This window comes from Mobula hypostoma, chromosome 3 (assembly GCF_963921235.1).
Source record: "Mobula hypostoma chromosome 3, sMobHyp1.1, whole genome shotgun sequence".
In the NCBI taxonomy this organism is placed as follows: Eukaryota; Metazoa; Chordata; class Chondrichthyes; order Myliobatiformes; family Myliobatidae; genus Mobula; species Mobula hypostoma.
The window spans coordinates 15,225,538-15,367,661 of record NC_086099.1 but is presented as its reverse complement, the minus strand read 5'-3'; the positions used below and the strand labels follow the sequence as shown (position 1 = coordinate 15,367,661).

The window sequence follows — 142,124 nt, the reverse complement described above, 5'->3', positions numbered from 1 at the left end:
CTTCCCTTCATCCACTTTCCTGGTAACCTCCTCGAAAAACTCCAACAGATTGGTCAAACATGACCTACCACGCACAAAGCCATGTTGACTCTCCCTAATAAGCCCCTGTCTATCCAAATGCTTGTAGATTCTGTCTCTTAGTACTCCCTCCAATAACTTACCTACTACTGACGTTAAACTCACCAGCCTATAATTTCCCGGATTACTTTTCGATCCTTTTTTAAACAACGGAACAACATGAGCCACTCTCCAATCCTCCGGCACTTCACCCGTAGACAGTGACATTTTAAATATTTCTGCCAGGGCCCCCGCAATTTCAACACTAGTCTCCTTCAAGGTCCGAGGGAACACTCTGTCAGGTCCCGGGGATTTATCCACTTTAATTTTCCTCAAGATAGCAAGCACCTCCTCCTTTTCAATCTGTACAGTTTCCATGGTCTCACTACTTGATTCCCTCAATTCCATAGATTTCATGCCAGCTTCCTTAGTAAATACAGATGCAAAAAACCTATTTAAGATCTCCCCCATTTCCTTTGGTTCCGCACAAAGCCGACCACTCTGATCTTCAAGAGGACCAATTTTATCCCTTACAATCCTTTTGCTCTTAATATACTTGTAAAAGCTCTTTGGATTATCCTTCACTTTGACTGCCAAGGCAACCTCATGTCTTCTTTTTGCCCTCCTGATTTCTTTCTTAAGTATTTTCTTGCACTTCTTATACTCCTCAAGCACCTGATTAACCCTCTGTTTCCTATACATTTCATACAACTCCCTCTTCTTCTTTATCAGAGTTGCAATATTCCTTGAGAACCAAGGTTCCTTATTCCTATTCAATTTGCCTTTAATCCTGACAGGAACATACAAACTCTGCACTCTCAAAATTTCCCCTTTGAAGGCTTCCCACCTACCAATCACATCTTTGCCAGAGAACAACCTGTCCCAATCCACGCTTTTTAGATCCTTTCTCATTTCTTCAAATTTGGCCTTCTTCCAGTTCAGAACCTCAGCCCTAGGACCAGATCTATCCTTGTCCATGATCAAATTGAAACTAATGGTGTTATGATCACTGGAACCAAAGTGCTCCCCTACACAGACTTCCGTCACTTGTCCTAACTCGTTTCCTAACAGGAGATCCAATATTGCATCCCCTCCAGTTGGTCCCTTTATATATTGATTTAGAAAACTTTCCTGAACACATTTTACAAACTCTAAACCATCTAGACCCCTAACAGTATGGGAGTCCCAATCAATGTATGGAAAATTAAAATCCCCTACCACCACAACTTTATGTTTCCTGCAGTTGCCTGCTAACTCTCTGCAGATTTGCTCTTCCAAGTCTCGTTGACTATTGGGTGGTCTGTAATACAACCCAGACATCTTTGGAATGTGGGAGGAAACCGGAGCGCCTGGAGGAAACTTGCATGTTAGGGATAATGCAGAAAGTCCTTACAGAGAGTGGCAGGAATTGAACCCGGGTCACGGGTGCTGTTATAGCATTACACTAATGGCTATAGTACGGTGCCACCCAACCTCTGTAGACCATTCATGGAAAAAAAACAAAGAGCATGCCCCTATCTTATGATGCTTGAATACCACAGGAAGATTTTCATCCCCAATACTACAAACGTACTTGCAGCTTTAAGAAATTCAGGGTGCATGATCTGAATGTAAAGAGTTCATGCCTTGAACCAGACTGGTAAACCACCTAGTAGTAGCAAAACACTTAAGACTTAGCATCTCAATACCTGTTTTGTTCTTATGTTACTTCCTCTACCTCCAAGGAATATACAGTATGGATGTTCTCCCAAAAGATGTTCCCTTCAGGATTTCGTGGATATTGGCTAGAGAGAGCAGGCAGGAAGGGATCAATGGCTTACTCTTGCTTATATTTATAAAGAATTTGGGGCCTATACGCCTGAAGAGGTTGGAACTCTATTTATGAACATAAAATAATTCAGCATAGTACAGCATAAACACAAGATTTTGCAGATGCTGGAAATCTAGACAAACAAACACAAAATGATGGAGGAACTCAGCAGGTCAGGCAGAGGAGAGGAATAAACAGTTGATGTTTTGGGCCAAGACCATTCGTCAAGACTGCACCGTTTTTCAGTGGACTTCAGCCCATGAATCAAGACCTTATCAACCTCCGCTTTAACTATAACAAATGTCATGGCCCCCTCAAACTTCTACAGCAATAAATTCGACAGATTCACCACTCTCTGCATAAAGAAATCCCTCCTCATCTCTGATCTAAAGGGATATCCTTGTATTCTGAGGCTATGCACTCTGGTCCTCAACTTTCCCACTAATGGAAACATCCTTTGCATGTCCGCTCTATCCAGGCCTTTCAATATTCGATAGGTTTCAATATGGTCCCCCTCATTCTTCTAAACTCCAGCGAGCACAGGCCCAAAACCAATCAAATTCTCCTCATACATTAACCCTCTCATATTTGTAAATCCTATTCTTATAAGGTGTTGCTGTCAGCTTTGATGCTGTGCAGGCATTGTTGTGGTGTTACCATCCTTGTAATGCAAAGAGCTAGGTGAATAGTCTGAGATCAAGAGTTTAAAATCTCATCGAAGCACGTGTTAACTTCAGAAACTGAAGTAAACTTGATATCAAAACATTTTTTTCCTTTCGTTAATGGTGATTCTAAAATAACAATTTAAAGTTACTTTATACTTTATTGTCGCCAAACAATTGATACTAGAGTGTACAATCATCACAGCGATATTTGATTCTCCGCTTTGCGCTCCCTGGAGTACAAATCAATAGTAAATATTAAAAATTTAAATTATAAATCATAAATAGAAAATAGAAAAGGGAAAGTAAGGTAGTGCAAAAAGAAACGAGAGGCAGGTCTGGATATTTGGAGGGTATGGCCCAGATCTGTGTCAGGATCCGTTCAGCAGTCTTATCACAGTTGGAAAGAAGCTGTTCCCAAATCTGGCCGTACGAGTCGTCAAGCTCCTGAGCCTTCTCCCGGAGGGAAGAGGGACGAAAAGTGTGTTGGCTGGGTGGGTCGTGTCCTTGATCAAAAGTTCAAACATCAAAATAAATTTATTATTGAAGTACATATACATCACTATATACAACCCTAAGATTCTTGCAGGCATACACAGTAAATCCAAGAAACACAATATAATCAATGAAAGGCTGTACCCAACAGGACGGACAAACCACCAAAGTGCAAAGGATGACAAACAGTGCAAATAAAAAAGAAAGAAAAGAACGTAATAATAGTAAATAAATAAGCAAGGTATGTTGAGAACATGACATGAAGAGTCCTTGAAAGTAAGTCCATAGGTTGCAGGAACAGCTCAGTGAAGTTGACTGAATTCATCCCCACTGGTTCAAAAGCCTGGTGGTGAGAGGTAGTAACTGCTCCTGGACCTGGTGCTGTGAGTCCTGAGGCAACTGTACCTTCTTCCTGACGGCAGCACTGAGAAGAGAGCATGACCTGGAGGGTGGGGGTCCTTGATAATGGATGCTGCCTTCCTGCGCCAGCATTCTGAGTAGATGTACTCAATGGTGGGAACTGCTTTACCCGCGATGGACTGGGCCGTATCCACTACTTTTTTATGACGTTTCGTTCAAAGGTATTGGTGTTTCCCTTCCAGGCTGTGATGCCACCAGTCAATATACTCTCCACCACACATCTATAGAAGTTTGTCAAGGTTTTGGATGTCACACTGAATCTTTGCAATCTCCTAAGGAGGTAGAGGCACTACCATGCTTTCTTCGTAATGGCACTCAGATGCTGGACCCAGGACAAATCTTCTGAAATGATAACATTGAGGAATTTAAAGTTAATCTCTGATCCCCTGATAAGGACTGGCTCATGGGCCTTCGATTTCCTCCTCCTGAAGTCAATAATCAACTCCCTGGTCTTGCTGAATTGAGTGAGAGGTTGTTGTTGTGGCAACACTCGTGCCGAGTTTGAACCTCCTTCCTATATGCTGGATTTGGCACCACCTTTGATTCGGCAAACTTTGATCAATTACAGTGATTAGCAAACTCAAATATGCCATTGTAACTGTGGTTAGCCTCTCATTCTTAAGTATAAAGTGAATAGAGCAGGGGGCTAAGCACAAAACCTTGTGGTGCACCTGTGCCGATAGAGATTGTGGAGGAGATATTTTTGCCAAATCGAACTGACTGGGGTCTGCAAGTAAGGAAATCGTGGATCAAATTGCAGAAGAAGATATTGAGGCCAAGGTCTTGAAGCTTATTGAATGGTTTTCAGTTGATGACAGTATTAATCATCAGATTATCCTGATGTATGCATCTTCATTGTTTAGATGTTCCAGGGTTGAGGGAAGAGCTGATGAAATGGCATCTGCTGTGGACCTGTCGTGATGGGAGGCAAATTTAAGCGGATCCAATATCATCCGATGATCAGCACAGTTCTCTTGTACTCGGCCAAGTACCCCAATCTTGGTCGGATGCTTTCCCTGGGCTTATCCTTGAGTTTGTGACAACGAAGGAATTTGGTTCACAATAACCTGCTGGGAGGAAAACCTGCTGTCTTACCCTGTTTGGCCTGAGTGTGTCTTCAGAGTCACATCAATGTAATTGAGTCTTATCCACCTTCTGGATTGGCCAAACACATGGTTCGTTTATAGACTCCAATCTTCAATTAATTAAGAAATAATCTTCACTCAAGTGAGAAAAACTAACTATATTGAAGGTCCATATAATTAAGATACTTACCACAACTAAAGAAACAAAATTCGACCTTCAGGGTTCAATTTTATTTATCATATGCACATCAAAACATACAGTGAAATGCATTGTTTGCATTAACAACCAACATGCCTAAACGTGTGCTGAGGCAGCCCGCAAGTGTCACCACACAGTCCGGGGCCAACATGTTATGTCCACAGCGATCAGCAGAACAACAGAGAGCACAGCAAAACAGAACACAACAAAATGGCCCCTTTCTCCCCTCCCACATAGTTCTCAACCCCCAAGATAGTTTGTATCCTTTGGCCCCCAGTCTCCAGCGGACAAGGATTTGGACGAGAACATGGAGACATTAGGCCTTCAACTACCTCAGTGGTCGAAGAGTTCACAATTTTCATATTGGGAAACCAAGACTAACAACGTTGAGTTCAATTCAAATCACAAATCCAGCTGTCACTTGCGACGAGGGATATGCATGTGCACTGGATGAATGGAATTGGATACGTCCACTGTGAAATGCTTGTGTGCTGGTACTAAGTTTGCACACAGTTGCATGGCTGAGCTGTTAAGCACAGTCTTAAACCCTTAACAGGGTCTTTGGGAAAGAGAAAAGCGTTGGGATAGGATGCCGCAAAAAAAAAAGATTAAGCTGACTAACTTTATGGTCACATGTTCAAAGTTCAAAGTCAATTTATTATCAAAGTACATATATGTTACCATATACAAATCTGAGATTAATTTTCTTCTAGGCATGCTCAATAAATCCGGAATAGAATAATAACCATAACAGAATCAATGAAAGACAACACCAATTTGGGTGTTCAACCACTGTGCAAATACAAAATGAAAGAAATAATAATAATAATAAATAAGCAATTAATATCAAAAACATGAGATGAAGAGTTCTTAAAAGTGAGTCTGTAGGTTGTGGGCACATTTTAATGATGAGCTGAACTTGAGTGATGTTGTCTCCTTTGGTTCAAGAGCCTGAATAACTGTTCCTGAACATGTACAACACATGTACATGTACATGTACAGTCAAATGTGAATTTTTGCATCAACAATCAACACAGTTCAAGGGTTGTCCTGGGCACAGTGTGCAATTGTCTCCTTGCTTCCGGCACCAACATAACATGATCACATCATACCAACCCTATCCGATACATCTTTGGAATATGGGAGGATACAGGAGAATTAGAATCAGAATCAGGTTTATTATCACTGACATATGTTGTTAAATTAGTTGTTTTTGCGTCAGAAATGTACTGCAATACACAAAAACCAATAAATTACCCTAAGAAATATATTTTGAAAAGCTAAATTTAGTAAGTAGTGCAAAAATAGTGAGGTGGTGTTTATGGGTTGGTTCATTGTCCATTCAGAAATGTTGGAGGGGAAGAAACTGTTCCTAAAACTTTAAGTATGTGTCTTCTGCCCAGAGGAAACCCACACGGTCACAGAGTGAACATACAAACTCCTTACAGACAGGGGCAGAAATCGAACTCTGATCGGTGATAACTGGCACTGTAAACAGTTGCACTGATCTCTACTCTCCTGTGCTGACCATAAAATCTATATATATGAACCTATAAGCTGTAATTCTTAATCCTTTCGATAGAGGGCGCCTCAGCTTTAAATACAAAGGGATGAACAGGCACTAAAATTCAACACCAAACAATGTTACGGCTCCTTTTTATTCCTATAAGGTTAAATTGCAGCTTAGAACAATTTGTTCTTCCTTTGCTACAACTGTATTTTCAACTAAAATGTCCCCTGTGATCATCCTAAGTGATCTCGTAACTTCCAAGTGTCTCATAAGCATTGAATTGCATTATGGTTTTTTAAATTAAATAGCTTAAGATCTATGAAGTTGTAAATCTGTTTTTGCAAAGCACCTTGGACCAAATAATAATGGATACAATCCAATTTCACATACTTTTCCATGGTTATTTCCGAATTGTTCAGATCACTGGATGAAATAGAACATAGAAAATAGAACAGTACAGTACAGACCCTTTGGCCCACAATATTGTGCCGACCTTTTAACCTACTCCAAGATCAATCTAACCCTTCCCTCCTGTGTAATCCTCCATTTTTCTTTCTATGTTAAGAGTATCTTGAATATCTTTAATGTATCTGCATCTAGCAACACCTCTTGTCAGTGCGTTTCACCCACGCACAACTCTGGGAAAAAAAAAACTACCCTCGGACATTGCCCATATACTTTCCTCTAATCACATTAAAATGATGCCTCTTGTATTGCTTCCCTAGGAAAATGGTGACGTCTACTTGAACTATGCCTCTTACTTTAAACACCTCTGTCAAGTTGTCTCTCGTCCTCCTTCACTCCAAAGGGAAAAGCTCTAGCTCACTTTACCTATCCTCATAAAACATACTCCCTAACCCAGGCAGAATCCTGGTAAATATCCTCTGCGTCCTTTCTAAAGCTTCCACGTTCTTCCTATACTGAGGCGCCCAGAACTGTACACAATATTGCTTGCGCGGTATAACCAGTTTTATGGAGCTGTAACATTACCATGTGGCTCTGGAACTCAGTCCCCTGACTAATGAAGGCTGACACACCATACTCCCTGTTAACCAGCCTATCAACTTGCACGAAGTGTGATAAAAACATGATAAAAATTTCAGTAGTAGTCACTACGTTTAGTCCTTTTCGAAAGGGAAAACTCCAGGAGAGAGTCTCAGTCCTCCACATTGTCAAGATAGACAACATTTAGAACCGGGTGTTAGTGGGCTTCTTGAAATTCAAAGAAGAGGTGGGGATTGATATAAGGATGGGGCTCAACTCCCGCTGCTGTCTGTAAGAAGTTTGCATGTTCTTCAGGTGACCGTATGGGTTTCCTCCAGGTGCTCCGGTTTCCTCCCACATTCCAGAGACGTACAAGTGAAGGTTACTAAGTTTTAGGGCATCTTATGTTGGCACCAGAAGTGTGGCAACACTCGCAGGCTGCCTCCAGCACATCCCTGATGCAAGTAACACATTTCACTGCACAGTTTGGTGTATATATGGTAAATAAAGCTAATCTCACTATTGACAATGCAGTCCAGTAAAGAATTATAGCCTTGATGATAGGAATCAGAATCAGGCTTATTATCACCAGCATGTGTCATGAAGCAGCAGTACAATGCAATACATGATAATATAGAAAAAAAATAAGTAAATCAATTACAGTAGGTATATATACTTATATTAAATAGTTAGATTAAAAATAGTTCAAAACAGAAATAATATATAAAAAGAAGTGAGGTAGTGTCCAAGGGTTCAATGTCCATTTAGGAAACAGGTGGCAGAAGGGAAGAAACATAGAAATTAGAAATGTAGAAAATCTACAGCACAATACAGGCTCTTCAGCCCACAATGCTGTGCCAAACATGTACTTACTTTAGAAATTACCTAGGGTTATCCATAGCCCTCTATTTTTCTAAGTTCCATGTACCTGTCCAGGAGTCTCTTAAAAGAAGCTGTTGCTGAATCACTGACTGTGTTCCTTCAGGCTTCTGTACCTCCTTCCTGACGACATGTCCTGGGTGATGGAGATTCTTAATAATGGACACAGCCTTTCTTACGCACCACTCTCTGAAGATGTTTGGGTACTTAGTAGGCTAGTACCCAAGATGGAGCTGACTAGATTTACAACCCTCTGCAGCTTCTTTCGGTCCTGTGCAGTAGCCCCCTCTTCCCCATACCAGACAGTGATGCAGCCTGTCAGAATGCTCTCCACGGTACATCTATAGAAGTTTTTGAGTGCATTTGCTGACATACCAAATCCGTTCAAACTCATAATGAAGTATAGCCGTTGTCTTCCCTTCTTTATAGCTGAACCAATATGTTAGGACCAGGTTAGAACCTCAGAGATCTCGACACCCAGGATTGGAAAAGATTAAACATAACTGGGAGACAAAACAAAGTACTGGTAGATGTATTAACTGGAGTAGTAAAAGTGACAACTGATCTTAACCTCAGGCACTAGAAAGGTGTATTAAGAATTTGCATGCTTGAGATTATAAAATAAATAGACAAAAATTCATAAGTATTGCAAAGAAGATGCACACACAGATATCTCATGTGTAGTATTAAACTCAGTCCTGGAAGCTCCTACATCTGTAAAAGACCGTAATACACTCAGTGGCCACTTTATTAGGTACATCTGTACACCTGCTTGTTAATGTAAATATCTAATCAATCATCCGGCAGCAACTGAATTCATTAAAGCATGCAAGGGGTCAGATGATCAAGGGATTCAGCTGTTGTTCATAAATGCGATCTAGGTGACTTCGATCATGGAATGATTATTGGTGCCAGATGGCTGGTTTGAGTATTTCAGAAACTGCTGATCTCTTGGCATTTTCACATACAACAGTCCCTAGAGTTTACAGAGAGTGGTGAGCATCAAAATAAAAATACATCCACAGAGTCTATATCATACTTTAAATGAAAAGTTTCTAATCTTGGACCTCTGCACCTCCCTTTGCAACTAGTTCCTTGACTTCCTCATTGGGAGACCACAGTCAGAACAACTCAGTGATAATACTACGTCTCTCTCTAATCAGCACCTCAAGGATTTCTACTTAGCCCACTGTCTACTCTCTCTATAACTGTGTTACTTAAGCACAGTTCAAATGCCATTCATAAGTTCACAGATGACATCGCTGTTGGCAAAATCTGAAATGGAGACGAGGAAATGAGACAGATCAGCTGGTTGAGTGGTGTCATAGCAACAACTCTGAGTTCAATGTCATGAAGATCAAGGAATTGATTGTGGATTTCGGGAAGAGGAAGTCAGAACAACACACATCAGTCCTCATTATGGAGTCGACGTGGAGCAATTTTCACCTCCTGGGCATGAATAGATCAGATGATCTATCCTAGTCCCGACATAGTACTGCAATCATGAAGAAGGCGAGCCAGTGTGCCTACTACATTTAGAGTTTGAAAATACTTGGTATGTCACCAAGGATTCTTGCAAATTACTATAGATTGGTGGCTGGTCATGTCAATAATTAAATCCATAGCTCAATTTTTTTTCTAAATCTGCTGAAGAGCCAACTGATCAGTAGATGATTCAGTTCATATTGGCCTGGGCTTCAGAGTATAAAACCTTGACTCCCCAGGTACATGGCAGAATTCTCTTTGTTGATTTCAGTTCAGCCTTTGAGCTTCTGCAAGGGAAACTTCATGAACTTAACATCCCAGGTCCCAGTGGCAGGTGGATCACAAACTTCCTCACAGACAGGTAGCACAATGTGAGACTAGGCATTCCTCTCAGTCAGCAATGGTGGACCACAGGGGTATGTTCTGTCCCTTTTCTATACAGCAAAGACTGTCTCCAAAGATCCATCAGTAAAACTGATAAGGTGGACACCACTGTCATTGGACTAATCACCAGAGGCAACAAATCGAAGTACCGCTAGGAGGTAAACAAACTTGTGACCTGGAGCAACATCAGCAGCCTGGAGCTCTCCAAATCATGGCGTGCATATTACCATCAGGAGATATGTGTCTCCCCTCCACCTACTCATCTTCAACAGCTCTGCAATTAGCTGGACATCCAATCAAGCAGAGAGTGACGTGTGCTCTTTGGATGGTGGGAAGACCGAGGAAGTCAGAGGATCAATACTTCTCACAGGATGTTATGTCTCTGATCTGGCCTTTTAGTGATGGTATGTGGCTGTTCCAATTGTGTTCTGGTCACAGATAAATATTCAGATAATGATAATGAAAAGCTTAATTGCCATTGTGTGTGACTCTCCTTCTTCTCTTTAAGCCCATCACCCCTACGGGGACATAGGCCCCTGACAGCAGCTCGCCTGAGACCCCTCTCCTGGCCAGCCTTCCAAGTTGTCTCCTGGTATAGCCCATTATATGTTTTCTAGGTGAAGATCCTTCCTCTCCCAGAGATGAGGTCCCTGGAGCTTCTGTTGGCGTTTCTTAGGTCTGGGTTTTTACAGGATGGGCTAACCCCATGCCCAACCCTGCTCCTTTCACATCTATAACAGGGGAAATGATTTTTGCTTTATTATTGTCAGATATACCAAGATACAATGAAATGCTAACCTTGCACTATGTTCACACAGATCATAGCATTACCCAATGCATCGAGGCAGAACAAAATAAAACAACAGCACTGCAAAATTAAGCATAACAGCTGCAGAGAGACCACAGTGCAGATAGATAATAAAGTTCAAGATAAGTAACGAGGTCGATTGTGAGGTCAAGAATCTATCTTACAGTACTAGGGAAGTAGGGAACTGCATTCACAAGGGAAGATCATCAGACTTGGTGGAGATTGTCAGTGGCTGGCAGGTTTCTTGACAGTGATCAGCTCTTACCTGAATGGTCTAGGTACATGCAGACATAAGACCAAAAGACACAGGAGCAGAATTAGGCCATTTGGCCCATCAAGTCTGCCTTTCAACCATGACTGATTTATTTTTGCTCTCAGCCCCTAGTCCTGCATTCTTCCTGTAGCCTGTTGTAAAAAAAAATGATCTGGACATTGGAGCAGAACTAGGCCACTCGGCTAATTGAGCCTGCTCCACCATTCAGTGATGGGCTATCGACCCCGTTCTTCCGCCTTCTCCCTGTAACCTCTGATGCTGTTACTAAAGAAGAGCATATCAACCTCTTCTCTAAATGTACCCATAGCCATTTGTGACAATGACTTCCACAAATTCTTCATGATGTCTGGAGTGCCTCTGTTTGTTGAGCAGTTGAAAATTGGTATTGGACATTGTGCAATCGTCAGCCGCCATCCCTGCTTCTGACGTGAAGGATGAAGGAGCCGAAGATTGTTGTGCCTGGGGGACCGTGTCCTGCACGACTCCTGCAGTGATGTCCCGAGGCTAGGGTGCTCGTGCTCCAACGGCCTCAACCATCTTCCTTTGCAAGAGTTATGACTCCAACCAATGCAGTGTTTTTCTCCTGATACTATTAACTTCTAGGTAGCGGGGTGGAGATATCACCAATGCCACATGACACGGCACAAAATGATGATGGTAATGAATGTTACGGCAGTTCTGACAAAACAGAAATAGCAAGTTACTGAATTGTTGAATTCAATATTAAGTCCAGAAGGTTGGAAAATGTAATTGAAAAAAAAACTTATGGTATCCACTTTGATATTATTGGCTAGCTTATCATCCCTCCCCCACCCCCCATGGCCTTTCTCTTGCCATCTGTTGATTTTTTAAAAATGTCCCCAGTCGTCTAACTTCGCACTAATTTTTATGTATTATATGCCTCTTTTTTCTTTTGGCTTTGAATTCCCTTGTTAGCCATGGTTGCATCATCCTGTCTTTGGAATACTACTTCTTCTTTGGGAAATATTTATCGTGCACCTTCCGAATTGCTGCCACAGACTCCAGCCATTGCTGCTCTGCCTTCATCCCTGATAGTGTCCCTTCCAATCAACTTTGGCCAACTTTTTCTCATGCCTCTGTAATTCCCTTTATCCCACCATAATACTGATACATTTGACTTTAGCTTCTCACTTTCAGATTGCAGGGTGAATTCTATCATATTGTGATCACCTTCTTCTGAGGTTCCTTTACCTTAAGCTTCCTAACCAAACCCAATCCAGAACAGCTGATACCCTCAGTAGGCTCAATTACAAGGTATTTTCGCTCAGCAAACAGCATCTCCCTTTAGAAGCCAAAGCAGAGGGAGTGGGTTAAAACTGGCCAGCTCATTCATTAGTGACATTTAAAGAGCACATATGAGGCATTATGAAGCATATCTGTCTACGTTAGTTATGTTGATGCCTTCAAGGCAAGCTGAAAATCTGATATGTTTGCAACAACCTTCAATAATAGTAATATTTTTACCATGATTCTGTAGAGAGAGACTATGAGAAGCAAACAAAATAATGATTGTAATAAAACAAAAGAGAAGTGATGACATACAATATTTTCTTGGACTTGACCTGACATACTGTATCTACATGAAATGGCTTGCAAGTCATTAAATTAGGATCCCATCAAGCTTTGATGTCTGATAAATAGTCTTACACTTGTGTGTCTCTGGTGAAATGCAATACAATCTCATAACTGTCAACGTAATGTACTGATAAAGGAATGTAGTAAAAATTAATTTCTGAAAAACTACCATTCACAGTCAAAATAATGTCATTTCAAACAGCAAGGAATCTGGTTATAAAAAATACTTTGTTAGTGCCAGTGTAACATGCACTAGCATAATCTTGAATCGTGTTTTAGTTGGCTTTTTATTTTAATTTATTGTAATTGAGATTAGGAGGTACCTAATAAATTGGCCACAGAATGTACTTCTGTACGTTCGTGGTCTTCTGTTGCTGAAGCCGATCTACTTCCAGGTTTGACATGTTGTGTGCTCAGAGATGTTCTTCTGCACGCCGCTGTTGTAACACGTGTTTATTTGAGTTACTATCACATTCCTGTCTCCTTTAACCCATCTGGTCATTCTCCTCTGATCTCTCTCGTTAATATGACCACAAGACAATATGACATAGGAGCAGATTTAGGCCATTTGACCCATTGAGTCTGCTCCACCATTTCATCCTGGCTGATCCAATATTCCTTTCAGCCCTATTCTTCTGTCTTCTCGTTGTATCCCTTCATGCCCTGACTATTCAAGGATCTATTAACCTCTGCCTTAAATATACGTAAAGACTTGGCCTTCGCAATTGCCAGTGGCAAAGAATTCCACAGATTCACCATTCTCTGGCTAAAGAAATTCCTCGTCATCTCTGTTCTAAAAGGACGTCCCTCAATTCCGAGGCTGTGTCCTCTAGTCTTAGACTCTCCCACCTTAGGAAACATCCTCTTCACATCCACTCTATCAAGGCCTTTCACCATTTGATAGGTTTCAATGAGGTCACCCCTCGTTCTTCTGAATTCTAGTGAATACAGGCCATGAGCCATCAAACACTCTTCACATGACAAGCCATTCAATCCTGGAATTATTTTTGTGAACCTCCTTTGAACAGTCTCCAATTTCAGCACATCCTTTCTAAGATTAGTGGCCCAAACCTGCTCACAGTACTCTAACTGACACCTCACCAGCGCTTTATAAAGTCTCAACATTACATTCTCGTGTTTATATTCTAGTCCTCTTGAATGAATGCTAACATTGCAATTGCCTTCCTCACTACAGACTCAACCTGCAAATTGACCTTTAGGGAATCCTGCACAAGGACTCCCATGCCCCTTTGAACCTCAGTTTTTTGTATTTTCTCTCCATATAGAAAATTGTCAATCCTTTCATTTTTTCTGCTGAAGTGCATGACCATACATTTCCCAACACCGTATTCCATCTGCCACTTCTTTGCCCATTCTCCTAATCTAAGTCCTTCTGTAGCCCCACTAATTCTTCAAGACTAAGTGCCCTCCATCTATCTTCATATCATCTGCAAAGTTTACAACAAAGCCACTAACTCCATCATCAAAATCATTGGCACATAATGTAAAAAGAATTGGTTCCAACACAGACCCCTGTGGAACACCACTAGTCACTGTAGCCAACCAGAAAAGGTTACCTTTATTCCCCCTCTTTGTCTCCCACCTATCAGCCACTGCTTTTCCCATGCTAGAATCTTTCCTGTAATACCACGGGCTCGTAGCTTGTTATACAGCCTCATATGTGGCACTTTGTCAAAGGCCTTCTGAAAATCCAAATACACAACCTCAACTGATTCTCCTTTGACTACCCTGCTTGTTATTTCTTTGAAGCGTTCTAATAGATTTGTCATGCAAAATGTTTCCTTGAGGAAACTATGCTGACTACAGTCTATTTTATCATGTGCTTTCAAGTACCCCCAAGCCACGTCCTTAATAATTGACTGCAATATCTTCCCAACCACTAAGATCAGACTAACTAACATATATATTTTTTTCTTCTGCCTCTCTCCCTTCTTGAAGGGTGAAGTGATATTTGTGATTTTCCAGTGTTCTGGAACCATTCCAGAATCTAGTCATTCATAAAGGATCATTACTAATGCCTCCAGTCTCTTCAGCCACCTCTTTCAGAATCCTGGGGTATACATCTTCTGGTCTGGGTGACTTATCTATCTTCAGACCTTTTAGTTTCCCAAGAACCTTCTTTCTAGTTATGGTAATGTCCCACACTTCATGTCCCCTGACATCTGGAACTGCTAGTGTCTTCCACAATGAAGACTGATGCAAAATATCCGTCAGTTTGTTCGCCATTTCCTTGACTCCCATTATTATCTCTCCGGCTTTGTTTTCCAATGGTCCGATATCGACACTTGCCTCTCTATTACACTTTATGTATCTGAAGAAACTTTTGAAAACTCTTTAATATTATTGGCTATCTTACTTTAGTATTCCATCTGTACTTTCTTAATGACTTTTTTAGTTGCCTTCTGTTGGTATTTAGAAGTTTTCCAATCCTCCAACTTCCCACTAATTTTTGCTCTATTATATGCACTACTTTTGGCTTTTATGTTGGTTTTGAATTCTCATGTTAGCCACAGTTTTGTCATCTTACCTTTAGAATACTTCTTCCTCTTTGGGTTATAAATATCTTGTGCCTTCCAAATAGCTTCCAGAAATTCCGGCCATTGCTGCTCTGCTGTCATCCCTGCCAATATTCTTTTCTAGTCAGTTTAGACCAGCTCCTCTCTCATACCTCTGTAATTTTCTTTACTCCACTGTAATACTGATATTGTACATCTGACTTTAGTTTCTCCTTCTCAAATTTCAGGGTGAATTTGATCATATTATGATCACTTACCCCTAAGGGTTTGTCTACCTTAAGCTCTCTAGTCAATTCTGGTTCGTTGCACAACACCCAATCCATAATAGCAGATCCCCTAGTGGCCTCAACCATGAGCTACTCTAAAAAGCCATCTTCTAGACATTCTGGAAATTCCCCCTCTTTGAATCCTACACACACCTGATTTTTTCAACCTACCTACATACTGAAATGCTCCATGACTATTGTAACATTTCCCTTTTGCCGTATATTTTCTATCTCCCATTGTAATATCAGGGTCTTTTTTACCCATGCAGTTCCTTAGTTCTATCCACAATGATTCAACACCTTCTAACTGCATGTCACCTCTTCCTTTTGATTTGATTTCATCTCTTAACCAATGGAGCAACACCTTCCCCTCTGCCTTCCTGCCTGTCCTTTCAATACAATCTGTACCCTTGGACATTAAGCTCTCAGCTATAATCTTCTTTCAGCCCTGATTCATTGATGCCTACAACATCATACATGTCAACCTGTAAGTGTGCTGCAAGTTCATTGACCTAGTTCTGTATACTGCATGCATTTGAATATAAAACCTTCAGTCCTGTATTCACCTTCTTCAATTTTGTTCTCCTTTTACATTGCAACTTCATACTATTGACTGCAATTTTGTCCTACCACCAGCCTCTTCACAGACTTCCAATCTGCACCTTGTAAGGCATGAAAATGCCTGGCACAGGCCTCTCATGGTCTGAGTCGACATTCTTCCTCCTCCACCAGCCTCTCCTACTACACATTACTTCTATTTGTAAACCAGCTACCTCATCTTCAGCATTATTACTCCAGTTCCCATCCCCTGCCAAATTAGTTTTCTAATTAGTTTAATGCCCCTCCAAGGTGTTTTCGTCCACAGAACTGCCACTCACTGGATTTTTTTTTTTTTTTTTTGCTTTTCAAACCATTCTCTGCCAACTCTAGAGACTGTTGTGCATGAAAATCCCAGACTGCAGAATTTTCAGATACTCAAACCACCCCATCTGGCACCAACAATCATTCCACAATCAAAGCCACTTGGATCACATTTCTTCCCCATTCATATGTTTGGACTAAACAACATCTGAACCCCTTGACCATGTCTGCATGTTTCTATGTATTGAGTTGCTGCCACATGATTGGCTGATTAGATATTTGCATTAATGAGCAGGTGTACAGGTGTACATAATAAAGTGGGCACTAAGTGCAAGCACTTCCGAGCCGTGAATGAATTAATGACCATTAAGCAAGTGATTTCTTGGAGTCAAGCTTAGGCAACATACTTTTCATCAATGCAAAGTAGTTGCAGCTTTATGTGAGTTCATATTGACTTCATCAAACTTTGGAAATCTGAGTAAAGATGGACCCTCAGCCTAACACCAGCTGCTGTGTGCAGAGAAATAAGATGGATTCGTTGGGACATTCCTTTTCACCTCACTTTTGACTGCTTTAGTGTGAGAAGAGAGTGCACCAAATTTCATTGCACTTTTACACCGTATCCTAATTTAGAACGTGGAACATTACAGCAAAGTACAGGTCCTTCCGCCCACAAAATTGTGCTGACCTTTTAACTTAATCTAAGGTCAATATAACCCTTCCATCCTACATAGTCCTCCATTTTACTATTATACATGTGCTTATTTTAGAGTTTCTTAAATGTCCTGAATGTATCTGCTTCTACTGTCACCCTTGGCATGGTGTTCTATGCACACAGCATTCTCTGCGTAAAAAGCCCACTTTACTTTGTTCCAATTACTTTAAACTTACTCTCCCTTGTATTAGTACTTTCTGCCCTGGGAAAAAGTCTTTGGTTATCTACTTAAAATGCTCTGATCATCTTGTACACCTCTACCAAGTCACCTTTCATCCTCCTTTGCTCCAAAGAAAAAAAACCTGAGCTCAGTCACTGTATCCTCATGTTGTTGTTGTCGTTTAGTTGAGTCCAACTCTTTATGAGAGGGTCCGGAGGGTTTTCATGGCAAGATACGGAAGTAGATGGCCAGGCCTTTCTTCCGCACAGATACTGCTGCTGCCCGGGTTGGGACCCGGCTGGGTTTAAACTGAAGACCGTCTGCCTTGAGTCCAGTGCTGATGCCACCACACCACCAGCCTACACATTTAAGTCTACATTTTTTTTTAATTTCTAAAGCCAAGGGTTAAGATAAAGGAGATGAACTGGATCAAATAGTTTTACACTGATCCGGTGTCGGGCTAGAGGTTTCTCCCCGCAGGAGGCCTCTTCTCGGTGGATGAACACCCTCAGGACTGAGTTCGAACTGTTGCTGTCATTGATCTTGATGGAGAATGTTTTCCAGATTCTGACATATATGTGCTGATATCACTTGTCACATGTAAGAACGTGACTGGACGGAGTTCGGAGCATGCGCAGAAACGACAGAATGATCTAGGAACTTGTATGTTAAAAACGTGGTTGCTGTTGCTGTTGTAAATGAAAGTTCTAGTTCTTATTCTTCCAGAATATGGTTTATTCTCAGTAACCCACAGTCCGTATAAAGAACACAACAGTATATGGTTATCGGTGCGGACTGTACTGTAGATTGGTCTCCTTTACTTTTCCTGTGTTTTCTTTCTTGTTGCTGATTGGCGGGTGGGCAATATGTTACTTTTTTGGTGAGGGAGCTGTTGGGTGCTAATGTTATTGCCATTGTTTTTTTGCATGGGAGGAGTTAGGATTAGGGGTTTGATGCTTTAGCTGCCGTGTCTGGCTGGGCGACCTATTAGTTTTTGTGTGATGGAGAGGTTGTGGGAATTGGGGTTTGTGAGTTTTGGTTCTTTTTCATTTTCATGTGGAAGCGGGGCCTTAATGACGTCCATGGTTTTTTTTCCTATATTTTAGACCATAAAACATCTTCTTCTTCATGTGCCTTGCATGTTACACATCTGGGCGATCATGGCTTTCCACATCGAACGATCCTACGCAGCGTCAATGATATCTCCCACACTTAGATCTGTTAGTTCTTTCACAGTGTCCATATATTTTTTTTCTTTGCCTTCCTCTTCCACGTTTCCTAGGCATACGGCCTTGTAATGTAAGGCATTCTATTTCTCCCTTTCTGATGACATGGCCCAGGAATTTAAGTTTCCTCTCATTTAATGTTCTCATTAAAGATCTTTTTGTATGGGCACATTGGAGTACTGTCTCATTAGTTACCCTATCTCTGTATGATATTTTCAGCATTCTTCTAAGAAACCACATTTCTGTTGCTTCTAAGTTTCTTTGGAGTTCTGGTGTTATAGTCCATGTTTTGGAATCATACAGCAAGATTGACCAGATGTAACATTTTAGTAGCCTAAGCCTTGCTGTTATAGAAATGTGTCTGTTGGTAAAAATGGGTTCCATTTTTTGGAAGTTGGCAATGGCAATTCTTCTTTTTATTTCTACTTTACTTCTAGCATCTTGTGATATAAAACTACCAAGGTAATTAAAGCTGGTCTTTTGTTCAATCTCTTGGTTACCGATGTACAATTGGCAGTTGGGAGTTTCCTACTGTTTTGATATTACCGTACATTTGGTTTTTTTTACAGTTGATGGTTAGACCAAAATCTGCAATTGTTTGTACTACTTTGTCTTGGAGGATTTGTAGGTCTTCTGCAGCACTTGCTATTAGGGTGGTCTCGTCTGCATATCTTATATTGTTGATGTTAACACCTCCAATTTTTATCCCATCTAGGTCTTCCATTTCTCTGAGAATTATTTCACTAAAGATATTAAATAATTCCGGTGAGGCAACGCATCCCTGTCTAACTCCTGTTTGAATTTTAGTCCAACTGCTTATACTGATTTATCATCAATTTTTACCACTGCCGTTTGGTTCCAATATAAATTTTGAAGCAGTTGTTGGTGCACTAGACACCAGACACTAGAATACTACAGCACAGTACAGGCCCTTCAGCCCTCGATGCTGGGCCAACCCATATATTCCTTAAAACAAAAGTACTAAACCCACACTACCCCATAACCCTCTATTTTTCTTTCATCCATGTGCCTGTCCAAGAGGCTCTTAAATACCCCTAATGTTTTAGCCTCCACCACCATCCCTAGTAAGTCATTCCAGGCACCCACAACCCTCTGTGTAAAACCGTACCCTGCTGTCTCCCCAAAACTTCCCTCCCTTAACTTTGTACATATGCCCTCTGGTGTTTGCTATTCGTGCCCTCGGAAACAGGTACTGGCTATCCAGCCTATCTATGCCTCTCATAATCTTGTAGACCTCTGTCAAGTCCCCATTGACGGTCCCTTCTGTCAATGTTTAGTTTAGCGAGAATTTGAAATTAATTGAGTCACATAATAAGGATTTTGTTGAGAATTGTTCTGAGTCAAATTAAAAACAAGATAAGACCAGAAACTTCTAACCTGCAATATCGGTTTATTGAGGATAGAGGAACTAGGAACACAATTTTCATACTACAAATGCTTTCAGAAAGGACAATTTAATACCATAAGACATAGGAGTAGAATTAGGCGATTTGGCCTATCAAGTTTGCTCCACCATTTATTCATGGCTGATTATTATTTTCCCTCCTCAGCCCACTCCCCAGCCTTGTCCCTGTAACCTTTGATGCCGTGTCCAATCAAGAATGTATCAAGCTCGGCTTAACTAGACCCAACAACCTGGCCTCCACAACTACCTGTGGTAATAAATTCTACAAATTCACCACCCTCTGGCTAAAGAAATTTCTCTGCATCTCTGTTTTAAAAGGACACTCCTCTATCCTGATGCCGTGCCCTCTTGTCCTAGACTCCCCCACCATGGGAAACATCCTTTCCACATCTACTCTGTCTCGGCCTTTCAGCATTTGAAAGGTTTCAATGAGATCCCCCCTCATCCTTCTAAATTTCAGCGAGTACAGTACCAGAGTCATCAAACGTTCCTTGTATGATAACCCTTCCATTCCCGGAATCATCCTTGTGAACCGCCACTCCAATGCCAGCACATCTTTCATTCCTGGAATCATTCTTTTTAAACCCCTCTCCAATGCCAGCAGATCTTTTATTAGATGAGGAGCCAAGAATTGTTCAAAATTCTCAAGAGGAGTCCTCACCAGTGCCTTATAAAGCATCAGCATCACATCCCTGCTCTTGTATTCTAGATCTCTTGAAATGAATGCTAACATTGCATTTGTCTTCCTCACCACCAACTCTACCTGCAAGCTAACCTTCAGGGTGTTCTGCACAATGACTCCCAAGTCCCCTTGCATCTCAAATTTTGGATTTCCTCCCATTTAGGAAATAGTCTGCACATTTATTTCTACTACCATAGTACATGGCCATGCATTTTCTAACATTGTATTTCATTTGCCACTCCCTTGCCCATTTCTCTAATCTGTCTAAGTTCTTCTGCAGCCTACCAGTTTCCTCAACACTACCTGCCCCTCCACCAATATTCGTATCATCTGCAAACTTGGCAACAAAGCCATCTATTCCATCATCTAAATCATTGATATACAGCATAAAAAGAAGCGGTCCCAACACCGACCCCAACAGAACACCATTAGTGACTGGCAGAAAACCAGTAAAGGATCCTTTTTTTCCCACTCGCTGCCTCCTACTGATCAGCTCTAACCATGCTAGTAACTTTCCTGTGACCATGGACTCTTAACTTGGTAAGAAGCCTCATGTGTAGCATGTCAAAGACCTTCTGAAAGTCCAAATATACAAAATTCACTGCATCCTCTTTACCTATCCTATGTGTAATCTCCTCAAAGAATTCCAACAGGTTCATCAGGCAGTATTTTCCCTTAAGGAAACCATGTTGACTTTGTCCTATCTTGTCATGTGTCACCAAATACTCCTTAACCTCATCCTTAACAATTAACCGCAACATCTTCCCAACCACTGAGGTCAGGCTAACTAGTCTATAATTTCCTTTCTGCTGCCTTCCTCCTATCTGAAAGAGTGGATTGACACTTGCAATTTTCTGTTCCTGTGGCACCATGCCAGAGTCCATTGATTCTTGAAAGATCATTGCTAATTCCTCCACAATCTCTACCGCTACCTCTTTGAGAACCCTGGGGTGCAGTTGATCTGGTCCGGGTGACTTATGTACTGTTAGGTCTTTCAGCTTTTTGAGCACCTTCTCCCTTGTAATAGTAACTGTACTTTTTTCTCTTCCCTCACACCCTTCAACATCTGGCACATTGCTGGTGTCTTCCACAGTGAAGACTGATGCAAAATACCAATTTAGTTCATCTGCCGTCCCCTTGTCCCCTGTTATTATTTCTCCTGCCTCATTTTCCTGTGGTCGTATATCCAATCTCATCTCTCTTTTATTTTTTACATAGTTGGAAAAGCTTTTACTGTGCACTTTGATATTGTTTGCTAGCTTGCTTTTATATTTCGTCTTTTCCCTCATAATGATTCTTCTAGTTGCCCTTTGTTGGTTTTAAAAGCTGCTAAATCCTCTGTCTTATCACTAATTTTTGTGTTGTTATATGCTGACTCTTTTGCTTTTACACTAGCTTTGACTTCCCTTGTCAGCCACAGTTGTACTATTTTCCATCTGGGTATTCCTTTGTTTTTGGAATACATCTATCCTGCACCTTCCTCATTTTTCCCAGAAACTCAGACCATTGCTGCTCTGCTGTCATCCCTGCCAGCAGCTCCTTCCAATTTACTTTGGCTAACTCCTCTCTCATACCACTGTAATTTCCTTTACTCCACTGAAATACTGCTACGTCAGACTTTACTTTCTCCCCATCAAGTTTCATGTTGAATTCAATCATATTGTGATCACTGTCTCCTAAGGGTTCTTTTACCTTAAGCTCCCTAATCACCTTCAGTGCATACATAACACCCATTCCAATATAACTGATCCTCTAGTAGGATCAACAACAAACTGCTCTACAAAGCCACCTTGTATGCATTCAACAAGTTCATTCTCTTGAGATCCATTAACAACCTGATTTCCCTAATCGACCTGCATGTTGAAATTCCCATGACCTTTGCCCTTTTGACATGCCTTTTCTATTTCCCGGTATGATCTGTGGTTCACATCCCAGCTATTGCTGGGAGGCCGGAATATATCTGCCATCAGGGATCTTCTACACTCACAGTTTCTCAACTCAATCTTCAAGGATTCAACATCTTCCAATCCTACGTCACATATTTCCACTGATTTAATACCATTCTTTACCAGCAAAACCAGGCCATCCCCTCTACCTACCTTCCTATCCCTCCAATACAATGTGTAACCTTGGACATTCAGCTGGCAACTACAACCATCCTTCAGCCATTATTTGGTGATGGCCGCAACATCATACCTGGCAATCTGTACTAGTGCAACAAGATCACCTTATACTCCGTGCATTGAGATATAACACTTTGAGTGCTGTATTTGCTACTCTTTCTGATTCTGCATCCCCAATGCACTGATACTCACCATGCTGGTTGCAATTATGTCCTATCACCTGCCTGTTCTTCCTTACAGTCTGACTGTACACCATCTTTTTTTTTTAACCATCATTCCTATCCTGAGTCCCTTCACTCTGGTTCCCATCCCCTGCCAAATTAGTTTAAACACTCCCCAAAATCTTTAACAAATCTGCCCATGAGAATGTTGATTTCCCCTCTGGTTCAGGTGCAACCAGTCACTTCTGAACAGGTCGTATTTCCCCCAGAAGAGATCCCAATGATCTGAGAACCTGAAGCCCTGTCCCCTGCACCAGCTTCTCAGCCACATATTTATCTGCCGGATTATCCTGTTTTTGCCTCACTTGTCCATGGCACAGACAGTAATCCAGAAATTACTACCCAGGAGGTCCTGCTTCTCAGCTTTCTACCTAGCTCTCGAAATTCTCTTTTCAGGACCTGTTTGCTTTTCCTTCCTATGCACCAAGACGTCTGGCTGCTCTCCATCCCTCTCAAAAATGTTGTGGATACGATTCGAGACATCCCTGACCCTGGCCGCTGGAAGGCAACGTACCATTCGGGAGTCCTATTCACATCCACAGAATCTCCAGTCTGTTCCACTGACTATTGAGTCCCCTAATACTGCCACTCACCTCTTCTCCCTCTTTTCCTTCTACACCATGGACATGCTCAGTACTAGTAACCCGGTTTCCATGGCATTCCCCTGGAAGGTCATCCCCCACAACAGTATACAAAACGGTATACTTATTATTGAGGGGAATGGCCACAGAACTGCTCTGTGTTAACTGCCTATTCACATGTCCACTTCTCCTGACAGTCACCCAGCTACTCGCCTCCTGCAACTTCGGGGTGACCACTTCCCTGCAACTCTGATTACCCCCTCACTCTCCTGTACAGGCTGAAGGTCATCCAGCTGCTGCTCCAGATCTCTAACATGGTCTTCAAGGAGCTGCAGCTGCATGCACTTCATGCAGGACTCCAACATCTGGCATATTTTTTGGCTATCTGGGGAAGACAAATCTCAGAGTTGGATTCTGCATACATACTTTGATAATAAAGTGAACCTTTTTGAACCTTTAAACATTGTTTGAGGCAAGTGTTAGTATTTAAGATTATCAACAGGATTATGTGTTGTAATTTTTTTGGGTGATCTCTTCAGATACTAACAGTCATGTTCTCTTACCATTAGAATATATGTTTAAAAATTTCTGCGGAGGACAGAATCCATTTTGTCTTGATCTCAGAAACAGTAAAAAAAATGTCCACAATATTTGCACCACACCATTTCTTATCAATCTGAAACCGAAGGAAGCTGCGTCTAGAACTCCTGTTGCTGGAATAATAAAAATAAACATAGCTTCAAACATTCAGAGTAAATTTATTATAAAGTGTCGCCGTGTACTTCCTTGAGATTCATTTTCTTGCAGGCATTTACAGTAGAACAAAGAAATTCAATGAAAAACTACACACAATGACTGGCAAACAACCACTGTGCAAAAGAAGGCAAACTATGGAAATAAAACAAAGATAGTTAGATTGACTCCAAGCGGATCACAACCTTGTCATAGGGTTTGGAGGCTTGAGTGTCTCAAAGACCTGCAGAGTTATAGAGATGCTAGAAAGTTTGTGAATGCTGTAGAATTTTCTCTCTTTCTGCATAAATATGACCTAAAATGTAATCAGATCTTCATGTAAGTCCTAAAACTAATGAAGAGAAGCCAATTAAATAAATAACACAAAAAGCATTATACTTGTTCATTTATTTGTTGAGGAAAATGACCCAATAATACATGCTTTTGTTAGAAAATATTTGGGGTGATGTCTTCTACAAAAGATATTTGGAGTCAGGTGTTCTAGTCAATGAGATGAGATTGGAGGTGTGGGTTGTAGAGGTGCCCTGCCCTATAAAAAAGACTCACAAAGTCAGAGCCTGGTCTTCTCAAGAGGGATCTGTTTATGTGCACCATGCTTCGATCAAAACAGCTTTCAGAGGACCTTAGAAGAAGAATTGTAGAGGTGCATGAAGCTGGAAAAGGCTACAAAGAGTTTACAGAGAATGGTACGAAAAAAAACTTGCAGTATGGCAGTTCGGTGGGTGAAAGTGCCTTGTTAATGAGAGAGGTCAAAGGAGAATGGCCAGAATGGTTCATGCTGACCGGAAGGTGACAGTAACTGAAATAATCACACATTACAACAGTGATGTGCAGTAGAGCATCTCTGAATGCACAACATATCAAACCTTAAAGTGGATAGCCTACAACAGCAGAAGACCATGCACTTACACTCAGTGACCACTTTATTAGGTACAGGAGTTACCTAATGTAGAAGCCACTGAGTGTCTATGTATAAATATATGTTTTTCATATTCATACCTGCAGTGGATTAGCCACACATAATCACAGTCTTCATGGCTTCAGAAGAAACATTGCTCAAACATTCTACATCCATGCAAGTGTTAAAGGAAGTCTCTCCACGTCTCTCAGTTCAATCAGTCCTTAGGCAATTACATTTAGTAAAACACCAGTACAAACAGTCTTCAGCAGGATGACTTTTTAATCACAATTTAAACTCTTGAACCTTGACCACACGAGCAATTAACTGTTACTGTGTGTAAAAATGAAGTTTATCATCTTTACAAAAAAAATGTTCCACACCTTCAGTTTCCATTTTCTTTGCAATGTGATCTATAGACTTAAATACTTAGCAAGTTATCATGGTAATTATCAGGTCTAAGTATACCAATTACTGGACAATAAATTGAGATAATTATACAAGTCTAAATGTTACAGAAATATTAATGATCAACTGAAAGTTCCTCTATAGGCAACTCATTTCCATCTGATTGAGCAAAATTTGTACAATTGGGTTTGGAACGATTAAATGTATGAAAGCAGTTCCACTTCACAGCTCAGAGAAATAAGAAACACATCTCCTTTGTTTGTCATGCTGAAAACCTCAGAAATGATACAGAATTAATTTTGAATTAGTTTCATTATTTGTCATACATTGGATCCTCAGAATGTCAACCACTGATCTCATTACTTTGGACCTGTGGGTTTACGTGAGCAGAAATGTGAACGTCACTGAGACACCATGGAAACTAGAGATAAGCTTAAAACTTTGAAAGTGCATATTGCACATTTTTACAACTATTTCCTTTATAATTTACAAGGTTAAACATGAAAGTTATCATCAATCTTTTGTAGATATCTCACATGGTGTTTCATGCAGATGGAGTTTTGAAATTAAATATTTACTTTTTAGCATTAACTACCAAATATTATAATGTGTCTGTCTTCCTCAGCTCAGCTCTACCAATGTCTTACTTCCTCCAGATGTAGTTCCAGCCAGTGGTTAACATCAATGACAATCCTTGTGAAGATTTCTTTCGGCAGTAGTCAGAGCCTGGAATCAGTAGAGGTTGCAGTGGATTGGCGTGAGTAAGGGAATTAAATTGATAGGGAGACAGGCCAGTAGGCAGAGGTAGTTCTTCAAAATGAGGAAAGGGTGAATTCCAGTACTTGTCAAAGTGATAACTAATCACGATGTTGTTTAGGAAGGTGGGTGACAGAATATAGAACATTACAGCACAGTACAGGTCCTTTGCCCACAATGTTGTGTCAAAAATTTAATCTACTTTAAGATCAATCTAACCCATCCCCCCCCCATAGCCTCAATTCTTCTTTCGTCCATGTGCCTATCGAAGAATCTCTTAAATGTCTCTAATGTATCTGTCTCTACCAACACCCCTGGCAACGCCTTTCCACACATCCACCATTCTCTATAAAATAACCTAACTGTAACGTCTCCCCTACACTTTCCTCCAATCACCTTAAATTTATGGCCTCTCTTATAACCATTACCCACCCCAGGAAAAAGTCTGCTTTTGACTGTTAACACCTTGTACACTTTGATCAAGTTCCTTCTCATCCTCCTTCACTCCAGAGAGAAAACCTTAGTTTGTTCAATCTATCCTCATAAGATATGCTGTCTAATCTCGGCAGCATCTTGATAAATCTCCTCTGCACCATCTCTAAAGCTTCCACATCGTTCCTATAATGAGGGGACCAGAACTGAACACAATATTCCAAGTGTGGTCTAACCAGGGTTTTATAGAGCTGCAACATTACATCATGGCTCTTGAACTCAATGCGTTGGCTAATAAAGGCCATCACACCACACACCTTCGTAATTACCCTATCAACTCGTGTGACAACTTTGAGGAATCTTTGGACTTCAAACGATTCAAAGTACATTTATTATCAAAGTATGTATGTAGTATATTGACATTCATCTTCTCCACAGACAGCCACAAAACAAAGAAAACCCTGGAACTCTTTCAAAGAAAACCAAAGATACAGGATAACAAAGATATTGTTCCTCCACATTGGCTTTGTGGGAGAAGCCAGAGAGTGAGAGTAGAGGATTGTGTCTCTGACTGGAGACCAGTGACTAGTGGTGTGCTGCAATGATCAGTGCTGGGTGCTTTGTTGTTTGTCATCTATATCAATGATCTGAATTGTAATGTGGTTAACTGGAGCAGCAAATTTGCAGATGACACCAAGTTTGGGGATGTAATGGACAGTAAGGAAGGTGATCTTGGCTTGCAGGGGGATCTGCATCAGCTGGGAAAATGGGAGCTGAAATTTAAAGCAGACAAGTGCAAGGTTTTGCAATTTGGTAGGACCAGCCAGGGTAGGTGTTACACAGTGAGCAGTAGGGCACTGAGGACTGTGGTAGGACAAAGGGATCTGGGAATACAGGTCCATAATTTGTTGAAAGTGGCATCACAGGTGGATAGGGTTGTAAAGAAAGCTTTTGGCACATTGGCCTTCATAAATCAATGGACTGAGCCCAGGAGATGGGATGTTATGTTGCAGTTGTGTAAGACATTGGTGAGGCTTAATTTGCATTATTGTGTGGAGTTTTGGACACCAACCTATAGGAAAGATGTAAACAAGGTTGAAAGAGTGCAGATAAAATTTACAAAGATGTTGCCAGGTTTGGAGGACCTGGGTTATAAGGAAAGTTGAATAAGTTAGGACTGTATTCTTTAGAAAATAGAAGAAAGAGAGAAGAATTGATAGAGACATACAAAATCATGAGGAGTATAGATAGGGTAAGTACACTGAGGCTGGGTGGGACTAGAACCAGAGGTCATGGGTTAAGGGTGAAAGGTGAGAAGTTTAAGGGAGAACCTAGGGTTGTGAGAGTGTGGAATGAGCTGTCAGCATAAGCAATGCATGTGAGCTCGATTTCAACATTTAAGAGAAGTTTGGATAGGTATATTGATAGTAGGGATACGGAGGTTGATGGGAGTAGGTAGCTTAAATGGTTTCAGCATGGACTAGATGAGGCAAGGGGCCTGTTTCTGTGCTGTACTTCCCTATGAATCTGTGACTCCTTGACATACTGCTAAGAATCCTGTCATTAACCCTGTATTCTACTTCAAGAAACCTTGAGTTTAAAAATTTAGGTTCAAGGTGATGAATGGTGTCAGTATTTAGTGAAGGGGGAAGAAGGCTGATCTGGTCAGTTGTGCTGATAGTGTCATTACTAAATGCACAATAAGAAAGGAGCCCAAACATTAACAGAGGAGAAAGAAGAATTATCCAGTAGGATAAGAAGAACCGGCCTTACTCTTAACTGAAAAAGCAGAAGCTTCAGTGGAGTTCAGAGGTGAACGCTCCCAGCGGCGAAGAATGACAAAATGGAAGGCTGTATGGATTGTATTACAAACAGAAAATGCTGAAAACACCCTGCAAATCAGCAAGCATCTGTGGTACGAGAACTAGTATGATCACATTGGATCAAAGACCCTTTGACAAGACAGGTAGGTGAGAAAACAATTTAGTTTTAAATTACAAAGAAGGTGGAGGAGGGTTGGATGTAACGAAGGCAATATGGTTAGGAGGAAGCCAAATTGACTCAGCAATTCCAATGTTTGTGGAGCTATTAAGTGAAAAGAGTAAGGAAGATAATTAGAGTAAAGAATGGAAACAAGGGATGTAAGAGCTGTGAAATTTTGATCAGAATTATTGCTAAGCTGGTAACAAAAGGAAATTACCAGAAATTCCCAGCAGGTCAGGCAGCGTCTGTGGAGAAATAAAATTTGTGTTAATATTTACCAGAAGATAATGTTATGGCAGTTCTGATGAAACAGAAATAGCAAGTTACCTGAACTAGTTTAATTCACGAGGTTGCAACATATCCAACTGGAACAATGTGGCCACTCTCAGGGTGGAGGAGCAGAATCTTACATTCTGTCTGAGTAGGATCCAACATGATATCATGAACTTCCAATAATTTCTTTCCCCCTCCCCCTTCTCCATTTTTCCATTCCCCATTCTGGTTTCACTCTCAGCCTTTCTCTTCAACTTGCCTGCCTTTGGTGCCTCTCCTCCTTTCCTCTCTCCCATGATCCACTCTCCTCTTCTATCAGACTCCTTCGTCAGCACTTTACCTCTTCCACCTATCACCTCCCAGCTTTTCACTTCATCCCCCCTCCATCCCTTAAGAAGAATTAAATATCAGAAAGCTATTTCAACAGTGGAAAAATAAAAGCTACAATAAAAATATGGGGTAATTATTGTGTGAGTAGGATCCTTCAGTGATGGAAGGTGAAATATTGGTGTGGTAGAGAGGTGCTTAATAGATATAAATTTGAATACATTTTATTCGGATACACCATAAATAGACACATTTTATTCAGATACACCTTCTGGCCCTTCAGACTACACCACCCAGCAATCCCCCAGTTTAATCCTAGCCTAGTCATGGAACATCTTGCAATGACCAACTAACCTACCAACCAGTACATCTTTGGACTGTGGAGGGAGACTGGAGCACCTGGAAAACCCATGTAGTCACGAGGAGAACGTACAAACTCCTTGCAGGCAGCAGAGGGACAATGTGACTAAAGTGACAATGTACTCGGGAATTGGATAGAAATAATTGCTGGAAGTAACTGCTGGGTTATAAGACTTTATTCCCTGGACCACAGGAGAAAGAGATGAGATTTGATAGCATTATACAAAATGATGATGGGTATAGATAGGATAAATGCAAGCAGGCTTTTTCCACTCAGTTTGGGTTAGGCTAGAACCAGAGGTCATAACTTAAGGGTGAAAGATGAAACATTTAAGGTAAGCCTGAGAGGGATCTTCTTCACTCAGAGGGTGGCGTGATTGTGGAATGAGCTGCCAGTGAAGTGAAGGATATGGATATGAATACAGCATTTAAGAGAAGTTTTGATACGTACATGGATGGGAGGGGTATGGAGAGCTATGGTCTGGGTGCCAGGTAGATGAGACTAGGCAGATTAATAGTTTGCTATGACTAGATGGGCCGAAGGGCCTGTTTCTGTGCTGTGGTGTTCTGTGACTCTAATTGTAGAAAAGGAATTGAAGGACCAAGGACTAATCCCTACATTTAACACCAGGAATTTTGTATTCCTTGCACATGCTCATTCAGCCTATATGCCTCAAACATGCAAGGTTTTCTCCTTAAGGTCATCTGCTTCAGCAGTGATGATAATTCATTCATTTTAAATTGGTCCAAACTACAATTATACTTTGCCGATGGCAGCTGGTCAACGTTTGGAACCTTGGTGGTCTGCCATGACAGTTTATGAATCTTTGGTGGAATACCTCTATTACCGCAGCAGAAATAACAGAGATCAAAAGTACAAATTTCTTTTGCTCTTAAGCAACTAATGAGTTTACCCTTCTACTGAGCACAAATAGAAATAGCTATGCAAAAGTAGTTTAGAAAAATACATACAGTACATCTGCAGCATTTTTACTTACTTTGTGTTTTATTCAATTTCAGTTCCATTTGCTTCCTATTCATTGATTCCTTTGACCATGATATCAGTTTTATCATTAAGAATGTTGATTAGAAGCCTTGTTATTATTGATACTGAAAAAAGTCACTCTATTGGTTTGAACTTGGACATTTAAATGAAACTAGGTTTTCAGCTAAAATATATCTTCTACTAGTCCAGTTCTCTGATGTAATTGTATTTATACTCTTGGTTAAAATTCTGGTATCCTGACCAATACCTGATTGTAAAATTTATTTGATAATTAAAAATATACTCAGAGGCCACTTTTATTATACCTGATTGTCAATGTAAATATATAATCAGCCAATCATGTGGCAGCAACTCAATGCATAAAAGCATGCAGTCATGGTCAAGAAGTTCAGTTGTTATTCAGACCAAACATCAGAATGGGGAAGAAATGTAATCTAAGTGACTTTGACTGTGAAATTTTTGTTGGTGCCAGATGGGGTGGTTTGAGTATCTCAGAAACTGTCATCTCCTGGGATTTTCATGCATGGCACTTTCTGCAGTTTACAGAGAATGATGCAAGAAACAAAATACATCCAGTAAGTGGCAGTTCTGTGTGCGATATGCCTTGTTAATAAGAGAGGTCAGAGGAGAATGGCCAAACTGGTTCAAGGTGACAGGAACTCAAGTAACCACAAGTTACCATAGTGGTGTGCAGAAGAGCATTTCTGAATGCACAACATGTCAAACCTTGAAGTGGATGGGCTACAGCAGCAGAAGACCACAAACACACACTCAGTAGCCACTCCATTAGCTACAGGAAGTAAGGATTAACATCAAAGGCCAAAGAAGAAAACTAAAAATAATTTATTCAGCTGGCACCAAGCCGGCATGCCATTTTGGATGTGTGACATAGGTGTACCCTCCATGGGCTCTAATGAGATGGTAGAAATAGTAAAATAACAGAACATATTTAAAAATCTCACATCCATTTTGTGAGTTATGTCTTCTGTTACCATTTCTCAGTAACCAACAGGATTAAAGCCCACATTCCCCTGACTCTGCAACATCTCAATCTAACTAATTCTATTTTCGAGCTTTAATTTTGATCAAACATCATGCAGTCAAATCACTGGAACATTATCAAAGTGTCACTTGTATGACCCATTGACTTACAGATCTATATGTTTGAAAGCATAATTGAAATGATAATTAACCGCAGAAAATCACTGGCTTTGACCAGCATCCTGACTGTCACATTTTCCAGGACTCTAAGTGAATGTTACATTGAGTTGGAAGAAGAAGATAAAATTGTCCTACAAAAAATAATAAAACAGAATTGTTGCAAAAAAGCTTCATATATTTTTGAAAATCTGTTCTCTCTTATCAACTTCAATGTCCAGTAAATAAATGATGAATTGCTGCTTATGAGATTGGCCAAACATTAGTTGTTTGTCTGCCCTGTTGGAATTTATTATGGTTCTTCGATTTACTGTGAATGCCTGCAAGAAAATGAATTAAAGGGTTGTATGTGGTGGCATATACAGTATATACTTTGATAATGAATTTACTTTGAACTTTTTTGAACTTATAAAAGTTTGGCACAATATAATGGGCTACCAGAGAGCTGTGTAGTGTTATTCTGTTCTGTATTCTATGTTCTATGTTCAAACAATTTTAGCTGGCAATGACAAAGGTTCGGAAAGATTTCCAAATATGAGGAAAGGTTTTGATCATCTTGTGTTTGCAGGATTTGCTGCCTTTTGCACATTGGTTGTTTTTCTGTCTTGTTAGTTCATTGTCCTTCATTGATTCTATTTTGGTTCTGGAATTTACTGAGTGCGCTTGCAAAAAAAATCTCAGAGTTGTATATGGTGACATAAATATACTTTGATATTAAATTTACTTTCAATTTTGAATTTTTGAAGTAGGATCACAGGTCTTAGAGTAGAGATGGAATCATAAAATCATAAAATTTGGGAGTTGAGCTCTGACCAATCAACTAGAGGGAGCGCTGAAATAGAGAGACCTTTTCAATCAGGTCCACAATCAAGATTTAAAAGGCAGAGCTTTGCAGCAGTTTCTTAGAGTTGGGCTGCGACCAACCAATGAGGGGGATTCATTAGAAAGAGTGAATAAAAATAATACAATTGCAAGTGGAGCGACCATTCTTTTGAGTGTCCCAGTGTTTAGAGTGGCTGTGGCTCATCGCCCCTGGGCGAGATCAGGCTTGGGCAAGGTGAAATATTCAGTAAGCTTCTCTCTTTTTCTTCTTATTTGCTCACTCCTTGTCTGTTAGCGTAAAGTAACTTAGTGAGAATGGCTCCAGTGGCACTGCTTTGTACTGTGTGTAGGTGTGGGAATTCTGGGAGACCTCTAGTCTCCCGGATAAACACATCTGCACCAGGTGCGCCCAGCTGCATCTCCTCAGAGAACGTATTAACGAACTGGAGCCGCAGCTCGATGACCTTCGGCCCATGTGGGAGAATGAGGAGGTGATTGACAGGAGCTACAGGGAGGTACTCACCTCAAGATTTCAGGAGACGTAACTGGGTGACTGTCAGGAGAAGTGAGCGGGGGAATGCACAGCCAGTGCAGAGTATGCCCATGGTCATTCCCCTCAATAAGTATATAACTTTAGATACTATTGAGGGGGACAACCTACCAGAGGGGAGCACAGTGACTGGGTCTCTGGCAGTGAGTTTGGTGCTGTGGCTCAGAAGAGCAGAGGGGTGAAGAGTGTTGATCGGAGATTCTTTAGTCAGAGAAACAGAGGTGAGATTCTGTGGGCACAAGAGACACCTCGTGTCACAACCACGGATTCAGCAATGCAGTAGATACGGCAATTGCACTTGTGAATATGCATGTGTCAGCTAAATATTTAACTCCAAACTTGTTGTAGTGCTTGTCAAGACTTGGACACAGCACAGCAATGCTTCACTGCCTGTTTGCATTTGGCCTTGTTTGAGAAATTGGACTGTCAAGTCAACTGACTCTGAAGACAAGCAGTGTTCGTTTAATATTTAGTTGTTCTTTTCAGCTGCAGTGTAGGCTTCATTTTTCCATTTGAGAGTTTTAGTTAACGGCCCTGTTTGGCCTGGGGTTTATTGTTTTCTTTCCCCTTTAATGCCGTTTGCATTAAAGTCTGTGAACTGTCAACCCCTGCTTTACAGGATCATGGCCAGACATGGGTAAATGGGACTATCTTAGATGAGCATCTTTTGGTGTGGACAAGTTAAGCTGAAGAGCCTATTTCTCTGCTCTATTACTCTGATTAGGGTGGAGGGATGAAGATATGTCTCTACCAAAGGAGGTATAAGGCTCTCCTTCCCTCCACTAGCCTGCAAGTCACCCTTGGGCAAGGTGTAGCACCTGCCTAACTTGATCAGGGTCAAGTGAAACCATGGGAGCAGGTGGTGGATGGTTGTATGAGCAGCTGGTGCACATCACAAGCCCTGGTTGTTACCTCTGACACCAGGCAGGCAATCTCATAAGAGTAATGATGATTACTGGGGTCACCCATCTTGTAAAGAGACTGCCTAACTGCCCAGAAGAAGGGAATGGAAAACCATTTGTGTAGAAAAATTTGCTAAGAACAATCATGACCATGGAAAGACCAGGACTGGCCACATCATACGACAAGGCAAATGACGAACGAAAGATTATTCTGTTTGCTCTATGCTTTATGAATCGAACAACAAACCAATTTCCATATCTGACAGGTCTGATAGGGTTATACTCTTGGTGGTGGATGTCACTATGTTCGGATATGGCCCAAGTGCAGAATGAGAGACACTGAAGCAGGTCGATAGTTCACAGACTTTAATGCGAACAGTGTTAAAGGGGAAAGAAAACAATAAACGCTAGGCCAAACAGGGCTGTTAACTAAACTTCTCAAATGGAAAAATGAAGCCTACACTGCAGCTGAAACGAACAACTAAATATTAAACAAATACCGTTGGTCTTCAGATTCAGTTGACTCGACAGTCCAATTTCTCAGGCAAGGCCGAATGCAAACAGGCAGCGAAGTGTTGTTGTGCTGTGTCCAAGTGTATGAGGTGGATTTTTAGAGCAGCTTGTGGTTGAACCCACAAGAGGATCAGCGATTCTGGATTGGGTGTTGTGCAATGAATCGGAATTGAATAGAGAGCTTAAGGTAAAAGAACCCTTAGGGGTAAGTGATTATAATATGATTGAATTCACCCTGAATTTTGACAGGAAGGTAAAGTCAGATGTACAGTATCAATATTACAGTGGAGTAAAGGAAACTACAGAGGCATTAGAGTGAAGCTGGCCAGAATTGATTGGAGAAAAATCACTGGCAGGGATTGCAGCAGAGCAGCAATGGCTGGAATTTCAGGAAACAATTCGGAAGGCACAGGATGTTTTGATCCCAAAGAGGAAGAAGTATTCTAAAGGCAAGTTGATGCAACCATGGCTAACAAGAGAAGTCAAAGCCAACATAAAAGCCAAAGAAAAGGCAAATAATAGAGCAAAAATTAGTGCAAAGTTGGAGGATTAGGAAACTTTTAAATACCAACAGAAGACAACTAAAAAAGTCATTAAGCAGGAAAAGTTTCTTCAGATACATAAAGTATAAAATGGAGGCGAGAGTGGATATTGGATCGCTGGAAAACAATGCTGAAGAGGTAGTAATGGGGGACAAGGGAATTGTGGATGAACGGAATAAGTATTTGGCATCAGTCTTCACTGTGGAAGACACTAGCAGTATAGTGGAAGTTCCAGGTGTGTGAAGTTACAGTTACTAGGGAAAAGATTCTTGGGAAACTGCAAGGTCTGAAGGTAGATAAGTCACCTGGACTGGATGGTGTACACCGCAAGATTCTGAAAGGTGTGTCTGAAGAGATTGTAGAGGCATTTGTAATGATCTTTCAAGGATCACTAGATCCTGTAATGGTTGGGGAATACTAGAAAATTGCAAATGTCACTCCACTCTTCGAGAGAGGCAGAAGAAAGGAAATTATAGGCCAGTTAGTCTGACCTCTGGCTGGGAAGATGTTGGAGTCGATGGTTAAGGATGTGCTTTTGGGGTACTTGGAGGCACATGATAATACAGGGCATAGTCAGTATGTTTTCCTCAAAGGGAAGTCATGCTTGACAAGTCTATTGGAATTTTTTGAAGAAATAACAAGCAGGATAGACAAAGAAGAATCAGTTGACGTTCTGTATTTAGATCTTCAGAAGGCCTTTGACAAGGTGTCACACATGAGGCTGTTAAGTTAAGTTAAGTTAAGAGCCCATGGTATTACAGGGGAGATATGAGCATGGGTAAAGCTGTGGCTAATTGGCGGTAGGCAAAGAGTAGGAATGAAGGAAGCCTTTTCTGGTAGGCTGCTGGTGGATTGTGGTGTTCCACAGGGGTCTATGTTGGGACCCCTTCTCCTTATGTTATATGGCAATGATTTGGATGATGGAATTGATGGCTTTGTTACAAAGTTTGCAGAGGATACAAAGATAAGTGGATGGGTGGGTAGTTTTGAGGAATTACAGAGGCTACAGAAGTACTTAGATTAGGAGAATGGGCAAAGAAGTATCAGATGAAATACAGTGTCGGGAAGTGTATCGTCATGCATTTTGGTAGAAAATATTTTCTAAATTGAAAGAAAATTCAGAAATCTGAGGCACAATGGGATTTGTGACTTGGGACTTGGGACGGGTTAATTTGCAGGCTGAGTCTGTGTGAGGAAGGCAAATGCAAATTTAGCATTCATTTCAAGAGGACTAGAATATGAAAGCAAGGATGTAATGTTGAGACCTTATAAAGCACTGGTGAGGCCTCACTTGGAGTATTGTGGGCAGATTTGGGACCCTTACCTTTGAAAGGATGTGCTGAAACTGGAGAGGGTTCAAAGGAGTTTCACAAAAAAAATGATACCAAGATTGAATGGTTTGTCATATAAAGACCTTTTGATGGCTCTGGGCCTAGTATTCACTAGAATTCAGAAGAATGAGGGGTGACCTCATTGAAGCCTATTAATGGTGAAAGGCCTTGATAGAGAGGATGTGGAGATCATGTTTCCTATGGTGATGGAGCCTAAGACCAGAGGACACAGCCTCAGAATAGAGGGTTGGCCTTTGAGATCAGAGATGAGGAGGAATTTCTGTAGCCAGAAGGAGGTGTATCTGTGGAATTTATTGCCACAGGCAGCTGTGGAGGCCAAGTCTTTATATGTATTTAAGGCAGAGTGTGATAGATCATTGATTAGTCAGGGCATGAAGGGATATGGGAAGAAAGCAGGATATTGGGGCTGAGAAGGAAAATGGATTAACCATGATGAAATAGTGGAGCAGGCTTGATGGGCCAAATAACCTAATTCTGCTCCTATATCATATGGTCGTATGGTCTTACACAAACAAGGCCATTCATTCTAATAGGGCAGTTGGGAACTCACAGAACTGGCAGCATTTCTCTGCATAACTGACACCATGTTCTGAGTTCCTATGCAAATATAAAACTCTGCAGCCTCTTTATGTCCCTTTACTAGCGTTTTCCTGACCATTGTTTGATGTTGAACTCCTCAATTGCTGAGTGGGAACTGGTAACAGTTCCTCAGCGCATACGATGTGGTGTCCGCTCCCTGAAACTGTCCCAGGTTAAGAATAGTCAATACATAGAACAATACAGCACAAATACTGATTCTTCAACCCATGATGTTGTGCTGACCTTTTAACCTAATCTAAGATCATTCCAAGCCCTCCCTCCCACATACCCCTCCATTTCTTTTCATCAATATACCTATGTAAGTGTTGGTGCGTGGCCAAGTGGTTAAGGCGTTCGTCTAGTGATCTGAAGGTCGCTAGTTCGAGCCTCGGCTGAGGCAGCGTGTTGTGTCCTTGAGCAAGGCACTTAACCACACATTGCTCTGCGACGACACCGGTGCCAAGCTGTATGGGTCCTAATGCCCTTCCCTTGGACAACATCGGTGGTATGGAGAAGGGAGACTTGCAACATAGGCAACTGCCAGTCTTCCATAGAACCTTGCCCAGGCCTGTGCCTTGGAAACCTTCCAAGGCCCAAATCCATGGTCTCACGGGACTAACGGATGCCTATAAGAGTACCTTAAATCTCCTTAATGTTTAAGCCTCTACCACCATGCCTGGCTGTGCTTTCCACACACCTACTACTCCCAGTGTAAAACACCTACTCCCAACATCCCCACCATACATTCCTCCAATCACCTTAACATTATACCCCTTCATATTAACTATTTCCACCCTTTTTTTCTCTGCACATTGGGTGTTTGATGGTTTTCTTTTGTTTTAATGGGTTCTATTGGGTTTCCTAGTTTAGTGGCTGCCTGTAAGAAGACAAAACTCAAGGTTGTATAAAGCATGCATACATCGATAATAAATATATTTATGAAATTGTTTTAAGTCAGACACGCACAATAATCTAATATTCCAATTATTAGATAATCTTGACAATGGTGTTACAACCAAGGGTTGTTCTTAAAAAAGATTTTTTGTCAGTTACTCTGTGGTTTGTATTTGTTCAATTGACAGCTCGTGGATATGCATGGGTCTTGAATCGTTTATCCTTGGTGTCTATTTGTTTGTCTTTACACAAGCTCTGGTTTTTTATTTTGTTTGACAAGTGTCTCATTTGGGATCATGGGGATTGTTATGCTCTTTGTATTTTTCACTTTTCTGTAATTTAGGACAATTTAATTAGCACATTATCTTCAACGTCCTGAATTCCCACGTGCTCCAGGGTGTATTTCAGTTGGGGCGGGGGGACATGGCAAACCCTCTCTATTGGGTCATTGTGGTTCCTTCTGGGGTGAAACTCAGATCGAGTTCTTCAGTGATGTTTGTTCATCAAGATTCTGTACAGTCTGCCTGAGCTCTTGCTAGTTTTTCTAGTTAATTTGTTTAATAAGTGATTTAGTTTTGTTTGAATTGCTGAAATCTCTGTGATTCCTGCACTTGAGTTCGCTATTGACCCTTACAAAAGGGCTACACAGAGCATCTGGCTGAAAAAGCTCCTCTTTGAACATGTGAGCTTTACAAAAGGGAATGTGAGTTAAGGAGCAAGTCTCTTGGATCCCTGTGTCTGCTCTGTTAGTTAGTGAGACCATGGCTGATTTCATTATCACAACATTCCATTGTATCAAAGTAACCTTTTATTCCTTGTTTTTCGAGAATCTATTACATCTGCCTTAAAAATATCCAAGGATTCTTTGCCAAGGCCATTTGAGTTCCAAAGTCCAGACGCTATATGAGGAGAAGGGTTTTATAATCTTCACCTTAAATGGGTGATCTCTTTTTTTAAACTGTTACCCCTAGTTCTATATTGTGCTCATGAGATTGTGTTCCACACCCATCCTCTCAGCTCCTCATGATCTATTCATAGTCATAGTCATAGTCATACTTTATTGATCCTGGGGGAAATTGGTTTAAAGGTAAATGTGGAAGCAGTGAGTCATGAAAGTTAGGAAAGTTGACGAGGGTAAAGCAGTGGATGTTGTCTATATGAACTTCAGTAAGGCCTTTGACAAGGTTCCACACGGAACGTTAGTTAGGAAGGTTCAATCGTTAGGCATTAATATCGAAGTAGTAAAATGGATTCAGCAGTGGCTGGATGGGAGATGCCAGAGAGTGGTGGTGGATAACTGTGTGTCAGATTGGAGGACGGTGTGTAGCAGTGTGCCTCAGGGATCTGTACTGGGTCCAATGTTGTTTGTCATATATATTAACGATCTGGATGATGGGATGGTAAATTGGATTAGTAAGTATACAGATGATACTAAGATAAGTGGCGTTGTGAATAATGAAGTAGGTTTTCAAAACATGCAGAGAGATTTAGGCCAGTTAGAAGAGTGGGCTGAAAGATGGCAGATGGAGTTTAATGCTGAAAAATGTGAGGTGCTACATTTTGGTAGGACTAATCAAAATAGGACATACATGGTAAATGGTAGGGCATTGAAGAATGCTGTAGAACAGAGGGTTCTAGGAATAATGGTGCATAGTTCCCTGAAGGTGGAATCTCATGTGGATAGGGTGGTGAAGAAAGCTTTTGGTATGCTGGCCTTTATAAATCAGAGCACTGAGTATAGGAGTTGGAATGTAATGTTGAAATTGTATAAGGCATTGGTAAGGCCAAATTTGGAGTATTGTGTACAGTTCTGGTCACCGAATTATAGGAAAGATGTCAATAAAATAGAGAGAGTACAGAGAAGATATACTAGAATGTTACCTAGGTTTCATCACCTAAGTTACAGAGAAAGGTTGAACAAGTTAGGTGTTTATTCTTTGGAGCGTAGAAGGTTGAGGGGGGACTTGATAGAGGTGTTTAAAATTATGAGGGGGATTGATAGAGTTGACGTGGATAGGCTTTTTCCATTGAGAATGGGGGAGATTCAAACAAGAGGACATGAGTTGAGAATTAAAGGGCAAAAGTTTAGGGGTAACATGAGGGGGAACTTCTTTACTCAGAGAGTGGTGGCTGTGTGGAACGAGCTTCCAGCAGAAGTGGTTGAGGCAGGTTCGATGTTGTCGTTTAAAGTTAAATTGGATAGATATATGGACAGGAAGGGAATGGAGGGTTATGGGCTGAGTGCAGGTCGGTGGGACTAGGTGAGAGTAAGAGTTCGGCACAGACTAAATGGGCCGAGATGGCCTGTTTCTGTGCTGTAATTGTTATATGGTTATATGAATGCCAGTCTTCAATGGGTTGCTGTAGTCAGGAATTTCTGGGATGCTATTAAAACATACATGATGAAGTATTTTATTTTATATTTGTCTTGATTCCGATCATTGAATACTGGGCTCAACATATTGATGCAATCATGGAGAAAGCATAACAAAGGCTATATTTCATTCCGAGTTTGAGGGAACTTGATATGTCACCAAAGGCTCTAACATATTTCTACAGATGTACCATGGAGAGCATTCTGACTGGCTGCAGCACCGTCTGGTATGGAAGCTCCAATGGGCAGGATTGCAATAGGCTGCAGAATGTTGTAGACTCAACCAGCTCCACCATGGTCACAACCGGCCCACCCACCAGGGACATTGCTAAAAGGCAGTGCCACAAGAAGGTGGCATCCATCGTGATGGATCCTCACCACTACCCAGGACATGCCCTCTTCTCATTAGTACCATCAGGGAAGTGGTATGGGAGTCCGAAGACCCACACTCAATTCCTTAGGAACTGTCCTCCCCTCTGTCGTCAAATTGCTGAACAGTCCATGATCACTGCCTCGCTATACCTCTATTGCACTATTTATTTATTTACTTTTGTAACATACAGTAGTTTTTATGTAACACGCTGTATTGCTTCCACAAAACCACAAATTTCAGATTTAGAATCAGAATCGGGTTTAGTACCACTGGCTCATGACGTGAAATTTGTTTATATACATCTAATAGTTAAATAGGTAGTGCAAAAAAAGTGTTCATGGGTTCAATGTCCATTCAGAAATCAGATGACTGAGGGGAAGAAGCTCTTCCTGAATCGTTGAGCGTGTACTTTCTTCCTGATGGTGGCCGTGAGAAGAGGGCATGTCCTGGGTAGCAGGGTTCCATAATGATGGATGCCGGCTTTTTGAGGCATTGCTCCGTGAAGATGTCCTGGATGCTACAGAGGCTAGTGGCCTATGATGGAGCTGGCTGAGTTCACAACTCTCTAGCTTCTTACAGTCATGAGCATTACCCACGCCCCACCTCCCCCTCATACCAGACGGTGATGCAGAATTTGTGAGTGTCTTCTTTGTAACTGTATTGATATGTTAGGCCCATGGTGGACCCTTAGAGATGCTGACATCCAGGAACTTGAAATTGCTCGCTCTTTCCTCTACTGATCCCTCTGAGAGGATTGCTTTGTGTTACCTCGTCTCACCCTTTTTGAGATCCACAGTCAGTTCTTTGGTCTTACTGACGTCGAATACAAAGTTATTGCTGCGACACCACTCCACTAGCTGACATATCATGTATGTCAATGACAATAAACCTGATTCTGTTTCTGATGATACTGATTTTCAATACTCTATGAGTACTACCAACCCACCCTCCCCCCCTTACCAATTTTGTTAGCTTTTCCTCTAACGTTTTAGCCTCACAGGAGTATACTTTCCAAACTGAAATATCCCTATTCATCTGGTCTTTATTCACAGTTGACAACACATACACACTCACCTCATTAACAGCACTATCAAGAGAAAACATCTTAAGGCCAAAGGTTTCTTAGGTTACAAGGAGCATAACGTTATACTAGTAACACACACAAAATGCTGGAGGAACTTCAGGAGGTCAGGCAGCATCTATGGAGGGGAATAAGCAGTCGACGTTTCAGCCCTTCATCAGGACTGGACAAGAAAGGAAGGCAGAAGAAGCCAAAGTAAGGAGGTGGTGGGAGGGGAAGCTAGCAGGTGATTGGTGAAGTCAGGTGAGGGGGGAGGTGGGGGGGTGGTGGAAGTGGGGTGGAGTGAGAAACTGGGAGGGGGTAGGTGGAAAAGGTAAAGAGCTGAAGAAGAAGGAATCTGATTGGAAAGCAGAGAGGGCACTGGGAGAAAGGGAAGGAGAAGGAGAATCAGAGGGAGATGATGGCAGATGAGCAGAAGGTGTAAAGTGGAGTGGAAAAGAGAGGGGGCAGAAATCAATGTTTATGCTGTCAAGTTGGAGGCTACCCAAACAGAATATGAGTTATTACTCCTCCTACTTGAGTTTGTCCTCATTATACTTGTGATTTGTTTCTCCATGTTTAATTAAATAAAAACTTTTTAAAACATAATGTCAACTTATTCCCTCACATCATTGAAAATACATTAATTGTATTTGTTCCTGTTTAAAATTTGCATTTGGCAGAACTGGTTTAAATCAAAAACAGTTTTCCAGATACAGTAGTCGTCGTCGTGGCTATCCCTCGAGGTCCAGGATAATGGTCTTCATTCTGTTGATCTACTTATGGGCTCTCAAGTGGCTTATGAGTCCAATCTTTGCTTTGAATGTTCTTCCGCATTCAGGACAGGTAGTTCCAGATGGCAGATCGGGCTTTGGTTGTTGCTGCCTCTCTTTCCATTTTCTTCTCTTTCCTTCTAATTCTGCACATCTGTTGGCTTCGAAAGTTGCTGTTCCTTCTCGGATGATGTCTTGCCAGAGTTTCCTGTCCTTAGCATTGGTTTCCCAATTGTTGATGTCGATGTTACATTTCTTCATGCCGGCTTTTAAGACGTCTTTGAATCTCTTCTGTTGTCTGCCTCTTTTTCGTTTGCCTTCTTTAAGCTAGGAGTAGAAGATTTGCTTCGGCAGACATTCGCCTTTCATCCGAACGACGTGACCGCTCCATCCTAGTTGGTTCTTGATGATGTAGGCTTCAATGCTTGTTGTTTTTGCTTCATTAAGTACACTGACATTGGTTCTTCTATCTTCCCAGCTGATATCTAAGATGTTTTGAAGACAGTGTCGATGGAACTTTTCAAGTGCCTTCAGATGTCGTTGGTATGTTGTCCAGGTTTCTGACGCATACAGGAGCGATGGGATTACTACTGCTTTGTACACTAACATTTTGGTGTCTGTTCGGATGTCACAATCATGAAAGACTCTTTCCTGATAGTACAGGGAAGTCTAAAGGATCCCACTTATGTGATAAGATAACTCATAACAAAGAGACTAGGGAGAACACCAGATGCCTTTCTACAGCCTTGTAACCAAATAACATCAGTCCACACCACAACTAGACCACATCCAGAAATCATGACTAGATAATGCAAAATTCTGCAATCACGCCCGGTGTTTAACCTTTATGCTCCTCCCTCCTCCTGTTTCTCTAAATGTATTCCCTCTCCAAAGATACATTCAGTGGTCACTTTATTAGGTACACCTGTACATCGGCTTGTTAATGCAAATATTTAATTAGTCAATCATGTGGCAACAACTCAGTGCATAAAAGCATGTAGACATGGTTGAGGTTCACTTGTTCTTCAGACTAAACATCAGAATGAGGAAGAAATGTGACTTTGACCGTGAAATGATTGTTGGCTTGAGTACCTCAGACACTGCTGCTCTCCTGGGATCTTCAAGCACAACAGTCTCTAGAGATTACAGAGAATGGTGCAAAAAAAAAGCTCCAGTAAGTGGCAGTTCTGAGGGCAAAAGTGTTGATGAGAGAAGTCAGAGGAGAATAACCAGACTTGTTAAAGCTGACAGGAAGGCGATAGTAACTCAAATAATCACACGTTATCACAGTGGTGTGCAGAAGAGCATCTCGGAATGTGCAATGTGTGAGCCTTAAAGTGGATGGGCTACAGCAGCAGGAGACCACAAGTATGCACTCAGCAGCCTCTTTATTTGGTACAGGAGGCAGCTAATAATGTGTTCACTGAGTGCATTTGAGAACCCCTGAAGAATGCAGTCTGTTCCTGCCAGTGGTTTAGGAAGCTAGTCTAGAGCACAGAACTATGCTTTACTGAATTGGAGATAATCGAGTTCAATGAGATTTGCCTTATTTGCCTCCTCTGGGGGCTCCAGTTTTCACCTCAGATTCCAAAGGCATTGAGGTTGGGGTTAGTAAGTTGTGGGAATTCTATGTTGGTGTTGGAGGCATGACGACACCCGCTGGCTGCCCCCAGCACATCCTTGGGCTGTTGGTTGTTCACTCAAATGATGCATTTCACTGCATTTTTCGTTGTTTCAATATAGATGTGAAGAACAAATCTACTCTTTAAAAATCTTTAATCTTTAAAACCATATAGTTTGTTGCCAAGTTAATTTCAATTGAAGCTGCTATATTATGTTACTTTAAAGCACCTTAACTCAAATAGCATCTGTGTGCGTGGACATTCTGTGGAGTGAATCGCACTGGTGCCACATAAATCAGAGGCAGCCTGATTATGATGCTGATCACTTTCAGCCACAATATATGATACTGTGTGCCCGTCCATACATTCAGACAAACAGCCACATGGTTAGTGCCAGCTCATTCGAATTAACATCAGCACAATTCTACTATTCTCCAAAATGGAGGGTAATGCAGGAGGGAGGGTTTACGTTGAATATTAGAGTAGATTAACACAACATTGTGGGATGAAGGGCCTGTACTATGCTGTAATGGTCTATATTCTATTCTCCTTGCATTAAAATTTACACACACACACTCACACACACGCTCTCACACTCAAACACGCACACGCACTCATAAACTCACGCACACACACACACACACACACACATACACAGGCACGCTCGCACACTCACACACGCTGTCACACGCATACACGCACACACACACTCACACTCACACACACACACACACACTCACACACACACGCTCACACACACGCTCACACACACACTCACACACACACACACACACACACTCACACACACACTCACACACACGCTCACACACACACACACACTCACACACACGCTCACACACACACACACACTCACACACTCACACACACTCACACTCACACACACTCACACACACACACACACACACGCTCACACACACACACACACACACACGCTCTCACACTCATAAATGCACACGCACTCATGCTCACGCGCACGCACAGAAATCTCATCCTCTCGCGTTTAGTTTTTTTCAGCTTCAAGTCCTTCCATGTAATCTGTGACAATAAAGCAATAAATGTTTATGAGCACCCCAAGCTCCAATTGATTTATTGATTGATTGATTGAGATACAGTGCAGAATAGTCCTTCCAGCTCTTTGAGCCGCGCTACCCAACAATCCCCCGATGTAATCCTAGCCTAATCCCAGGCCAAATTCCAATGACCAACTAACCCACCAACCAGCACTGTTTAACTTTGGACTGTGGGAGGAAACGGGAGCCCTCGAAGGAAACCCACGTGGTCACGGGGAGAACGTACAATCTCCTTACTGGCAGCCGTGGACATTGAACCCAGGTCGTCTGCACAGTAAAGCGTTGTGCTAACCACTATTGGTGAAATATTCCTGTAGCTTGTCAAAGCCTACTATGGGTCAGAAACAGTACATTTGAACCAGGTGGTCTTTGCTGGTGTGTGCCTTTCAGTGAAACGTCCTCCTACCTCTGCTGTCTGTCATCCAGCCCTGTGAGTTCACACTCCATAAGACATAGGAGCAGAATAAAGCCATTCAGCCCATCGAGACTGCTCCACCATTCCATCATGGCTGAATTATATTCCTTCTTGTGCTTCGCTTACTTACTTTTCTTTGGGCGCCTGACCTCAGATACTGCTTATGGTAGCAAGTTCCGCGTTTCTACAGTCCTTCAGGTAGGCACATTTTCCTGGATTTATTAGCGAACATGTTAAAGGCATCCGTTAGTCTTGTGAGACCATGGATCTGCGCCTGGAAAGTCTTCACTCTCCAGGGTGCAGGCCTGGGCAAGGTTGTATGGAAGACCAGCAGTTGCCCATGCTGCAAGTCTCCCCTCTCCACGACACCAATGTTGTCCAAGGGAAGGGCATTAGGACCCATACAGCTTGGCACCGGTGTCATCGCAGAGCAATGTGTGATTAAGTGCCTTGCTCAAGAACACATCATGTTGCCTCGGCTGGGGCTCGAACTCACGACCTTCAGGTCGCTAGTCCAATGCCTTAACCGCTTGGCCACGTGCCCACACAGTGAGCATGTTACATCATAAATAAAACAAAAGAAAAGAAAAAATAAATCAGGATGAGGCCACTTGCCCAATGTACTCCATCATTAGGGGTGTATGGAGTATCCAGGGAGGGGTGGCACCTCTGGTGAAGAGGCTTGTCGTGTCCATTCTGGGACAGCTCACTCACCAGACACATAGCTCTCACCTGTGGCTCCAAGTAGTTGTTTGCATGCAGTGACAGCCACATCCAGGTTCACAGGAAGGCTAATCCAGTCGAGGGTAGCCGGCGGCCTCATACTGCAGTGGGATAGGGACATGCCTGTCCTAGCATGAAAAGGACTGGGCGGATGAGATCTACAGAGAGATCCAACGACTAGGAAGGCAGTACTGCAATGCCTGTAGAGAGCGAAGGGCACGACTAGACACAGAAGACGTCATGGTCATCCACTGCAACCAAGGAAGACCCCCCAGTTTGTGATGCCTGTTTGTACTACTGGATCTGGACACCTGAGGTTGAAAGAGTAGAAATGCCCCAGTATAAAGGGTTTTCCACTTTAAAAACTCTCCCATACAGGTTTCCTGTCATTGTCGGACACGATGGACAACCACCATTAGTACTCCAACATTCATGTTTACCTCATTAACACTTCTCAGTTCTAATCCAATATTTCTTGATTCCCTTAAGATCCAAAAGAATATAGTTCTCTGCCTTGAATATACTTGGAAATTGAACTTCCTTTCATAGGAAGAGAATTCTGTGCTTGAAGTAACTCCCAACTCAGTTTTGAATGGCCAAAAACCTTTATCTTGGGACTGTGACCCCAGATTCTGGAAAATTTTACAAGGGGAAATATTTTGTGTCCATCTAAGAATTTTGCATGTTTTTCTGAAATTTATCTTCTGTTCTTCAGAACTGAAGATTGTATAGGCCCAACCTCCTGACTTATTTTCATAGTTCAAGCCCCGCCATTTGAGGAATCAATTGAATAAACCTTTGTCACGCAGCCTCTGTCAAGTCTATTCTTCACAATAAGCAGACCAGCAATGAGCATCCCAACTCAGTCTCAACAGAGCACTGTAGAAATGAATAATACAACCTTTCCCTGGAAATTAAATCCATAAAGGTCAACATATCATAATTAATATATTACTTTTGTATTAATCAATTTTCCTGATTCATACAGAGCCCTACACTGCCACTGTAGTTTAGAGAGCTATAGAAAATTTCCACAATGTTTTCTGCCCTTTTCTCTTTCTTCGTTCCATCCTATCTTCATTTTAAGGTGATTGGAAGAAAGACTTGATTGAGGTGAACAAGATGGTAAAAGGCATTGATAGAGTGGATGGCCGAGACTTTTTGCCAGGGTGAAAATGGCTAATGCGAAGGGGCATAATTTTAAGGTGATTGGAGGAAAGTGTAGAGAGGATATTATAAACGCAAACAACAGGAATTCTGCAGATGCTGGAAATTCAAGCAACATACATCAAAGTTGCTGGTGAACGCAGCAGGCCAGGCAGCATCTATAGGAAGAGGCGCAGTCGACGTTTCAGGCCGAGACCCTTCGTCAGGACTAACTGAAGGAAGAGTGAGTAAGGGATTTGAAAGCTGGAGGGGGAGGGGGAGATGCAAAATGATAGGAGAAGACAGGAGGGGGAGGGATGGAGCCGAGAGCTGGACAGGTGATAGGCAGAAGGGGATACGAGAGGATCATGGGACAGGAGGTCTGGGAAGAAAGACGGGGGGGGGGGTGACCCAGAGGATGGGCAAGAGGTATATTCAGAGGGACAGAGGGAGAAAAAGGAGAGTGAGAGAAAGAATGTGTGCATTAAAAAGAGTAACAGATGGGGTACGAGGGGGAAGTGGGGCCTAGCGGAAGTTAGAGAAGTCAATGTTCATGCCATCAGGTTGGAGGCTACCCAGACGGAATATAAGGTGTTGTTCCTCCAACCTGAGTGTGGCTTCATCTTTACAGTAGAGGAGGCCGTGGATAGACATGTCAGAATGGGAATGGGATGTGGAATTAAAATGTGTGGCCACTGGGAGATCCTGCTTTCTCTGGCGGACAGAGCGTAGATGTTCAGCAAAGCGGTCTCCCAGTCTGCGTCGGGTCTCACCAATATATAAAAGGCCACATCGGGAGCACCGGACGCAGTATATCACCCCAGTCGACTCACAGGTGAAGTGATGCCTCACCTGGAAGGACTGTTTGGGGCCCTGAATGGTGGTAAGGGAGGAAGTGTAAGGGCATGTGTAGCACTTGTTCCGCTTACACGGATAAGTGCCAGGAGGGAGATCAGTGGGGAGGGATGGGGGGGACGAATGGACAAGGGAGTTGTGTAGGGAGCGATCCCTGCGGAATGCAGAGAGAGGCGGGGAGGGAAAGATATGCTTAGTGGTGGGATCCCGTTGGAGGTGGCGGAAGTTACGGAGAATAATATGTTGGACCCGGAGGCTGGTGGGGTGGTAGGTGAGGACCAGGGGAACCCTATTCCTAGTGGGGTGGTGGGAGGATGGAGTGAGAGCAGATGTACGTGAAATGGGGGAGATGCGTTTAAGAGCAGAGTTGATAGTGGAGGAAGGGAAGCCCCTTTCTTTAAAAAAGGAAGACATCTCCCTCGTCCTAGAATGAAAAGCCTCATCCTGAGAGCAGATGCGGCGGAGACGGAGGAATTGCGAGAAGGGGATGGCGTTTTTGCAAGAGACAGGGTGAGAAGAGGAATAGTCCAGATAGTTGTGAGAGTCAGTAGGCTTATAGTAGACAGCAGTGGATAAGCTGTCTCCAGAGACAGAGACAGAAAGATCTAGAAAGGGGAGGGAGGTGTCAGAAATGGACCAGGTAAACTTGAGGGCAGGGTGAAAGTTGGAGGCAAACACCTCAGGACATATTCAAAACCCGGACTCCAGCAACGACCATGGAGACATTCAAAGCGATCGCGCAACCACCAACTGCGACTCCAGCCTTGAACTCCAGGCCGGGTCTTTATGTGCTGCTGTTGTGACTCCCGTCTCCCCTTCCCCCACCACCACTCCGCAGCCCCGTCTTCCTCAGATCCCACCGTCAGCTCCTGGGCCCTCAGAGGCTCCATCTTCCTCTCACCCTAACCCTCCCCCCTCCACTGACACCCCCAGCCTCCCCCCTCCCCCCTCTGATCCCAGCTCTCATCCGTGCCGGGTCTTTACCATCCCCTCCGACCTTCAACTGTCGGAGGCAGAACGCTCTGTTCTCAGTAAGGGCCTCACGTTTGTCCCCCTTCGCCCACACCTCAGCGAGTTCCGTGTTCGCCATGATGTGGAACTTTTCTTCCGCCGTCTCCGTCTCCGAGCCTACTTCTTCGGCAAGGACTCTTCCACCCCCACCGATGACCCCTTCTCCCGTCTTCATCCCTCCTCTTCTTCATGGACACCCCGCTCTGGTCTTCTGCCTGCTCTGGATCTCTTTATTGCCAACTGCCGACGGGACATCAACCGTCTCGACTTCACCGCACCTTGTCCCCATTCCAACCTCACTCCTTCGGAACACTCTGCTCTCCGCTCCCTCCGCACTAATCCTAACATTATTATTAAACCCGCTGATAAGGGGGGTGCTGTTGTAGTCTGGCGTACTGACCTCTACCTTGCCGAGGCACAGCGACAACTCGCGGATACCTCCTCTTATTTACCCCTCGATCGTGACCCCACTAAGGAGCACCAGGCCATTGTCTCCCACACTATCAACGACTTTATCCGCTCAGGGGATCTCCCATCCACTGCTACCAACCTTATAGTTCCCACACCCCGCACTTCCCGTTTCTACCTCCTCCCCAAGATCCACAAACCTGCCTGTCCTGGCCGACCTATTGTCTCAGCTTGCTCCTGCCCCACCGAACTCGTTTCTGCATACCTCGACACTGTTTTATCACCCCTTGTTCAATCCCTTCCGACCTATGTTCGTGACACTTCTCACGCTCTTAAACTTTTCGATGATTTTAAGTTCCCTGGCCCCCACTGCTTTATTTTCACCATGGATGTCCAGTCCCTATATACTTCCATCCCCCATCAGGAAGGTCTCAAAGCTCTACGCTTCTTTTTGGATTCCAGACCTAATCAGTTCCCCTCTACCACCACTCTGCTCCGTCTAGCAGAATTAGTCCTTACTCTTAATAATTTCTCCTTTTGCTCCTCCCATTTCCTCCAAACTAAAGGTGTAGCTATGGGCACCCGTATGGGTCCTAGCTATGCCTGCCTTTTTGTTGGGTTTGTGGAACAATCTATGTTCCGTGCCTATTCTGGTATCTGTCCCCCACTTTTCCTTCGCTACATTGACGACTGCATTGGCGCTGCTTCCTGCATGCATGCAGAACTCGTTAACTTTATTAACTTTGCCTCCAACTTTCACCCTGCCCTCAAGTTTACCTGGTCCATTTCTGACACCTCCCTCCCCTTTCTAGATCTTTCTGTCTCTGTCTCTGGAGACAGCTTATCCACTGATGTCTACTATAAGCCTACTGACTCTCACAACTATCTGGACTATTCCTCTTCTCACCCTGTCTCTTGCAAAAACGCCATCCCCTTCTCGCAATTCCTCCGTCTCCGCCGCATCTGCTCTCAGGATGAGGCTTTTCATTCTAGGACGAGGGAGATGTCTTCATTTTTTAAAGAAAGGGGCTTCCCTTCCTCCACTATCAACTCTGCTCTTAAACGCATCTCCCCCATTTCACGTACATCTGCTCTCACTCCATCCTCCCACCACCCCACTAGGAATAGGGTTCCCCTGGTCCTCACCTACCACCCCACCAGCCTCCGGGTCCAACATATTATTCTCCGTAACTTCCGCCACCTCCAACGGGATCCCACCACTAAGCATATCTTTCCCTCCCCGCCTCTCTCTGCATTCCGCAGGGATCGCTCCCTACACAACTCCCTTGTCCATTCGTCCCCCCCATCCCTCCCCACTGATCTCCCTCCTGGCACTTATCCGTGTAAGCGGAACAAGTGCTACACATGCCCTTACACTTCCTCCCTTACCACCATTCAGGGCCCCAAACAGTCCTTCCAGGTGAGGCATCACTTCACCTGTGAGTCGACTGGGGTGATATACTGCGTCCGGTGCTCCCGATGTGGCCTTTTATATATTGGTGAGACCCGACGCAGACTGGGAGACCGCTTTGCTGAACATCTACGCTCTGTCCGCCAGAGAAAGCAGGATCTCCCAGTGGCCACACATTTTAATTCCACATCCCATTCCCATTCTGACATGTCTATCCACGGCCTCCTCTACTGTAAAGATGAAGCCACACTCAGGTTGGAGGAACAACACCTTATATTCCGTCTGGGTAGCCTCCAACCTGATGGCATGAACATTGACTTCTCTAACTTCTGCTAGGCCCCACCTCCCCCTCGTACCCCATCTGTTACTCTTTTTAATGCACACATTCTTTCTCTCACTCTCCTTTTTCTCCCTCTGTCCCTCTGAATATACCTCTTGCCCATCCTCTGGGTCACCCCCCCCCCGTCTTTCTTCCCGGACCTCCTGTCCCATGATCCTCTCGTATCCCCTTCTGCCTATCACCTGTCCAGCTCTCGGCTCCATCCCTCCCCCTCCTGTCTTCTCCTATCATTTTGCATCTCCCCCTCCCCCTCCAGCTTTCAAATCCCTTACTCACTCTTCCTTCAGTTAGTCCTGACGAAGGGTCTCGGCCTGAAACGTCGACTGCACCTCTTCCTATAGATGCTGCTTGGCCTGCTGCGTTCACCAGCAACTTTGATGTATGTTGCAGAGGATATTATAGGTAGGTTTGTTACACAGAGAGTGTTTGGTGCATGGAACAACCTGCAATGAGTGCTGGTAGAAGCAGATACATTAGGGACAGTTAAGAAACTCTTAGGCACAAAATTTTTCTTAAATGCTGAAAGTGAACTCGAATCCATCACTTCTGCGAGCAGCTCATTCCACCCTCTCACCGCCCTCTAAGTGAAGAAGTTTCCCCTCAGGTTCCCCTTAAATATGTCACCTTTCTCTCTTAACCTATGACCTCTAGTTGTAGTCTCACCCAACCTCAGCCTGCTGCAACTTTCCCTATCTATACCCTTCATAATTTTGTATACTTCTTGTTTGCCCTCGTAATAGTTCTTTTTCCTCTAGTGCCTTTTCCTCATCCTTTTCTTCTCAAGACTATCCCTTTTTTCTTAACCTCCTAGCAGGCGGAAACATTTTCTCTATTGCAAAAAAAAATAACTCGTAATCACTGAACAAGCTCTCTTGGGTCACATTGCTGTCCTCTCTTTGCAAGGCATGTATATTATGCAAAATATATTATTTTTGTCTGCATTAATTACTTTAATAAAGGAAGCACGATTGTACTGCTCAGTGATTACATCGTTAATACTTGACTATCGACCTCACAGACAGAGCGTTCATCATTTAAATTTTTCATTTAAAGTCTACTTGTCAGTGTAATACGTTCTGTTCCATGCAGAAAACACTTTTGAGGTATATTATATTATCACTTGTTTATGTCCCTCTGTAGGCAGCCTGTCATCTTGTGACAAAGCAGGTAACAAAAATCATCGGTAGTTTTAATATTAATATGTCATAAATAGATACAGCAGAAAACAGTTTAGCAGAGGCAACAGCTCCCTGAAGAGAACTTGCTTTTCACCACTCGTAGATGTGGGTGTTGCTCATGAGGGGCGGCAGTTAATGTCCATGACATGATTGCCCTTGGGAAGATAACGGTGAATCACCGTTTGCAAACGGTATAGTCTCTGAGTGTCACTGCATAGCGAGTTCCTGGACTTCAATCTGTCAATCATCAAGAGATTCATGGATGCTGCGATTTGGAAAAGGTCTTAGGAGCTGTAGTTTGCCATTACTCTTGCCACTGTAATCCTTCTGGGGCAGAGATAGTGGGTTTCAAGGTGTTTGTACTTTTATACTCTATCCCTACAATTCTCGATAGCCAGCAAAATCGAAGACCTCGCCCACTCCAGACATTCCCTCCTCTCACCCTCCCATTGAAAGCATGTACCACCAAGCTCAAGGACACTTTGACTGTTGTCAGACACTTAAACAGATCTCTTATATGATAAGATGGACTTGACCTCACAGTCTACCTCGTTACTTACCCGCGGTGCGCTTTCTCTGTTGCTTTTACATTTTATTCGAAGTTTCGATGTACATGTGACATATTTAAAATACAAATCTTTATTCTGCATTGATGTTATTCTACCTTGTTCTACCTTAATGCTCTGTGAAGTGATTTGACCTGCATGAACAATATGCAAGGCAAACCTTTTGGTGTATACTACAATAATAAACCAGTATCTATAATAAACTATTAATAACAACAGCATTGAAGAAACCTGATAATTGGGAGCTGGTTGATGCTGAGGTAATTGTATAGATTGGGTTTGACTTGCTAGATGTAGAATAGTTTTGTAATTATTCATATTATTTATAAAATAATTATTATTGAGCAGGTTTGGGCCCCTTGTATAAGAAAGGATGTGAGGGTTCAGAGGAGGTTCATGAGGATGATTCTGGGAATGAAAGGGTTATTGTATGAGGAGCGTTTGATGGCTCTGGGCCTGTACTCACTGAAATTTAGAAGAATGATGGGGGAATCTCATTGAAGCTTATCAAATGTTGAAAGGATGTGGAGAGGATGTTTCCTATAGTGGGTGAGTCCAGGACCAGAGGGCACAGCCTCAGAATAGAGGGACGTCCATTTAGAATGGAGTTGGGGAGGAATTTGTTTAGCCAGAGGGTGGTGAATCTGTGGAATGCATTGCCTCAGGTGGCTGTGGAGGCCAGGTCATTGGGCATATTTAAGGTTGAGGTTGATAGGTCCTTGATTATTCAGGGTGTGAAAGGTTACGGGGAAAAGACAGAGGAATGGGGTTGAGAGGGAAAATGGATCAGCCATGATGAAATGGCAGAGCAGACTTGATGGTTGAATGGCCTAACTCTGCACATATCTCTTAAGGTCTCATGGAAAATGCTATTTAAGCAGAGATAATGGGACAGCATGGCTGGATATCCATTTAATTCAAGGATACAATCAGAGTCAGGTTTATTATCACTGATGTATGTCTTAAAATTTGTTTTGTGGCAACAGTACAATTCAAGATATAAGCATTTCTTTAAGTTACAATATAAGTAAATGGTGCAAAAGACAATGAAAAAGTTATCAGTCATACAGCTGGAATGTTGATGCGTTCCCATGGCCTTTCTTGCAGTATTACTCTTGGCCATGCCTTGCTAACATGTGGAGTGTGTCAACCTGGCTGAAGGTTGGGAGTCTGTCTGGTGAGACTTGCTGTTGGCATTTCTGGCTGATAATGGTTGCAAACAATTCACCTGTACAAGTATGCTGGGCTTCCAGCACCAGTGACGTTGGGGCAATTAATTGAACCTCTTTCTTCTGTTAGTTACATATTTTCAACAACCATTGTGACCGGATTCAGGTTTCCAGAGATTCGATATGATCTGTTGGTTCTGGTGTGCTTGGCACCTTCTTGCATCTGGCACCTACCTCTAACATCATCCCTAAACTTTCCTCTAACATTGCCCCTAAACTTCCTCCACTCACATGAAACTGATCTCTTCTGGTAATGGCCATTACTGCCCTGGAAAAGTAGACACTGGCTATCCACTTTAATAATATTTTGTATCATATGCAGATAAGCCTACAAGAGGAGAGGCTGTACTTGATCTGGTATTGGGAAATGAACCTCGTCAGGTGTCAGGTCTCTCAGTGGGAGAGCATTTTGGAGATAGTGATCACAATTCTATCTCCTTTACCATAGCATTGGAGAGGGATAGGAACAGACAAGTTAGGAAAGTGCTTAATTGGAGCAAGGGGAAATGTGAGGCTATTAGGTAGGAACTTGGAAGCATAAATTGGGAACAGATGTTCTCAGGGAAATCTACGGAAGAAATGTGGCAAACCTTCAGAGGATATTTGTGTGGAGTTCTGCATAGGTATGTTCCAATGAGACAGGGAAAGGATGGTAGGGTACAGGCACCATGGTGTACAAAGGCTGTTGTAAATCTAGTCAAGAAGAAAGGAAGAACTTACAAAAGGTTCAAAAACTAAGTAATGATAGAGATCTAGAAGATTATAAGGCTAGCAGGAAGGAGCTTAAGAAAGAAATTAGGAGAGCCAGAAGGGGCCAAGAGAACGCCTTGGCAGATAGGATTAAGGACAACCCCAAGGCATTCTACAAGTATGTGAAGAGCAAGAGGATAAGACGTAAGAGAATAGGACAAATCAAGTGTGACAGTGGAAAAGTGAGTATGGAACCAGAGGAGATAGCAGAGGTACTTAATGACTACTTTGCTTCAGTATTCACTTTGGAAAAGGATCTTGGCGATTGTAGGGATGACTTGCAGTGGACTGAAAAGATTGAGCATGTAGATATTAAGAAAGAGGATGTGCTGGAGCTTTTGGAAAGCATCAAGTTGGATAAGTCACCCGGACCAGACAAGATGTACCCCAGGCTACTGTGGGAGGCGAGGGAGGAGATTGCTGAGCCTCTGGCGATAATCTTTGCATCATTAATTGGGACAGGAGAGGTTCCAAAGTATTGGAGGGTTGCAAATGTTGTTCCATTTTTCAAGAAAGGGAGTAGAGGTAGCCCAGGAAATTATAGATCAGTGAGTCTTACTTCAGTGGTTGGTAAGTTGATGGAGAAGATCCTGAGAGGCAGGATTTATGAACATTTGGAGAGGCATAACATGATTAGGAATAGTCAGCATGGCCTTGTGAAAGGCAGGTTGTGTCTTACGAGCCTGGTTGAATTTTTTGAGGATGTGACTAAACACATTGATGAAGGTAGAGCAGTAGATGTACTGTATATGGATTTCAGCAAGGCATTTGACAAGGTACCCCATGCAAGGCTTATTGAGAATGTAAGGAGGCATGGAATCCAAGGGGACTTTGCTTTGTGGATCCAGAGCTGGCTTGCCCACAGAAGGCAAAGAGTAGTTGTAGATTGGTCATATTCTGCATGGAGGTCAGTGACAAGTGGTTTGCATCAAGGATCTGTTCTAGGACCTCTACTCTTCGTGATTTTTTTATAAATGACCTGGATGAAGAAGTGGAGGGATGGGTTAGTAAATTTGCTGATGTCAGAAAGGTTGGAGGTATTGTGGATAGTCTGGAGGGATGTCAGAGGTTACCGCAGGACATTGATAGGACACACACTGGGCTGAGAAGTGGCAGATGGGGTTCAACCCAAATAAGTGTGAGGTTGTTCATTTTGGTAGGTCAAATATGATGACAGAATATCGTATTAATGTTAAGACTCTTGGCAGTGTGGAGGATCATAGGGATCTTGGGGTTCGAGTACATAGGACACTCAAAGCTGCTGCACAGGTTGACTCTGTGGTCAAGAAAGCATACAGTGCATTGGCCTTCATCAATCGTGGGATTGAGTTTAGGAGCCGAGAGTTAATGTTGCAGCTATATAGTACCCTGGTCAGACCCCACTTGGAGTAATGTGCTCAGTTCTGGTTACCTCACTACAGGAAGGATATGGAAACCATAGAAAGGGTGCAGAGGAGAGTTACAAGGATGTTGCCTGGATTGGGGAGCATGCCTTATGAGAATAGGTTGAGTGAACTTGGCCTTTTTTCCTTGCAGCGACAGAGGATGAGAGATGACCCATTAGAGGTGTATAAGATGCTGAGAGGCATTGATTGTGTGGATAGTCAGAGGCTTTCTCCCTGATGGCTAACATGAGAGGGCACAGTTTTAAGGTGCTTGGAAGTAAATACAGTGGAGATGTCAGGGGTAAGTTTTTTACATAGAGAGTGGTGAGTGCATGGAATGGGCTTCTGGCAACGGTGGTGGAGGCGGAAACGATAGGGTCTTTTAAGAGACTCCTGGACAGGTAGATGAAGCTCAGAAAAATAGAGGACTATGGGTAACCCTAGGTGATTTCTAAGGTAAGGACATGTTCCACACAGCTTTGTGGGCCGAAGGGCCTGTATTGTGCTGTAGATTTTCTATGGTTCTAGCTTAAAAACCTCTATCAAATCGCCTGTCATATTCCCTCACTACAAAGAGAAAACCCGAACTTGCTTAACCTTTCCTCATAAGACATGTTATCTAATCCATACAGCGTACTGGTGAATCTTCTCTGTACCTTCGCTAAAGCTTCCACACCCTTCCTATACTGATGCAGCAAGATCTGAACACAGCACTCCAAGTATCACACGCAAATTGCTGGAGGAATTCAGCCGGACAAGCAGTGTCCCTGGAAATGAACAAAGAGTCAATGTTTTGGGCCGAGACCTTTCTTCAGGACTGGAATGGAAAGGGGAAGTGGTTCTCCAGTGGTTATCAAAAATGTAGAGGAGGCTGCATAATAGCAACCCCAGCAGATTCACAGGTGAAGTGTTTCTTCACCTGGAAGGACTACTTGGAGCCCTGAGTCAAGGTGAGGGAAGGGGTGAATGGTGTAGCACTTTGACCACTTACAGGGATAAGTACCTGGAGGAAGGTGAGTGGGGAGGGATAAATGGACAAGGGAATCATGGAGGGAGCAATCTCCGTGGAAAGCAGACAGTGGGGGGTGGGGGAGATGGTGGGAGCTAGAGCTGTGTTTGGTGGTAGGATCCCTTTGGAAGTGGTGGAAGTTGTGGAGAATGATATGTTGGATGTGGAGGCTTGTGGGTTGGTAGGTAAGGACAAGAAGAGACCCATGTGGTCATGGGGAGAACGTACAAACTCCTTATAGACAGTCGATCAATGGCTCTGGAAGGCGTTATACTAACCACTACACCTCTGTGCCACTGTGTGGTTCTCGAACTTGAACAAGTCCATGGATAAGAAAGGATTAGACCAGAGGTTCCCAACCTGGTGTCTGAGGACCACTCAGTTAATGGAAGGGATCCAGGGCATAAAAAAGGTTGGGAACCCCTGCTGTAGAGGGTCATGGCCAGACATGGGTAAGTGGGACTATCTTAGATGAGCATCTTGGTTGGTGCAGACAAGTTAAGCTGACGAGCCTATTTTTGTGCTCTATTACTCTGATTAGGGTGGAGGGATGAAGATATGTCTCTATCAAAGGAGGTGTAAGGCGCTCCTTCCCTCCACTAGCCTGCAAGTCACCCTTGGGCAAGGTGTAGCACCTGCCTAGCCCCTCGATCAGGGTCACGTGAAGCCATGGGAGCAGGTGGTGGATAGTCGTATGAGCAGCTGGTGCACATCGCAAGCCCTGGTTATGTTACCACTGACACCAGGCAGGCAATCCCATGAGAGTAATGATAATAACTGGGGTCACCTGTCTTGTAAAGAGACTGCCCAACTGCTCAGAAGAAGGGAATGGAAAACCACTTGTGTAGAAAAATTTGTCAAGAACAATCATGACCATGGAAAGACCAGGATTGGCCACATCATACGACAAGGCACATGACTCGGATGAGGGAATTAAATGCAGCATCTCCAAGTTTGCGGATGACACGAAGCTGGGTGGCAGTGTTAGCAGTGAGGAGGATGCTAAGAGGATGCAGGGTGACTTGGATAGGTTGGGTGAGTGGGCAAACTCATGGCAGATGCAATTTAATGTGGATAAATGTGAAGTTATCCACTTTGGTGGCAAAAATAGGAAAACAGATTATTATCTGAATGGTGGCCGATTAGGAAAAGGGGAGGTGCAACGAGACCTGGGTGTCATTATACACCAGTCATTGAAAGTGGGCATGCAGGTACAGCAGGCGGTGAAAAAGGCGAATGGTATGCTGGCATTTATAGCGAGAGGATTCGAGTACAGGAGCAGGGAGGTACTACTGCAGTTGTACAAGGCCTTGGTGAGACCCACACCTGGAGTATTGTGTGCAGTTTTGGTCCCCTAATCTGAGGAAAGACATCTTTGCCATAGAGGGAGTACAAAGAAGGTTCACCAGATTGATTCCTGGGATGGCAGGTCTTTCATATGAAGAAAGACTGGATGAACTGGGCTTGTACTCGTTGGAATTTAGAAGATTGAGGGGGGATCTGATTGAAACGTATAAGATCCTAAAGGGATTGGACAGGCTAGATGCGGGAAGATTGCTCCCGATGTTGGGGAGGTCCAGAACGAGGGGTCACAGTTTGAGGATAGAGGGGAAGCCTTTTAGGACCGAGATTAGGAAAAACTTCTTCACACAGAGAGTGGTGAATCTGTGGAATTCTCTGCCACAGCAAACTGTTGAGGCCAGTTCATTAGCTATGTTTAAAAGGAAGTTAGATATGGCCCTTGTGGCTACAGGGGTCAGGGGGTATGGAGGGAAGGCTGGGTTCTGAGTTGGATGATCAGCCATGATCATAATAAATGGCGGTGCAGGCTCGAAGGGCCGAATGGCCTACTCCTGCACCTATTTTCTATGTTTCTATGACGAACCAACGATTATTCTGTTTGCTCTATGCTTTATGAATCCAACAACAAACCAATTTCTATATGTGACAGGTCTGATAGGGTTGTACTCTTGGTGGTGGATGTCGCTACGTTCCGATATGGCCAAGTGCGGAGTGAGAGATACTGAATCGGGTCAATAGTTCACAGACTTTAATGCGAACAGAGTTCGAGGGAAAGGAAAAAGATAGATTCTAGGCCAAACAGGGCCATTAACTAAAACTCTCAAATGGAAGCCAACGCTGCTGCTGAAAGGGATCACTAAATATAAAACAAATACCCCTAGCCTTCAGAGTCAGTTGATTTGACAGTCTAATTTCTCAGGCAAGGTCGAATGCAAGACGCCAGCAAAACGTTGCTGTGTTTTGCTCAAGACTCAACAAGCACTATGAGGAAAAGAATAGAGTTAAATAATAATTAGCTGTCACGTATATATTCATGAGCGCAATTGCCGTACCTGCTGTGCTGCCAAATCTGTGGTTGTGACAATGGAAGTATGAAAATATTTCTTGGAGTATTGGGCTCAGTTCCGGTCACCTCATGATAGGAAGGATATAGAAGCTTTAGAGAGGGTGAAGGCAGAGGAGTATGCTGCCTGGATTAGAAAGCATGTTTTATGAGGGTAGGTTAAGTGAGCGAGGGATTTTTTCTTTGTTTGAAGGAGGATGAGGGATGACTTGATAGAGGTGTACAAGATAATAAAAGGCATAGATCAAGTGGACATTCAGAGTTATTTTTCCCAGAGTGGAAATGGCTAATACCAGGAGATTGGAGGAAAGTATGAGGGAAGGGATGTCTGAGGTAAATTCTTTAAACAGAGTGCCCTGCCAGGGTGCTGGTAGAGGAAGGTAATTAGGGCCATTTAAGAACTCTTATATAGGCACATGGATGATAGATAAATGGAGGGTTATGTAGGAAGGAAGGGTTAGATTGTTCTGAGATTGGCACAGTACCATTTAAAATACACACATTACATCGAGTCAGGAAGTGACTGTTAATAATCTTCAAATATGCATCAGTTTCAGCCGAAACTCAAACAAAAGCATTTAGCAAATTCTCAGTGCTCGGTGCTTCTCTTCTTTGGGATGTTGCCAGGTTTCCTTCCTTTTAGAGCAGGAGTTCCCCACCTGGGGTCTATGGACCCCTGACAATGGTATTGGTCCGCAGCACAAAAAAAGCATTGGCAACCCCTGTACAGGAGCCTCAAGTCCCACACTCAGTGTTTTAGGAACAACTCCTTCTCTTCCACCATCACATTTCTGAATGGTCTATGAACATTGAACATTACCTCACTATTTTGCTCCCTTTTTGCATTATGTTTACACTAGTTATTATACTGTATGTTTGTGTTATAACCTCATATAAAATACATTGCTGTATTTTGTGCCGGTGCCCCTAAACAATAAATTTCACAACATGTCAATTATTATAAATCAGATTCTGATTACTGATAGTACTTGTCATTGATCTTTTAAATATAGTTTGTCAAAGATTTGAATCATCCAGGATTCTTGGCCTAGATTATTGCCCCATGCAGTCAACAGGATAATGTGAACTGGACTGAATTGATTGTTTCTATAATCTGTGCCAGAAGGCTATCGTTTTAAAGCACCATGCAGAACTTTACTTGATATGTTTTATGCATCAGTGAAGCAGTAAGGCAGTGCTCTGCTACAGGAACTGTCATCTTCTGGATGATACACGAAACAATAGCCACATCTGTGAGTTCCAGTGACGTAAAAGACCCATAATGTTGCGTTACCAAACTGCAGGGATTTCCTCTGATGTCTTCCGGGACGATTGTTCTCTGCCTCGGCAAAGTCATTCTCTGCACAGTAGTGTAGCGGTTAGCACAACTTTATCAGCGTCAGCTGTAGGTTCAGAGTTCAGTTCCCATCGCCGTTTGCACACTCTCCCCATGACCAGATGAGTTTCCTCCGAGTGCTCTGGTTCCCTCCCACATTTTAAAGACGTACGGGTTCGGGTTGGGAGCCGGCCCATGCTATGTTGGCTGCAGAAGTGTGGCGACTCTTGTGGTCTGTCCAGCACAACCCTCACTGATTTGGTTTGATGCTAATGATGCATTTGCATCAAATCAAAACAGCATGGACCTAAGTTATAGGAAAGTTTGAGTAGGTTAGGAATTGATTCCCTGGAGCTTTGGAAAACAAAGGGGAATTTGATAGAGGCATACAAAATTATGAGGGATATAGATAGGGTAAATGTAAGCAGACTTTTTCCACTGAGGTTGGGTGAGACTAGAACTAGAGGTCATGGGTTAAGGGTGAAAGGTGAAATGCTTAAGGGGAAGCTGAGGGGAACGTCTTCACTCAGAGGGTGGTGAGAGTGTGGAACAAGCTGCCAGTGAAAGTGGTGGGATGTGGGTTCCATTTCAACATTTAAGTGGTCTGGATAATTACTTGGACGGGAGAGGTATGGAGTGCTTTGGTTCTGGTGCAGGGCGATTGGGACTACTGTCTCGTCTTAACAGATTTTTGAGCTCAGTCAGTCACATTGGCTCAGTAAGGTTGGATGAAGTGCTGTTGAACTCCATCAGCCAATCTTGGTAGAGTTCTGGATGCTATGACGGCACTTAAGGAATTTAAGTAAAACCAGCTGGGTGTTTTTGCCCACATTGCCATGTGACCTGTTGGCAGGGCTGCAGTAGATACTCCTAACCTCTCTTACCATGTCTGTCTTCTTCCTACAGCCAGTGCCTGCTTCCTACATGACAACTCAGTTCAGGAATCTTATGGAAGGATTCTTCTCCCCTCCCCATCTATTTCCCCTTGTCCACCTGTCCCTGTTAACTCTTTCTCTTTCCCCTCCCTCCCTCGCCCATTCCCTTCACCTTTCTTCCTCTAGTTCCCCACAACCTTCCCTTTATTCCATGGTCTACTGCCCTCCACTCTCAGATTCCTGTCTGTTCAGCCCTTTGCCTATCACATCTATTCCCTCTATCCCCCATTTCCCCACCCTCCTGCCTCCCTTCTCTCAGTTCATTTCCCCTATCAACCCACCCACTAACAAACCCTGCCCCCCCCACCACCATGTTCTTCACCTTCCACCCTTTTATTCTGGCTTCTGCTCTCTTCGCTTGCAGTCTGGCAGGAAACACTGAGTGTTCATTTCCCTCCATAGATGCTGCCTGACCTGCTGAGTCCCTTGAGTAGTCTGTGTGTATTGAACTCTCACAGTAAAACATTTGTTAACAATGTATCTTGATGCTCAAAGCCATTATATTTTTGTGGCATTTTCTAATCGCTAGAGGGGGCTGATAGCAGCTAAACTAAAATAAATCTGTTGAGGTAGCTCCCTCAATAAGGATGACCATACTTCCCCACAGGTGTAGGCTCACAGGTTGGTATCTTAGTCCGGAGCTCCGGACTCACCAAAGGCATGCTGCAAGGACATCAGATTCTGAGACTGCGAAAAGAGGGAGCCTTTCATAACCAGGAAGCTGTGACGGTGACAGAATAGTGGAGGTTCCAAACTGACGTGGAAAATCAGCAAAACTTGGGCACTTGTGATGAGCTGATATTTATTTATTGTTTCAATAATTCTCCTTTGAAACCAAATATTTTGTTCCGTAAGACATGGGAGCAGAATTAGGCCATTCAGCCCATCAAGTCTTCTCCACCATGTTATATATTTTCTCTCTCAACTCCTTTCTCCTGCCTTCTCCCCATAAAGCTGACGCTCTGATTATTCAAGAACCTATTAACCTCCACCCTAAATGACACAGCCTGCACAACTGTCTGTGGCAATGAACTCCACAGATTCACTACACTCAGGAGGACGATGGCGCCTAACGGCCATTCCTTTGCTTGCATCTTGGAAAACAGCTCTAATTCTGTCTTTAATATCTCTTTTTTATCCTTTTCAGGGTTCTTTTGAAGACTCTGACCTGGAGTTATATGCTGACTTCGGTTCTTTGCGGGAATGAGACCCGCTCTCGGGGTCTCGTGACTGGCCACTATTCAACATGCCAAGGACGCGGCCTAGAAGGCTAGTGCGCCTTCAGGGTGCCAGCTTTTCGTGGCTCTGAAGGCGGGTGGACTCGAGGTCAGTACCGCTGTCTGGTGCATCATGGGAGATGGAAGATCGAAAGCAGTGAGCTGGCTGCTGGCTGTGTGCCCAGAGACCCAAGTTCTTTGGGCACAGAGCTCAGAAGAAGTGATGCAAGGCACTTTTAACACCATAAATCCGTGAGTTGTTTGTTATGTCTTCCCTCTCACTGTGAAATGGAGACATCTCTTTTTCTCTTACTAGGGGGAGAGCGAGCCTGTGGTAAGTCGAATTACCGGGCAAGCGAGTAGTCTTTGGGGTACTGCAAACCTGTATCTTTATTGATGCTTTGCTGCATGCTTGAGTGCTCGGTGGGGGGCGCCAATGCTTTTTTGCTGGTGGGGGGAGGGGGGAGTGTTGTTGCCTTCCTGATGCTTATGGGGTCTTTGGGGTTCTAACATTTAACTGCCATTCATTCTTTGGGGAACTCCTTTGTTGTGGATGTTTGCAAAGAAAAAGAAATTCAGGATGTATTTTGTATACATTTCTCTGACATAAGTGTACATATTGAAGCCTATCGAACTCAGGCTAAATAAATTTTTCCTCATCACTGTTTGAGATGGATGTCTCACAATTCTGAGGCTTTGCCCTCAGGTTCTAGACTTCCTCACTATAGGAAAATCCTCTTCACATCCATTCTATCTAGACCTTTCAATATTTCGTAGGTTTCAATGAGATCCCCCTCATTCTTTAAAATCCCGGTGAGTACAGGCCCAGGGCCTTCAGATGCTCCTCATATGTTAATCACTACAGCTGCACTAGCATGGAGGCTGTGTTTGCTTTTGTTTTGCCATATATTGGAAATGTTAGTGATAAAGCTGCAAAACATTCCGAGGCACACTAATGCACCACACTTAACAGGGCTGTTCACACACTCACCATTCCCTGTATAAAGTACTTACCCCTGACATCCCCCCTGTACTTTCCTCCAATCACCTTAGAATTATGCCCATTGTATTAGCCATTTCCCCCCTGGGAAAAAGTCTCTGGCTGTCCACACAACCTGTGTCTCTTATCATCTTGTACACCTCTATCAAGTCTCTTCTCATCCTCCTTTACTCCAAAGAAGAGCCCTAGCTCACCCAGCCTATCTTCATAAGATATCCTCTCCAGTCCAGGCAGCATCCGGGTAAATTTTTGAACATGGAAGGTGTTGCTGGTGTACAGGGTCTCATTGCACGCAGCTTCCTAGAGATCCACTCCTTCCTCCTCATCTCCGTCTAAAGGGACGCCCCTTTATTCTGAGTCTGTGTCCTCTGGTCTTAGACTTTTCCACTGTAGGAAACATCCTCTACACAACCACTCCATCAAGGCTTTTCACCATTTGATAGATTATATCTGTTATATTCTTCTACGTTCTAAGTTCTCACTTGGAGTACTGTGGGCAGTTTTGGTCTCCTTATTTAAGAAAGGACGTGCTGACGTTGGAGAGGGTATAGAGAAGATTCACTAGAATGATTCCAGGAATGAGAGGGTTAACATATGAGGAACGTTTGTCCACTCTTGGACTGTATTTCTTGGAGTTTAGAAGAATGAGGGGAGACCTCATAGAAACATTTCGAATGTTGAAAGGCATGGACAGAGTGGATGTGGCAAAGTTGTTTCCCATGATGGGGGAGTCTAGTACGAGAGGGCATGACTTAAGGATTGAAGGGCGCCCATTCAAAACAGAAATGCGAAGAAATTTTTTTAGTCAGAGGGTGGTGAATCTGTGGAATTTGTTGCCACGGGCAGCAGTGGAGGCCAAGTCATTGGGTGTATTTAAGGCAGAGATTGATAGGTATCTGAGTAGCCAGGGCATCAAAGGTTATGGTGAGAAGGCGGGGGAGTGGGACTAAATGGGAGAATGGATCAGCTCATGATAAAATGGTGGAGCAGACCCGATAGGCTGAATGGCTTTGTCTCTGTCTCTTAGAATTACTAATTATGTAATGACAAGCTTTTCATTGTTTCTTGGCACATGTGACAATGATAAACCAATACCAATATCTTGATGTGAGTGTGAACAGTGTGATTGGTCATTTGAACAGGAATCATATCCCAGCATGATCCTTGAAAGATGACAGGAAGCTATGACCAGATAAGAATTACGTGATTCATGGGAAGAGCCAGCCTGCGGAAAAGCTCTGTGATGATCTGTCTCTGGGAGATATAATTGCTTCCTGTTATCGAACAGCTCTACGTTGGGTTTGATGGCCAAAACAGTGCAGTCTTTGACTGGCTGCACTTTGGAGAAGGTTGAGATGGTGGCAAATGCCCACTGCTGGTCCAGCTGCCAGTGTGAGCTGAAGAAGCAGATAATGCCTGATTTTATGGAAAGTAACTGACAGTGAGCTCCCTAATGTAGCAGTGTAGGTTGAATACTGCAACAGTGTAAATTGCAACTCTACAAAACATAAGTTAGACCGCACTTGGAGAATAAAGACACTTCATAAGAAGACACGATCCTCTGTCACTCCTCTCAGTACATGAAGACCAAGAAGGACACGTTCATCTGGGAAACTACAAAAATCCTGGCAGAAGCATAAAGCAAGAAATCAAGAGAATTTTGAGAAACTTGGTTCTCAATGGAAGACTCTATTAACACACATATTGAACTGGACGCAATTTATAAACCTATGTGTCTATGGGTTTGGGGCCAAGGGTTGAGGCACAGACAGCTGAGGACACCAGGGATACAGGCCAGTGGAGATCATTCAGCTGTTTGGTTAGCTGGGACCCAGTGGAGACTAGCAGCCAGCATAACAGCCAAACAATCAGAACAAGTCGGACCAGTATAAATGCAAGCACAGAAACAACACTCGATTGTGCACTGATGATATCACCTCAACTGGTGATGAAACGCTTGTGCCTTAATGTTCAGGCTCAGCAAACAACCCGACAATCCGACCTACCAATCTTCTCTTTCATTTGACACTTGGAGTATTGTGTTTAGTTCTGGTACCTTAATTATAGGAAGGATGTGAATTCTTTAGAGAGGATGCAGAGGGGATTTACCAGGATTAGAAACTATAAACACAAGAAATTTTGCGGAGAGTGAAGTTCCAGAACACAAACACAAAGTGCTACAGGAAGTGAGCATGGAAAGCAGTAAACGGTCAACTTTTCTGGCCAAGACCCATCATCAGGACAGGGAAGTGAGGGAGAAGAAGCCAGAATGGGAAGGTAGGAGACAGGAATGATTACATGATGGCAGGTGATAGGTGAAAACAGGTGAGGGGACAGTTGGGTGTGGGGGGGGGTGGAGTGAGAGATAGGAATTGATAGGTGGAAGAGGTAAAGGGCTGAAGATGAAGGAATCTGGTAGGAGAGGACAGAGGACCATGGGAGAAAGGAAAAGAGGAGGGGACCCAAAGAGAAGTGATGAGCAGGGGTGAAGAAGAGAAAGGGTAAAAGGAGAGCCAGAATAGGGAATGGAAAAAGAGAGAAGGGAAGGAGGAGAAATTACTGGAAATTAGAGAAACCAATGTTCATGCTGTCAAGTTAGAACATATACAGAAATGGGTGGCCATCGGGAACGCCCACCTTTTGTGTCAGACAGAGCAAAGGTTCTCAATAAAGCAGTCCACCAATCAACATGAGGTCCAACCACTGTAGAGGAGGCTGCATTGGGATCACCAGATTCAGCATATGATCCTGACAGCTTCACGCATGAAGCAACACCTCACCTTGAGGGACTGCTTGGGGCCCTGAAAGATCATGAGGGAGAAGGTGTAGGGATAGGTGTGACAGTTGTTATGATCACAGGGGTAAGTTCCAGGAGGGAGATCATTAGGGAGGGTCAAGTGGACAAGAGAGTTGCATAGAGAGCAATCCCTGAAGAAAGTGGGGGGAGGGAAAGACAAAGGAGGATAAGAAATGACTTGATAGAGTTATAAAAGCTGAAAAGTGGCAAAGAACAGAGTGGACAGCCAGAGATTTTCTTCCCAGGGTAGAAATGGCTGTGACTTGAAGGCATCTTTTTAAGATGATTGGAGAAAAGTATAGAGGGTAGATGTCAGAGTTAGGCTTCTTAGGCAGAGAGTAGTGGGTGCATTAAGGTTGTTATAGCAGGGGGTGAAAGTGGGGATAAGCTCCCACTACCCATTAAATGTTCCTAATGGCATGCGTCTCAAATAGACGTGCACAAAATGAGTGGGTTACACCTGAATCCGAGGAGATCTAAAATCCTTGCAGGCAGGTTAGCTGGAGTTGTTTGGGTGGATTTGAAATAATTTGGCAGGAGGATGGGACCCTGAAGTAATTGTGCTACAAACAGCAGCAATGTGTAGTGAGACTCCTAGCAAGGAGAGGCTGATGACTGAGCGAAATACGGGATACGTTACAACAAAATACAGGATAAGTTACAACATAAAAGGCTGACAAAATAGAAAAAGGTGAATATAGGACTAAAGGTGTTATATTTGAATGCACGCAGTATATGGAATAAGGTTGATGAACTTGTAGCACAGTTACAGATTGACAAGAATGATGTTGTAGGCATGACTAAATCATGGCTAAAAGATTGTAGCTAGGAACTTAATGTCCAAGGATACACATTGTACCGAAAGAATAGGCAGGAAGGCAGAGGGGGTGGCGTGGATCTGCTGGTAAAAAATGTAATTAAATCATTACAAAGAGGTGACATAGGGACAGAAGATGTTGAATTGTTGTGGATAGAGCTAAGGAACTGCAAGGGTGAGCTGTGTACATACACCTATTGATGCTTCTGGACACATCTTCAGTGATGTTCCTGGAATCATCGGGTGTTTCGGGTCCTCCAGGTGACCCAGCCGGGGCTGATCAGACCCCAGCTTGTGTCCAGATGGCTAGCTACTTTTGACTCCATGGCTCCCCTCTTTTGAGCCACAGCCATCTTGAGGCCCTCTCTGCCGCATTGGTGGTACTGCAGATGGCTCTCCTCTTCCTCTCTCCCTCGATGCCCAAAATGCTGAAGGCAGTAACTAAAGAACAGGCTACGAATCCCCTACAACCACACCAGGTTCCCACCGATCGTACCTTTACACCCTGTGAGCCTCTTCAAAGAAATAACAGGCAGGGATAGACAAAGGAGGATCAGTTAATGTTGTCTATTTGGATTTTCAGAAGGCCTTTGACACGGTGCCACACATGAAGCTGCTTAACAATCTATAGCCCATGGTATTACAGGAAAGATTCTAGCATGGATAAAGCAGCGGCTGAATGGCAGAAGGCAAAGAGTGGGAATAAAGGGAGGCTTTTCTGGCTGGCTGCTAGTGATTAGTGATTTTTCCCAGGGGTCTAAGTTGGGATCGCTCCTTTTTATGTTATATGTCAACGATTCGGATGATGGAATTCATGGCTTTGAAACAAAGTTTGCAGATGTTACAAAGATAGGCGGAGGGGCAGATAGTTCAAGAAATAGTGAGGCGACAGAAGGACTTAGACTAGGAGAATGGGCAAAGGAGTGGTAGATGGAAATCAGTGTCCAGAAGCGTATAGTCATGCAGAAATGAAAGAGTTGACTATATCCTAAATGGAGAGAAAAACAAAAATCTGAGGTGCAAAGGGATTTGGAAGTCCTTGTGCAGGATTCTCTGAAGGTTAATTTGCAGGTTGAGTCTGTGGCGAGGAAAGCAAATGCAATGTTAGCATTCATTTCAAGAGGACTAGAATATAAAAGCAAGGATGTAATGTTGAGAATTTATGAAGTACTGGTGAGGACTCACTTGTAGTATTGTGAGCTGGCTGGGGCACCTTAACTTAGAAAGGATGTTCTGAAACTGGAGAAGGTTCAAAGGAGGTTCACAGAAAGGATTCCAGGATTAAACAGCTTGCCATTAGAAGAGCGTTTGATGGCTCTGGGCCCGTATTCACTGGAATTCAGAAGAATGAGGGGTGACCTCATTGAAACCAATCAAATGGTAAAAAGCCTTGATAGAGTTAGAGGATGTTTCCTATGGTGAAAATGTCTAAGACCAGAGAATAGAGGGATGTTCTTTTAGAATGGAGATGAGGAGGAATTTCTTCAGCCAGAGTGTGGTGAATCTGTGGATTTCATTGCCACAGGCAGCTGTTGTGGACAAGTCTTTATGTATATTTAAGTCTGGGGTTGATAGTTTTTTAATTGGAGAGGGCATGAAGGGATATGGGGGGGAAGGTAGAAGATTGGGTCTGAGAGAGAAAATTGGATCAGCCACAATGAAATGGCAGAGTGGATTCAATGGGCTAAATAGCCTAATTCTGCTCTTATATCCAAATCTTACGGTCTTATGATCTTAAATAGCCTCTGATAACCAAGTCCAACTCCTGGCCTTCACGTGTGGCTTAGCTAATAAGCCTGGAGGAAGCTTTTCTACTGACAAGAGAAGGGGCAAAATTGGGTTACTGGCATCTTAAACTAATCGCCTTGGGAAGAGGAGGCTTGTCAGCTGTGGTTGGCAACTCAGCTAGGAGAAGGAAAACTCTGATCTCAAACATACGCTGCCTTTTGGTTGTACCCACTGATGGGGAAGGTTCTGGGAGTATACCTTGAGGAAAAATACGGAGCTGGAGTCCTTAAGGCAGTCTTGCATTGACAGACAACTCCTGTGATACTGCTGGTGCCAAATTGTATCGATCTCTGCCATTCCTTTGGATGCATCAAACAAAACTGCATGGTGAGGGGAAGCCCACTTACTCGGCAGTAGCTTCTTCTCCACATTGTACTGTCCTGGCTTGTGTATCACCCAGACAGCTGGGGCACAACATCCATAGTTGACCCGACCAATGGAGGTCCTCTGAGTAGTGGAACACTCAGCCAGTGGTGGTGGTAGAGGCAGGTACGTTAGGAACACTTAATAGACTCTTAGATAGGCACATAGATTACAGAGAACTGGAGGGATATGTATGAGGAAAGTGTTAGATTGATTTCAGAGTTGGTTAAAAGGTTTGAACAACAAGATGTTAAGGGAATGCAAGGAGATAAATGATAGGAACAGTATGTTATTTTTGTTCCAGGCAATTCATTCATGAACAACGCTCTCAGAGAAATAAAAAGCTTCAGCTATTACCAGTACTGCGAAGAAGAAAAGGAAATTCAAGCATTATTGAAATATTTGTAATTAGCATTAGAATCACTGTAGACTTCCAGCTTCATTGTTTTTACCACAGTAATTGAGATAAGATCCAATAATTGTGCCTCATGTAACTTCAAAGAAAACTTAATTTCATCAAATGTCATGTATTAATACAATAGATACAAATAATAATTCTAAATTACTACAATATTTGGTTGCTATTCTCTTGGAGTTTTTGCAAGTTTTCAGTCTCTGATAATAAATTTTACTTGAACTTTGAAGTGAATGAAATTGAAATGCAACACTTGAACTGAAAAGGAGAGAGTATAAAAATGAGGGGTTTCAAATGCAAAGCAGTGAGAACTCTGGAGACTAATTATCACAAGGAAGACCCCCACTCCAGGGGCTGGGAAAAGAAGGACCAATCATTTGGCCAGTGGGTGACCCGTATTTCCATGCTATAAATTGGACAAGTATTCTGAATGAGAACTGGTAGAGAGGGAACAGAAGAAATCATGTTTTAAGTTGTTGGCCGCGGGTCAACATACAGTAGTTATGATGTTTGTGCAGACACAATAAAATGTCAGCTTTGATTAATTAAACTTGAGCGGTGATTTGCCAAACCTACACCAGTTGATGATTGTTCAGCAATATAGACCACATCTACTATTATGCCCTCATCAACTTCCTTGGTTACTTCTTCAAAAACTTTATGTTAAGACATGATCTTAATTAATTAAGACATAATCTAATTGTTAAGACATGATCTCCCACACACAAAGGCTTGCTGACGCTCAATAATCAACCCCTATTTCTCTCTATATATAAAGACTTGTATATCTTGTCCCTCAGAATTTCCTTTAGTAACTAGCAGTTAAGCAGTTGATGCATTTCACCATATGTTTTGATCTAAATGTGACAAATAAAGCTGATCTTTATCTTTACATACCATAGGTGTTAGGCTTACTGGTCTAATGTTCCCAGGTTTTATTTTGCAGGCCTTCTTAAATAAAGGTACAACATTAGCCTCCGTCCAGTCTTTGAAACCTCACCCATCACCATAATGATGCATATACTCAGCAAGGACTCATGCAATTTCTTCTCCAGCTTCCAATCGTATTCTTGAATATTCCTCGTTAGTCCCTGGAGATTTATCCACACACACACAGAGAAAATGCTAAAATGCTGGAGGAACACAGCAGGTCAGGCTCCAACAACAGTTGACGTTTCAGGCTGAGATCCTTCTTTAGGACCTGATGTGTGTGTTGCTCTAGATTTCCAGCATCTGCAGAATGTTTTGTGTCCTGGAGATTTATCTGCTTTTACATGCTTTAAGACAGCCAGTACCTGCTCTGTTGTAATGAGGACAATGTCCAAGACTTTCCATTAAGTATCACAATGTCTGAAGTCTATATATCCTCCTCCGCAATAAAAATAAAGGAGAAATATTCATTGAGGACCTGAGCCACCTCCTACAGCTCCACTCAAACACTTTATTCGGTATGATAGTTGGTGATCTCCCTAAGTAACAATGCATGTTGAATATTTCAGCAGCTACACCCTGAAAAGACCTAGAGGCTGAGAAATTCGGTGATGTCAACGCGTGAATCTGTGCTTGAGGTTTTATGAGTTTACAGTCTTTGAATCTTTGAAATATTTGAACCAATAAATGAAACACAAATCTTTTAAAACAGTAATATTTGATTTCAGTAAAACTTTCTGGACTCTACACTCTGTCACACATCATTCCAGAAACATTCTTCTTAAAGTGCAGTCGAAAACACTTTAAAACAAGTACATGTAATGCACTAACAATCTACATAACTAATGGTTTTGTGCTTTCCTCCTGTCTTTATTGATTTGTGAAACATTTCCAAAAAAAGTATTAACCCAACTCAGTTATACACTATAAGAATTGTCGGTATTTTATCAAGTCTTCTGAGACACAAGTGTCTATTCCAAAGATGTTACAGTGTGCCGAATATGAAAATACAGGAAAGTGTAGAAATGATATTCCTCTCCAGTAGCACTACACCGGTCAAGGAGGATTCAACTGGCTTTGCCGCAGAGAAACTTAATTTACATGTAAAACCAATTAGGATTGCCTGTAGCTCATAATGTACTATCTTCTGAGCCTTCTATGATCTTACAAATATTTCAATTTCATGCATATAGTACTTTTTGTGTGATGTGCAATGATGGTAATTGTTCTAAGTTCTAATATCAAATGCTCAGAAATGAGTAATTGCCATTTCACTGTCAATGCTAATAAACATAAAATTGTAGCTTTGCAGGCCCTCCGTTGGTTGGGGTCGACCATGGACGTTGTGTCCAAGCTGTCTATGTTAATATGCAGGCCGGGGTCGTACAATATGAAGAGCAGTCTGTTGCTCATGTAGCAGGCTCCCCCTCTCCACACATCTGATGAACTCAAAGGAACAGCAGAAGCAAATACACATTGGCACCAGCGGCATCGCAGGAGTTGCCAGTCAGTGTTGAACTCAACGTATAAACTGCCTTAAGGACTCCAACACTGGATTTTTCCCTCGGGCTTTACTCCTAAAGCTTTTCCCATGCCTGGGTACAGCTGCAGGGCAGCTGCGGTTTGAGATCAGTTTTCCTTCTCCGAGATGAGCTGCCAACCATGGCTGACGAGCCCCATCTGCCCAAAGCGACTGGTTTTAAGGCACCAGTATCTTGCCTCTGCCCCTTCTCCTGTCAGTAGAAATGGTCCCACTGGGCTTTGTAGCTAAGCCACATGTGAAGGCCAGGAGGTGGACTTGATTGTTAGAAACTATTTGAGATGCCTGCCATTGGGAGCATTTAATACCTCTCCTGACTATGACAACCTTACGGAAATAAGGTAGCTTGTTATTTCTAAATGACAGAAGTCAATACTGTATATATTTTCATGTAGTAAACTTTAATGAAAAATACCACATCATTAATAGAATTGAAAGTTAATCCCAAATGTTTTTCATTGAGCTATCTGAGAGACTTAATTGATTGACATACTTCTAAGAAGAATGATGGTACAACATCACAACAAGACCAGTTCCAATACAGCTTGAGATCTAAGATCCATTCCATGCCTACCACCTTTTTTGCAGGCAATTACACAGCACATAGATGTTAAGCATTAAAAAGATGTTCTTTAAAAAGGCAGGCAATTTTCTTGATAGCTAAAGATTTACCATTTCAATCTACTAAATTCAAAAATTTTAAATGGTAAATCTTCAGGGAAGTCGATAAGGAATAAGTGAAGTCTAGAATACGATTATCAGAAGTACTTTCGTAACGCTTCAACAGGATTTTGAATAAATATGCATAATGCAAATCCTATGATGTGTGCCAAAACCGTGTGACCAATGAAGAGGTAAAACTAGGAGGAGAAAAAAAGAGAATATTGGTATTGTATGTACACACAGTGGCCACTTTATTAGGTACAACTGTATTTCTGTGCGAATATCTAATCAACCAATCATGTGGCAGCAACTCAATGCATAAAAGCATACAGACATGGTCATGAGGTTCAGCTGTTGTTTAGCCCAAACATCAGAATGGGGAATAAATGTAATCGAAGTGACTTTAATCGTGGAATGGTTTTTGGTGCCAGATGGGTGGTTTGAGTATCTCAGAAAATGCTGATCTTGTGGGATTTTCATGCACAACAGTCTCTAGAGTTTACAAAGAATGGTGCAAGAAACCAAAAGAAAAACATCCAGTTTTGAGGGTGAAAATGCCTTGTTAATGAGAGAGGTCAGAGGAGAACGGCCAGACTGGTTCTACCTGACAGGAAGGTAACAATTTCTCAAATGAACCATCCATGTTCCAATCCTTCCTGGGCATGCTCCCCAACTCATTCTGCTCTACATTGATGACTACATTGGTGTTGCTTCCTGCACCCATGCTGAGCTCATCAATTTCATCAACCTTGCCTCTAACTTCCACCCTGCCCTCAAATTTACTTGGTGCATTTCTGACCCCTCTCTCCCCTTTTTCAAACTCTCTGCCTCCATCTCTGGTGACAAACTGTCAAACAACATCTTTTATGGACATACTGAATTCCACAGTTATCTTGTCTATACCTCTTCCCAACGTGTCTCATGTAAAAGTGCCATTCCCTTCTCTCAGTTCCATCATCTCTGCCACATCTGTTCCCAGGATGAGGCTCTCCTGTCCAGGACATCAGAAATGTCCTCATTTTTCAAAGAACAGGGTTACTCTTCCTCTACCATTGAAGCTGCCTTCACCTGCATCTACTCCATTTCCAGACATCCACACTCACCTCTTCTTCCCACCACCTTAACAAGGATAGAATTCCTCTTGTCCTCACCTACCAACCCATTAGCCTCCACATCCAAAACACAGTTCTCCGCAACTTCTGCCATTTTGAACAGGATCCTACCCCAGACAGATCTTCTCTCCCACCCCCCAACAACCCTTCATTTTCTGCTTTCCCCAGAGATCGCTCCCTCTGTGATTCACCTGTCCATTCATCCCTCCCCACTCATCAACCCAGTTGCCTATCACTATCTACTGGTGCCCCTCCTTCTTCCATTTTTCCCATGGTCCACTCTCCTCTCCGATCAGATTCCTTCTTCTCCAGCTGTTTAACCTTTCCCACCCTCCTGGCTTCACCTCTCATCTTCTAGCTTATCCTCCTTCCCACCCCCACCCCAACTTCTTATTCTGGCATCTTCCCCTTTCCTTTCCAGACCCGATGAAGGGTCTTGACCCGAAAATTCAACTGTTTATTCATTTGCCTTGATGATGCCTGGCCTGCTGAGTTCCTCCAGCGTTTTGTGTACATTTCTCATTACAACAGTGTTGTGCAGAAGAGCATCTCTGAACGCACAACATGTTGAGCATTGACGTAGTCGGGCTTCAGCAGCTGAAGACAGCAAACATACAGTCAGTGGCCATTTTATTGGGTACAGGAGGCACATAATAAAGTGGCCACTGAATGTATCTTTAACAACATTATCTTTTGGGTACAAAGCTTTTCTCAGCATGTTCTGATGTTCCTTAGTGTTGTTCTTCACCTGTCACTGTCAGCTCCACTGCCAAGTCTATTTGTAATAAAGGAGCAGCATCGAAGAGAATCCATGGTATAAAAATACAGAAAATATCATTGAGATAATCATATTTTATCCTGGGATTAGATTATTTTTACTATATTGAATGCCATTAAGTCTAATTTCAATTTAACACATTGAAACCCATCAAATGTTGAAAGGCTTTGATAGAGTGGATGTGGAGAGGATGTTTCCTATGGTGGGGGGGTCTAAGACCAGAGGACAGCCTCAGAATGGAGGGGCATCCTTTTAGAACAGAGATGAGGAGGAATTTCTTTAGCCGGATACTGTGAATCAGCAGAATTTTTTGCCACAGGCAGCTGTAAAGGTCAAGTTATAGGGTATATTTAAGGCAGAGGATGATAGATTCTTGATTAGTCAGGGCATGAAGGGATACAGGGAGACTGGCGTTGAGAGGGAAATGGATCAGTCATGATGAAATGGCAAAGCAGACTCGATGGGCCAAATGGTCTAATTCTGTTCCAATATCTCATGGTCTTATGGTCTGATAATTGGCAAAGAAAACCGAGGATTTTATTTAATGTTTCCTTTCTATGATCTCCCCAAAGTCATTTGCAGACTACTGAGCAAACTCTGCTGTGAACCAGGGAACATTTGAAAGAAGTTGTTTAAAAATCTATTCCTTGTAATAATAAATTAGCAAAGTTTAAATTATGCAGCTTAGAATGTATTTATCATAAAATATAATCTTTCCTAGTCATGGTATTAATCCAATCTGTGAATAACCTAATTATTTCTTCCGTTCAATGCCCACCCAATTTCTTTGTAAGTGCTGAATAAATATAAATTGTCCTCTGAAAAGCTGGACCTTCCAACTCTCTAAAACTGATTTTCCTGATCACACAAGCCCTGTCAATGATCTCAGAGTGAATTAATGACTGCTGGGTGTTATGTAGAAAAGACAGGCTCAGTGCTCCATGGTCTTCTCCTATCATATTCCACCATCTCCAGCTCTGTCAGTTCCCCCTATCACCATCCAGCTTCTGACATCAATCCCACCTTCATCTGCCTATCAACACCCATCAACTTACCTGAGTCCACCCCTCACTTCCTCACTCTTGCTCCACTCTGTCCCTATACTAGCTATCTTCTACCGCATATTAAACCTGCTGAGTATTAGTAGGGCTGGATAGAGCGGAGGTGCAGAGGATGTTACCATTAGTGGGAGAGTCTAGGACCAGAGGGCACAGCTTCAGAATAGAACAGGAATTTCCAGCCTTTTTTAATGCTATGGACCCTTACCATTAACTGAAGGGTCATGGACCCCAGGTTGGAAATCCCTGGAATTGAATGATGTTTCTTTAGAACAGAGATGAGGAGGAATTTGTTTAACTGGAGGCTAAAGATGTGGAATTCATGTGGCCCTAGATGGCTGTGGAGGCCATTTCGCTGGGTATCTTAAAAGCAGAGGGTGATAGGTAAGGGTGTCAAAGGTTATGAAGAAAAGGCAGGAAAATAAAGCGGGCCTGAATAACAGAGCAGATTTGATGGAATGAATGGCCTAATTCTACTCCTATGTCATTTGGTCTTGATCTGAAACTACAGCTGTTCATTTCCCTCCATAGATGCTGCCTAACATGCTGAGTTCCTCCAGCATTTTATTTGTTGTTTCAAATTTCAGCATCTGCAGTCCCTTGTAGTTCCATGAGGATACAGGTCCATTGCATATGCATTTAATAATTATCTTTGTTCATCTACTATCCTGTGCTTATTGACTTGGTTTGCCTTCCAGTCCTGAGGCAGCTCAATTTTATATTTATTCCCATTTTCAAATTTGAAGTAGCTCTGAGACCTCGTCCATCCCTGTCTGGGTAATATCTTCCAACCCTTTAAGGTTCTGATATCTCTGAATTTTGCCACCTTTTCACTAATTTAAATTCCTCTATCATCAGTGACCTTATCGTCATCTGCCAAGGTCGTATATTCAGGACGTCCATTTCAAAACCCTCACCCACAAAACTTTTCCAGCTGCTCTTATTTTAAATATAGAACATACAGCGCAGGAGAGGTCCTTCAACACATGATGTTATGCTGATCTTTTAATTCTACCCTAAAATCAATCTAACTTTTCCCTCCTACACAGTCCTCCACTTTTCAATCATCCATGTGCCTATCTAAGGGTTTCTTAGATGCCCCTAACATATCTGCCTCTATCACCACCCCGGCAGGCATTCCGCACCCTTGCCGCTCTCTGCCTAAAAAACATTCCTGTGACATCCCCCTTATATTTTCATCGAATCACTTTAAAATTATGCCCCTGGTATCAGCCATTTCCACCCCGGGAAAAGGTCTCTGACTATTCACTTGACCTGTGCCTCCTATCATCTTGTACACCTCTACCATATCACCTCTCATCCTCCTTCACTCTAAGATAGAAGCCCTAGCTCGCTAACCTATCCTCATAAAACAAGCCCTTTAATCCAGGCAGCATCCTGGTAAACCTTCTCTGTACTCTCTCTAAAGCTTAACATCTTTACTATAATGAGGCAATCAGAACCGAATACAGTATTCCAAATATGGTCTAACCAAGTTTCTTTTTCCTTTATTTCTTTAAGAGTCTTCAGAAACCTACTTTTCTGACCACACATTTGACGAAAAGTCCTAATACATATTTCACTTAGAGATACAGTGTGGAACAGGCCCTTCTGACACAACGAGCTGCCCTGCCCAGCAACTAACCTACTCAATGCTATCCCAATCACAAGACAACTTGCAATCACCAATTAACCAATTAGCAGGTATGTCTTTGGACAGTGGGAGGAAACAGGAGCACCCGGACGAAGCCCAAAAGCTTACGGGGAGAACGTAGAAATTTCTTACAGACTGCACTGGAATTGAACTCTGAACTTTGATGCCCCAATCTGTAATAAGACCATAAGACATGGGAGAAGGATTAGGCCAGTCAGCCCATCAAGTCTGCTTCGCCATTTCATCCTGGCATATCCATTTTCCTCTCAACCTCATTCTTCTGTCTTCTCCCTGTAACCTTTGACGCCCTGTTCAATCAAAAACCTCCATCTTAAATACACCCAATGACCTGGCCTCTACAGCCGCTTGTGGCAACAAACACCACAGATTCACCACCCCCTGGCTAAAGAAATTCCTCCTTATCTCCTTTCTAAATGGACATCTCTTTATTCTGACGCTGTGCCCCTGGTCCTAGACTCACCCACTATAGGAAACATCCCCTCCACATCCACTCTATCTAGGTCTTTCAACATTCAATAGGTTTCAATGAGAATGCCACCCCCCATTCTTCTACTCTAAGGCTGTGCCGTCTGGTCCTAGACTACCCCGCTACAGGAAATATCCTCCCTACATCCATTCTATCTAGGCCTTTCAGTGTTCAATGGGTTTTGATGAGATCTCCCTCATTCTTTAAAACTGCAGTGAGTACAGGCCCTGATATACGTTAACCGCAACTAACTGCTGCACAACTGTGCGTGGGCTTGTTTGCTCTTGTTTAGCCACGCTTTGCAAGTTTTGATGATAAAACTGCAAAAACTCTCCGGGACATCAGGATATAAATGCCAATTCTTATTGGAGTTGAAGATACACAAATAGTCCCAGAATCAAATCAGGAGAAATTACGGAATAGCTCACCATGTTGATGTCTGTGTAATGAAGGAGTGTCTCCTGTAGCCCAGAATACATATCTATCACAGCAGGGTGTATCAGGAAACAGGCATAGCTGATATTGGCAAGGGGGATCCATAACTTGCTGGACAGAAAAGTACCAACAAACCCTAAGGGGAAAATTGATAAGAAATAAAACAAAGTAATTTTGAATAATAGCTGTCATTAGACCATTTAACTTCCCGAATAAGAACTGATTATCAGTCTTATTATTACTGGAATACTTGGACACTATTTACTTAAACAGGGAACGGCTGATGATGTGACCCAAGTTACATTTTTAAAATCCAAAAAAAAAACCCTGAGATTTATTTTCATGTGGGCATTCACAGTAAATACAAAGAAACACTACAGAGTCAATGAAAACAAAGACAGACAAACAACCAATGTGCAAAAGACAACAAACTGTGCAAATACAAATAATAATAATAATAATAATAAATATTGGGAACATGGGTGGTCGAGTCCTTGAAAGTGAGTAGACTGTGGAATCAGTTCAGTGTTGGGGTGAGTGAAGTTATACTTGCTGGTTCAAGAGCCCAGTGGTTGAGGGGTAATAATTTTTTGCTAAATCAGGTGGTGTGGAACCTGAGGCTCCTGTACCTCCTGCCTGATGGCAGCAGTGAGAAGAGAGCATGTCCTGGATGGTGATGGTCCTCAGTGATGGCTCTGCTCTCCTGGTGACTGCGCTCCTTGTAAACGTGCTGAATGGTGGGCTGGCTTTCCCTGTGATGGACTGGGCTGCATCTACTACTTTTTGCAGGCTTTCAGGCAGGACTTTTACCATCAGCTTTTGACCATTCACCTTTGCAGTTAGAGTACTGTGCAAAGTCATATACTGCCAGGGTGCCTAATTTTATGTATTGCATTGTACAGCTGCCACGACAAAAAACAAAAATTTCATGACATATGTGGGTGATGATAAACCTGATTCTGATATGGGCCTCTATTGTGGACTGAGAGTGGGAAGGGGGCAGGGAAAGGGGAGGCATGGTTGGGAAAAAGGGAAGAAAGAGGACAGGGAGCAGGAAGCGCCAGAGAGACATTCTGTAATGATCAATAAACAATTGTGTGCAATCAAATGACCTTGCCTGGTATCTCAGGGCTGGGTGTGTTCTGCACCCACACTACCTCCCACCGCTGGTACTCCTTGCTCTCCCCACCATGTTGACAAATACAGTACTGTGCACTAGGAACTCTTGATATTTTTATGTGCTGAAGACTTCTGCACAGTACTGTACATCGTAAGTACTCCACTATGCTTAAAATCTGACTAAATGTGACTTAACACATTGATGACAGTAGAGCAGTAGATGTAGTGTACATGGATTTCAGCAAGGCATTTGATAAGGTACCCCATGCAAGGCTTATTGAGAAAGTAAGGGGGCATGGGATCCAAGGGGACATTGCTTTGTGGATCCAGAACTGACTTGCCCACAGAAGGCAAAGAGTAGTTGTAGATGGGTCATATTCTGCATGGAGGTCAGTGACCAGTGGTGTGCCTCAGGGATCTGTTCTGGGACCCCTACTCTTCATGATTTTTATAAATGACCTGGATGAAGAAGTGGAGGGATGGGTTAGTAAATTTGCTGATGTCACAAAGGTTGGGGTGTTGTGGATAGTGTGGAGGGCTGTCAGAGGTTACAGCGGGACATTGATAGGGTGCAAAACTGGGCTGAGAAGTGGCAGATAGAGTTCAACCCAGATAAGTGTGAGGTGGTTCATTTTGGTAGGTCAAATATGATGACAGAATATAGTACTAATGGTAAGACGGTTGGCAGTGTGGAGAATCAGAGGGATCTTGGGGTCTGAGTCTATAGGACACTCAAAGCTGCTGTGCAGGTTGACTCTGTAGTTAAGAAAGCATACGGTGCATTGGCCTTAATCAATTGTGGGATCGAATTTAGGAGCCGAGAGGTAATGTTGCAGCTATATAGGACCCTAGTTGGACGCCACTTGGAGTACTGTGCTCAGTTCAGGTCGCCTCACTACTGGAAGGATATGGAAACCATAGAAAGAGTGCAGAGGAGATTTACAAGGATGTTGCCTGGATTGGGGAGCATGCCTTATGAGAATAGGTTGAGTGAACTCGGCCTTTTTTCCTTGGAGCGACAGAGGATGAGAGGTGACCTGATAGAGGTGTATAAGATGATGAGAGGCATTGATTGTGTGGATAGTCAGAGGCTTTTTCCCAGGACTGAAATGGCTAGCATAAGAGGGCACAGGTTTAAGGTGCATGGAAGTAGGTACAGAGGAGATGCCAGGGATAAGTTTTTTTACGCAGAGAGAGGTGAGTGTGTGGAATGGGCTGCTGGCGACGGTGGTGGAGGCGGTTACAATAGGGTCCTTTAAGGGGCTCCTGGACAGGTACATAGAGCTTAGAAAACTAGAGGGCTATGGGTAACCCTAGGTAATTTCTAAGGTAAGGACATGTTCGGCACAGCATTATGGGCCGAAGGGCCTGTACTGTACTGTGCTGTAGGTTTTCTATGTTTCAATGGTAATTGACAGACTTGTCTTCATGGGGAAAGCCTACATTTGACACAAAGAGGAATATTTTCAATTAAACTCACTGGATGGATCCAAACCAGAAACACAGGATACAAGTCACTAATCACCAGGACCCAAAAAACTCAGATAAAGATCATGGTAGGTCCTAATCCAGCAATAACTTGCCTTCCTGGTCAATTTCCCAGAGCAGAAATGGCTAACACAAGGGGGCATAATTTTGAAGTCATTGCAGAAATGCATAGGGGGAAGGTTAGAGGTCGCTGTTTTACATGGAGAGTGGTAGGTGCATGGAACACACTACCACGGATGGTGGTCGAGGCAGATACATTAGTGGCATTTAAGAAACTCTTATATAAGCACATGGATGATAGTAAAATGGAGTCCCCACCTCACTGTGAGGAGAGAAGGGCTAAATTGAACTTAGAATAAGTTAAAAGTTAAGCAACATATTGTAGGCCGAAGGGCCTGTACTGTGCTGTAGCATTCCATGTTTTATGAATCGTAAGGTTAAAGATCTGATTGAATTTGTTAAACAGGTGAAGTATTGCTAAGGTCATTTGTATTTTGTCATAATTGTACCTGCATGTCCTTTTTCACATACGAGTATGATCCAGCCTACGGCAGCTGCCCAAGCAATCCTGTGCAACGACTGATAGAGGACAGGGGCCACAGAATAGGACTCAACAGAGTCATCCAGTGCATAGCCCAGCGCAACTACTACAGCCATTGTGGTCAGACAGCACAGCCATCCAGTAAGGGCAGAGGTCTGGAGAAGAGAGTACTTTTAGGTTGTCTTTGAGATCAAGAAAATCAAATTATTTATCTGTTGGACATTGAAACATACAGCGAAACGTGTCATTTGTGTTAACATCTAACACAACTGAGAGTGTGCTGGGTGCAGCCCACAAGTGTCAGCACACTTCCGCCGCCACCACAATATACACACAATGCCTGTCAGAACAGCACAGAACACACAACAAAACACATTCCTGATCTCATCCACGCACATGTACAGTCCTTTAACTCCAGGACAGGCCCACTTCTTCGGCCTCCAACAATAGCATTTTATCATTGGAGTACATTGTCATCATTATGTGCCATGTCTTATGACGCGGGTGATCATGATCATGACAGTGATTGTTCTTGGCAAATTTTTTCCGCAGAAGTGGTTTGCCATTGCCACCTTCTGGGCAGCGACCTTTACAAGACGGGTGACTCAAGCCATTTTCAATACAGTTCAGAGATTGTCTGCCTGGTGTCAGTGGTCACATAACCAGGACTTGTGATATGCTCCTACTGCTCATAGGACCATCCACCACCAGCTCCCATGGCTTCACGTGACCCTGATCGAGGAGCTAAGTAGGTGCTACACCCTGACCAAGGGTGAACTGCAGGCTAGCGGATTGAAGGAGTGCCTTACACCTCCTCTGGTAGAGACTTTGCCACCCTAATTGTAATACAGCATACATAAATTTAAGATAATAACAGTTTAGAATAAACATTAGAAAGTCCTAACCACTTTTCCAAAAATAGATACTGAGCACCAAGTAGTCTTAGACAGGGAGCTGCCGCAAAAGCAGACATGAGAGGAAAACCAATATTGAAAGGCCTGGATAGTGTGAACATTGAGAGGATGATTCCAGTGGGGCGAGGGTGTCTAGGAGCAGGGGATACAGACTCAGAATAGATGAATGCCCCTTTAGAACAGGGATAAGGAGGAACTTCTTTAGCCAGAGGGTGGTGAATTTGTGGAATTTGTTGCCGCAGATGCCCTTGGAGGCCATGTCATTGGGTTGTATTTAAAGCAGGGGTTGATAGATCTTGATTAGTAAGGGTGTCAAAGATTACGGGAAGACGACAGGAGAATGCAGCTGAGAGAGATAATAAATCAACCATGATGGAACAACAGGGAAGACTTGTTGGGCTGAATGGCCCAGGTCTGCTCCTGTGCCTTATGGTCCTCTGGTCTTATGAAAAGAAAGCAGACAGAACAAAAAAATAAAACCAGCTCCCAATTTGCAAAAGATATGAGAATGAAAACTAGAAAACAAAATTAAAAGCACAACTTCACAGGAAGTGTGTCATTGGCAAGGGAGTACCACAGCTCCAGTTACTGCTTGGCCCAAATAAGCTTCCAGCGATAAGTGTGTAGTCTAGAAAATTAGCTTGAAGGATATTAAACAGATTGAAAACTATAATTAGATAATTGAACAGCTAAAAATAAATTGATTAAATAAATAAACTCAAAGAAGGTAAAGAGAATATTCAGAACTTGATGGAGTATGGAAAGGGTAAGCAAGAGAAAGGAAACGGCAAATCCTAACCACAGCTAAGTATCACAGACGACACACACACAATGCTGGAGGAACTCAGCAGGCCAGGCAGCATCTATGGAAAAGAGTGAACAGTCGACGTTTCAGGCCAAGACCCTTCAGCAGGACTGGGGAAATAAAGATGAGGAGGAGAGTTAAAAGGTGGGGGGGAGGGGAGGGAGAAACACAAGGGCCACAGGGACAGTTAGGTGATTAGTTGGTGACACAATCTTTCTTTTAGGTAAATAACAGAAAAGGTCAAAAGAATGCTAATCAAAATAATACTAAATATATTTTAAACGAACTAGAATTTTTTTTCAGAATCCTTGTGCGGATTAAGTGTGCATTGTGTTAGAAAGTACTTTTAATGATGTGGAATAGAGACCTTTTACAATTGCCGGAAGGCACAGTATTAGGGCAGGCAATTAACCACTTTTAAGCTGAGTTAAGGAAACATTTCCTTCCTCAATGGATTGTGAGATTTTGGAGAGCTGTAGATGGTGACGTACGCACAATGGCTACTTTATTAGGTACACCTGTACACCTGCTCATGAATACAAATATCTAATCAGACAATCTTGTGGCAGCAACTCAATGCTTAAAAGCATGCAGACATGGTCATGAGGTTCAGTTATTGTTCAGACCAAACATCAGAATGGGGAAGAAATATGATCTAAGTGACTGTGACTGTGGAATGATTGTTGGTGGTTTGAGTATCTCAGAAACTGCTGATCTTCTAGGGTTTTCATGCACAACAGTCTCTAAAGCTGGCAATTGAAGGACAGATAATCTTCTAATCCTTCCTGGATGAGAGAAAGGCAAAGAATTGGCTGTGGAAGACAATCAATCTTCCAATCCTTCCTGGACTCTAGAGTTTCTCTGTAAACTCGTGAGTTTCTAGCATTTACACAGAATGGTGCAAGAAACAAAAAAAGATCCAGTGAATGAAAGCACCTTGTTAATGTGAGAGGTCAGAGGAGAATGGCCAGATTAGTTCAAGCTGACAAGAAGGCAACAGTCACTCACATAACCACGTGTTACAGCAGTAGTGTGCAGAGGAGCATCTCTGAATACACAATACATTGAACCTTGAAGTGAATGGGCTACAGCAGCAGAAGATCACAAGCAGAAGGATGTGATGCTGAGGCTTTATAAGGCACTGGTGAGGCCTCACCTTGAGTATTGTGAACAGTTTTGGGCCCCTCATCTTAGAAAAGATGTGCTGGCATTGGAGAGGGTCCAGAGGAGGTTCACAAGGATGATTCCAGGAATGAAAGGGTTGTCATATGAGGAACATTTGATGGCTCTGGGTCTGTACTCACTGGAGTTCAGAAGGATGAGGGGCAATCTCATTGAAACTTTTTGAATGTTGAAAGGCCTAGACAGAGTAGATGTGGAAAGGATGTTTCCCATGGTGAGACAGTCTAGGACAAGAGGGCAGAGCCTCAGGATAGAGGGGTGCCCTTTCAAAACAGAGATGCGGAAAAATTTATTTAGCCAAAAAGTGGTGAATTTGTGGAATTTGTTGCCACATGCAGCTGTGGAGGCCAGGTCATTGGGTGTATTTAAGGCAGAGATTGATAGGCTCTTGTTTGGACATGGCATCAAAGGTTACCGGGAGAAGTCCGGGAACTGGGGTTGAGGAGGAGATAGAAAAAAAGGATTAGCTATGATTGAGTAGCAGAGCAGACTCGATGAGCCAGATGGCCTAATTCTGCTCCAATGTCTTATGGTCATATACACTCAGTGGCTTTATTAGGTACCTAGGACAGCTCACATTCTCAGTTCTAATGTCCTTAGTTTTTATATACTAATATCTACATGGATAATATCAATATTCATGATGTGGGTGCCATGGTAGTGTAGCAGTTAGCGTGACACTATTATAGCTCGGGGCATCAGAGTTCAGAGTTCAATTCCAATGTCATCTGTGAGGAGTTTCTGCATCCTCCCCATGAAAGGCATAGGTTTTCTCCGGGTGCTCCGGTTTCCTCCCACAATCCGTTTAGTAGGTTAATTGGCCATTGTAAATTGTCCAGTGATCAGGCTAGGATTAAATTAGGGGTTGCTGGGCAGCGCAGCTTGAAGGGCTGGAAGTGCCTATTCTGCACTGTATCTCTAAGTAAATATTTAAAGAACTATGTAATCCAACTTTAGCCAAGACTTATTCAATCATTTTCAAATATTTATATGGAACTATTCATACCACTCCGACCCAAGCCAAAGTTAGTCATTGACCTTTTTTTTTCTTAGATACCTTGGTCAGCAAAGGTCCTTTTCTGTGATGCAGTAAGATGCCCAACATGATTCCAATTAAGAATGGACCATAGCGACAATAAGGCTTTATGTAGTATTCAGTGTTGTATACCGTGTGTGAAAGCAATCTGAAAATAAATATTATGCACTGCTTAGTAATAGACAATGATACTGAGACAACATTATCTAATGAAATCATTGTGGGTGAAGGGTCACTGTTCAAAACTTCCATGCTTTAATATGAGAGACTTCAAAATTAATCTGAGAGACCCCTGTAATGTAATACTTTAGTTTAGAGTGGATTCCGAAAGCTATCTATTTAAGAACATACACTCAGAGGCCACTTTATTAGGTACAACTGTCTACACAATTCCGGTGCTGGATTTGACACTTCTGAACTTCTGTCAGTGATCCAACCTGATGGCATGAATATCGATTTCTCCTTCCGGTAAAAAAAATTCCCTCCCCCTCCCCTCTTATTTTATTCCTCACTCTGGCCTATTACTTCTTCTCACCTGCCTGTCACCTCCCCTTGGGTCCCCTCCTCATTCCCTTTCTCTTACTGTCCACTCCCCTATCAGATTTCTTCTTCTTCTGCCCTTTATTTATCCAAACCACGTAGCTTCACCTATCACCTTCCAGTTATCCTCCTTCCTCTCCCCCTGCCTTTTTATTCTAACATCTTTCCCTCTCTTTTTCAGTCCTGAAGGAGGATCTTGGCCCAAAATGTCAACTGTTTACTCATTTCTATAGATGCTGCCTGACCTGTTGAGTTCCTCCAGCATTTTGTGTGGGGTTCTACAGATGCTGGTCTCGGCCTGAAAAGTCAGTTCTTTATTTGTTCCCATAGATGCTGCCTGACCTGGCGAGTTCCTCCAGCAGTCTGCATGTGTTACTAAAACATTGTGTAACGTTTTTATAAACAAAGACTGCAGAAATGTTATCAGCACTCACTAAGCAATCATCTCCTGATATTAATGATGGGGATATCTAGGCTTTACAATATTACTAAGATCTGCAATAGTCCAGTATTTACCTGGCATCTAAGTGAAGTCCAACTGGCAATTTGAAGAACCATGAGATGAAAGCAGTAACAATAACACAGGTCATCAAGAGAAATCCTGCCAGGGCAAACATTAGTGTTCTGTTCCTGAATAGAAATAGACATTTACATGTTACTTCATGTTGGTGAGAGATGGGAATGACATTCACTTCCATCTACTAACCATAGAACAGAATGGTACAGGAACAGTCCCTTCAGCCCACAATGTTGTACTAGACCAATTAAATTAGTAATCAAATGGCCAGCTAGACTAATCCCTTATGTCTACACAATGTCCTTATCTTTCCATTTCCCCTCACATTTATGTGCCTATCTAAACATCCCCCAGGCAGTGCGTTCCAGGCATACCCCCACTCCCTATGTATAAAAGCTTGCCCCTCACATCTCTTTTGAAATTACCCCCTCTCACCTTAAACACATGCCCTCTTGTATCAGACACTTCAACCCTGGGAAAAAGATACTGTCTGTCTACTCTATCTATGCCTCTCGTAATCTTATAAACCTCTATCAGATCTCCCCTCAGCCTCCGCTGCTCCAGAGAACACAACCTAAGTTTATGCAACATCTCATTCTACCATATACCCTCTAAACCAGGCAACATCTTCATAAACCTCTTCTGCAAGTTACTATAAAGAAAGTATTTCGAGATCTGTTCACTTAATCTTAAGTAAAGAGATTCTTTTCATGCAATAGCAAACGTTTCTCCTATGCTACACCATCAAGAATTTCAACTTTAGTTTCCAAAGGTGCTCTGAACCAAGGGTTCCCGACCAGGGATCAGACCCCGTTCTTAATGGTATTGGTCCATGGCATACAAAAGGTTGGGAACTCCTTCTCTAAATGTGAAAAAAAAATGTTCAGGTAGTTTCCTAGAATTTACAACAGAATATCACAGACGTGCTATCTATCCATTCTAACTTTTGCACCAGGCTTTAAATGAAAGATTATTTACATAGAAGTGCTTTCAAAGAGGTTCATCAAATGACTAATTGTCTACTAAGTTTTCTTTCCCTCTTTGGATGATTTTCCGTAGAGCAGTGGAGGCTGTGGGGAGATCTTATAAAGGTTTATTAGAGGCATAGATAGAGTAGACAGACAATATCTTTTGGCAAGGGTTGAAATGCCTGTTACCAGAGTATCACCAAGCATTTAAGGTGAGAGGGGCTAATTTCAAAGGAGATGTGAGGGGCAAGTTTTATTTACACAGATAGTGGTGGGTGCATTACCTGGGGGGTGGTTGTAGAGGCATAAACATTTGGGACTTTTAAGAGACATTTAGATAGGTGCGTGAATGTGAGGGAAATAGGAGGATGTGGACACTGTGTAGGTAGAGCAGATTAGCTTAGATGCCCTTTCGATTACTAAATTAATTGGATTGGCACAACGTTGTGGGCCAAAGGTCTTGTTTCTGTGCTGTGTTTTTCTATGTAAACAACACATTTAACTCTATGTTTCGATGTATAAAGGCGTCCGTTAGTCTTGCGAGACCATGGATCTGCGCCTGGAAAGTCTTCACTCTCCAGGGCGCAGGCCTGGGCAAGGTTGTATGGAAGACCAGCAGTTGCCCATGCTGCAAGTCTCCCCTCTCCACGACAGCAATGTTGTCTAAGAGAAGGGCATTAGGACCCATACAACTTGGCACCAGTGTCGTCGCAGAGCAATGTGTGATTAAGTGCCTTGCTCAAGGACACAACACGTTCCCTCGGCTGGGGCTCAAACCTTCAGGCCGTTTGTCCAATGCCTTAACCACTTGGCCACGTGGTTCGATGTATATGTGACAAATAAAAAGCTAATTGCTTTATCTTCAAATACCAATTAATTACTTTTCAAGCTTATTAATGGAGGACTCTACAACCAGCTTACAGGCATTAGAACATCCTGGGAAGTGGGGAAATAATAAACACTCACCTGTAGAGGAGCAAAATGAAGAACGGAGTTGTGAGATGAAACTGAAAGTCATTTGCAAGGTACCATGTCCAACCCATGCACTGCAACAACAGATTTGTTCCAGTTATTTCATGTCAGAAAGGGACCTTCCTGTTTCTCTTACGTCTTTGGGTATTGCTGACAAGCCATCCTGCCCCAACGTGGAACGTGACCGCTGTAAGTGCAGAGGCACCTTAGTGTAGCAGTTACCATAATGATATTGCAGTGCCAGTGATCAGCTGTCAGGTTTCAGTCCCCACCATTGCCTGTAAGGAGTTTCTACCCAATGACCCATGGGTTTCCTCCAGCTCCTCCTGTTTCCTCCCACATTCTAAAGACATACAATATCACACAAACACATACAAATTGTGGGCCGGCTTCGATGCTGCCAGAGGCATGGCAACACTTGCGGGCTGCCCCCACGCATCCTTGTACTGTGTTCGTCACTGACTAAATAAGGCAGTTTTGATGTTTTGTGTAAGCTATGATGTTTCGGTGTACCTGCAACAAATAAAACTAATCTAATCTTTAACTTTTGGAATGGATCCCAGATTCTGCAGGTTCCCAACCCATCAGGGCAAGCAATTCTGACAGAGAAGAGTGCAGGCTCTTGTTCGGACTATCACCACAGATTGAAAGGAAGTTGAGACAATTTAGAACATAGAACTATTCTGCACTATTCTTTTAGCCCACAATCCTGCATCAACCTATATAACCCTTCTCCACAATCAATCTAACCCCTTCCTTCCACACTACCCGTAACCCACCATTTTTCTTACGTCTGTGTGCTTATCTAAGAGTCTCTTAAATATCCTAAACACAAGAAACTCTGCAGATGCTAGAAATCTTGAGCAACACATACAAAATACCGGAGGAACTCAGCAAGTCAGGCAGCATCTATGGAGGGGAATAAACAGTGAGTGTTTTAGACCAAGAGTAGTGTAGATAACAAGTACACCACTGTAGTGTAACAAAACGGCATCAAATGCAGATAAGATTGATTTGCAAGAGAGAGACAGGGAGATATCTGACTCAGTGGGTATGGAGGTCGATGCTCCGGGTACAGGTCAATGAGACTAGGCAGATTGCAAGTTTGGCACAGACTAAATGGGCTGAAGGCCCTGTTTCTGTAAACAATGTTTGTATGTACATCAGACTTTTGAATTTAGTATTATTCTTGGGGTTCGCTCATAATTAAGCCGATGTAATTTGAGGAAGACCTGTATAACTAACAGAAAAATACTAAGGGGGAGGGGGGGGTAACAGGAGCATCTATTGTGTAAGGTGCTTTGAGCTGTTTTACAATTCATCAGGACTTTGAGCTGAGAGACCACACAAGTACTCATGCGAATGCCCATTGGCTGAAGTACGTAGAGTTATAGAACACAACAGCACAGAAGCAAGCCCTGCAGCCCCTCCAGCTCCTCCAGCTTATGCCTAACTGTTAATTTATCTAGTCCCATTGACCTTCACCTGGACCACAGCCCTCAAAACCTCTCCGATCCAAACTTCCCCTTTTATGTCTGCTTTTATAACATTTACATGAAAATTCCAACAGCCCTCAATAAATGCAGCCACATTCATAATGGTGACTAAAGTTAAAGATCAAATGGTACTGAACATCTACACACTCAAAATGGAATTGAATAAACAGTTGGTGTTTCTGGCCGAGACCCTTCAATAGGATTGGAAATGAAGGGGGAAGAAGACGAGTAAAAAGCTGGGGGGAGGGGAAGGAAGACAAACTAGAAGGTGACAGGTGAAGCCAAGTGAGTGGGGGAGGAGATGAAGCGAGAAGCTGGGAAGTGATAGGTAGAGAAGGTCAAGGGCTGGAGAAGAAGGAATCGGATAGGAGAGGAGAGTGGACCGTGGGAGAAAGGGAAGGAGAAGGGACGCCAGAAGGAGATAGGCTGGTAGGAAAAGGGAAGAGGGGAGCCAGAGTGAGGAATGAAAGAGGAGGGAAGGGGAAGGAAGAGAGGTAAAAATTACAGGAAGTTGTAGAAATTAGAAAGTTAGAGTTTGACGTTCATGCCATCATATACCTAGACAGAATATGAGGTGTTGCTCCTCCAACATGAGAGTGGTAACTGTAAATAATTGAAGTGTGATTATATGCTCCAATTATTCTGATGTAATCAAAAGTAATTTGCATATTATTCAGAGATATGATCAAAGGCAAAACAAACTCAGTATCCACCTTATTTTCTCAAAAACCTATAAACACTTCAACTGATGTCGTCCGCTGCTCGGCGACAGCCACGGATGTTGTGCCCAGCTGTCTACATGATATGCAATCTAGTACATACGGCAGGGCAGTACGATGTGGAGAGCAAGCTGTTGCCCATGTAGCAAGCTCACCCTCTCCACACAGCTGATGAATCCAAAGGAAGAGCAGAGACTGATACTCTTTGGCACTAGTAGCTTCGTAGGAGTTGAACATCAGCATTTAACTCAAGATAGGACATTTTTAGGGACTCCATTTCTGGATTTTTCCTTGGGGTTTACTCCCAAAGTCTTCTCTATGAGTGGGTATAGATATAAGGCAGCAGAGGATTGAGATCAGGGTTTTTCTTCTAGATCAGCTGCCAACCACGGCTGACAAGCCCCATATGGCTGAAGTGACTGTTTTTACACCGGTAACACACCTTTGCCCCTTCTCCTGTCAGTAGAAACAATTCCTCTGGGCTTAGTATCTAAGCCACATAAGACCATAAGACATAGGAGCAGAATTAGACCATCTGGCCCATCGAGTCTGCTCCACCATTCAACCATGGCTGATCCTTTTTTTTCTCCTCCTCAACCCCAGTTCCCAGCTTTCTCCCCTAACCTTTGATGCCATGTCCAATCAAGAACCTATCAATCTCTGCCTTAAATACACCCAGCCACCTGGCCTCCACAGCTGCATGTGGCAACATATTCCACAAATTCACCACTCTATGGCTAAAGAAATTTCTCCGCACCTCTGTTTTGAAAGGACGCCCCTCTATCCTGATGCTGTGCCCTCTTGTCCTAGACTCTCACACCATGGGAAACATTCTTTCCACATCTACTCTTTCTAGGCCTTTTAGCATTCGAAAGGTTTCAATGAGATCCCCCCTCATCCTTCTAAATTCCAGCGAGTACAGAGGCAGAGCCATCAAACGTTCCTCGTATGATAACCCTCTCATTCCTGGAATCATCCTTATGAACCTCCTCTGGACCCTCTCCAATGCCAGCACATCTTTAAGATGAGGAGCCCAAAACTGTTCACAATACTCAAGGTGAGGCCTCACCAGTGCCTTATAAAGCCTCAGTATCACATCCTTGCTCTTGTATTCTAGTCCTCTTGAAATGAATGCTAACATGGCATTAGCCTTCCTCACCACTGACTGGACCTGCAAGTTAACCTTTAGGGTGTAATACACAAGGACTCCCAAGTCCCTTTGCATCTCAGATTTTTGGATTTTCTGCCTGTTTAGAAAATAGTCCACATATTTATTTCTACTACCAAAGTGCATGACCATGTATTTTCCAACATTGCATTTCATTTGTCACCTTCTTGCCCATTCTCTTAATCTGTCTAAGTTCTTCTGCATCCTACGTATTTCCTCAACACTACCTGTCCCTCCATCAATCTTCATATCATCTGCAAACTTGGCAACAAAGCCATATATTTCATCATCTAAATCATTGATATACAGCACAAAAAGACGTGGTCCCAACACCGACCCTTGCAGAACAATACTATTCACTGGCAGCCAACCAGAAAAGAATCCTTTTATCCCCACTCGTTGTCTCATACCAATCAGCCAATGCTCTAACCATGCCAGTAACTTTCCATGAGCTCTTAACTTGGTAAGCAGCCTCATGTGTGGCACTTTGTCAAAGGCCTTCTGAAAGCCCAAATATACAATATCCACTGCATCCCCTTTATCTTTTCTACTTGTAAACTCCTCAAAAAATTCCAATAGGTATGTCAGGCAGGATTTTCCCTGAAGGAAACCATACAGACTTTGTACGATCTTGTCCTGTGTCACCAAGTACTCCAATATCTCATCCTTAACAATCGACTCTAACATATTCCCAACTACTGAGGTCAGGCTAACTGGTCTATAATTTCCTTTCTGCTGCCTTCCTCCTTTCTTAAAGCGTGGAGTGACATTTACAATTTTCCAGTCCTCTGGCACCAAGCCAGAATCCAATGATTTTTGAAAGATAATTTCTAATGCCACCGTAATATCTAATGCTACCCTTTTCAGAACCCTAGGGTGCAGTTCATCTGGTCTGGGTGACTAATATACCTTTAGGTCTTTCAGCTTTTTGAGCACCCTCTCCCTTATAATAGTAACTGCACCCACTTCTCTTCCTTCACACACTACAACATCAGGCATACTGCTCGTGTCCTCCACAGTGAAGCCTGATGCAAAATACTCATTTAGTTCATGAGCCCCATGTGAAGGACTTGGTTGTCAGAGGCTATTGGAGACATATGCCATTGGCAGCACTTAGCAGGTAGTGTGAGATTATCCCCACTACTACTCCCGGCTATAACAACCTTAAGGAATCTAAACTCATCGACATTGTATTTATTGTACATTCAGTTGTTGTCCCAGTGTTTACAAGCGGTGGGAAAAATGCGAAGAGTTGTTGAATGGTGCAAGAAAATCAGCAATTTCCGTTGTTTCAATATCTCCCTAATTTAATGGCAAGGTCTTGATTATACACACAGAGGATTCTGCAGATGCTAGAAATCCAGAGTAACACACACAAAATGCTGAAGGAACTCAGCAGGTCAGGCAGCATCAATGGAGGAGAATAAACTGTCAACAGTTTGGGCTGAGACCTTAATCAGACCTTCATTATTTTTTCCTGATGTGGGGATTGGCAGGATCAGTAGTAACTAGACAGAGGTTGGCTGCAGTTAAGACAATGGATAAGAGAGAGAGCCAGGTCCTTCCCTCATCATGCTGAAGGACCTAAACTCAACTTCATTTTTCTGTCAGTTTTTCCCAGCCTTAGGAAACCTGTACAACAACTGTTCATATACTTGTATATCAAGTTCTCGATTACACTCTATAGTAGTGTAGCAGTTAGCACTACACTATTACAGCTTAGGGCGTTGCGGAGTTTGGAGTTCCGTTCCAGCGCTGTTCTGCTGGAGGTTCTGTTCCTCTTCTCCATGGAATGTGTGGATTTTCCCTGGGTGCTCCGATTTCCTCCCCCAGTCCAAGAACATACTGGGTAGGTTAATTGTCCCGTGATTAGGTTAGGGTTAATCGGGGTTGTGGCATTGCTGGACTGGCATAGCTCGAAGGGCTGAAGAGGCCTACTGCAGGCTGTATCTCTAAATAAAATAAATAACCCCAATTTAAGTGTGCTTATAAATCTTCCATGGCCGATCTGGTTACTGCTGTGAATATCGCGGCAGATATTTACACACCTGTAGGTGATGTGCCTTACATTTAATTCATTTTAACCACACGCAGACTCTTCTCTAATTTGCCATGTGCAACGTTCATGCTAAACCCATCATCCTCCCCAAGAGTTTGATTGCTGGTGGAAATAAAGCCCCTGAAATGTTTAATACCAGAGGGCTCTAATGTCTAAGAGCCTTCAAGAGACTTTTAGATTGATAATAGACTGATCTAAGAGCCTCATGAATGCTTGTATCACATTAGCTTCACTACCACCTTCTGACTAAAAATCTTGCCCTGTGCATCTCCTTTGAATTTACCCCCTGCGTTTAAGATGGGGAGGGGGAATAAGTTCAAAGGAGATGGACAGGGCAAGTTATTTACCAAGAGGGTGGTGGTGACGACAAGTACGATACGGATGTTCTTAGATATGTACATGAAAGTACTGAGAATGGAGGGATGTACAGGCAGGAGTATTTGATTACTAATTTAATTAGTTCAGCACAACACTGTGGGCCGAAGGTCTGTTCCTCTGCTGTACTGTTCAATGTTCTAATCACACTATTATTAGAAACAGTAAATGCTGGAACACTTTGGAGGTCAGACAGCATCATCAAAAGGTTGAAAAGGGTCTTGGCCCAAAACGTCAAGTATTTATTCATTTCCGTAGATGCTGCATTTTGTGTGTGTTGTTCTGGATTTCCAGCATTTGCAGAATCTCTTGTGTTTATCATCAAAAGGATCTGTAGCGGCAAAATTAATCCAAAATCTATACAAAACAATTGCTGCCAGCCTGCGATTACTTTATCAGCAACTAGCAAGCATACAGTTAAGCATTACTGAGCGTTATCTCAGAAGTCAATGAAGATATGACCTCCACAGTCCCGTCACAAACTGCCACAAAATAAGCATGGATACACAACTTATTCCCTTCGCTTTAACTACAACCCCCACTATTGCAACTAGCTACCACAATACACATAATAAACACAGAAAAACACACTCAAAGTGCTGGAGGAACTCAGCAGGCCAAGCATCATCAATGGAATGATCGAGGAATAGATGATGTCTGGCCTGCAGAGTTCCTCCAGCATTTTGTGTGTGTTGCTTGAATTTGCACCATCCACAGACTTTCTCTTGTTTATGATTGGATAAGCACAGAAGACATGGCTCCTACAGGATCTTTGACTCCAAATGCTAACTGCAAATCTCTCCTGATGCTGCCTGATCTGTTGAGTGTTTCCTTCTAATTTCCAGCACCTTCAGTCTTTTCATTTCCGCAATATACACAAATTAGCTTACCATGTGTGGAAAAATGAACAAAAAATGATAAAACTCTTTATGTTCTATGCTGAAAATACCTACACGTTGGTCAATCAAAACGAAGTTGTTAATAAACAGCAGATTTGTCCACCAAGACCTTCTGCATTTATCCAAGAGCGACTTTGGAACTTCTCCCAGGGACTTCCATGGAACAAGTGCATACATCCCAATGAGTAAGCACATGGTATATATGTAAAGTGGAAGAATTCTGAAAACAACAGAAAATAATGATTATTAATTTAATTTAACTGCTCACAATTATTTACATTTTACAACAACAAAGCCACAAAGGACAGAACACAATGCGTTCCTTCCAGTATGTCACTGCCAACAGGACCATATGACATAGGGGCAGAATTATGCCATTGAGTCTATTCCATCATTCCATCATGGTTGATTTATTATCCCTCTCAACCCCATTTTTCCTGCTTAAATTTCCAAAGAGTACAACTGCCAAAACAAAGGCAAAATGAAAACAGTTCATTACTTTTACATGGTCAATACACACAATATAAATCAGAATCAGGTGCGATATCACTGCCATATCAAAGCTCTCATCCCAAAACGTCGACTGTTTGTTTCCCTTCATAGATGCAGCCTGACTTACTGAGTTCCTCAAGAATTTTGTCTGCATTGCTGAAGATTTTCAGCATCTCCAAAATCTTGCGTTTATGATTCACTTTTACAAGGTATTGTACATTATGCTACTGTATGTAACCACATTGTCTTACCATTTCGGCAAGGATCCATATGTCTTAAAATGATCCCTTTACATTTTGGAATAAAGTACAGTACTGTGCAAAGGTCACATATATAACTAGGATGCCTAAGCCATTTGCACAGAACTGTATTTGTCAACGTGGAGTGGAGAGCGAGTTTGTAAATCTGGCGGGAGTAAAGGATGTTGGGAATGGTGAGGGTGGAGTGCCGTGGGAGGGGTGTGGGACAGGCGGCAGAGAGGGAATGCCAGGGGTGGGGTGGGTGGGGGGGGGGGGGAGATGGCATGGGTGCAGACACACCCAGCCTGAGATACCAGGCAAGGTCGTTTGATTCCAAACAATTGGTTTATTGATCGTTACAGAATATCCCTCTGGCGCTTCCCACACCCTGCCCTCTCCCTTCTCCTTTTCTCAACCACGATTCCCCTCTCCCTTTCCCTTTCCCGTTCTCAGTCCACAATAGAGATCCATATTAGGAGGTACGTTATCATAGTCGTTAGCACAATGCTTTACAGTACCAGTGACCCAAGTTCAATTCCCGCGCTGCCTATAAAGTGTTTGATAATTTTCCCCGTGACCACGTGGGTTTCTTTCGGGTGTTCAGTTTTCTCCCACAGCCCAAAGACATTCCAAATGGTAAGTTAATTGGTCATTGTAAATTGTCCTGTGGGTAGGCTAGGGTTAAACTGAGTGTTACTGGGCAGCACAGCTCAAAGGGCTGGAGGGCCTATTCTGTGCTGTATCTCAATAAAATAAAATACAAACCATTAAAAAATATCAGAAACAGGTTTATCATCACTCACAGAAGTCATGAAATTTGTTTTTTTTTGTGGCAGCAACGCAGTGTAATATAAAATTACTAGGTTTCTGTGCAAAAGACTTAGGCACTCTAGCTATATGTACGTGTGCCTAAGATTTTTGCACAGTACTGTATATATCTTACAAATGTTCCTTATGCATTTTGAAATAAAGTCGGCCTATCATCGAGCAACAATTTTCACAGCCTATGGCTCTTCAGTGAAACCTCTTTCCTGAGGCAACTCTTATACCTCGGACTTGACATCGTGTTCATTCTAATTAGAAAATCTTAAAGAAGGCTACCACAAACATAACAGATGTATAAAGCATCATGATTAGTGCTGACAGTTGTACCTATTTCTGTCATAGTTTGCTGTGATAATATATGATTATTATAATTTTTTTAATTAGCAGTACTAATTTTAGTTTACATTGCTTTTTCTGATCTACCTCACCCAGGGGGACATTTGCTGCCAACATTCAAGATTCAAGTTTATTTATCATGTGTACCTCGAAACATACCGTGAAATGAGTCACTTGTGTTAACAGCCAACACACTGGAGGGGTGGTTGTTAATGGATACGATGCATTTCACTGTATGGAAGTTGAATCTTGGCAGAATATGCGTGGTGACAGCAGGGGTGTGCTGGGGGCAGCCCACAAGTGTCGCCGCACGTTCCGGCGCCCGCTCGGCTTACCCACAATGCTCAGTGGGGCAACACAGCCATTCATTCATTTTAGCATAAGAGTGGACACAAGTAGAAGATTGTGATATTTTTGTTTCATAGATTACATAAGGAAATGTAAACATTTAGATTTACATTAAAAATTAATATATTCTAATAATTATCCTTTCATTTTGGAACTCCTGAAACAAAAACAAAATTAACCAGGAATTTTTAAACAAGATGTAAAGTTTGGGTCATTCCTATAATTGAGAAGATTAAAATAAAAACCTAAATCATTTTACTTTTGATGTAAATATCGTTCAGAAGGTAATAAAGATTTAAGGATTAAACTTTAGCTTTATTTGTCACACGTACATCAAAACATGAAATGAAATGCTCTGTTTGCATCAAATCAAATCAGCGGTCTGAGCAGCCGATAAGTACCACCACACACTTCCACAACCTACATAACATGCTCACAACTCACTAACCCTAACCTACACATCTTTGGGAGGAAACTGAGAGGAATCGTGATGTTTTAGTGCCTTATCTACATGATATTTTCATAGCCTCACACTTGATTTCATTGTTCACTCATCCCATTGTAGAGGAGATCACACTGAACAGGTGCTTCAAATAGGTTGTGTTCTGAAATCCGGGCTAATCCCATTGGCAATTGCCAGTGAAGTGAACAACAAGCACACCTCACTGTTTAATATTGCAGCCAAAGTCTATTCAGAAACAAGACAGCTAGAATTTTTAAGTTCTACTGTATATTCGAATTCAGTTTTATACATTATGGTTTCCTGCTTCATTTGGTTTCATGTTAAAAGACACAATGTTACTAAATATCATTTCAATAATAGTGTTGAAAGTATCAGTGAAGCATATTCAGAGCCATCATGATCCTGAAGATTTAACTACCATGTACCTTCGGTCACTACTGATATGCCTGCTGTTCAGCAAAATGTGTGTTCAAGCCTCAGTTAATGGTTTAAACACATCTTGGGTTAACATTTCAAAACTGCTTTGATGGGTTGTTCAAACGAATGTTCTTTCAACGTGACACTAAATCAAGCATGGATATACAGTATTTTCATGTTCTGAAGCCTATGTCATCAATCTTAAATGCACTGGAACATCTTTTGGACATCTCCGAACAAGAGTCTTTCATGATCGTGACATCCGAACAGACACCAAAATGTTAGTGTACAAAGCAGTGGTGACTCTGTATGCATCAGAAACCTAGACCGCATATCAACGACATCTTAAGGCACTTGAAATGTTCCATCAACGCTGTCATTGAAACATCTTAGATATCAGCTGGGAAGATAGAAGAACCAACGTCAGTGTGTTAAATGAAGCAAAAACAACAAGCATTGAAGCCTACGTCATCAAGAACCAACTAAGATGGAGCGGTCATGTTGTTTGGATTAAAGACGAACATCTGCCGAAACAAATCTTCTACTCCCAGCATAAAGAAGGCAAACGTAAAAGAGGTTGAAAACAGAAGAGATTCAAAGACATCTTAAAAGCCAACATGAAGAAATGTAACATCGACATCAACAATTGGGAAACCAATGCCAAGGACAGGAAACTCTGGCAAGCCATCATCCGAGAAGGAACAGCAACTTTCGAAACCAACAGATGTGCAGAATTAGAAGAAAAGAGAAGAAAATGGAAAGAGAGGCAGCAACAACCAAAGCCCGATCTGCCATCTGGAACTACCTGTCCTGAATGTGGAAGAACTTTCAAAGCCAAGATTGGACTCATAAGGCACTTGAGAGCCCATAAGCAGATCAACAGAACGAAGACCATTATCCTCGACCTCGAGGGATAGTCACAAAGACATTATTTATTAGGGGTGTATGGTTGCCTAGGGAGGGGTAACGTCTCTGGTGAAGGGGCTTGTTGTGCCCATTCCAGGGCAGCTCACTCACCTTTGGTCCCCACCGGATGCTCAACTCTCACCTGTGGCTCCAGGTAGCTGTCTACATGCAACAGTGGCCACACCCCAGTACATCACTTCAACAGGCAGGCTAAACCAGGTAAGGGTAGCTGACAGCCTCGTACCCCGGTGAGATCGGGACAAAGCCTGTCCTAGCACATGAAGTCAGCTCCTGTAGACTGGGCAGATGGGATCTACAGTGAGATCCAACGCCAGGAGGGCGGTCCTGCAGCACTCCGCGGAAAGCGAAGGGCATGATAGGGCACAGAAGACGTCAGGGATGTCACTGCAACCAAGGAAGAACCCATTTTGTGATGCTTGTTCGTACCACTAGACCCGGACTTCTGAGGTCGAGAGAGCGGAACTGCCGCAGTGCAAAGGCTTTCCACCTCAAAAACTCTCCTGTCATCGTCAGACACGACAGACAACCACCATGGTGTTATTTACTAAAAATGAGGATAGTTTTACTGATATCTATATCTCAAACTACATCACCAAAACACTTTACCTAGCTGTCCACCTTCCTGTTACTTGTGGAACCCTGCTGTCTGTGAATTGGTTGCATTGTCCACCATTAAATAACAGTAATTACACTTAAAAGGTAATTTTAACTTTATGATGAGATGAAAAGTACTATTTAAATATGCTGTATGTTCTGTCTTTTTTATTGCTTTGCATAATTATGTGCAGTTAATTAATAGATGTTCTTGAGCAGCGATCTAAAATAATTCAGAACTACAAAAGTCGAGAGCAATTATTGCTCATTCAGCCACGGCAGGTCTAATTACAGCACATGGCGTAGGTCTGTAGTGACAACCTTAGCAAATTTTCAGAAAATGTTACATGTGTTAAGTCTGTAGGTTCTGCGGGAGATTGGTGGGCTATGACCTAGTTAGAATCTGCGTCTCTCCTATAATTTCACAAAATTTTCACTTGGAAACCAAATGCAGAAGTATAAAATGCAACAATACTAACACTGGGGACAGTAAACAACAGCCTTGAAAAGTTACAGTAATTTAAGGTGATTTCTGTAGCCTCGAATGGCAAAGGTTAATGGCTAAGAGGATGGCACCCCAATGAATGGTGATATTATTTCGATTTCCAGTTTACTTATTTATTTAGAGATAGAGCGTGGTATCTGGCCCTTCTGACCCAACAAGCCCACACTGCCCATTTACGCTCATACGACCAATTAATCTGGTAATTTGTATGTCTTTGGAATGTGGGAGGAAAGTGGAGCACCTAAAGGAAACCCACACGATTACAGAGAGAACGTGCAAACTCCTTAGAGACAGTGGCAAAATTGAACCTGGTGCTGTAATAATGTTGCTCTACCCACAATGCAACTGTGGCACCCTATATTATGGAGTAAAGCTGAAATATTTGAATTTATTTGCACTTCAATTACACTGTCATTGATCAATGTTGGCTGAACATTTTAAGGTGAATTACATTTGAGAAAAATTCCAGTAAGGATCTTCATCTACTTTTTGAATACAGAAAGTCCATACCTGTTAAAAAAAAGTTAAGGTAAATCAAAAACCTTTCTCTCATTCCGACACCAAATTGTCTGTCCACAGTCTCCTCCACTGCCAGGTCAAAGCTAGGTGCAGATTAGGCAACATTACATAGAAACATAGAAACATAGAAAATAGGTGCAGGAGTAGGCCATTCGGCCCTTCGAGCCTGCACCGCCATTTATTATGATCATGGCTGATCATCCAACTCAGAACCCAGCCTTCCCTCCATACCCCCTGACCCCTGTAGCCACAAGGGCCATATCTAACTTCCTTTTAAACATAGCTAATGAACTGGCCTCAACAGTTTGCTGTGGCAGAGAATTCCACAGATTCACCACTCTCTGTGTGAAGAAGTTTTTCCTAACCTCGGTCCTAAAAGGCTTCCCCTCTATCCTCAAACTGTGACCCCTCGTTCTAGACCTCCCCAACATCGGGAACAATCTTCCCGCATCTAGCCTGTCCAATCCCTTTAGGATCTTATACGTTTCAATCAGATCCCCCCTCAATCTTCTAAATTCCAACGAGTACAAGCCCAGTTCATCCAGTCTTTCTTCATATGAAAGACCTGCCATGCCAGGAATCAATCTGGTGAACCTTCTTTGTACTCCCTCTATGGCAAAGATGTCTTTCCTCAGATTAGGGGACCAAAACTGCACACAATACTCCAGGTGTGGTCTCACCAAGGCCTTGTACAACTGCAGTAGTACCTCCCTGCTCCTGTACTCGAATCCTCTCGCTATAAATGCCAGCATACCGTTCGCCTTTTTCACCGCCTGCTGTACCTGCATGCCCACTTTCAATGACTGGTGTATAATGACACCCAGGTCTCGTTGCACCTCCCCTTTTCCTAATCGGCCACCATTCAGATAATAATCTGTTTTCCTATTTTTGCCACCAAAGTGGATAACTTCACATTTATCCACATTAAATTGCATCTGCCATGAGTTTGCCCACTCACCCAACCTATCCAAGTCACCCTGCATCCTCTTAGCATGCTCCTCACTGCTAACACTGCCACCCAGCTTTGTGTCATCCGCAAACTTGGAGATGCTGCATTTAATTCCCTCATCCAAGTCATTAATATATATTGTAAACAACTGGGGTCCCAGCACTGAGCCTTGCGGTACCCCACTAGTCACCGCCTGCCATTCTGAAAAGGTCCCGTTTATTCCCATTCTTTGCTTCCTGTCTGCTAACCAATTCTCCACCCACACCAATACCTTACCCCCAATACCGTGTGCTTTAAGTTTGCACACTAATCTCCTGTGTGGGACCTTGTCAAAAGCCTTTTGAAAATCCAAATATACCACATCCACTGGTTCTCCCCTATCCACTCTACTAGTTACATCCTCAAAAAATTCTATGAGATTCGTCAGACATGATTTTCCTTTCACAAATCCATGCTGACTTTGTCCGATCATTTCACCGCTTTCCAAATGTGCTGTTATCACATCCTTGATAACTGACTCCAGCAGTTTCCTCACCACCGACGTTAGGCTAACCGGCCTATAATTCCCCGGTTTCTCTCTCCCTCCTTTTTTAAAAAGTGGGGTTACATTAGCCACCCTCCAATCCTCAGGAACTAGTCCAGAATCTAACGAGTTTTGAAAAATTATCACTAATGCATCCACTATTTCTTGGGCCACTTCCTTAAGCACTCTGGGATGCAGACCATCTGGCCCTGGGGATTTATCTGCCTTCAATCCCTTCAATTTACCTAACACCACTTCCCTACTAACATGTATTTCGCTCAGTTCCTCCATCTCACTGGACCGTCTGTCCCTTACTATTTCTGGAAGATTATTTATGTCCTCCTTAGTGAAGACAGAACCAAAGTAATTATTCAATTGGTCTGCCATGTCCTTGCTCCCCATAATCAATTCACCTGTTTCTGTTTGCAGGGGACCTACATTTGTCTTTATCAGTCTTTTCCTTTTTACATATCTATAAAAGCTTTTACAGTCCGTTTTTATGTTCTCTGCCAGTTTTCTCTCATAATCTTTTTTCCCCTTCCTAATTAAGCCCTTTGTCCTCCTCTGCTGAACTCTGAATTTCTCCCAGTCCTCAGGTGAGCCACTTTCTCTGGCTAATTTGTATGCTACTTCTTTGGAATTGATACTATCCCTAATTTCTCTTGTCAGCCACGGGTGCACTACCTTCCTTGATTTATTCTTTTGCCAAACTGGGATGAACAATTGTTGTAGTTCATCCATGCAACCTTTAAATGCCTGCCATTGCATATCCACCGTCAATCCTTGAAGTGTCATTTGCCAGTCTATCTTAGCTAATTCACGTCTCATACCTTCAAAGTTACCCCTCTTTAAGTTCAGAACCTTTGTTTCTGAATTAACTACGTCACTCTCCATGTTAATGAAGAATTCCACCATATTATGGTCACTCTTACCCAAGGGGCCTCTCACGACAAGATCGCTAATTAACCCTTCCTCATTGCTCAAAACCCAGTCCAGAATAGCCTGCTCTCTAGTCGGTTCCTCGACATGTTGGTTCAAAAAACCATCCCGCATACATTCCAAGAAATCCTCTTCCTCAGCACCTTTACCAATTTGGTTCACCCAGTCTACATGTAGATTGAAGTCACCCATTATAACTGCTGTTCCTTTATTGCACACATTTCTAATTTCCTGTTTAATACCATCTCCGACCTCACTACTACTGTTAGGTGGCCTGTACACAACTCCCACCAGCGTCTTCTGCCCCTTAGTGTTACGCAGCTCTACCCATATCGATTCCACATCTTCCCGGCTTATGTCCTTATTACCTTATATTCCACCTTGGTTTCACAAACTGATGGGATGAACATCGAATTCTTTAATTTCTCTAAGGTCCCCTCTGCCTCTCCTCCACCAACTTTTATCCTCCAGATTCTACTGGCCCCCATTCATCTGATCTCTGTCTCCTGCCCCACCTCTTCATCTGCCCATCACCCACATTTTCTTTTCACTGGTTTCCCTTCCCATATTCTTCCCTTTACTCCAAGTTCCACTGTCTTTTCTTATCAGATTCCATCTTCTTCCGCTCCTTGTCACTTCTACCTATCATCTTCCAGGTTCTGACATCATTTCCACTCTCCTCCCTCTTTCTCTTACCTGCCTATCACCTCCCTCACCTGGATCAACCTGCTCTTGCCCCACTCCTTCACACCCCCAACCTTTTTAAACTGTCATCTCCCCTCTTTCTTTCCAGTCCTGATGAAGGGTCTTAACCTGAAGCATTGATTGTCTATTTCCTTCCATAGAGGCTGCCTGACTCACCGAGAGCCCCCAGCTCCTCTGTGTGTTACTTCAGAGGTCCACCATCAGGAGTCTCTTGTGTCCCCAGGAAAAGAGGAGCTTCTGGATTTTACACATTTGTCACATCATTTTTTTGTTTCAATTACCTGGAATCATGGTGATGACAAACAAATCGATATTTTAGCTGCAGATTCCTCGGTAAGAATCTCTGGTGATAGGAACGGATGTCTATTTTGAACATAGTACAGCACAGGCCCTTCAGCCCACAATGTTGTGCCGGCCTTTTAACCTACCTCAGGATTAATCTAACCCTTCCCTCCTACATAGTTCTCCATTTTTATATCATCCACGTACCTTTCGAAGAGTCTCTGAAATGTCCCTAATGTGGGCATGCTCCTCAAATCTACTCTAACAACCCACTGGCCTTCATAAGTCCAGCAGAACCATTTCCACTGACAAGAAAATGGGCAATTGCAGGCAATTGGCACCTTAAAACCAGTCACTTTGGGCAGATGGGACTCATTAGCCATGGTTGGTAGCTCATTTGGGAAAAGGAAAGCTCTGATCTCAAACTTCCGCTGTCCTGTGGTTATACCCACTCATGGGGAAGGCTTAGGGAATAAATTCCAAGGTAGAAGTACGAAGCTGGTGTCCCTAGGGCAACCCTGAGTTCAACGCTGATTGGTAATTTCTGCACCGCCGCTGGTGCCAAACTGTATCGGACTCTGCAGTTCCTTTGGGTTTGTCAGCTGTGTGGAGAAGGGGAGCTTGCTACAGGCAACAGTTTGCTCTCCATATCATACTGAGCTGGCTGGTGTATCACGTAGACAGTAAGGACGTAACATCCATGGTTGATCTCAACCAATAGAGGGCCTTCTCCTATCCAAGAATCTCTTAAATGTCTATTATCTTAAATTTATGCTCTCTTATATTAGCCATCTTCACCAGGGTTGAAAGTCACTAGATGTCCACTCGATCTATGCCTCTTATCATTTTATAGAGTCAATTGGTATGCTGATCTTTTACTGAACTTGAAAACATGGGCTTCTTGATTTTCTTCACATCAGACCCTTTGAACTTGTAATTTTCAGCTGTTAGCAAGATCTCCTTTTGAATGTCCCACATTTAAAAGTTTCCAGGTTTATTTTTAAGTAATTAGGAATTTGCCTTAACCCCTCCCCGCTCCCGTTTTCACCTACCACTGACCTTGTACTTCTTCCTCCCGTCCCCCACCTTCTTATACCATCTTCTCATCTTTTTTCTCCAGTCCTGATGAAAGGTATGGCCTGAAAAATTGACGTTTACTCTTTTCCATAGTTGCTGCCTGACCTGCTGAGTTCCTTCAGTAACCCATGTGTTGCCAGGAATTTACCTTTTGTCTCTTTTGTCTTCCTTTCAGAGATTGGAATATTTATTGATTCTTTCCAATGCCTTTATCTCAGCCTATAAGTTTGTCTTTTCTTATCATTGAGGCTTCAGTGCTGATGATTAGACTAACCTATTGACCTGTCTTTTCTTTTATGGAAAGCAGATTGCCAAGTTGTGTCATTTTTCCAAAAATGGCCAAATATTTTCATTCATTTGATCTGTCCAGTTCCTGTTTAGAGTGTAGTCGTTATGAAGAGTGAAGGGAGTAAAATACAGTACAAAGGTAAGAACTGGCAATATGAACTCAGACTCCAGAAAGTTCTCTTTGTCATACAGATGTTGTCATTATCAATACCATGAGCTATCCTTCTTAATTCGAGTGATTAGCTGTCATAATAAGTCTAAGCTATTAGATGACACATACATGCTAAGGTTAAATCCTGTTGCAACAAGGAAAGTTACATCCGAGTGTTTGTCTCAGCTGGAGACGTACTGGCTGGGAGAATATCCTTCAACTCTATTTGTCCTGAGAAGATCTGTGTCAATTAGAATGAGCTGTCTAAGTTAATTTGTTCTTACTGTCCTCACACGTCAGAACAATAACAGTTCTATTCAAACTTATGTTAGGTTGTACACCACATTCATAGAACACAGAATATCACAGCACATTACGGACCCTTCAGCCCATGTTGTGCTGACCTCTTCACCTACTTTAAGATCAATCTAAGATGGCATGAGCATCGATTCCTCAAACTTCTGATAATTGCTCCCGTCTCCTTCATTCCCCATTCCTGTTTCCCTCTCAAAACCATATCTCCTTACCTGCCTATCACCTTCCTCTGGTGCTCTTCTCCCTTCCCCTTCTTCCATGGCTTTCTGTCCTTTCCTAGCAGAATCCCCCTCCTCCAACCTTTTGTCTCTTTCACCACTGGACTTCCGGCTCTTTACTTCACCCCTCCCCCTCCCAATTATCCTATGACCTACTACCTTGTACTTCTTCCCCCACCTTCTTACTCTGACTTCATCTCTTTTTTCCAGTCCCGATGAAGGGCCTCAGCCCAAAATGTCGACTGTTTACTCTTTTCCATAGATGCTGCCTGGCCAGCTGAGTTCCTCCAGCATTTTATGTGTACTACTGAGATCAATCTAACCCTACCCTTCCACATAGCCCTTCATTTTTCTATCAACCATGTGCTATTCTAAAAGTTTCTTAATTACCCTAAGTATTTCTGCTCTACCAACAACTCTGCCAGGTTGATCCAATCACTCACCACTCTCTGTGTTAAGAACCTACTTCCGACATCCCCTATACCAGAGATTCACAATCTTTTTTTATGCCATGGACCCCTAGCATGAACTGAGAGGTCCGTAGACCCCAGGTTGGGAACACCTGCCCTATACCTTCCCTCCAATATAAACACAAGAAATTGTGCAGATACTGGAAGTCCAAAGTAACACACACAAAACGCTGGTGGAACTCAGCAAGCCAGGCAGCATCTATGGAAATGAACAAGTAGTTGACGTTTCAGGCTAAGCCCCCATCTCAGAGACTGGAAAAGAAGGGGGAAGGCAAAAAAATAAAATGGTGGGGAGGGAGGGGAAGGAAGATAGCTGGAAGGTGATAGGTGATTAGTGGGGAGGGACAAATGGAGAAGAAAGCAATCCCTGTGGAAAGAGGAGAAAGGAGGGATGCAAAGGTATGTTTGATGGTAGGATCCCTTTGGAGATGGTGGAAGTTGCAGAGAATGGTGTGCTGAATGCGGGGTGGTAGGTAAGGACAAGAAGAACTCAATCACTGCTAAGGTGCCGGGGCAATGGGTCGAGCACAGAGGTATGAAGACGTGAATTCACCTTTATGTTATATCCCTTTTTATTAACCATTTCTGCTCTGGGAAAAAGTCTCTGACTGTCCACACTATCTATGCCTCTTAGCATTTTGTACATCTCTATCAAGTGACCTCTCAGTTCACCTGCTTGATATCAAAGCACATTGATATTTTCCTTGTGATTTCAGTATCTATCAACAATCAAGTTCTGCTGATGGTTGGAGAACCAAACATTCTGTGATATTCTTTAGAATATGAAGCAATAACAATGAGTTCTGCCCTGCTCCTATATGGTTTCAACAGTGATATAGAATTCCCAAGCTTTTACAGAATGAGTAAAATAATTCTGCAGGAGTGGGAACCTATTTGAGAGTGTGAAAGGAACTTGTCTGTTCTCCTCATGACTGGCTGGTTTCCCCTGGGCGCCCCTGTTTCCCCCACATTCGAAAGCCCTATGGGTTAGTAGACTAATGGGTCATATGAGTATATTTGCGTGGTGCTGGTGGGATGGATGGATCTGTTACCATGCTGTGTCTCTAAATAAAAACAATAAAACATTGGATGTGGGGCAATATTTATCCAAAGCCATATTCTGCCTGAGATGAATTTCCACCCCACAGATTCTAAACCAGAAGTATAAGGCAAGCAATATACATCAGATAGAAAGGGAAAAAAATAAAACAAAGATAAAATCCACATAAGATGCGTAAATCATAGAAACAGAATCACTGAATCATTGTATTATAGAAGGAAACTAATCCATTACAACTTAAGCGAGGAGATAAAAGAGACAGAAACATAAAAATATTTCATACATTTCAGAGTAGAGTACTGTGCAAAGGTTTTAGGGCAGGGGTTCCCAAACTGGGTTCTCAAACCCCTTGGTTAATGGTAGGGGTCCATCACATAAAAAAGACTGGGAACCCCTGTCCTAGGCATATGTATATATATGTATAAGTATAACTAGGGTACCTAAAACTTTTGTACAGTACTATATTTATCAACATGGAGCGGAGAGCGAGGTTGTAAATCTGGGAATGGCAAGGATGTGGGATAGGTAGCAGAGAGGGAGTCCCAGGGGAGGGGGATGGAGCGGGTATAGACACACCCAGCTCTGAGACACCAGGGGTTGCCATTTGGTTCCAAACAATTGCTTTACTGATCATTACAGGATGTCTCTCTAGTGCTTCCCACTCCCTCCCCCACCTTTCCCTTTTTCTAACCATAATTCCCCTCTCCCTGCCTCCTTCCCACTCTCAGACCAGAATAAAGACCCATATCGGAATCAGGTTTATCTCTACTCACAGATGTCATGAAATTTGTTTTTATTTGCGGCAGCAGTACAGTGCAATACATAAAATTGCTACGGTACTGTGCAAAAGTCTTAGGCACCCTAGCTATCTCTATCTATATCTATCTACCTATCTATATATCTAAGACTTTTGCACAGTACTGTAATTAAATTCCATCTAAAGAAATGTGCTCACCTATAAAATTATATTTTCAAAGCAAAAGAAATTGTCGAGGCCTAATGATGCCACACACAAAATGCTGGAGGAACTCAACAGGCCAGGCAGCATCTATGGAAAAGAGTAAACAGTTGGCGTTTCGGGCTGAAACCCTTCATCAGGGCTGTGTGTACTGTGTGTGTTGCTTTGGATTTCCAGTATCCGCAGATTTTCTCCTGTTTATGATGCTGCTAAAAGCCCATTTACTCTTGATAAACCAGTCTTTTTCTTTGTATTTGACTGATTTTGAGACTGCACCCAGAGAAAGCTATCTCACACTGATGCTGCAGCCATTTTAGTTACAGTTCTGACGGTCAGCACAGCAACACCAATTCCTGCTCTGAAATGAGTTATCTCTGGCTCCAGCTTGCACAGCTGCACAGTTTATAAACACAAGAGGTTCTGCAGATGCTGGAAATCCAGGGCAGCAGACGCAAAATGCTGGAGGAACTCAGCAAGCCAGGCAGCATCTATGAAGAGAAATGTGCAGTCGACATTTTCTGCCAAGACCCTTCTTGATGAACTGATTGCGGCCAATATTATCTATGCAGATCCTATAAACACTTTGAGACAAAGTATCTCACAAAGCAGACTAATTTTGAAAGGTTTATGGAATGGGACTGCCAATGGCAGAATGATAAAGAAATCGAATGCAAACCACTGGAGGAGCTCAACAGGTCAGCCTGAACTCCTGATGAAGGGTCTTGGCCTAAAACAGCAAATCCTTTTTCCCTCTCCACAGATGCTGCCTGACCTGTTGAGTTCCTCCAGCATTATGGGTGAGTTAGACAATTTAACGTGCAGGTGTGGATGCTGCGTGAGTTAACTCTTTGTAATGAAGGGTGACGCTAGCTCCAGTGGTGTTGTCTTTAAATCTTACCTTTGTAATCTCTTCATCACATAGTCCTTTATGATTTTGAAGGTCAGCGCTTGGACAAGTTGATGATGCTTGTTCAGAAGTGTCCTCGCACTCAGTAAACCGCTGAGAACAATCACAATATTAATTGCTATTAGTATATGGTCTTAATAAATCTTATTCTCTGTTTTGTTAAACCACAGGACAAAGAACACTACAACAGAGTTCAGCCCACAATGCTGTGCCGAACTTAGGCTTCCATTTTTTTGTCTTCCAGGTGCCTATAATATATCTGCACCTATCACCGCCCCTGGCAGAGCATTCCATGTACTCCCCACTCACTGTATAACAAACCGAAACCATGTAGCAATCCAATCAATTATTAAAATTGAATTTACCCGTTTTCAGTGATTAACATACTGTCACAAAGCTTTGCTTAGTCTGAAACACAAAACTGTTACAAATAAAGCAACTGCTTATTATTTAAATTTTACAGGTTTTTATTTAACCAGTAGATGTGGTGGATTTAATTCATTCTGCTTAGCCTTATCCAGTAGATGTGGTGTTGTTGCTTTTGTAACTTCAAAATATTAAACTAAATCAAAGGAAGATACGTGAGTCTGAAATGTGTGTCTAACTTCGTGCTTACTTTAAATAAGGCACGCACGTATCACGTGGGAGCACTGCAATTCACGTATTTATACATACACAAACACGAGGAAATCTGCAGACGCTGGAAATTCAAGCAACACACACAAAAAATGCTGCTGTGTTCACCGGCATTTTTTGTGTATATTTATACATACAACCTGGAATGAATTACTTAAACAAACAGGAATGCTCAGTCAACCAATATGTATGCAGGGGTACTCAAACATTACTTAAGTATTAACTACACCACATGGTGGACTTTAAATATCAGTCCTTTGTTTTAAGGCCACCACATCTCCTGGATAAGGCTAAGCATACGAATTGCAAGAACCCGGAAAGAAGCCTGTGTTGGAGGGGAAAATCTCTGAGGGAGAGCATCTTAACCAGCTTGAACTTACTTTAGCCTCAGCCCACTGCAAGAGGAAGTGGCTGGTGTGCTGGACAAAAGGAGGTTTGTCAGGTAGTGAAGGTGAAATCAGGGTTGGGGTAACACAGATAGAGCATTGGAGTATTATGGCACTACAGCACAGACATAGGCCCTTCAGCTCATCTTGTCGATGCCAAACAATTATTTTACCTAGTCCCACTAACCTGTACCTGGACCATAGCCATCCATGTACTTATCCAAACTTTTCTTAAACATAGAAAACCTACAGCACCACACAGGCCTTTTGGGCCACAATGATGTGCCGAACATGTACTTACTTAAGAAATTACCTAGGGTTACCCATAGCCCTCTCTTTTTCTAAGCTCCATGTACCTGTCCAGGAGTCTCTGAAAAGACCCTATTGCATCTAACTGCACCACTGCTGCCGGCAGCCTATTCCACGCACTCACCACTGTCTGTGTAAAAAACTTACCCCTGACATCTCCTCTGTACCTACTTCCAAGCACCTTAAAACTGTGACTTCTCATGCTAGCCATTCAGTCCTTGAAAAAAGCCTCTGACTATCCACACGTTCAATGCCTCTCATCATCTTATACACCTCTATCCGGTCACCTCTCATCCTCCGTCACTCCAAGGAGAAATCAAACCCGCATCCACAACTCCCACTGGCAACTCATTCCACACTCACACCCCCTCCGAATGAAGAAGATCCCCCTTAAATATTTTACTTTTCACCCTTAACTTATGACCTCCAGTTCTAGTCTCATCCAACCTCAAGGAAAAAGCCTACTTACGTTAACCCTATCAATATCCCTCATAATTTTGCATCCCTCTATCAAATCTCCCTCCATTCTCCTACGCTCCAAGGATTAATTCCTAACCTATTCATCCTTTCTTGATAACTCAGGTCCACAAGTCCTGGCAACATCCTTGTAAATTTTCTCTGCACTCTATGAATCTTATTGATATCTTTTCTGTAGGTAGGTGACCAGAACTACACACTATACTCCAAAATAGGCCTTGCCAAGATACTGCAATACTTAAAATTTGGAAGTACCTAAAGGGCCAATGACTGACATACTTGGCATTACCTGGGAGACAATCACCCAGATTTATCCCTCCTGAGAGACCCTAACCTAACCCCACCCCCGACCAACTGCTTACCACAATCCACAACTGACTTCCGCTCACTCACCCCCACACCCTTCCCTTACCAACAGATCTTCTGTGTCTCATTTGTGCTTTATTATCCATCAAGAGAAAGTTCTCTCCAACATAAAGCACATCTACACACAGCACTGCCACAGGAAAGCAGCGTCCATCATCAGGGACTCCCACCGACCAGCTCATACTCTCTTCTCACTGCCGCCATCAGGAAGAAGGTACAGGAGCCTCAGGACCCACACCACCAGGTTCAGGAATAGTTATTACCTCTCAACCATCAGACTCTTCAACCAGAGGATAACCTTACTCAACTTCACTCGCCCATCATTGAAATGTTCCCACAGCCAATGGACTCACTTTCAAGGACTCCTCATCTCATGTTCTCAATGTTTATTGTTTATTTATTTATTATTATTACTATTATTTCTTTTTGTATTTGCAGTTTGCTGTCTTCTGCACTCAAATTGGGCAGTCTTTCATAGATTCTATTATGATTATTCTATAGATTTACTGAGTATGCCCACAAGAAAATGAATCTCAGGGTTGTATATGGTAACATATATGTACTTTGATATAAATTTACTTTGAAATTTGAACTGAAATTTTACAAAACCAATCATCAATTGAATTACTGTCATACCAAAGAGAGTCTTTCCATTCACTGTGGTATAGAGCAAAAAAAAGAGTATATTCCTTGGCCTACTTCTGCTCCTTATCCAGGTCTGAAATACTTAGCCATGGTATGTAGTCAGTTTATAATCCTCAAAAAAGAGATGTTTTCTCTCCATAACAAAGCCCAGACTGAGTAACCACCAGGAAGACTAACCCACTGCTACACAATGTCACCATAATGTCGGGCACCAGCCATAAGTTCCAAATTTCAAAACAGAATGCAGCTGCAACATAACATTGGACACGAGATATGTTGGAAATGTTGACCAACACACAGAATACTGGAAGTACTCAGCAGGTTAGGCAGCTTCTACAGAAGAGTTTATTCATTAATTTCAAGCTGTTTAGGAGACAGAATAGGGGGAATGTCAGAGGTAAATTCTTTACATGGGGGTGCTGGTAGAAGCAGATACATTATGTGTACTTAATAAATTCTTAGCTAGGCACATGGAGGATAGGAAAATGGAAGGTATTTTATAGGAGGGTAGGGTAGGATCTTGAGGCTCTCCTTTGGCTGGGGCCAACCATGGATGTTGCATTCCAGCTTTCCACATGATTTACAAGCCAGGGCAGTATGATACGGAGCTTCCCCTTTGCACACAGCTAATGAATCGAAAGGAATGGTAGAGACCAGTACAGTTTCACACCAATGATGTTGCAGGATTTGCCAGTCGGGTTGAACTCAAGATAGGACTGCTTAGGGCCTCGAGCTCCAGATTCTTCCTCTGGGTTTACTCCCAAAGCCTTCCCCATGACTGGATCTAGCCACAAAGCAGCAGAGATTTGAGCTCAGAGATTTCCTTCTCTCAAGTGAGCTGCCAAACACAGCTGGTGAACTCCATCAGCCTAAAGCAACTGGCCTTAAGGTGCCATCATACCCACCTTTGCCCCTTCTCCTGTCAGAAGAAATGGTTCCACCAGGCCTACTAGCTAAGCCACACATAAAGGCCAGGAGCTGGACTTGATTGTCAGAGGCTATTTGAGACTCAGTCCATTGGGAGCATTTAATAGGTAGTGGGAGTTTATCTCCACTACCCCCTCGCAGCTATAACTACCTGAAGGAACCAGTTACTGGTTAAACTTTAGAGTAGGTTAAAATGTTGGCACAACGTGGTGGTCCGAAGGGCTTGTACTGTGATACACTGTTTAGAACATTGTACTGTTCAATGTTCTAAGTACAATATTGGTTGTCAACAGTAATCCCTGTTTTTATGTTGTTATTCTTTTGAAGGTTATGCCATGTAAATGACATGTGGTAAACTATATATATATATATATATATATATATATATATATAAATATAAATAATAACTGGGTTAACTGGACACGCCCCTCTGCTGACTGCCCCTGGGCTCCTCCCACAGATCCCTGAATAAAGGTGATTTTGCCTTGCCCCTCCCCCTCAGTCCAGGGGCAGACATTCAGCATGCTGCAAGTCATATTTTACTGCGAATAAAAGCCTTTCAGTATTTACCCTACTTCAGTCTTTTGGAGTTATTGAAGGTGCTTCATGACATGACATGTAATTTGAGCTCTTCTAATAGAACATACAACATAGAAAAGTACAGTACAGTACTGACTCTTTGGCCCATGACCTTTTGCCAACCTATATAAACCTACTCCACCATTACTTTAACTCTTCTGTCTGTCATGTGCACAAAGGTTCAAAGTACATTTATTATCAAGGTATGCATACCGTATTCAACCTTAAATTTCATTTTCTTGCAGACAGTCACAAAATAAAGAAACCCCATGGAACCTGTTCAAAGAAAGCTTCAAACACCAAATGCTCAAAAAAAAACAGCAAATCATGCAAATGGGAAAACACAAACAAATAACACTTAGAATATTAAACATCAAATCACGTAGATCTTGAAACAGTCTAGGAATGTTCGGCTTAGTGCTGTGACACTCGTTGACCGTGGGCCACAGAGCCAGTCTGCCCCAATCAAAATAGCAATAAAAAAAGGAGTACCCAGCAACCAGAAACACATATAACATGAAATGTAGAGTCCTCTAAAAACGAGCTCAATCCACAAACTGTGTCGATCTAACTTTGCACAAGACCCAAAAATCTAGCACCTTCCTCTGGCAGGAGCAAGCTAAAGGGAGAGGGAGACCAGTCAAACACAGGCAGGTGGCACTGAACACAGGCCCGCCTTCTGCTCTCATCCTCATTGATTTCAATCTTGCATAAAACAGTTCCAGTAGTAATCTGTGTAGAAATCTTAAATAAGCTACACAGACACTATTGGATCACCATGTGCTTCACATTATTTGTGTAATGAGCTCTTCGGGCCTGTGTGAGACGATGGAGAGCGTTGGGCTCCGAGGCTTTTAGAGCTCCTGAATTGGTTAATTGTTGTTCAATGAGATTTGTTAATTATTTAGATTTCCTTGAGTTTTTCCCAAGCAACTCGCTGTCTGTAATGTTGTCTCCAGATGCTCTCTGTTTAAACGTGTTAATTTTTTTTGATAGGCTCAGGGATTCCATGTTTCTTGTATTATTTAAGCAAACACCTGATTAGTGCTAATCACAGGATCCTAGTTTTGAGAATGATATGTCTTGCAGTGTCACTTGGCCGAATCACCAATGTCCATTTAGAATTCTTATGAATAAACTCTGTTTGCCATCTCTACATCGGAATCTGTCAGGGTTCTAACATTGCCAGCACACATCATGACATTTCTGTATGGACCCTCTGCAGTGGGCTTTGTTTTGATGCTAAGAACCCACTAGGTACACTGGCAATAAAGATGGTGAAGAATCACCACCATGAAAATTGATGAAAGAGTGAATCTGAGGAGCTTATGACTAATTAGAGAAAGTACAAGATATGGATAAACTTGAAGGAAAGATAACTACAGGAAGGGCTGATGTGACCAAAAAGATAAGGCTAGCAATTGTTGAAGTAGCTAATTGTTCAGTCTATGGAAATAAATAAACAGTCAATGTTTCAGGCCGAGACCTATCAGATTCTGTCTTCTCCAGCTGTTTACCTTTCCTACCCACCTGGTTTCACCTATCACCTTCCAGTTATCTTCCTTCTCCTCCTCCCACCTTTTTATTCTGGCATCTTCCCCTTTCCTTTCCAGTCTGGAAGAAATGTCTTGGTTGGAAACGTCGACTGTTGAGGTCTCCACTTGGCAGCTCATGGAGGAAGGCGTTTTTGTCGTAGCTCCATCTTTCACAACTTACTTTCCACTGCTAGATTCGTTCCAAGTTTGAAGATTTATTATTTTTGCTGAAGGATTTACAATTTAATTACAATGGCTGATATTCGATCTGGAACCGAATTAAGAAGTGGCGAAACTCTTTTCGAAGCTCAACAAAGAAATCAGAGGCAGCTTCTACTTCAGAAAGAATGCTCTCTTTAATAGAAGCTATTAAAGCGAAGATTGGTGCGATGAATACCAAAATCGATAAATTGACGAATGCTAATGAAATGCTTGAAAATAACTTTCACGCTGTTCAGGAATCTTTGAAGAATCTGGAAGATCGATATCTGACGGTTAAGCAAAGCACTCATAGAATTGAAAGAGAACAGGAGTTAATGAGTCAAACTATTAAAGAGCAGGATTTGAAGATGTCTTTTATGGAAAAGAAAGTTAATGAGACTACTTCGGAATTATCAAGAATTAAGAAGAAAATGATTGATCTGGAAAGCAGAAATCGCAGGATGAATTTACGCATACTGGGTTTGCCTGAAAATACGGAAACCGGTGAGCGATTAAAGTTTTTATCGAACATGTTATATTCACTCTTTAGTGACATTCTCGAAGCCTGCCCGATATTCAACAGAGCCCACCGAATTCAACGTCCTAAGCCTTCAGTCGAAATGAAACCACGTCCTGTAATTCTGTGTTTGCATTATTTTACAACCAAGGAAGCTATTCTTTGGGATGCAAGGAAAAGGGATAAGCTAATTTATAACGAAGTTAAGATTCGTATAGTTGAAGATTTTACCCTAGAGATTTTTGCTGAAAGAATTAAATATCAGGAAGTTATGGCTGAACGTTTTAAGGTTAACTGTCACCCTTCTCTGCGTTATTCGGCTTGTCTGATGATTACTCCACCCAATGCTTTTCTAAAACAGATTGACTCTCCAGAAGACGGTTGGAAATTTATAAAGGAGCTTAAGTCCATTTCATAAGCAATTTGAAAAGTTGATCCTTAGCTGGGAGTTGTTTGTAACGACTTCAATGAAAGTCTGCTCCACGTTTTATGAGTGCCCAGACACAGACTTGGTTGACTCACTTAGATCTGTTGTGTTTGCTTTAACAGTTAATATAGTTTTGAATTTAATATATATAGATTTACTTATTTTTTTCTTTGATTTGAGTCAATTTTTATTTGGGAGTTGTTTGTTACGGTTTCGATGAAAGTCCGCTCCATGTTTTATGAGTGCTTAGACGTGGATTTGGTTGACTTACTTAGATCTGTTGTTGTTTGCTTTAATAGTTAATGTAGTTTTGAATTTAACATATATATATATATATTTACTTATTTTTTTCTTTGATTTGTAAGTCTTTAATATTAGTTGTAGTATATTAGTTGGTTGGTTTTATCCATTTTTTTTGAATACATAGTTGCGTATTTTAAATGGATTTAAGATGGCCGTCGTTAATTTGGTCTTAACTATTGTTAGACATAGTATGAAAATATTTGAAATCTGTTTACTTCTTTACGTCTTCTTTGTTATGTCTTTTTGGTGGTGCTAACGTATTACTTTGTAAGCGGGGTTGCTATCTGGAAACAGAGGTTAAAGGTTATTAGAATGGCATGCCATTTGCCTATTGGACAGTTTCTGGGTTTCCGAAGGAGGGAGGTGGATCTATTAGATTAGCTTTTTTTTTCGACTGGGCAATCCTGAGGGGTTTTTTTGTCAATCATCTTGCTTTCCTTTCTGATCGAGTCATGCTTCGCCCTTTCTTCGGATTTAGTTTGTGCCTGCGCATTAGATTACTTTATAAAACTTTTAAATTAAACTTTAAATATCGATCTTAATAAAAATAATATAATATCTTGGAATTTAAATGTTATGAACCAACCTATTAAGCGCAGAAAGATTTTTAAGAAATTAAAAACATTTCATGCAGATATTATTTTTGCACAGGAGACTCATGTCCGCAGGCAGGATGAAAATCGTTTTTTTCTTTAATTTTGGAAGGGACCCTTATTTCATTCTTTATCAGTAAATAAAATAAGAGAGGTATCTATTTTTATTAATTCTAAAATCCCCTTTGTTCATTTCAATACTGTTACTGATTTAATTGGAAGATATTTGATTGTCACTGGTCTGTTATGTGGTCAAAAGGTGACTTTGGTGTGTGTATGTGCACCTAATATAGATAGCCCTGAATTTTTTAAGAAACTATTTTCTGTATTGCCGAATTTAAATGAATATAAGTTGATTATGGGCAGTGACTTTAACTGCTGTATCAATCCATCGATTGACAGATCGTCCACCAATCCGTTGCTTCCTAATAAAGCTGCGACTTGTATTAATTCTTTTTTAAGAATACGGTTTGGTGGATATTTGGAGATTTAAACATCCTAAAGAAAAAGATTTTTCTTTTTTCACATGTATACCATAAATATTCAAGAATTGATTATTTTTTGCTGGACACGCGATTGGTGCCCTCTGTTGCTGAGTGTGCGTATGATGTGATTGCTTTGTTGGATCATGCACCTATGAAACTAACTTGAAGTTTTCTGATAATATTCAGATACCTCAGTGGAGATTTAATGTTTCATTGTTACAAGATTCAACCATTGTAAATATTATTAAAGAGCAAATTTCACTATTTCTTGAATTAAATGCAACTGAGGGAATGTCAAATTTGGGACTCAATGAAATCTTTTCTTAGGGGACAGATAATTTCATACTCAGTAGGTTTAAGAAGGAAAACTAAGGTTGAACTTTTACTTATTACTAATAGGATTAAAGAAATAGATAAAGTTTATTCAGTAATGCCTAGTGAAGATCTCTTTAAGGAAAGGGTGGAACTCCAAACACAACATGATTTGCTTTTGGCTTTTCCCATTGAACAGCAGCCTCTTAAATCCAAAAGCCAATTTTATATGCATGGAGACAAGTCAGGCAAATTATTAGCTGGTCAGTTAAAAGCACATATGGCTGGAAGACAGATCCTGAAAATACGAAGACGTGATAGAACTGAAATGGGTAGATCCTTATGAAATTAATAAGAAATTTATGGATTTCTACTCTAATCTTTATAAATCTGAATTTTCAGACAATATTACTTTTATGAATAGATATTTGCAAAAATTGAATAGACCTAAAATTTCTATTCAAGATATGAATACATTAGATGCACCCATTAAACAGAGGAAATAGCAAGGATTATATCCTCTCTCCAACCAGCTAAGGCTCTGGGACCGGACTTTCACTGAAACTCTTACACCTCATTTATGTCAAATGTTCACTGATTCTATATCCTCCGGGACTCTACCGAAAACTTTTATGAAGCTTCAATCTCTTTAATTCCTAAAAAAGATCATCTGAAAGCAGTTCCTATAGACCGATCTCTCTATTGAATGTGGATTTTAAAGTTCCTTCTAAGATCTTGGCTAATAGACTTGAGAGTATTTTACCTACTGTTATTTCCAATGACCAAACTGGATTTATTAAAAATAGATATTCACATTTTAACATTTGAAGATTATTAAACATTATTCACTCTTCTCCATCTAAAGAATCTCCATGTGTTGTTTCTCTTGATGCAGAGAAAGCCTTTGATAGGGTGGAGTTGTCTTACTTATTTGCGGTTTTGGAAAGATTTAATTTTGGCCCGGGATTTATTTCCTGGATCAAATTGATCTATCATGCCCCTATGGCTGCGGTTATAACTAATAATCAAAAATCTCCCTATTTTAGATGATATAGGGGTACTCGGCAGGGATGTCCTCTTAGCCCTGTATTACTTAACTTGGCTTTAGAACCCCTTGCTATTGCTCTTAGAGATTCTAATACTGTTCAGGGTTTTAAGAGAGGGGACAAAAGAGAGGTTTCGTTATATGCAGATGACCTGTTAGTTTATATTTCAGATCCTAGGAAATCTATTCCTTCTATGTTATCCATATTTTCTAAATTCAGTAGTTCTTCTGGGTATAAATTAAATTTACATAAAAGTGAATTATTTCCTTTTAATAATTACTCAGATACAAATCATTGAGCACCTTTGAGTATTGAGTATTGCTAAAAATTACTTTACCTATCGGTATTGAAATAACTAAAAATTTTAAGGACCTCTATAAATATAATTCTTTGCCATTAATTGAATACACCAAATAAATGCTTTCTAAATGGTCGCCTATGACATTATCATTAATAGGTCAAATTAATACTATTAAAATGATAGCTTTACCGACATTCTTATATATCTTTCAGGCAGTTCCTTCCTTTGTTCTTAAAACGTTCTTTGACAGAATAGATTCTATAATCTTATCTTATATTTGGAACAATAAAAATCCTAGATTGAGTCAACCCTTATTGCAGAAATTTAAAAAGGATGGTGGTATGGCTTTGCCAAATTTTAGAATGTATTACTGGGCGATTAATATTTGATATATTACTTTTTGGATTCACCATTCAGATATACATGAATATCCTTCATGGTTGGATTCGGAGGAAAACTCGGTGAAGGGATTCTCTTTGGCCTCTTTACTGGGAGCGCCTCTTCCCTTTTTGTTTTCTAAAATTAGCAGACAAGAATTTAATCCCATTATTAAACATACATTAAGAATTTGGTTTCAGTTTCGTAGATTTTTTGAGTTAAATAATTTTATTCTTTCTAGTAATATCCATCTCAATTATTTTTTAAACCATCAATTTTGGATAAGGCCTTTTTAATCTGGAAAACCAAGGGAATAATAACTTTTTCAGATTTGTTTATAGGAGATTGTTTAATATCTTTTTCTCAGTTAGTGGATAAATATGATTTATCTAATGTACACTTCGTTAGATATTTACAAATTAGGAATTTTTTACGTGGTCTGTTGCCAAATTACCCTTCTGCTTATACACCTAATATGACAGATGCTCTCTTTCAGTTTAAACCATTTCAAAAAAGGTTCATAGCTATAATCTATAAATGGTTATTGAATTCACGAATGATATCTAATGATGAAATTAAATGTGCTTGGGAATCGAAATTTCAAGAGTCATTTTCAGATAATCAATGGAGTAAAATTTTTCATTTGGTGAATAACTCATCTATTTGTGCCCATCATTCCTTGATACAGTTCAAGGTAGTGCATCGGGCTCATATGTCAGAGGATAAACTAGCGCGTATTTTTTCCAATATTAATCCTATTGGTAACAGATGTAATATTGAGGTGGCCACTTTAACTCATATGTTTTGGTCTTGTATAAAGCTAGATAACTTTTGGAGAGATGTTTTTAGAATTCTATCAAAAGTCTTGGATCTGGATTTACAACCTAATTTACTTATGGCAATTTTTGGGATTATCTCATCAGAAGCAGGTAACATTCCTGTTTCCGCTCGACGTATGATAGCCTTTTCCACTTTATTAGCTAGGAGAGCCATTTTATTGAAGTGGAAGGATTCTAATCCACCTACTTTTTTTTTGGCTTTCCTCAGTTATGTCCTGTTTAAGTTTAGAGAAAATAAGAAGTCGGACATTTGATACATCCTTTAAATTTGAGCAAATATGGCGACCTTTTATTCTATATTTTCATTTGATTTGATTTATTACCCTTCCAATTATTTTTTTTTTGAAGTTTTAGATTTGATCAGAAAGTCTTTCCTTTTTTCTTGGTTGTATCCTCCAAATGGACTGCCCAGTCCCTTTTTTTTGTGTAGTAGGGTCTTTTTCCCTTTCATTTTAAATTTAATTTTTTTCCCTCTCTTTATGAATTGATAAGAGGAGAATTAGTTGTCCTTTTTATTATATATTGCACATTTGCTTATTACTATATATGATAATGATAATATCTATTTCATTTTTTGTTTATATTGTTGCTGATATATATTTTTGAGATAATTCTCCCCTTGTCTGTATATATGTTTTCTCTAAATCAATAAAAAGATTAATAAAGAAAGGAAATATCAACTGTTTATTCATTTCCATAGATGCTGCCTGACATGCTAAATTCCTCCAGCATTTTGTGTCTGTTGTTCTGGATTTCCAGAATCAGCAGAATTGTTAAGTCCGGTTACCGAAAACTTTGGTAGTTAAGACCAGGTACAAGAACCTTCAATTTGTATGTTAGGCAGATGGAAGTTTTTTTTTGGGACAGCAACAAAAGAAAGTTCCAAAATGAGTCTATATATGAATGCAGTAGTGCCAGTCTATTGGTAGAAACAAGTACCAATACTTACACAACTTTGACAAAACATCGCACAGAATGATTCTTGTTCGAACAACAAAGTGATAGAAAAGTTATTTCATACTAGAATCATTATCTAAGATAGGATGTGCTGACTTTGGAGAGAGTTCAGAGGAGGTTCATGAGAATGATTGTGGGATTTCAAGGCTTATCATATGAGGACTGTTTGATGGCTCTGGGCTTGTACTCCCTGGAATGAGGGGGGCATCTTATTGAAACCTATCAAATGTTGAAAGGCCTAGATGGAGTGGATGTGGAGAGTATGTTTCCTAAGATGGGGAGTTTAGGACCAGAGGACACAGCTTCAGAATAGAGGGGCATCCATTTAGAACAGAGATGAGGAGGAATTTCTTTAGCCAGAAGGTGGTGCATCTGTGGGATTCATTGTCTCAGGTGGCTGTGGAAGACAAGTCATTGGGAATATTTAAGGCAGATTTTCACGGATTCTTGGTTAGTCAGGGCATGAAGGGATACAAGGAGAAGGCATGAGATTGGATATGAGAGGGAAAGTAGATCAGCCATGATGAAATGATGGAGCAGACTTGATGGGCCAAATGGCCTAATTCTGGTTCTATATCTTATGGTCTTATACCAAAGACATTGACATAAATATTATCACAGACACGAAGCGCTCCATTACAGGAAGGGTACATATGGTTAGTGATTTGGTAAAATTGAAAACATATTCTGGTGAAACCTTGTGAATAATAACACAATAAATACACAGAACAGCTGGCAAGATAGTGTGTGAAAAGCAGTTGAACATGCAAACTTTCTAAGTATGTTAATTCATTTTTATGTTTCATGTATTTTTTAGATAGGAGAAATCAGATTTGTAATGATAGTAGTGGTTATGAGCAAGAACATCTTTCTTTAGCACTGCCTTAGGACTAAGGGTGATTTCCTTCCGTTTGAGTTGTGAGGTGACAAGTGAGACCAGAGTCTCACTGACGGGGGAGGAGTGTTTGATGGTTCTGGGCCTGTACTCACTGGAATTCAAAAGAAAGAGGGGGGATCTCATTGAAACCTATCGAATGTTGAAAGGCCTCGACAGAGAGAATGTGGAGAGGATGTTCCCAATAGTGGTGAGTCTAGGATCAGCGGGCATGACCTCAGAATAGAGTGACGTCCATTTAGAACAGAGATGAGGAGGAATTTCTTTAACCAGAGGGTGGTGAATCTGTGCAATTCATTGCCACAGACAGCTGTGGAGGCCAAGTCATTGAGTATATTTAAGGCAGAGTTTGATAGATTCTTGATTAGTCAGGATAGTTTCTTGATTAGTCAGGATAGATTCTTGATTAGTCAGGGCATGAAGGGATACAGAGAAAAGGCAGGAGATTGGGGCTGAGAGGGAAATGGATCAGTGTTCTGAAGAAGGGTCTCAACCTGAAACATCGATTGTTTACATTTTTCCATAGATGCTGCCTGGCGTGCTGAATTTCTCTAGCATCTTGGTGTGTGTTGCTTTAGATCTACAGCATTTACAGATTTTCTCATGTAAGAGAACAATAAACACTGCTTTAAGTCTGTTGCCGTTTAAGGGGTTTTAGTCACTTCATATTTCTTCTTCTGCGACAATATGTACATAAAGTTCCAGACACTGTCTGTGAAGCCCTTAAATTAACTATGCACAGCGTATGTGAGCTCTGTGTCTTGTGTGTGTCAGTATGTAGACTCTGCATTGTGCTTCGAGTGCACAGCATTGACATGATTTCTTTTCAAATTAGTTCACTAAACATTATGTTGGTTGGCCTGTGATAATAACATTGACCAAGTGGTTACTAAAGCAATGCACAGCTTTCCTCTGGTCTAACTCACCTAATTAGGAGAAAGGTATCCACTGACAAATAAAAAGGGCCACCAAGCGAAAATATATAGAGGACATTGTTTGGAACAGAGAGCAGCCATTGCACTGGATTATCTAAAAGAAATGAAAACAAAAGTCATAAATTTAGACTTAGATAAACCAGTTAAATGCTCAAAGTATATTTATTATCAAAGTGCATATATGTCACCATATACTAACCTGAGATTCATTTTCTTGTGGGCATTCACAGTAGAACAATGGAATACAACAGAATCAATGAAAAACTAGCTATACACAAACAAAGACTAACAAACAACCAATGTAGAAAAGGAAATAGAGATATAGAGAGACAGAGAGATATATAGAGAAGAGGGGAGGGGGAGAGGGGTGAGGGGAGAGGAGGAGAGGGGAGAGGGGGGAGGAGAGGGGGGAGGAGAGGGGGGAGGAGAGGGGGGAGGAGAGGGGGGAGGAGAGGGGGGAGGAGAGGGGGGAGGAGAGGGGGGAGGAGAGGGGGGAGGAGAGGGGGGAGGAGAGGGGGGAGGAGAGGGGGGAGGAGAGGGGGGAGGAGAGGGGGGAGGAGAGGGGGGAGGAGGAAACATAGAAAACCTAGAGCACAATACAGGCCGCTCAGCCCACAAAACTGTGCCGAATATGTCCTTACCTTAGAAATTACCTAGGGTTACCCATAGCCCTCTATTTTTCTAAGCTTCATGTACCTATCCAGGAGTCTCTTAAAAACCCCCATCATTTCCGCCTCCTCCACCGCCTCCTTACTTTCTCAATAAGCCTTGCATGGGGTACTTTTCACACTTTTTGTCCTTCTTCCCTCCGGGAGAAGGTCCAGGAGCTTGAAGACTCATATGGCCAGATTTGGGAACAGCTTCTTTCCAACTGTGATAAGACTGCTGAACGGATCCTGACACGGATCTGGGCCGTACCCACCAAATATCCAGACCTGCAGCTCGTTTTTTTTGCACTACCTTACTTTCCATTTTCATATTTTCTATTTATGACTTATAATTTAATTTTTTAATATTTACTATCGATTTGTAATCCAGGGAGCGGGAAGCGCAGAATCAAATATCGCTATGATGATTGTACGTTCTAGTATCAATTGTTTGGCTACAATAAAGTATAAAGTACTTTATCAATGCCTTGCTAAAATCCATATACACTACATCTAAGTTCTACCTTCATCAATGTATTTAGTCACATCCTCAAAAATTCAATCAAGTTTGTAAGGCACGATCTGCCTTTGACAAAGCCATGCTGACTATTCCTAATCGTATTATGCCTCTTCAAATGTTCATAAATCCTGCCTCTCAGGATCTTCTCCATCAACTTACCAACCACTGAAGTAAGACTCACTGGTCTATAATTTCCTGGACTATCCTTACTCCCTTTCTTGAATAAGGGAACAACGTCCGCAACCTTCCAATCCTCTGGAACCTCTCCCATCCCTATTGATAATGCAAAGATTGTCACCAGAGGATCAGCAATCTCCTCCCTCACTTCCCACAGTAGCCTGGGGTACATCCCATCCGATCCTGGTGACTTATCCAGCTTGACACTCACAACAAGCTGGAGGAACTCAGCAGGTCGGGCAGCACCCGTGGAAACGATCAGTCAACGTTTCGGGCCGGAACCCTTCATTATCCAACTTGATGCTTTCCAAAAGCTCCAGCGCATCCTCTTTCTTAATATCTACATGCTCAAGCTTTTCAGCCTGCTGCAAATCATCACTACAATTGCCATGATCCTTTTCCACAGTGAATACTGAAGCAAAGTATTCATTAAGTACCTCTGCTATTTCCTCCAGTTCCATACACACTTTTCCACTGTCATACTTGATTGGTCCCATTCTCTCACGTCTTATCCTCTTGCTCTTCACATACTTGTAGAACGCTTTGGGGTTTTCCTTAATCCTGTCCACCAAGTCCTTCTCATGGCCCCTTTTGGCTCTCCCAATTTTATTCTTAAGTAGAGATTGAAAGAGAGAGAAAAATAGAGATAGAACTAATTGAGAAAACAATTATAGAGTCCTTGAAAGTGAGTCCATAGGTTGCAGAATCCATTCAGAGTTAATGTGAAAGAAGTTATCTATCCCTGCTGGTTCTGGAGTGTTACGTCTGAAGGGTAATAACCGTTCCTGGACCTGGTGGTGTGGGTTCTGAGGCTTCTGTACCTCCTTCCCAATGGCAGCAGAGCGAAGAGGACATGGCCAGGATGGTGGGATGTCCTTGATGATGGATGCTGCTTCCTTCTGGCAGCACTCTTTGTAGATGTGCTCCATGGTGGAGAGGGCTTTTCCTGTGATGGACTGGGCTGTGTCCACCACTTTCTGTAGGCTTTTCCATTCTTGGACATTAGTTTTTCCATACCAGGCACTTTAACAACAAACTATTTCACTTTAATGATAAAAGTCTTTGGCTGGGTATATTTTCCCTGATCAAGGACTTAACTAACCAACTCATTGTTCACAAACAGTGGCTGGCAACAAATAAAGGTTTCAAGAATAGAAGTTCTTGGGACAGGTTTCTTCAGTTCTATAAAGTATTGAGCAAACAACAGTTTTACAATCCCTCTAACTTTACTTTGTGAATTCTATTCTATTCTTTCAGCAGCTCATGGACTTTAATTTACATCTGGGTGGTCTGAAGAAAGCAGTAAAGGGAGTGTGGTAGCCATGGAAAACATTATAATGCATAGGTAGAATATTGTACAGGCTGTGTGCTGGTGTATCGTTACTTATTAATCAGTGATCAGAGTCTAGACTTAGAAAATGATCTGTGAATGTTCCCTATCCTGAATGGATAGGGAACATCACTTTATAAACTTCAGCGGCTTAAATGGAGAGATGCTTAAGCTAGACTTGTAACTGAGGTATTTTCTTATATATTTCAGTTAGATGGTGACAAAAATAATTCTTTCTTTATTTGGGACTTGTTAACTTTGAAATTGTGATCTTACTCTGCCAAGAACAATATTCCCCTGGACCAAGGTGCACAACATGGTACATACAACTCACACACCACACACAGGGTAGCATTATCATAAATAAATTAACAAATAATAAGGTACATTTACGACACAAGTCAAACAGTAAACAGTGTACATTTCTGGCTCTTCATACATGATGAGACCCGGGTGGTGACAGGGAGTTCAATAGCCTCATAGCCTAAAGGAAGAAGCTGTTTCCCATCCCAACAGTCCTTGCCCTAGTATTACGGTACCTCCTGCCTGATAACAAGGGGTCAGAGATTGTTGCACAGATGGGATGGATAATTATATAGCCATATAACAATTACAGCATTGAAACAGGCCATCTCGGCCCTTCTAGTCTGTGCCGAACTCTTATCCTATTCCCACCGACCTGCACTCAGCCCATAACCCTCCATTCCTTTCCTGTCCATATATCTATCCAATTTAACTTTAAACGACAACATAGAACCTGCCTCAACCACTTCTGCTGGAAGCTCGTTCCACACAGCCACCACTCTCTGAGTAAAGAAGTTCCCCCTCATGTTACCCCTAAACTTTTGTCCTCTAATTCTCAACCCATGCCCTCTTGTTTGAATCTTCCCCACTCTCAATGGAAAAAGTCTAACCACGTCAACTCTATCAATCCCCTTCATAATTTTAAACACCTCTATCAAGTCTCCCCTCAACCTTCTACACTCCAAAGAATAAAGACCTAACTTATTCAACCTTTCTCTGTAACTTAGGAGGTGAAACCCAGGCAACATTTTAGTAAACCTTTTCTGTACTCTCTCAAGTTTATTGACATCCTTCCTATAATGTGGTGAGCAGAACTGTACACAATACTCCAGATTTGGCCTTACCAATACCTTATACAAATTCAACATTACATCCCAACTCCTATACTCAATGCTCTGATTAATAAAGGCCAGCAAACCAAAAGCTTTCTTCACCACCCTATCCACATGAGATTCCATCTTCAGAGAACTATACACCATTATTCCTAGATCCCTCTGTTCTAAAGCATTCTTTGATGCCCTACCATTTACCATGTATGCCCTATTTTGATTAGTTCTACCAATCGACAATGCTAAGTGGCCTGTGTATGCAGAGCTTCTGATAAATATCTCAGTTGGGTGGAAGACAGACCCCAATGATTTATATATACTGTATTACAAATGACAATTTAAAGTCAGTCAGGTCAAAGTCAACAAAGTCACCATATACAACTCTGAGATTTATTTTCCTGCAGGCATTTACAGGAAAATAATGAAGTACAATAGAATTTATGAAAACTATATATAAACAGAGACTGAGAAGCAATCAATCTGCAGAAGACCACATGTTCAGGTGCACCACGGAGATGTGAACTTAACCCCTGCTCTACTCACTTTACACCCATGATGGTGTGGCTAACGACTGCTCCAACACCAAATACAAGTTTGCTGTGGTGGTGATGAATCAGCATACAGGAGGGAGGCTGAAAATTTGGCTGAGTGGTGTAAAAACAACAACCTCTTACTGAATGTCAATAAGATGAAGGAGCAGGTTGTAGACTTCAGGAGAGGGAAACCAGAGGTCAACAGAGGATCAGAGGTGGAGGGGGTCAGTGGTTTTAAATTCCTGGGTGTCACTGTCTCAGAAAACCTGTCTGGACCCATCATATGAACATAATTGCGAAGAAGGCGTGACAGTGCCTCTATTTCCTCAGGAGTCTGCGGGGATTCGGCGTGTCATCAGAAACATTGGCAAACCTCTATAGATGTGTGATGGAAAGTGTAATGTATGGATCTATTTATTTTAGAGCAATAACACCCCCCCCCCAGCACTATGTTGTCTGTTATCTGGTGTCTACCATGTGCATTGTTTTTTCTCTCTCTCTCGCTCTCTCTCACTGCAATATGAATACACCAGTTAAAGCCATCTCCCATGTACGTGCTATTATTTAATTGATATGTAATTCTGCACAAACACAACAAATTGGTGACGAGTACAAACCTGAGTATCAGAAAATATCACAAACTGCACTGGCAGTTACAGAACAGAACCGCAAGAGTTAAACAGCATGAGAAAGCCAAAGGACCTGTGAGTAACAGTGAACGACACATGGAATTTAAAGTGAAAATAACATGGTGATGGCTTCAGTCAGGAGAGTTGGAAAGTTAATGAATTTGGTAGCGCTAATGAAGGCTGAGAGTTGTATAATCGAGAGGGTTGAACTGTACTGTAATGCAAACAATGTGGAGGAGCAAAGTAAAGTATCCACATTTATCTTAATGGGTGCAATGACGTACAGTCTCTTAAGCAACATAGCAATGACTGAAAAGCCAACGAGCAAGATGTTCAATGAAATTGTTACAATTTTACAAAATCACTTGATCTTTAAACTGCTGGTAATAGCTGAGAGATTTAGATTTTACGAAAGGAACAAGTCAAGGAATGAAACCGTTTCTGAATGCATTGCAGGACTGCGCAAACTTTCCCAGTACTGTGACTTTAGTGATGAACTTTATGATGCATTAAGTGACAGGCTTGTATGTGACTTGCATAGTACAACAATCAAATGAGGCTACTGGCAGAAAGAAACCTAACCTTAGAACGGGCATTGACCATTGCAATATCATTACAGACTGCAGCAAAGGATGCCACAGAACTACAGAAAAGGAGATTGGAATGTGAACTGTACAAAATATCCCTGAATGTTGCAAAAAACCAAAGATGTTATCGATGTGGCAAATCTTCCCATGATGCAAATAAATGTTGGTTCAAAGAAAAAGTCTGCAGAAAGTGTCACAGACAAGGTCACATAGAGAGAATGTGCAAGGCAGACAAAAAGCACAACCGAGTGAAAAGTCTCCAACACAAAACTAAGCAAATGCATAAAGTTACTGAATGTAAAACAGAATCAGACAACATAGAGTCCGACAAAGGTGAACTATCATACCTAGAACTGCATAGTATAACTGAAGCAGATCACAAAATCATCTGGATCACAATAGATGTGTCCGGTGTAAAACTGAAAATGGAACTTCGGAGGGTGACTACAACAGTCTGTTTTCTAAGATATCATTAGAACAGACCTCATTGATGCTAAAGACCTAGTAGGCAGCCGTGTGTCCTCTCCAGGGCGCAAGCCTGAGTGGGAAGATTTGAAGAACTGGCAATTGCCCATGCAGCAGGTTTCCCTCTCCACGTCACTGATGGAGTCCAAGGTTGCCAGAGAGAAGTTGTAAACAATATCAAACTGCCTTAAGGACCCCGGCTCTGGATTTCCTCTTTGGGGTTTATTCCTGAAGCCTTTCCCATCGGTGGGTATGGCCGCAAGGCAGCAGAGGTTTAAAATCTGAGTTTTCCTTCTCCTAGATGGGCTGCCATTCAAGGCTAACAAGCCCCACCTGCCAAAAGCAACTGGTTTTGAGGCACCAGTGGTCTGCCTTTGCCCTTTTTCTTGTCAGTAGAAACAACTCCACCAGGCCCAGTAGCTAAGCCACAGGTGAAGGCCAGGAGCAGTTAAAGACCTACATAGGCAAAAAGGTGTCTCCCAAAGGCAAACTGAAGTAAATGTGAAATATGGAGGACAAACACAGCAGTCAGAGCTTTATGTATTGAAAAGTAGAAGGCCAGTACTTTGTGGATGTGAATGGTTGAGAAAAATCCAACTAGATTGGCATTCAATCAAACCTGTCAGTGTGGCATCAACAGGCAATTGCAGCCCAAATGGTAGCACTAAACAGAGACTGCCACAACTGCTTAATGCTACTCAGAAGGTGTTTGAGAACAGAATAGATAAACAGACTAAAAACTTGGCTAAAAATTGTTTAGGATGCCAAAAAATTCAAAATGCACCTCCACAGGCACCATTACACCTGTGGGAGCAGCTGTCTTCACCATGGCAAAGAGTACATATTGACTTTGCTGGGCCATTCATCAACTTCATGTTCCTGATTGCTGTGGATGCTCATTCAAAGTGGCTGAAGGTCATACCAATGAAGTCAACCTTCTCAGCAAAGGCTGTCTCTGCCCTGAGGACTATCTTCACCAAAAACAGCTTACTAGAACAAATTGTGAGTGATAACGGACGACAATACGCGTCAGAAGAGTTCCAAGTGTTCATGAAGAAAAATGGTATCAGATACTTCAAGTCACCTCTCCAGCACTCAGCGACGAATGGGTTAGCTGAAAGGTTTATCCAAACCTTCACAAAGTCCATTAAAGCGAAGGACAAGGAGGTCATTCCTCTACAACACAAGGTGGACAACTTCCTTTCTTGTGTATCTGAACTCTGTTCATGTGATGACAAATCAAACACCTGCAATGAGCAGAAATCTGAGATCTCGCATAGACCTCCTGAAGCCAGATCTACAGTGGGATGTGCAGAATAAACGGTTCAGCCAGTTGCCAAATGAGTCAGCAAGGAGCTTCGAGATTGGACAGGAAATCCTAGCACATAATTACCGAGAAGACAAGTGGACACCCAATAGGAAAGCTACAAAAACTGGACCACTGATGTACACAGTGGATGTTGGAGATCAGACATGGAGATGTTATGTGGACCAGATACTGGATGCTCAATCAAAGAACACACCTGAGTCAATTGCATCCAATGAGAAGGACACATTACAGTCACCGAACATTCCTCTCAGTGATGATGATGTCACTGACAGCTACGTAACACTGGAAACTGAGAACATTGTTTTAGACAAGACACACACCAAATTTGATGCCACTCCACAGGCCCAGAGGCGCCATGTTGAAAGAAATAGGGTGCCACCCAAAAGACTGAATCTTTAGAACTGTGAAGTCAGTTGTGGACTGTTACTGTGAAAGCATGTTTATTTGCAATATGGGTTCATAAAGGGAAAATGGATGTTTTGTATATGTACAGTTTTATGTTGCATTCAGCTAAAGGGGGAGGAAGTGTAATGTATGGATCTATTTCTTTTAGAGCAATGACCCGTCCTCCCTTAGCACTATGTATTGATCAGTTTTCTGTTCATACAATGCTGTCTACACATGTGCAATGTTTTCTCTCTCTGCAATGTGAAGACACCAGTTAAAGCCATCTCCTGCATGTGTGCTTTTATTTAATTGATATGTAGTTGCACAGACCCAACAGAAAGTGTGCTGACAGGCTACATTACGGCTTGGTATGGGAACTCCAATGCCTTTGAGTGGAAAATCCTGCAGAAGTTAATGGATTCGAGCCAGTACATTATGGGTAAAACCCTCCCAAACATTGAGCATATCTACATGAAATATTGCCATAGAGAGCAACATCCATCATCAAAGATCCTCACCACCCAAGCTAGGCTCCCTACTCACGACTGCCATGAGGTAGAAGGTACAAGTACCTCAAGACTCACATCCCTAGGTTCAAGCTCTTGAAGAAAAGGGGATAAACACACACATTTAGGGATTCTTCTATCTTGTTATTTCATGCTTGTTGTTATTGCTATTTATTTATTCACAGTTTGTTGTCCATTGATCCTATTTACAGTTACTGTTCCATAGATTTCCTAAGTACGACCAGAGAAAAAGAATCTCAGGGTTGTATGTGGTGACATGTATGTATTCTAATGATAGATTTTACTTTGGACTTTGAACTTTGAAAAGAAGACAGAGTGTGCAAATAAATGAATAAATCAGTAGTACTGACAACATGAGTTGCAGAGGCCTTGAAAGCGGGCCTGGAGGTTGTGGAGTCTGTCCAGGGTTGAGGTGAGCGAGGATGTCCACATTGGTTCAGGAGCCTGATGTTGAAGGATAATAACTGTCCCTGAACCTGGTGGTGTGGGGCCTGAGGCTCCTGCAAGTGGAGCTCCTTCATGAAAATACAAGCTAGTTTAACAGCAAGCCCTATTAACATTTTTAGGACACTTTCCCATTCATCTAATCTTGCGAATGAAAGTAGACTATGAAAGGAAATATGCATTTACAGATAATGTTGAATATTAACCAGGGTACCTAGATTATTGAGAAGGATAAATTGGCAGACATGTCCTGAAATGATCCACAATAAACTCAGAACTCGGATCCCGTTTATCACAGAGTAGCTTCCTGCAGTAATCTGGGTGGACAACATGGCAGGCACACTCTTTTGTATTGCAAAACTTGTCAGTATCCATTCAAGGAATCCTGCAAAGACCAAATAACAAGAAAAAAAATGTTATAATAAAACTGTAACAGTGAGCTTGGAAAATCATTATGCTACCCAAGTTGTAAAGAGCTTTTAAAGTGTTGTAAAGGGCTTTGGGTGCCATGGTTAGCACGACACTATTTCAGCCTGGGGCCATCAGAATTCTGAGTTCAATCCTGGCGTCCTCCCTTCTCCTCGTAATTGCGTGCGTTTCCTCTGGCTGCTCCAGTTTCCTCCCACATTCAATAGAGGTACCAGGTAGGTTAACTGAGCATTGTAAATTGTCTCATGATTAAGCTAGGATAAAATCGGGGTTGTTGGGGGTTGCTGGGTGGTGCGTCTCAAAGGGCACTATATCTCTAAATAGCAAAAGAAATAAAATTAGTCCATGAATTTCCATTTTGTTTAATTTAGTTTAGCTAATCAGACAGTTTGTTAACATCTGGACACTATGATAAAGATTAGCTTTATTTGTCACATATACATTGAAACATAAAAGCATATAGTGAAGTGCGTCATTTGCACAAATGTGTGTGGTGTGCTGGGGTGTCCTGTAAGTACTGCCACATTTCTGTCGCCAACATAGCATGCTCACAACTTTCAAACCTTAACCATATATCTTTGGATTGTGGGGAAAACCAAAGCACCCGAATGAAACGCACGTGGTCATGAGGAGAATGTACAAACTCCTTATAGACAGCAGTGGCAATTTAAACCCTGATCATTTTATGTATATGGGCTGTTAAGGTTGTTATAGTTAGGTGTGGTAATGGAGGACAAACCCCCACTAGCTATTAAATGCTCCCAATGCTGTGTACCTGAAATTGCCCCTGACAACCAAGTCCAGCTCCTGGCCTTCATGTGTGGTTTAGCTACTAAGCCCAGCAGAACCATTTCTACTGACAAAAGAGGCAAAGGCGGGTTACTGGCACCTTAAAACCATTCGCTTCAGGCAGATGGGGCATGTCAGCCATGATTGGCAGCTCATCTAGGAGAAGGAAAACTCTGATCTCAAATCTCTACTGCCTTGCAGCTATACACACTCATGCGGAAGGCTTCCGGAGTAAACCTTGAGGAAAATATCCGGAACTGGAGTCCCTAAGGCAGTTCTACATTGAGCTACACACATCAAAGTTGCTGGTGAACGCAGCAGGCCAGGCAGCATCTATAGGAAGAGGCGCAGTTGATGTTTCAGGCCGAGACCCTTCGTTGCTTGAATTTCCAGCATCTGCAGAATTCCTGTTGTTTGTGTCTACATTGAGCTGAATGCTGACTGGAAACTCCTGTGATGCTGCTGGTACCAAACTGTATCGATTTCTGCCGTTCCTTTGGATTCATCAGTTGCATGGAGAGGGGGAGCTTGCTACATGGATAACAGCTTGCTCTCCATGTTGTGCTGCCCATGCCTGCGTACCTGCACAACTAGAATGCAATAGTCATGGTCAGCTCTGACCGATGGAAGCCCTCACCATCACCTCGTATGCTTATATAGCTGGTGCGATTGCGCTAACTGCTTGGCTACCATGCCACCTTTTGGACAACGTCACCAAACGATAACTAGGTGTCACGTTTTCTGATGGATCTTTGAGAACAGGTATCTTCAAGGTCAGAGACAAGCCACCGACCACAAATTATCCAAATGAGAATGTAGCTTGTATGAGGAGCAGATTGCCAATATAGTGTTACAAGAGAATACAAACTGAAACTATCCCTCATTTAGCATCTGATCTCTTGTCAAATATGTTGTTTCACTGTTGAATTAAAAAAAGAGAAATGTACTTTGGATTCAATGAGTGGAGTGAATTTTAGTGTGCATATTGGGACATTATAACAAACGGGATATTGTTGCACAGTGGTCAAGTCACGGGTAAATATTCAAAGGCCTGTACTGTTGATTACAACAAAGTACTGTGCAAAAGTCTTAGATATAAATAGAGCTAGGGAACTTAAGACTCTTGCTCAGTACAAAGGTAATTTTATGTATCGTACTGTACTGTTTCAACAAAAAAAATGATTTCATGGTATATGTGAGTGATGATAAATCTGATCCTGATATGGGTCTCTATTGTGGACTGAGAGTGGGAAGGGGGCAGGGAGAGGGGAATCATGGTTGGGAAAAGGGGAACGGAGAGGGGAGGGAGTGGGAAGCACCAGAGAGACATTCTGTAATAACCAATAGACCAATTGTTTGGAATCAAATGATCTTGTCTGGTGTCTCTGGGATGGTGTGTCTGCAGCTGAGTCACTGCTTCTCTGCCACCTGTCCCACACCCCTCCCACAGTGCTCCACCCTCACCATTCCCAACATCTTTTGCTCCCGCCTGATTTACACTCTCACTCTCCGCTCCACGTTGATAAATACATTACTGTACAAAAGTCTTAGGCCCTAAAGCTATATACATGTGCCTAAGAATTTTGCACAGTACTTTAGAATATGAACAGTACTGTGCTGTGTACTGCTTTATGTTCTATGTAATGTACCACTGTACAAGCCCTTCAGCCCACAATGTTGAACTGACATAACCTATTCCAAGATCAATCAAACCATTCCTCCAGCATCATAGCCCTCCACTTTCCTTTCCATTGCCCCTAACGTATCTGTCTCTACTACCATCCGCGGCAGTGCGTTCTACAAACACACCACGCTTCGTGTAAAAAATCTACCTCTGACAACCCCCCCATACTTTCCTCCAATCACATTAAAAGTATACTCTGTCATATTAGCTAGTTTTTTTTCCTCCCTTCCCTTCCTTATTTCTGCTCAGCAAGGACAGTAGGGATGCCAGGCAGGATAGTTGAATGCTCCTCCTGTGGGATTTGGGAAGGCCGGGAGACTTCCAGTGTCCCTGACGACTACGACTTCATCTTCTAACAAACTGTATTAAGGAGTTGGAGCTGGAACTAGATAAACCATAGGTCATTTGGGAGGCTGAAGGGGTGATAGATAGGACATATAAAGAGGTATTCCACCCAAGGTGCAGGACACAGGAGATTGGGTGACGGTCAGGAAGAGGAAAGGGGTTAAGGAGTCAGTGCAGAGTACCCCATGGCCATCCCCCTCAACACCAGGTTTATCATTTTGGATACTGTCGGGGGTGATGACCTAACAGAGGAAAGTCACAGTGGTCAGGTCTCTGGCAATGAAGTCTGCCTCTGTAACTCAGATGGGAAGGGAGAAAAAGAGGCACGCTATGGTGATAAGGCATTAATTAGTTAAGGGAATGGACAGGAGGTTCTGTGGGTAAGAAAGAGATTCCCAGATAGTATGTTGCCCCTTGGGTGCCAGGGTCCAGGATATCTCGGATCAAGTCGTCACTTTCTTAAGTGGGAAGATGAACAGCCAGAGATCATGGTCCATGTAGGTACCAATGACTTGGGTAGGAGGAGTGGCAAGGTTCTGCATAGTGAGTTAGAAGTTAAGTTAAAGGGCAGGACCTCCAGGGTTGTGATCTCAGGAATGCTAGCCATGCCATGTGCTAGAAAGATGATACAGTTTAGTACGTGGTAAGGAGTTGGTGTAGGTGGGATGGCATAAGATTTTTGGATTATTGGGATCTCTTCCAGGAAAGTTGGGACCTGTATAGGAGGGACAGTTTGCACCGGAACAGGAGGGGTCTAATATCCTAGAGGGGAGGTTTGTTAATGCTGCACGGTGGGGTTTAAACTAGAGTTGCAGGGGGTGGGAACCAGAGTGCCAGAACAATTAGTGGAGAGGTTGTGGAGACAGATGTTGGTAAGACCTCAGACAAAGTTAGGAATCAAAAGGTTGAGCATGGTGCGACTAGTGTCCCAAGCAGCCTATATTTCAATGTAAGTACCATAGGAATGCTGGATAATGGTGCTGAAGATGAGGTAGCTGGTTTACAAACAGGCAATGTGTAGTGAGGAGAGGCTGTTGATAGGGCAAAACTGTAATCAACAGGATGAGTTGCAATGTAAAATGTGGATAAAATCGAAAGGTAGATAAACTGGAAGTGCAGTTGCAGATTGATAGGTATGATGGTGTAATCAACACTAAATCATGGTTGAAAAAAGATTATAGCTGGGAACTTAATGTCCAAGGGTACACACTGTATCGAAAGGACAGGCAGGAAGGCAGAGGGGGCGGTGTGGCTCTGTTGGTAAAAAATGAAATCAATTCATTAGAAAGAGGTGGCAAGGGTAAAAAAGACCCTGATGGGAGATGTATGCAGACCCCCAATCAGTAATAAGGATGTGGCCTACAGCTTAACAAGCTACGAGCCCATAGTATTACAGGGAAGATTCTAGCATGGATTAACCTGTGGTTGCTTGGCAGGAGGCAAAGAATGTGAAAAAAGGCAACCTTTTCTGGTTGGGTACTGGTGACTAGTAGTGTTCAATAGGGGTCTGTGTTGGGACCGATTTTTTTACATTATCTGCCAGTGAGTTGGATGATGCAATTCATGGCTTTGTTGCAAAGTTTGCAGACAATATGAAAATAGGTGGAGGGGCAGGGGAATGGGCAAAGAAATATCAGATGGAAGACAGTGTCAGGAAATGTATGGTCATTTACTTTGGTGAAAGAAATGAAAACAATGACTCTTCTCCAAGTGGAAAGAAAATACACAAACTGAGGTGCAGAGACACGTGAAAGTCCTTGTGCGGGATTCCCTAAAGATTAATTTACAGGTTGAGTCTGTGGCGAGAAAGGCAAATGCAATATTAGCCCATTCACTAACAAGGGAAAATCTGCAGATGCTGGAAAGCCAAGCAACACACACAAAATGCTGGAGGAACTCAGCAGGCCAGGCAGCATCTATTGCAAAGAGTGAACATTTGATGGATTGGGCCAAGACATCTCGGGTGGATGTGGAGAGAATGTTTCCTCTGGTGGGAGAGTCTAAGACCAGAGGACAGAGCCTCAGAATAGAGGGGCATCCATTTAGAATGGAGATGAGGAGGAATTGCTTTAGGCAGAGAGTGGTAAATCTGTGGAATTCTTTGCCACAGCAGCTGTAAAGGCAAAGTCTTTATATATATTAAAGACAGAGTTTTATAGATTCTTGATTGGTCAGGGCATGAAGAGATACGGGGAGAAGACAGTAGACTGAGGCTGAGAGGAAAATGGGATGAGCCATGATGAAGACATGGTGGAGAAGACTTGATGGGCTGAATGGCCTAATTCTATTCCTATATCTCATGTCATACTGGGAAAAAGTCTCTGGTGTTCCACTCTATCTGTGTGTCTCATCATCTTTTGCATGTCTATCAAGTCACCTCTCACCTTCCTTTGCTCCGGGGAGCTTACTAAAGTCTTTAATTAAACATCAATAACATTATCTGTACTGTTAACTTTTCTTTCAGTGGTGGCACTGAAGGTGGTTGTCTGAGAGGGTAAAAGAACAATGTGCAGGAATATAGACAAATTTCAAAATGATTCAGAGTCAATTATACAAAGTTCATACTTCTATCAGGTCACCTCTCATCCTCCTTCAGTCCAAAGTGCAAAGCTCCAGCTCATTCAACCTTTCCTCATAGGGCATGTTCTCTAATCCAGACAGGCTCTGAGGTTCCCATATTGGCTTCATCAGCCATCCTAGAACCCACAGAACTGGACTAGAAGCCATCATCGACGCTGAAGCACCATTTAAAATGACAAACCTCGAGCTGAACCACAGTGATTTTGCTTTGCACGAGAGCCTACTAACTGATACCCTACTGATTTCTATTGTCAGAGCAAATGATTTGTTGCTGATTTGCCTCAACTTAATTTCAACTAGAAGTTCTGGCCGTTCTAATTAATCTCCAATAAAACAATGAAAACAGTTATTGCAGTAACCTCTTGAGTTCCCTCAGCATGTTGTTTCATTCTTAATGCAGGAGATCGAGTTTCATTTTGCATTTTCTTTTCATCAAGTTACTAGTAAAAACTTACCTACTCTGCGGTTCTTCTCAGGTTCCTTGGTTACACCATGTTCTGCTGAGTCGTGCTTGCATTTTGTGATACTTTCTTGTAACTGTTGAACATTTATTTTGTGACATGAAACTGTCTCATAATTCTTGTGAGCTGGGCTTAAAGCATCTTTCCTTACTTTGCCAGTGCTCTTCCACTCTTTTATTGTTATAAATGTGGACCCAGCTATCGTCATGGCAACGAAAAGAGCAGCAACAAATCTGTTTTAGAATGGAAAGAGTGTAAGAAGCAGTCTCCATATAAACACAAAAATGTGATCTTAAGTGATAATATATTGAATACGTCTATTACATACATACAAATGCCAACAAAGACATCAATGTGAGGTGTATTATTTTGGCAGTAAACACTTTTCACCCTGTATGTAGCATTGGCAACAATGAATGACAGCATTGGTGAAGGAGCGATGAAGGACTTGTTCTTGTATGTGAAAGTTCCTGAAAATAAAACACAAATTAGTATTCTATAAAACACTGGAGATCCTGCAGACCCTGGAAATGCTGGAGGAACTCTGCAGATCAGGCAACTTCTGTGGAGACAAATAAGCAGTCCATGTTCTGGGTCGCAGCGCAAAACATCGACTGTTTATTCTTCTTTATAGATGCTGCCTGCCCTGCTAAGTTCCTCCAGCACTTTGTGTGTGTTACTTAGTATTAAACACTTCTGTTTGACAGAAAAAATTTAGAACCAGTCTCAGCTGGCCACATTTTGCGGGAAATTATATAACAGTATTAGACAAGTTTCCCTGAGTGTTACATAAATTGACAAGTTTATGAAACGACTTCTGTGAGAATTACATAGCTAATATGCATGTGTAATATATTACATGTCTAGTCTTAACTACACAGACCAAAAAAGAACCATTGATTTGATCCCGTGCCTGTGCTCAGAATTCCAAGAAGTGTTAGGGTGTGATATGATTGCAAGCTGTTCCGGTTCATGAATGTGATCTGGATAGATAAACCCAAGCGTTTTGCAAATACACTCATCCAAGCCAATAAGCAGCAGAGATGGGCTTGATCTCATTTTGCTGACTTACGTCTGGGCATACTTGGGTATACCAAAACCTTCAATCTATTAACATGACTCTAACCTGTAATATACAGAGACTTTTTGCTCTTGGAGTTTTGCTTTATAACTTTATTCTCTGGGCTATAGGAGAATAAGATTTGATAGAGATATACAAAATTATGAAGGGTATAGACAGGGTAAATGCAAGAAGACTTTTTCCACTGAGGTTGGGTGAAAGTGAAACTAGAAGTCATAGGTTAAGGGTGAAAGGAGAAATGTTTAGACTGTACACCGTAGACCTCTGAGCAGAATCAGGCCATTCAGCCCATCGAGTCTGCACCGCCACTCCATCATGGCTGATCTACCATCTCTCTCAACCCCATTCTCCTGCCTTCTCCCCATAACCTTTGATTCTCTGATTAATCACAAACCTATAAACCTCTGCCTTAAATCTACACAATTACTTGGCCTGCACAGCTGTCATGGCAAAGAATTTCACAGATTCATCAGCCTCATCTCTGTTCTAAATGGAAGTCCTCAATTCTGGAGGCTGTTTAAGGGGAACATGAGGGGCAACTATTTCACTCAGAGGCTGGAGAGAGTTCCAGTGGAAGTGCTGGACATAGGTTTGATTTCAACATTTAGAAGATGTTTAGATAAGTACATGGATGGGAGGGGTATGGAGATCTATGGTCCAGGTGCAGGTTGATGGAACTAGGCAGATCAACAGCTCAGATAGACCAAAGAGCTTGTTTCTGTGCAACAGTGTTTTATGACTTTAACAGTGTACAAACTTTGTTATATACAGTGAAATTTGTCTCTTATGAATACTTTAATTTTTCAATTTTAATTTTAATTACATGGTTTGGAATTTTTCAACAACAGTAATAATTTTCTTTACCACCAACTGAAATAAAAGAGTCCACGTTTACTTGAAAGGTAAGGGGGGCAGGATTGGAGGGTATTCCTATTGTCTGATTATAATAGAACCTTGTTGCCTCTGGGGCTCATTGCAGCTACTTCAAATGAGCGACCGTGGCTGCACTCGATTGTAAGAAAACAGCCTTAAAAGTAGCTTAAAAGAAATTGGAATTTAAATGAAGTAGAGACCGTTACGTGAAACACTGCACACAAGGGGACAATCACCACAGGAATCAGAGATTGAACATTTCTAATTTGCTCTGAATCTTAAAATTGAGATAGCCAGAATTGGATTCTTGGTGATATCATAACAACCTCTTGCATCTTTAAGTTCTTCAAAAGTTAATAAATACTGTGTATGTTAGCAGGATAGATAACAGGTAGACTGGGCCAGGTGGATTGGAAAGGCAGTGTTGGGACCAGAGGCGAGGGTTGTGTCAGGCTG

The 142,124-nt window shown here is 42.2% G+C and overlaps 1 protein-coding gene across 1 annotated transcript; it reads right to left on the bottom strand.

Annotated features, from left to right (window-relative positions):
* Nucleotides 1–73,934: 73,934 nt before the first annotated feature.
* Nucleotides 73,935–139,922, bottom strand: oacyl (O-acyltransferase like). Its single transcript, XM_063042016.1, has 10 exons — nucleotides 139,709–139,922; nucleotides 133,641–133,811; nucleotides 124,709–124,811; nucleotides 110,660–110,761; nucleotides 96,216–96,381; nucleotides 89,440–89,519; nucleotides 86,470–86,596; nucleotides 82,480–82,666; nucleotides 79,357–79,499; nucleotides 73,935–74,036 (listed from the first exon to the last, which is right to left on the bottom strand). The coding sequence occupies exons 1-10, from the start codon at nucleotides 139,920–139,922 to the stop codon at nucleotides 73,935–73,937; spliced, it is 1,395 nt and encodes a 464-aa protein (XP_062898086.1).
* Nucleotides 139,923–142,124: the final 2,202 nt, after the last annotated feature.

Excerpts from the sequence above, each read along its gene's own strand:
- oacyl (XM_063042016.1), bottom strand. The coding sequence starts at position 139,922 with ATGACGATAGCTGGGTCCACATTTATAACAATAAAAGAGTGGAAGAGC. Across the intron at positions 124,812-133,640 it reads TATCCTTCTCAATAATCTAG|ATAATCCAGTGCAATGGCTG; the intron begins GTACCCTGGTTA and ends CATTTCTTTTAG. Across the intron at positions 110,762-124,708 it reads GATACCTTTCTCCTAATTAG|CGGTTTACTGAGTGCGAGGA; the intron begins GTGAGTTAGACC and ends GATTGTTCTCAG.